The 113,602-nt window shown below is 52.2% G+C and overlaps 6 protein-coding genes and 1 non-coding gene across 16 annotated transcripts; 3 read left to right on the forward strand and 4 right to left on the reverse strand.

Annotated features, from left to right (window-relative positions):
- Positions 1-19,411: 19,411 nt before the first annotated feature.
- Positions 19,412-19,483, forward strand: TRNAM-CAU. The gene has a single exon. It is a non-coding gene; the product is annotated as a tRNA-Met (tRNA).
- A 2,794-nt stretch (positions 19,484-22,277) lies between these two features.
- On the reverse strand, positions 22,278-43,115 carry NARF (nuclear prelamin A recognition factor). Its single transcript, XM_029212291.1, has 11 exons — positions 42,987-43,115; positions 41,966-42,046; positions 38,839-38,982; positions 36,220-36,352; positions 33,325-33,459; positions 29,368-29,486; positions 28,643-28,772; positions 27,339-27,402; positions 26,291-26,428; positions 25,855-26,012; positions 22,278-23,942 (listed from the first exon to the last, which is right to left on the reverse strand). The coding sequence occupies exons 1-11, from the start codon at positions 43,011-43,013 to the stop codon at positions 23,701-23,703; spliced, it is 1,371 nt and encodes a 456-aa protein (XP_029068124.1). The 5' UTR covers positions 43,014-43,115; the 3' UTR covers positions 22,278-23,700.
- Positions 43,116-47,572: 4,457 nt separating this feature from the next.
- Positions 47,573-52,539, forward strand: LOC114888721 (cytochrome b-245 chaperone 1). 6 transcript variants are annotated; one of them, XM_029211066.1, is made up of 7 exons: positions 47,573-47,640; positions 47,990-48,809; positions 49,641-49,682; positions 50,331-50,404; positions 50,980-51,076; positions 51,692-51,836; positions 52,238-52,539. In XM_029211066.1, exons 2-7 carry the CDS (start codon positions 48,725-48,727, stop codon positions 52,356-52,358), a joined length of 564 nt encoding a protein of 187 aa, XP_029066899.1. In that variant the 5' UTR covers positions 47,573-47,640; positions 47,990-48,724; the 3' UTR covers positions 52,359-52,539. The 6 variants fall into 6 exon arrangements, with proteins under 6 accessions (XP_029066899.1, XP_029066900.1, XP_029066903.1 ...); XM_029211067.1 differs by having other exon boundaries at positions 48,011-48,809; XM_029211070.1 differs by having other exon boundaries at positions 47,621-47,640; positions 48,682-48,809.
- Positions 52,540-53,859: 1,320 nt separating this feature from the next.
- Positions 53,860-71,760, reverse strand: HEXD (hexosaminidase D). 3 transcript variants are annotated; one of them, XR_003791857.1, is made up of 15 exons: positions 71,237-71,757; positions 70,894-70,943; positions 68,978-69,118; positions 66,103-66,212; positions 64,307-64,394; positions 59,637-59,801; positions 58,322-58,505; positions 57,412-57,483; positions 57,086-57,281; positions 56,226-56,308; positions 55,218-55,296; positions 55,042-55,143; positions 54,769-54,858; positions 54,250-54,393; positions 53,897-54,158 (listed from the first exon to the last, which is right to left on the reverse strand). XR_003791857.1 is itself a non-coding variant. In XM_029211062.1 (14 exons), exons 2-14 carry the CDS (start codon positions 70,906-70,908, stop codon positions 53,972-53,974), a joined length of 1,512 nt encoding a protein of 503 aa, XP_029066895.1. In that variant the 5' UTR covers positions 70,909-70,943; positions 71,237-71,753; the 3' UTR covers positions 53,860-53,971. The 3 variants fall into 3 exon arrangements, 2 of the variants coding, with proteins under 2 accessions (XP_029066895.1, XP_029066896.1); XM_029211062.1 differs by lacking the exon at positions 54,250-54,393 and having other exon boundaries at positions 53,860-54,158; positions 71,237-71,753; XM_029211063.1 differs by having other exon boundaries at positions 53,907-54,393; positions 71,237-71,760.
- Positions 71,761-71,796: 36 nt separating this feature from the next.
- OGFOD3 (2-oxoglutarate and iron dependent oxygenase domain containing 3) lies at positions 71,797-99,188 on the forward strand. 3 transcript variants are annotated; one of them, XR_003791858.1, is made up of 12 exons: positions 71,797-71,978; positions 73,909-74,126; positions 76,894-76,969; positions 78,102-78,144; positions 80,295-80,359; positions 80,916-80,972; positions 81,915-82,068; positions 85,341-85,464; positions 88,863-89,091; positions 93,527-93,627; positions 95,635-95,737; positions 97,901-99,188. XR_003791858.1 is itself a non-coding variant. In XM_029211065.1 (9 exons), exons 1-9 carry the CDS (start codon positions 71,905-71,907, stop codon positions 88,997-88,999), a joined length of 948 nt encoding a protein of 315 aa, XP_029066898.1. In that variant the 5' UTR covers positions 71,797-71,904; the 3' UTR covers positions 89,000-89,108. The 3 variants fall into 3 exon arrangements, 2 of the variants coding, with proteins under 2 accessions (XP_029066898.1, XP_029066897.1); XM_029211065.1 differs by lacking the exons at positions 93,527-93,627; positions 95,635-95,737; positions 97,901-99,188 and having other exon boundaries at positions 88,863-89,108; XM_029211064.1 differs by lacking the exons at positions 88,863-89,091; positions 93,527-93,627; positions 95,635-95,737; positions 97,901-99,188 and having other exon boundaries at positions 85,341-88,545.
- A 1,567-nt stretch (positions 99,189-100,755) lies between these two features.
- UTS2R (urotensin 2 receptor) lies at positions 100,756-102,347 on the reverse strand. Its single transcript, XM_029210660.1, has one exon. The coding sequence runs from the start codon at positions 102,204-102,206 to the stop codon at positions 101,112-101,114; it is 1,095 nt and encodes a 364-aa protein (XP_029066493.1). The 5' UTR covers positions 102,207-102,347; the 3' UTR covers positions 100,756-101,111.
- Positions 102,348-109,112: 6,765 nt separating this feature from the next.
- TEX19 (testis expressed 19) lies at positions 109,113-109,691 on the reverse strand. The gene has a single exon (XM_029212884.1). It carries the CDS (start codon positions 109,689-109,691, stop codon positions 109,113-109,115), a length of 579 nt encoding a protein of 192 aa, XP_029068717.1.
- Positions 109,692-113,602: the final 3,911 nt, after the last annotated feature.

Raw genomic sequence — 113,602 nt, forward strand, 5'->3', positions numbered from 1 at the left:
TGGGCCTGCGAGGGCCCGGGCCGCCTTCCGCCGCCGCCACGGAGCTGAGGGCCGAGCGAGGCCGCCGGCCGGCGAGCGACGAGCGGCGGCGAGGGGCGGGACACGCGCGGCGCGCCGCGGGCCGGCGCCGGGCCCGTGACTGACGGCGGCACCCGCCTATAGCGGCGGTGCACGGCAGTGGGGCTACCAGAGGCTGGTCAATGGCGAGGCACGCCGGCCGTGCGCCCGCACGTCGGCCGCGGCGCCCGACGCAGGCGCGGCTTCTGGCGGCCTGGAAAACGCGGTACGGAGCAGGTCGGCCTTGGAGCCGCCGAGCCGACGCACGGAGCCGCGCAGAGCAGGGAACCGGGGCGGGGGCGGGGGCGGGGGCCGGGCCGGGGTCAAGGTCGGCGGGGGCAGGGGGCGGGGGCCCGCACACTCCGCACCGGCCCCGTGCTTTGGCGCTGCCGTCACGCGCGCATCCTCAAGCGTGGCAGGAGCCTGCCTCGTGTTAGCAGCCGAAATCCACGCGTTTCCACGGTTGCAATGGCTGTAAGACCCCACCGCGAGTGTCTGCGGGCTGGCGAGGAGGGAGAGAAGAGTGGAGAGAGTCCGTGAGGAGGGTCCATGAGGCAGGGGGAGGGTCCTCCGGGAGGAGAGTGGGGAGGGCCCGCTGGGAGGGTCCAGGGGAGCGTGGGGAGGGGACGAGGGGAGGGGCGCAGGAGCGCGGGTCAGCGTCCCGACGCCGTGGGCCTGGAGTGAGCGGGAAGCTTCGAAGGCCGCAGGCAAGTCAGGCTCCGGTGGTGGCAGAGCCCGGCACTTGGTCTCTGTGTAAAAACCCATTCTAAAGAAATGGAAATTAACGTGCCCCTCTGAATGCGACATCTTCCTGTCTCATTTGCTGTAGATGTGTTTGTGGTTATAGTACAAACCCCCAGGGGTTAACACTGCTTTGAACCATAGGCGTGGCAGAATCTCCTAGACAGAATAAAAGTAGTTTCGTTAAATACTTATTATATGTGGGAGAGATTTTAGGTGGTGTTGAGATGAGAATTTAAGTATTGGGTTTGGCCAATGAGTTCGTTCGGGTTTTCCATAGGGGAAAACCCGAACGAACTTTTTGGCCAACCCATAATAAGTGGGGAACCTTTCATTTTCAAACAAAACACAGTCGATCAAAAGAAAGAGCATCCCATCAAGTATAACTGATGTTTTCAAACCAGTTGTCAAAGTGACCAGTGTGTTGTCCCGAGGTCCTGGTGCTCTGGTGGGGGACAACCACCACTCTGCCTTGCGTTCGGAAGCTTCCTTGTGATAAAGTAACTGACCGTGTTCGGAGTATGTGTTGTGTGCTGTTGAACTTATGTAAGGCCGCTCACTAGAAACGTTCACTTGCTTTTCACATTTTTCCGTCAACACACAGTGTCCACCGCATGCAGGGAACCCAGGCCTATAGGTATGAAGAGGGTGAGTCTGTCCCATTGAACTGATGTGTCTCAACAGTGTCCCTCCTATGTAGACACAAGGCCCCTTGATGAAAAGATGGACAATGCCAGGCAAGTGGAAATGGTAACAACCACACGGTTCTGAGAAGGAGACAGGTCACCGACACTGGGATAGTCTGAAAAGGCTCCAGAGCAGAGGGGGCTTGTAACAGCCCTTCCATCCATTCCGAGTGCTCAGTAAGCACCCGTTGTATACCAGTCACAGGCCAGGGTTGGACAGAGAGCAGTGAGCAGACCCGGCAGCCATGTCCCATCAGCACGTGTGAAAGAAGGGGCCAAAAGGAAGCAGCACGCACGATCCATTGAGACTGAGGAAGAGCACCAGGAGATGTTCTCGGGGTTCAGCAGCATCGCTGCTCTTTACATGGAGCAGCTGAAGGCGGAGATGTGGAGGAGACACACCCCACCCAAAGGGCTTACAAACCTTTGTTCTCTCATCCTGGGGTGTGTCCATGCTGGACACAGGTGCAGGAAGAGAGCGAGACCACGGGGCACCTGCCCGGTGGGGCACCTGCCTGGTGGTGCTTACGGAGGACCCACAGTGCACGTGTGAACACATAAAGGCACAGCCAAGGAGCAGCACATAGAGCAGAGTGAAAGGTCTGAGAGGTGGGCAGGAGGGCCAGAGGAGGAGGATACCTCTGACCTGAGGCCTGAAGGACATGAGCCAGGGCCACAGTGACCTCTGGGCAAAGAGCAAGGGCAATGGCCCAGAGGCAGGAGTACTATATGCTCCGTGTGTCAGGGGCCGGGGTGGGGGGGGGCCTGCATGAGGGCAGAGACAGCCAGGGAGCAATTCAGAGGCTGCTGCTCCATGGGGGCCCTCAGCACCTGAGATGGGAAACCACTGGGCGTTTCAAGCAATGAGCAACATGATCCAATTTAACTTTTACAAAGATCAACCTTTCTGCTGTGTGGGACAAAACTGAAAACAGGGAGGCCCATTTGTGTCTCACAATGATTCAGGCGACAGAAAAGGGTAGTTGGACTCATGATCCTCAAAGCTTTTTGCGTAAGTACCCAACAAACTAGTTTTGTGAAAATTTGTAAGCTTACACATTTAAGATAATAGCAAAAATTTCCACCATGTTTAAATAGTTGCAATAGATACAATTTCCCAAATATTAGAAATACTGCCTTTTAAAATAAAATCATGGGGCTTCCCTGGTGACGCAGTGGTTAAGACTTCGCCTTCCAATGCAGGGGGTGCAGGTTTGATCTCTGGTCAGGGAGCTAAGATCCCACATGCCTCGCAGCCAAAAAACCAAAACATAAAACAGAAACAATACTGTAACAAATTCAATAAAGACTTTAAAAATGGTCCACATCAAAAATAAAAATTCAAGTTTTGATTAAGACTAAAGAGTTGAATTATATTGGAGATTTGTCTCAATAATGTCTAAGGCTTTTTTTCCCTGACAATTAGTCCATATATCCAGTTATGAAAATTACTAGAATGAGGCAGGGTACAGAATCGGTATTATCCCTATTTTTTTCATAAATGTATACACATGAGTAAACAGAACTGGGGGAAGTTTTATTAAAGCAACCTAACTGTTCTTTGAACCTCTTCTGTCTGCAGGTCCTACATGAGAGCTGAACAGAGATTGCAGAGGTCCTGCAGGACTGGGAGATGTTGAAGCAAAGAGAAGAGATCTTGGTGCAGCCCAAGCAAACAGCTGGGACACCAGAAAGGCCACACCCTAGAAAACTGAATACAGCTGAAGAGAGGAAGTTTAAACTCAAAGTCACATCACTAGAAATCATCTGAATCAAAACACAGGGAAAGGGACTTCCCTGGTGGCACAGTGGTTAAGAATCTGCCTGCCAATGCAGGGGACACAGGTTTGAGCCCTGGTCTGGGAAGATCCCACATGCCATGGAGCAACTAAGCCAGTGTGCCACAACTACTGAGCCTACATGCCACAACTACTGAAGCCCGCGTGCCCAGAGCCCGTGCTCCACAAGAGAAGCCACCGCAATGAGAAGCACATGCACCGCAATGAAGAGTAGCCCCTGCTCGCCACAACTGGAGAAAGCCCACGCACAGCAACAAAGACCCAACGCAGCCAAAACTAAATAAATAAACTTATTTAAAAAATGAAAATAAGGAAAAAAGATAACAGAAAAGAGTATTAGAGACCCATGACAAGATCAGAAAGGTCTAATGTACATGAAATTGGACTCTCAAAAGGAAGGAAAAAGAAATGGAACAGAAGAAAATTCTTTTTTATAAATTTATTTTTGGCTGCGTTGGGTCTTTGTTGTTGCACGCAGGCTTTCTCTAGTTGCAGCAAGTGGGGCTACTCTTCGTTGCAATGCGCGGGCTCCTCCTGCAGTGGCTTCTCTTGTTGCAAAGCATGGGCTCTCGGCATGCAGGCTCAGTAGTTGTGGCTCGTGGGCTTAGTTGCTCCATGGCATGTGGGATCTTCCCAGACCAGGGCTCGAACCCATGTCCCCTGCATTGGCAGGCAGATTCTTAACCACTGTGCCACCAGGGAAGCCCCCAGAAGAAATTTTTAAAGAGAGAATGTGTACAGATTTTACAAATTGGTGAGAATATACCAACCCACAGATCCAAAAAGGTTAGCAAAAATAATATATAAAATATATATTAACATACATAATATATATGCCAAAAATACAATAGAGGAGATGAAACAAAATTTTTAAAGTACATGAATAATTTAGTAGAATGCAAAAGAGAAGGAATAAAGGGCAGATGGAACAAATACACAACAGCAAGGTGGTGGCTTTAAACCCAACCATGTCAATCATTACATTAAATGTAAATGTATAGAAAACTACAATTAAAAGTCAGAGACTTTAGAATTCCCTGGCCGCCCAGTGGTTAGGACTCGGTGCTTTCACTGCTGTGGCCCCAGGTTCAGTCCCTGGTTGGGGAACTAAGATCCAGCAAGTCAAGCAATGCAGCCAAAAAAGAAAGAAGTCGGAGACTTTAGACTGAAGGGGAAAAAAAAAACCCACCTAACGTAAATGAGCTTACAAAATCCTGAGCAGATATAATAACATAACTGCCTAATGTTCAAAGCAAAAACTGACAGAACCAAAAGGAAAAATAACCCACTAATAATAGAGTTTGAGATTTTAACACGTTGCTATGTAATTAATGGAACAAGCAGGCATAAAAGTCAGTCAGGATATAGATTTAAATACTTATTAACTAACTCAGCCAGTTACACTCCATAAAAATGATTATGTACCCTGACCATCAAAACTCTGCAGTGGTCCAGCCACATTGTGTGCCAGCAGAGTAAGAAGGAAGAAGGCACCGGGGAGAAGTCTCAGATTTCCACCTGGGTCTTTCCACTAACTGATGAGTGGTGTGGTCTGGGCCCCACCGTCTTGTCCACATTCTCAGTTTCCTCACCTGCAAGGTGAGCCACAGCACGGGCTGCTCTCAGAAGCCTCTTCCAGCTCTAACCCTCCATTCTGAGGAAGCTCTAGGGGCTACCCCAGGATGCTACCCCACTTGAAAATCCTCTTTCTAGAATAAAACGAGATTCAAACAAGGCCTGACACCTCCAGTGTTTATGTTGGGGCTGTCCTGACGGAACCTGCTATCAAAATTGTCTGTGATTCAGTTAACAAACTCTTGTGCAGCGTTCTCTGCATGCCAGGTACTGCTCTAAGGACTCTAGATACAGGCTCAGGCCATCCTCACGATACACGTCTAGTTGATAGATGCTCTGACTGCCCACATATTACTCCTCGGAGGCACAGAGAGGTTGACTAACTTGCCCATGTCAGCACACCAATCTGTTCTTGATCACTTCACTGGAGAAGCAAAAACAAGGCTTCCTGTTTGCCACTCACAATAAAGAGGGTGCATATTGATGATATAATAATCATAAATTTTGATACTCTAAGAAACAAAATTCAGATTAAACTCCAGCACTGCAACTGGTGTCATTTAACAAAATAATATGAACAACTTGTGATGAGAAGTCCTGTGATCTTGAGAATGTAACACCAGTTTTCATAACTCTTCCTAGTAAAAAACCTTCAGAAGGGGCTTCCCTGGTGGCGCAGTGGTTGAGAGTCTGCCTGCCGATGCAGGGGACACGGGTTCGTGCCCCGGTCCGGGAAGATCCCACATGCCGCGGAGTGGCTGGGCCCGTGAGCCATGGCTGCTGAGCCTGCGCGTCCAGAGCCTGTGCTCCGTAACGGGAGAGGCCACAACAGTGAGAGGCCCGCGTACCGCAAAAAAAAAAAAAAAAAAAAACCTTCAGAAGTTCATGGTTAGACACCAGATGGAAGCCAGACCCAACAGTCTGTGTTTCTTCCCTGTCCGGCTCCTGCCCAACTTTCCCCATTTCTTCCCACTGCACCCAGATGGCATGGAGGACCTGTGCCCAACTCTACCCCGACCACCACCTGCCCGTTGATTCCTGCTTTCCACCTTTGTTCATCAGCTGCCTGCACTCAGCACTCCCCCCGCCTATCCAACTCCCTCTCCCTGCACGGAGTATTCCAGTGCTGCAGCAACTCTGCTAGGCTCTCCAGGGCCCCGGACTTCCTAATCTGTGTGTTCTGTAACACTCAGTAATATACTGCCTACCTTGCATTGTTACTTACTTTCCATACTGTTACTTTTCACTAGTGTGTGGTGTATGTCTTGTCTCCCTGACTCTATTACTGCAAACTTTGAGCTGCCACTCCCAGTGACAGGCATTCAGCGCACAGCTGCCTCAGGAAATCATGCAGCTCTAACCATCTGACTGGGCTGCCAGGTGCTGCTTTCAGCTCTGTTCTTGGCTGTGGGTACCCTAACCATTTTGACAAGATGGAAGCAGCACTTTGAATTGCATGGAAAAAAATGTACTCTACAGAGAGGAGACAAATATTCTTATTTTGGCCAAGCTTTCAGAGGAAATATAAGGTATGTTCATTAAAACATGGCCCTGCTGGTAGTCAGTACTGGAAATTCAAAAGGTATTACCTTGGATAAAAGATTAATTTCACATTTCTGGTTCTCTTTACAGAAAACACGAATACCACGGAATAAATAAGTCATAGTATCATAAACGTTTTGCTACCCAGGATTCTGAGACGAATGAAATGTTCCATTTGATCACACATCCTCGGCTCTGAGGCAGGAAAATAGCTGTTCCTATGTTCCTACCTCAGCATCACAGAGCTGGCAGGTAGTAGGTATTTCATATATTTGTCAAACCACGGAGCTGAATTGAGGCCCACTTGATAAAGAAATCCAAATTTATCATATGATGATATCACTTATAGGCGAAATCTAAAATATGACACAAATGAACTTATCTACGAAACCAACAGTCACAGACATAGAGAACAGACTTGTTGCCAATGGGGAGGGAGGAGTGGGGAAGGAAGGGTTGGAAGTTTGAGGTCAGTTTATATATATATAAACTATTATATATATAATGGATAAACAACAAGGTCCTACTGTATAGCACGGGGAACTATATCCAATGTCCTGTGATAAACCATAATGGAAAAGAATAGGAAAAAGAATGTATATATGTATAACTGAATCAGTTTGCTGTACATCAGAAATTAACACAACATTGTAAACTATACTTCAATAAAATAAATTTTAAAAAATTTATCATATGACTGTGAAGTTTCAAATAGTTGTGATACAGTCACAACAACCTGACATCAAAACCTTACTGACGTGACTTTTCTTGACAATTCAGGAGGCATTTCACGATCTCACGGTGCCCATGGTCATAATTACAAATACCGTTTTTTCACTGGCATGATATATGTGGAAAAGTACCTGCCAACATGGAGTTCATCCTGATTGGTTTAGTTAACTATATTGGTATAGATCATTAAACAAAAGTAGTGTATTCTTGAATACTGATTTGCTAAGTTGGTTATATGGCCCAATTGATCTATAGAGTCAATATCATCCCAATCAAATCCCCAGCTATCTTGCTTGTAGGAATTTACAAGCTGATTCTAATATTCATCTGGAAGTGCAAAGGATCAAAATGATCTTGAAAAAGAAGAACTAAGTTTGAAGGATTTACAGCTATATTAATATAAATTAAAATAAAGCTGTAATAACCAAGTGAATATAAGATGCCTTCTCTAATTCAGCCTTTAACAAAAAGCTAATAAAATACAGTATAGCTATAGTAATCAAATCAACATAAAACTATACTAATTAAAATTGTGTGGTACTGGTGTAAGACTAGACAAATCAGTGGAACACAATAAAAAGCCCAGAAATAAACCTCCACATATAGAATCAATTGATTTTCAACAGAGGTCCCAAAGTTACTCAGTAGGGAAAGGGCAGTGTGACATAATAAATATACACCTGGCCTGTGCCCCTGGTTCCTGACACAGAGCTCCTAAATCCCTTGGAATTTCCTGGGTGATAGGAGCATCTTTTGTTCTAATGAGGCAACTCTGGGTGGGCTCCTGGATGGGGGCTGGTCACCAGAAAGACCGAGCCAGGGTTAGAAGTGGAAGTTTTAGCCCCACCCCCATCCTCTGGGAGAGGGGCTGGAGATTGAGTTAATAATTAAGCATGACTATATGATGAAACTTCCATAAAAGTTTCTAAACTATGGGGTTCAGAGAGCTCCCAGGTTAGCGAACACATGCATGTGCCGGGAGGGTGGTACCTCAACCCCACACAGGCAGAAGCTCCATTTAAGACCCTTCTGAAACTCTCACACATTGTTTACAGTAAGAACATACAATGATGCAGCCACTTTGAAAAATGGTCTGACAGTTCCTCAAAAGGTTAAACATAGAGCTACCACATGACCCTGCAATTCTACTTCTAGACATATACCCAAGAGAAATGAAAAAGTATGCCCATACAGAAAACTGTACATGAATGTTCATAACAGAATTATTCATAATGGCCAAAAAGTCAAAACAACTAAAATGTCCATCAACTGAAAAATGGACAAATAAAGTGTGGTATATGGGGACTTGCCTGGTGGTGCACTGAATAAGAATCCGCCTGCCAATGCAGGTGACACAGGTTCGAGCCCTGGTCCGGGAAGATCCCACATGCCGCGGAGCACCTAAGCCGGTGTGCCACAACTACTGAGCCTGCCCTCCAGAGCCCGAGAACCACAACCACTGAGGCTGCGCACCACAACTACTGAAGCCCGCGTGCGTAGAGCACGTGCTCTGCAACAAAAGAAGCCACCGCAATGAGAAGCCTGCACACCGCAACGAAGAGTAGCCCCTGCTCACTACAACTAAAGAAAGCCCCCCAAAAAATTTTTTTTAATTAAAAAAAATCTTTTTTAATGTGGTGTATCTATGCAACAGAGAGGAGATATGGGGATATATGTATATGTATAGCTGATTCACTTTGTTATAAAGCAGAACTAACACACCATTGTAGAGCAATTATACTCCAATAAAGATGTTAAAAAGAAAAAAAAATGTGGTGTATCTATACAATGCAGAATTATTTGAAACCAAAAATTTAAACAGTAATACATGCTACAACATGGATAAACTTTGAAAACATTATGCTAAGTAAAAGACAACAGTCACAAAAGACCTCATATTATATGGTTTAGGAAGTCTACTCAATAAACAATGCTGGAATAACTGGATATCTGAATAATCATAACAACCACAAATGAAAACTCTGACCCGTATCTTACACCATACAGAAAAATTAATTTAAGATGGATCATAGAGCTGTATGTAAAAGCTGAAACTATCAAGCTTCCAAAAAGAAAACATAGGAAACTATCCTTGTCTTTTGGGTCCCAGCACCCCAAACATGAAAACCATAAAAGGAAAAGAATTGTTTAAATTAGAGTTATGAAAAAATAAATAGTCAGGAGGCTTGAACAGCTACTTCACAAGAGAAGATATGTGAATGATCAATATACACATGGAGAGATGTTTGGCATCACTAGTCATCAGGGAAACGCAGGTTAAAACCACAAGGTACCGGAAGAATGGCTAAATTTAGTAAGACCAACCTTTCTAAGTGCAGACAATGATGTGAAGCAACAAGAACTCTCGTACGCTGTCGGTGGGAATATAAAGTTGGCACCACCACTCTGCAAGAAAGCCTGGCAGCTTCTTACATAAAGTCTTACAAACACACACACACACACACACACACACACACACACACACACACCCCTACCACGTATGTGTAGATGCAACCACTGCACTCCTAGGTACTTACCCAAGAGAAAAGAAAGCAGATGCCTGCAAAATTGCTTGTCCAAGAATGTTCATAGCAGCTTTATTCGTAATAACCAAAAGCTGAAACAACCGAGTGTCTTCAGCAGGCAAGTGAGGAACAGATGGACGGGATGGGTGCAGCGGGGCAGGGGCGTCTCCCCGGATTCTGGGGAGCTGGTGCAGGCTCTCCCTGGCACGCCCTTTGGTGCCTCCTCATATAAGCATTTTATGGAAAGTGTTTTGAGTTTTCACAAAAAGGTCATTCGAATAGAGCAAAGCTGGAAGTGTGGTGTCTTCAGACTTGGAGGTTCCAGGTGTAGGAATTTACAAGTTACCAGCACAGCTGTGCTAGGCTGATTCCTGCAGGGTTCAAAACAGAAATCTACACAGCACTGTAATGTACATCAGTGGCAGCCAGCTGCATATTTACTAGGACATCCACACATTAAAGAAATGAAGAGGTGCCAAGACTTCCCTGCTGGCACAGTGGTTAAGAATCTGCCTGCCAATGCAGGGGACACCCAGGAAGATCCCACATGCCTTGGGGCAACTAAGCCTGTGCTCCACAACTACTGAAGTCGCGTGCCTAGAGCCCATGCTCCACAACCACACAAGAGAAGCCACCACAATGAGAAGACAGCGCACCACACTGAAAAGTAGCCCCTGCTCTACACAACTAGAGAAGAGTAGCCCCTACTCCATGCAACTAGAAAAAGCCCATGCAGCAACGAAGCCCCAACGCAGCCACAAGTAAATAAATAAAAAATAAATTAATTTAAAAAAAAAGAAATGAGGGCTTCCCTGTTGCGCAGTGGTTAAGAATCCGCCTGCCAATGCGGGGGACACGGGTTCGAGCCCTGCTCCGGGAAGATCCCACATGTCGTGAAGCAGCTAAGCCAGTGCGTCACAACTACTGAGCCTGTGCTCTAGAGCCTGTGAGCCACAACTACTGAGCCCATGAGCTGCGACTACTGAAGCCCACGCGACTAGAGCTGGGGATCTGCAACAAGAGAAGCCACTGCAATGAGGAGCCTCTGCGCCACAACGAAGAGTAGCCCCCACTCACCACAACTAGAGAAAGCCCGCATATAGCAACGAAGACCCAATGCGGCCAAAAAAAAATTAATTAAATTAATTAAAATAAATAATTAATTTTTAAAATTAAAGAAAGAAATGAAGGGGTGCCAAAATAAATAAATAACATATACATATATATTTTAAAAGGAATTCCCTCGTGGTCCAGTGGGTAAGACTCTGCGCTCCCAACAGGGGGCCCAGGTTCGATCCCTGGTCCGGGAACAAGACCCCACATGCTGCAACTAAGACCTGGTGCAGCATGCATAAATGAATGAATGAATGAATGAATAAATAAATAAATATTTTTTTTAAAAAGGAAATGAAGGGGGTATCTGCCCAGGTTGGTAATGGGGATGTGGTGTGTGCCCCATGGTCAGGGCTGATCTACCACCTGTTCACCAGGAAAGGCCCAAAACAACACTCTCCCAGCTGCTCATATGAGCTACTCCCACTTCTTAGGATTCTGCCCTTTTCCATAATAAGAAACAATAATAAGCATGTCTCACTTTTGTAATTGCAATTAAAAATTACATTTTAATTAAGGTTGGAAAACATAATTAGATCATTTAAAAGTTAAAAATTGGTAAAATGTTTTAAACCCTGTCTAATTTTTGGAAAAAGTGAGTTTTATAGGTGAATAATACACACATTCCTAGTTGAATTTCATTCTAAAAAAATGAGAGCTTCAGGGACTTCCCTGGTGATCCAGTGGTTGAGAATCTGCCTTCCAATGCAGGGGATGTGGGTTCGATCCTTGGTCAGAGAACTAAGATCCCACATGCTGCAGGACAACTAAGTCTTCACGCTGTAACAAAGATCCCACGTGCCACAACTAAGACCCAACCCAGCCAAATAAAATAAATTTTTTTAAAAAAATGAGAGCTTCAGAGATAAATCTTATAATACCAATTTTAAAAAGAAAATACTGAGAATACCCTTAAAATTTGCTGATATTAACTGGACCTGAAAGTGTGTTTCTAATCCTCCTCCACCAAAACCTCTGCTCCAAAGACCTCCCTTTGGAGCTTTGGAAAGAGGGGGAGGCGTGTCCTCACTCGCTGTACACCTGGGGGCAGGAAGGGGGTCCTTGGGTGTGTCCCTACATAGTTCTTCACACGTCACGGAAGCCATTACATATGTGGCTATGTGTACAGTAAGTCCCCTAAATACGAACCTTCAAGTTGCAAACTTTCAAAGATTCCAAAGTGCATTCCACCAATGTGAGTGAAATTGCAGCTTGACCTCCATCTCCAATTGCTGACGATCCTTCAGCTCTACCACCTCCCACCTCCTCTCCCTCCTCCAGTCAGTAACTCTTCTTGCCTGTTCACTCCATGCCAGCCCCTGGATGCCCGCTGTTCTATTGTGCTGTAAGATTTAAAATGTTTTCTTTTTTGTGTTTTGTTTTTATGTATTATTTGTGTGAAACGTATTATAAACCTATTATGGTACAGTACTATACAGCCAATTGTGTTAGTTGGGTGCCTAGGCTAACCTGTTGGACTTATGAACAAACTGGACTTACGAACGTGCTCTTGGAATGGAACTCATTCTTATGTAAGGAATTTATTGTACTTACCTCCTCGGTTAAGGCAATGCTCCCAGAAAGGCAGTCCTCAGAATGTGCCCTGGGGCAGGGGGGCCCTGCTCCAGCTGTCTTGTGTGCCTCTGTGCTCTAGGCCACATTTTTTTTTAAGATTAATTAATTAATTATTTATTTTTGGCTGCGTCGGGTCTTAGTTGTGGCACTCAGGATCTTCGTTTAGGCAGGCGGGCTCTTTGTTGTGGTGTGCGGGCTTCTCTCTAGTTGTGGTGTCCAGGTTTTTCTCTAGTTTAGTTGTGGCGCACAGGCTCCAGGGCACGTGGGCTTTGTAGCTTGTGGCACATGGGCTCTAGTTGAGGAACGACAGCTCAGTAGTTGTGGCACGTGGGCTTAGTTGCCCTGGGGCATGTGGGATCTTAGTTCTCTGACCAAGGATCGAACCCACGTCCCCTACATTAGAAGGCAGATTCTTTACCACTGGACCACAGACCACATTTACCTAAGTTTGAGAAGAACACCAGGGATGGCCTGGGAGCGGGGGGATGAAGGTGTGAGGCGTGTGCCCCTTGTAGTGACTGGTGTCCCATGGTCAGCCACAGGCAGACCCATCTTCGGTTGCCCTTGGCATCGCCATCCAGCCAAGTCTCCTCCAGGTGATCTTTCTGTATCTCTGTGCTGAGGTTAGTGTCCCCCAAAGCCCACATGGAAAACATGCAAAACACAGACAGTAGGACAGACAAGGATTCAATAGCTAAAGCCTATTTCTGAATAGAGGAACTTCTATCGCCTCGACTCAGGGCCTCCAGCCCCAGTCCCACCCAACCCGGGCTGTGGCTTCTTAGAATTTGTCTGGGCATCTCTGGTCCTCCCATCTCCTGAGCTCTAAACCTCCAGCCTAACTTTGACTCATGGGCTACTCATCACCCATTCATGCATTCACTCTTTCATTCATTCATTCAGTAGCTTGTCCACTCATGAAACATTTCCTATTTCCAGCTTCATGCTGGGCCCAGTGCTGGATGCCCAGGCCCACGGGGAGCAAAGGGGAGCTGGGCCCTACCTTCATCGGGACAGGGAGGGGAGGCAGCCTTGATTCATCACTCCTCACCTGGACCAGCAGCCCACATTCCCTCACACATGGCCAGCCTCCTTCCCTGGGTCCCCCTCCCCTCACATGTTCATCCAGCCACCCAAATGCAAGACCCGGCTCCCATGGCACCTCCATCAGCCGCCCCGGCCACCTGCCATGCAGTGAGAACTGCTCCTCCCTCGAAGCCGCTTGGTACCCACCTGGTTCCCAGCTTGCAGTCTGGGACAGTCATTGCGTACATGTTATCCCAACAGGACTCTGAGTCTGGAACTGGAGCTCCTGATGAGGCTTGGCACTGGTCTGATGCAGAGTAAGTTTGGGAAAGTGACATAATGAGTGAATGATTATTCCTATCAGTTACTGTCCATTGGCCCATGCAGAAAACTTCTCTGAGCTTATGTGAAGCACAGAGGACCAAGACGAAAACCTTGCCTCATCCTGCTGGCCCTGGGTTAGGGATGAGAAATAGAGAGGAAGCAGGCAGTCAGAACATGAGCATGGAAGCTGAGGCAACTATTTTGTAGAGAATTCTGATGGTAAACATCAAAGCTAAACATGTCAATTCAACATCGGTGCAGAGCCACATCTGTAGGAGACACTGTGCTTCATTTAGGAAATAAAAAGATGAGACGACAGGGATCTTGCCTCTAACAAATCAAATACCACAATTTTTAAAAGTGGGCAAAGAAGATTTCTCATGTTGGAGAGTGAGTTACAGAGAAGCAAGGAAAGGCTGGAGGAAACCACGTGGTTCTGGACTAGAGCTGGAAACGTCAGTATGAACTCATTTCAACCTTCATATGACACAGCAAAAGGGCCTGAAGAAATGTGTTTTCCTATGATAGAACTCCCTCACACAGTCACCTGTAAATCACTCTATGTGGTGTACAGTTATTTTATTTCATAGTCATGGAGCTCAGTACACGTAGGGGCAATAAAAAATGCATCTGAGTTGCACTTGTACTTGCCTTAAATTCAGAATAACTTTGTATACTTTTAAAGAATTACCGATCATATCAAAATTCAAACAGAGGGAAGTAGTTTACTGGAAGGGAGGGGAAAAAAAAACAAAAGAAAAAGTCTGGTAGAAACTTCAAAATATCAAAACAAATGTAACACAATGGAAACTGAAAACGGTAATGGTCAAAATCATGAAGGGAAAGGATCATGATAGCTAAGAAAATATGGGTAATGAAAATGACAACACAGAGATGAAAGGTATTATGAGAGTCAGAACACTCCTAAACAGGAAGCAAAAAACAAACAAACAAAAAAACAGAAGGAATAAAAAGCAGAAGGAAGATGATGGTAACAGAAAGGGAAATCACAACCAGTCCACTCAGCAGGACACACCAGGTGGCCCCACCCACTGATTTTTTACTTCATTGATTACTTCACTAAACCTGTTAGAATGAACACTAATTCCCCCAACTCTGTTTAATGAAAAATTCATTCGTTCAAAATTATGATTCCATTTACAAAGAATCAAGGTACAACGGACAAAAAAGATGTTTCTTAAAACATTTGAAAGTTACTTTTTAACAGGAAAACTGCTACAGGATGTTGACTAGCCTATTCCAAGACTAAACATTGCCTGTATTTGTTTTGCTTGTGTAGTTTTCAACAAGACAGACATCACTTACATCAGACATTCACATCAGTGGATGTCTTTAGAACTGTCAAAAATCATGAAGACTGCACAAAGCACAAGAACATGTTTACTTGGGCCACACACAAATCACATAAAAACAGAGTAGGCTCCTTCTGTAAGGAGGTCGGAAACACACAGAACGTATGGGATCCAATTAGTGAAGATGAGGAAAGCAAACATGGAAAGTGTTTTCCATTTCTTCCTGGTCTGACATGAAATACATGACACAAAGCTCCTAACAAGTCACTGTGAGGCCACCACGGATTAGAGGTGGGTCCCTGCCTCCAGACATACAGGATAGGTTTGGCCAAGTCTGATGGCAACCCTAAAAGAGTATGTAACATCATCAAAGGAATGCAACTCTGGACAATCTTTTCTAAACTATTAATAATAAAAAGCAAAATTTGATTAACCCTGCTAAAGAAAAGACTGAATTATCTATTTACCATATATAAACAGTATTACCAAATCATTCCCATATGAAGGAGCAATTAAGGTCTGCATTCAAAAATTTAGAAAAAATTGAGACTTCCCTGGTGGTCCATTGGTTAAGACTCCACGCTTCCAATGCAGGAGGCCCAGGTTCCAACCCTGGTCAAGGAACTAGATCCCACATGCTGCAAATAAAAGAAAAAAAATTAGAAAAAAATATATGAGGTGTGTTAGGCAGTTAACTAGTGAAATGTTTTATTTAAAAATTTTTTTAATTAATTAATTAATTTTATTTTGGCTGTGTTGGGTCTTCGTCACTGCGCGTGGGCTTTCTCTAGTTGCGGTGGGCAGAGCCTACTCTTTGTTGCCGTGCACGGGCTTCTCACTGCAGTGGCTTCTCTTGTTGTAGAGCACGGTCTCTAGGCGTTCAGTCTTCAGTAGTTGTGGCCCGCAGGCTCAGTAGTTGTGGCTCACAGGCTCTAGAGCTCAGGCTCAGTAGTTGTGGTGCACAGGTTTAGTTGCTCCGCAGCATGTGGGATCTTCCCCAAGCAGGGCTCGAGCACGTGTCCCCTGCCTTGGCGGGTAGATTCTTAACCACCGCGCCACCAAGGTAGTCCTAGTGAAATGTTTTAAGTGTTTAAAGTTTGTGATATTAATCAGCTGTGTATAATTTGCAGTTTGTTGTGGTTACTTATTCTTATCAACATTCACCTTCGTATCTAATTCCGTATTCTTCTTAAAAAGGGAGCTCCAAACTGCACAAGCTGGAGACCCCACCCATCCTGTGCCCTGCGTGGAGCAGGGCACCTGGGGCCCGACCGGGAGCGCGCAGCGTCTGCACGGCAGGGGCATCAATCAGCGCGGCCCCACGGAGGGGGCAGGCCCGGAGTTCGCCCTGTCCCCAGCGCGGCCACCAGGGTCCCCGACCCACGCCACTACATGCGAAACGTACGCTACCGCTAGGGGTAGGCAGCAGCGCCGCCGCCCGACGCGGATTTACGCAGGGCACGTGACTGCCCTCCCACGTGACCTCCCCCACGTGACCGCCGACGCCGTGCAGAGGGAGGAGCCCAGTTCCCCCGAGACCTGGCGAGGTCCGGGCTGAGTCTGCGGCAGTGTGGCCGCCTCCTTCGGCGACGAGTGGAGCGGGTGCCACGCTTGGCAGTGGGCCTGGGGCCCCGAGTTCGACGGGGCTTCAGGCGGAAAGCGCGGCGGCCTCCTCCCGAGCAATTGGGCACAATTGTCAGCGGGAACGGAGCGCCCCTTCGCTTTGGTCCTGCGCACTCCCTTCTCAGCTGTGCTGAGGAAACAAATAGGCGCTGACAAGCCTTTCTAGGGCACTGCCTCTGGTGGTGAGGCACTGAAAAGAGAAATCCTTTCCCACGAGCAGAGACCTGTCATTGTAAAGCCCCGTGGTTTGCTGGGAGCGGTGTTGTGAAGGGCGCGATGACAGTGGGGTTCCCGAATGGAAAGCAAATAAGTCCAGGTCCGGAATTAGGGTCTGTTCCGACGTGACCTCACCCTCGGGTGGCTGGCTGCCCGCTCTGCCCCGCAGCCAATATTGGGATTTAGGGTTGGCCACTAAAACTTGTACGTGGGAGTCAGGCAGGGCAGGCTTAGTGGAAGAGTCTCCTTCCCTGTCCCCACGGCCAATTCGGTCCGACGGTTAAGCAAGCATCACTGGGATGGCTGAAGAAAGAGTCTGACAGTTATCTGCAGATTACCTAGGCCACCCGGTTCAGCCTTTCCCACAGTAGAGACCTTTGGAAGAGCTTTTGTGTGGAATATGAATCTCTCAAATTCTGCACCCGTTCAGAAAAGTCCATCCCCACACCTCACTGGCAAAGCTCTTTGACCCCAACCCTCCAATGTGGTTTTGTTCAGGCCCTGCCTGAGGCATTGATGAGATGTGCTGCCCAGAGAGCTTCCCCGTCTTCTCCCAGTGGCCACCATTTTGCCTCACAGTGTACCTATATGGCTAGATTTATCAGACTCAGACAATATCCTAGACCCGGGTGGTGGAGATTCAGGCTCACGGTACAGCCTTGTGGGTGCATTCCAGGGAGTCTTATCCCCCAAGGCAACTGCCGGTCTGTTTTGATATTCTGAGCCAGGGGCTGCCCCTTGTGCTGGATGTGTCACTAAAGTTGCAGAAGTCCCTGCCTGGTAGCTTTGCCCAGGCCTTTGCTAAAGTTCCTCCCTCATCTTCACTCTCCCTTCAAAGCCCTTGGCAATGTGGTTGTACGTCTGGATTCTAGTTGTGTTCTGCAGTTCTGGCTGTCTTCTGCTTCCCCTCTAGATCCACCACTACCTTCCTCTTCCCTAAGACCAACAGGAAGCTGGAGGGCAAGAGAGCTGAGTGGCTGCAGCCAATGAGAGGCACTGGTAAGGAGATTAGAGGTTGGGGGAGGGGGGAGAAGGCCTGGGTATTCCTCAGTTCTTCCCTGCCTAGCTGAAGGTCCACAGCCTGCTAGGGAAGAAGGCCACAGCTCCTGTTCTCATTGGGTCCAGGAACTCCAGCTTCCAGGCTTTGGGATTCTGACGGCTCAGCACTGTGGCCAGTGTTCGACTGCATACCGTGCCTGTGGCTTCATTTAACCCTGCTTGTAGAAATAGTTCCATGCACCCCAATGTTCATTGCAGCAGTGTTTACAATAGCCAAGAAACGGAAGCAACCTAAATGTCCATCAACAGATGAGTGGGTAAAGAAGATGTGGTACATATATACAATGGAATATTGCTCAGCCATTAAAAAGAATGAAATAATCTCATTTGCAGCAACATGGATGGACCCTAGAGATGGTCATACTGAGTGAAGTAAGTCAGACAGATAAAGACAAATATCGCAGAAGCTAAGAAAAATGATACAAATGAACTTATTTATAAAACAGAAACAGACTTAGAGAATGAACTGATGGTTACCAGTGGGGGAAGGGTGGTGGGGAGGGATAGTTAGGGAGCTGGGGACTGACATGTACACACTGCTATGTTTAAAACAGATAACCAACAAGGACCTACTGTACAGCACAGGGAACTCTGTTCAATATTATGTAACAACCTAAATAGGAAAAGACTTTGAAAAAAATGATAGATACATGTATAACTGAATCACTTTGCTGTACACCTGAAACTATCACAACAGTGTTAATCAACTCTACTCCAATATAAAATAAAAAGTTTAAAAAAAAGAGAAATAGTTCCATGTCCTTTGAATGTCCTGGTGTTCATAGTCTGGCCATAGAACTCCAGCAGTTTCAGTCTCTGTTTCTTTTTCCTGATGATTCTGTTGGCTTGAGAGAGGAGACACCCTGCTATCTGCAACGGCAGGTTCCATGGACACTTTTTACATGAAAAGGTTCAGCTCAAATTCAGCGATTTTTCCCCCCAAAGGATTTATTTCCGGAATGTTCTTGGGGGAATAGTTTCTACTTCTTTGAAATGCAAAGTTATTTTTATTTTTTTCTTCAAATTATAAAGCTGAACAGCAAGATTTCATAACACTTTAATTTTAAGCAGTTTTGTATGGAAAAAACAGCTTCCTTGGCCATGGGGAAGAAGTAGGTCAAGAGAAGAAGCCGAATTAAAAGGATAGTTTATTGATAATTGGGACAAATTAGGAGTCTTTTTCAAATGATGGGGAGAAACGTTGCTTTTGTTCTTTTCCGAAATCCAATCAGCATCGCTGCAATACAGAACCTGCCACCATTGTCCAAAGACACTCTGGGCTGAAGCTTGTGTTTCTTGACTTTTTTTAAACAGCAGAAAAGGACGTGAATTCAGAGATTTCTCTGGGTAAGAAGTTGAGGGAGGGAGAGCAAAAATCCACATTATTCTTAAAAGGGCACTTGCAGGAGACTCCCTCCCCCCCCCCCTTTTCTTTTGTCTTCTGGGCTGTACCCCAGGGAGGCTGTAGGGCTTGTTACAGGCAGGCTCAGAGAGAAGGACAGTACAGCAGAGTGGCGCAGCGGGAGCGTGCTGGGCCCATAACCCAGAGGTCGATGGATCGAAACCATCCTCTGCTATGAGCTTACACTTTTGCCTGCTATATCTGGCTTTTGGGTCCCCAGCTGTGGGGCAAGGTCCGCCTGTGGACCCTGGTGTCTGGGGGTGGCAGCTAGTTCTATGATGTAATGGTTAGCACTCTGGACTCTGAGTCCAGGGATCTGAGTTGAAATCTCAGTGGGACCTGTGGACCCTTTATGTCCCTTCCCAGGGGCACTTAGACCAAGGGTGGCCAGCAAAGGGACACAGTGGCATATGGTTCTAAGGTGTAATGGTTAGCTCTCTGGACTTTGAATCCAGAGATTCAAGTTCAAATCTCGGTAGAACCTGCTTTGCCTGGGACCATTTTGTCTCCTTCTCTTGCGTCCCGAGCAGTGGGACACAGGGACATAGTCTGGCACAGGATACGTGGTAACTCTGAGACCCTGGCAGTCCACCTGATCACCAATGTTCCCCTCCCTCCCACCCCAGAGGGAGCCACGTTAGGGATTTCCTGATCTCCTTGTTCTTTTTAATGTCCTTCCTCCCGTCCTGCCCCCCAAGTTTGGCTTTAAAAAAAGGAGACTAGGGGAATTGCCTGGCGGTCCAGTGGTTGGGACTCCAAGCTTTCACTGGTGAGAGCCCTGGTTTGATTCCTTGGTCAGGGAGCTAGGATCCCACAAGCCGCACAGCACAGACAAAAAAAATTAAAATAAAAAACAAAATTTAAAAAGGAGACCAAAGGGGCTCATACGCTAGTTCTGAGATGTCCCATCATGCACATTTAACCTCTAGAATCCCATGTCAGAACAGACAATTACTTAATCTTCTCCACTGATGAGCTTCAGTGCGGACTGTTTACTCTTCATGCAAATGCAGAAAAGGGTCCATTCAGGTACTGCCCATTGGGCCCCTGGGCGGCTACTGTCATAGGAAAGGCTCTTGAGAGTGACACTGCCCACAAGTGCACCTGCTCTTCTCATAGATACCAATACTTCATAGGTCGTGTGCCCAAGTATATGCTTATGTGTGTATGTGTATATATGTATATGTGCTTATATGCTTACATGCGCATGTCTGTGTGCACATGTATATGTGCGTGCGCACGTACATATGCCTGTGTATGCGCACACATAAACACGTCAGCGTGTATGTGTGCACATGCACGTGTATGCGCATACACACATGCCCGTATGTATGTGTGCATGCATATGTCCGTGTATTGTGTGCACGGGTATGTGCACATGTATGTATATGTGCACATAGTTATGCAGTGTATATATGCACACACGTGCACGTACACATATACATGTGTGCACACGTGCATGTATGTGTATGTGCAATTTGATTTCAATTTAAAAATCAGACTTCCGTTCTAGTACCTGCTCTCCTTGTCTTTAAAACGTACGGCTTGAAAATAATTACCTTTCACTCAAAGAACATTGTGCCTAAAAGTTTTCATGAAGCTTGTAAGAAAAGTCTACATAAATTTAATTTTTTCTTTCTTTTTTTTGCTGTACGTGGGCCTCTCATTGTTGTGGCCTCTCCCGTTGCGGAGCACAGGCTCCGGACAGGCAGGCTCAGCGGCCATGGCTCACGGGCCTAGCCGCTCCGTGGCACGTGGGATCTTCCCGGACCGGGGCACGAACCCGTGTCCCCTGCATCGGCAGGCTGACTCTCAACCACTGTGCCACCAGGGAAGCCCTATAAATTTAATTTAAAAGGAAGTCTTTACAAGGAGACGGTAAGAAAGTTTTTCCTTCAAGAAATCTAGGCTTTGGGCAGCTTCAATGTAGCCTTAGAAATGCTAGTGCTTTATGTCTCATACAATTCACTACTTGCATGACTCACTGAGTGTAACTACCCTTCACTCTTAGAACGCTGTGCTTGAGTTCTTTCATCAAGCTTTTGGAAATATCCATGTAAAACTAACGTGGAACACTTTTTACAGGGACACGGAAAAGACACTTTTTCTCAGTTAAAAAGCCAGGCTTGGGCTTCCCTTTAAGTCAGTGGCAGAACTTAAGAGCCTATAACAGGCAGTGCCCTTGCCTCACACCCTAGGCCAGCATCAAACTGATGTGTGGGCGGTGCATGAAGTCCAATCCTTACTCCAGCAAAGCTGAGGAGGAAGCACCACTATCTACACTGGCTGGAATTGGACCAAGCGGACAGGCCTGGAGGAAATGGAATTGAGAAATCTGGGCTCGGATATGGTCCAGAGCAAGGGCACTAGAGAACAGCTATTCACCAGGATGACCGACATACACACACCTACAGGACATGATCACGGTCCACTGGAGGTATCAGTGGCACCAGGACTCAGACAACAGCACTCCTGTAGGGCAGCTGCTGGGTGTGACACGAATCTGGACCTATTCCGTTCCCCTCCTCATGCCAGGATAGCACTGCTCACTAGCAGACACCCCCTGCCCGACCGTGGTGCCACCCCTCACTGTGACTGCTCATATCACTTGAGTTATAACGAAGTAAAACCAATCCTCATTCCACTTTCCTCTCATGCGGCTGTAACCAAAGGTCAGCTGTGGGTAGGACCTGACGCCGCATGTGCGAACGCCCCGTCCCCCAGCCTGGGGGGGGCGTGTTTTTGTTGTAGCTGGAAGAGGTGGCTTTTGAAGCAAGAAGAGCAGCCCCACCGGACTCCTGGCATCCCTGGCCCACAGAGGGCTTCGGGCAAAGACGCTCCCCTGCTCCAGGGTGGTGCTGGCTCCCAAAGCACGAGGGAGTAGCCTGGGTGGGGCTGGTGAGGGAGGGCACACGCAGGCCCCTGGCTGGGGAGTCAGCATCTGGTTCACGCACTCTCCACACTCAGACACTCTTCAAGTGTTTATTCCATAATCAGTTACTGCAGAGGATAGAAACTCAATTGTATATAGGTTGAAAGGAAAAAATATACAATTTCACACATTATATCCAGTTGTCAACCCAGACAGGTATACAGGTACAATACAACATAGAGTAGATGAAGGAAATCTAACAGCTCAGGCTTACAGCACTGAGGGATCCAAGAAGAACGTCACCACCCATGATAACAAAATTCAAGTGCTTTGAACAACCACTGGAGGCCTATCCACAGAAGTCTTTGTTTCACAGGATGAGCCCTGACATGGAGTTCCATGATTCCATAATTTCCAATTCTTTGCTAGCCCTTTCTGTTTGTGGGTAAACTGCTCTCTTCCACCTTTCTTTAAGGCGAGCTCACATGAGCACTACATGCCAGGTGGGGGAGTCCCGTCAGGAGCCACGGAGGCTTCACCGAGCCCTGTGGACGAGCCAGGCCCACGGAGTGTGGGAAGGACACCGGGGAGGAGAACAAGGAGAGGCTGGACCATCAGGAAGCTGCCTCACCCAAGTTCAGGGTCAGAAGGGCCGTCACCTGCCTGACCCCACCCAGGGAAGGATGGAGGAGGCTGACTGCCGACCACACAGCCTAGCCTGAGCAGGGCAGCTGCCTCTCCATCCTTCTTCCATCTGTTAACACCCATCACCCTTCGCAGGCCTCCCTCTGCCTCAAGGTGAGTTCACTTAAAGAATGTGAATGTGAAAGCGTGAATCTGGGACATAAGCTGCAGAGCCTGCAGGGCCACAGTTAGAGGGTCTGGTCCCAGGAGGCGGCTGTTACACAGCACTCTGGACACCACAGCAGTAAGGAATGTGGCCCACTGTTGCCAGAACTTTTTCTCCAGAAAAGCTGAAAATCCAGAATCATATTTATGAGCCCCCTGATTCCTAAAGGATGCAGTTTATTCACATTCTGGCAAAAACATTTTTAAGAATAAAATAAGTGGATAAAAATAAGAGCCAACTGGGCAGACCATAGACCCCCGCAGCCTGCCCGCTTCCTGTCATTTCCACATCAAATCTCTCTGAGGCATGTGAATCAGAATTTCTGGGGTCTTAGCCGTTCACAGGACACTTTCTGGATTTTCACTAAGCCCAGAAGACAGTACTCTGACTCCATTCTTGTTCTTTGGAATTTTTCAGTCTTAAAGGAAACTCAAATTGGGGCACCCTTCTCTCACGTTAAAATATTCCAATCACATACATATTACGAAGATAGCACCTCATCGAACTGAGGGAGGGGGCTGCTGACAAATGGGGGTAGCAAAGAATTCTGAAAAACCAAAGTAGTAAGAGAAAAGCTGAGCTGTTTTCTTCCAGTGTCTCTGATACCCACACGTGGCAGCTCCTCCATCCTCAGGCAGCAGACAGGCCTGCCTCCCAGCCTCCTCGACCTTCACCACTTGATGTCTCGGCTGTTAGCAGGATGCCCTGGGCCCTGGTATGCGGTATGCAGGGCTTCCTGGACTCGGGGGGAGTCGGTGCCATCCAGCCACTCCTGGTACAGCTCCTGCACATGGGAACTGGTCTCCGGGAGCCGCACGGGGATGTCAGTGTAGATGCCTTTCATCTTCTGCAGCAGGGCCTTGTCCACGCACCCATCCTCGGTCTGGGCTTGGCCTCTGCCGTTAAGGCACCCTGAAAAACAAAGGGAGCTTACTCTTTCCCTCCTTTCACCTTTTTTTTTGGCCGCACTACATGGCATGTGGGATCTTAGTTTCCTGGCCAGGGATCGAACCCTCGCCCCCAGCAGTGGAAGCACGGAGTCTTAACTGTTGGACCACCAGGGAAGTCCCCCACCTTTCATCTTAAAGGGACGATGGTTCTGGAAGAGAGGAATGACAGCAGTGTGCAATGTCTCGTGGCCAGAGCCTGGAGCTGGACCTTGGGCCCCAAGACCCCGGTCACAGGCTCACAGTCCCTCCTATTTACATTATCCATGAAATGTTTTTATCTAAAGCCGAAATAACTTGCCAACCTTTTAGAAGTGAGTGGCTATGTATGCAAATCTGGATTTCCAGTTTCTCTTGAAATTTATCAAAACCAGGAGAATATAGAAATTACTAATGAACAACTAAATCACTGGTGTCTACATAATGTGTGCATCCACATCTGGGCTGCACAGGGGAGGGGGACGGTGGATGGATACCCATGAGCCCAACACCCTAACACCTCGGCCTGAATAAAGAATATGCCTCCTATGTATTGGCGCTACCTATTTTCAAACGTGTTAGATGATGTCATGACTTGTAAGATGAAAATTCATTTAAGCGAACTTGCAGCAGGACTTCCCTGGTGGTCCAGTGGTTAAGACTCTGCGCTCCCAATACAGGGGGCCTGGGTTTGATCCCTGGTCAGGGAATTAGATCCCACATGCCACAACTAAGAGTTCGCATGCCGCAACTAAGGATCCCACATGCCTGCAACTAAAGATCCAGCATGCCGCAACTAAAAGATCCACACGCAGCAACAAAGATCCTGCATGCCGCAACTAAGACCCGGCACAGCCAAATAAATAAATAAAAACGTGAAAATAAAAATAAAAGAAGCTGCAGCAAATTTCCAAACCTCCCTCCACTTATCCCTTGGCTGCACCCAACAGCTGCCCTCTGGACCTCACATCTCACTTGCCCAGGGGCTGCTTCTCTCTCCTCAGATCCCAGCTCCTGCTCCCCCAGCTGATGCTCTAACTACAGGGCACAAGTGAGTCCTGCTGAGCCTCTACCCTGATCGGCATGCAGGTATGGGGTGCCTCTCCTGGAGGGCCTGCACGGACCCCTCAAGCCCACAGCTCCCCCGCTGCCTCCTCGTCCTCATCTCCTGTCCACTCCTCCGCTCAGACCATGGGATCTGCCCTCCGTGTCCTGGTCCCTGGAGCGAGGTCCCCAAGGCTGCCCATCCCCCATGGCCAGCACTCGCCTCTCTGCCCTCAGCCACCCGCACTGGGGCCTCCTCTCCCTGAGCCCGTCTCGCACCTGGATCCGCGTCCCCCCCACCCAGGTATTTCCACCTGCGTATCTTGTGGGCACCCCCCACCCCAGAATGGTACAGACATCCCTGACCCCCTGAGTTGGCTCTATCACCACCAAGGGGCCTGATGGGCCATGGGGGCCGCACACTTCCCTCCTGCCCGACTCCACCAGCAGGTCCTCTTGCGGGACCCCTACCCCCTCTCATCGGCCTCCATCCATCACACGGGTCTCTCCCATCACTCACTGACAAATCTGGCTGGAGGAGGTAGGGGCCATTCAAGCTACCAGGCAGTCTCAGTGTTCTCGACACCAGCTGCCACACGAGCCGGCTCTCAGCTGGTGTCACCCAAGCAACTCTTCTCTGGGACCATGTCCCCAAGAGGTTTTCCAAGGTGACATCTCCCAGCCTGCATTTTCCAATATGTGGGTGTGAGAGGGACCATTACGCCACAACCACCAGGGCAGCATCCACACTCCCACAAAGCCCTTGGAGCTGAGTGAGGCTGGGGGTGGCCAATAGGGCCCGTTTCCTACAGGGCTCGGAGGTGCCCAGCTCAGCCTGGGCCCCTGAGTCTTACCCCCGGCACAGGCGAGGACCTCCACAAAGTGGTACGGGAACTTGCCCTTCTTCAGCTTTAGGACCACGTTCTGGATGTTTCGAAAGCCATAAGCAGCAGCAAAGCGCAAGAGAACCTCCCCGCTCTTCTCGAGGGTGACCTCCTGGAAGTCTTTGTTCCTATAAAATCAACAGCACAGACTTTGATCTGTAGGGTCCTTCCTCTGTGGTTTGAGGATTATTTCCAGTCTAAGTTTGGAGTGTCAGCAAAATTTAAGTCTGTGAATAACACATAAAAGGCCTTTCGATCTTGACTGGTGTAAATTCTATAAATAGGACCTCCCTCCCGGACCTGCAGCTGGCTTTGCAGGGCGGGGGTCCTACTTATAGAATTTACACCTGACAGGCAGCACTGACCACACAGGAAGACAGACAGAGGCCACCCCAGCCCCACACACCTCAGGGCGCGGTAGGTGACCTCCCCCACGTCCTCGTTGAACAGCTCCTTGGCCGCATGTCTGAAGATGTGCGCCAGGTATCCGTCGGAGCTGGCTCCGTCATGGCGTCTAACCTCCTCTTCCTTCATGTCTCCAAACCTCACCAGGCAGGAAAAGTGACAGCAAGAATTAAATCCAACTCCCTAAGTTTTATGATCCAAGGTCGCGAAAACCTTTACAAGTATTTAGACTTTGGGCAAAAACCTCATCTGTGTCGGGTTTCACTGGCTGACATGAAGCCTGCAGGTGCAGGCGCTTCACCACTGCCCAAATGACTCCTTTCCTCTGGCTGCACGTGTGTCAAGGGTACGACCCTTAGAACCTCACAACTCGGGGCACGAGAACTAGGCATCTGAGGGCCACTTGAGAGGGCACACCATCTGTGCCCGGCCAGGACGAGGCCTCTGGGTCAGCCTGGGCCCAAGCACAGGCTCTGGCCACAGGCACACCAGTCGCTTACATCCTATGCTTACAGTCCGCCTTCCACACCAGGGCCACACGTGGGCCTGACGTCGCTGCCGGAAGGATCTGCTGCGCAGCCCGTGTGTGCCCTGTGGCCCTCGTGTGCTCTTGCAGTCTGTGTACACTCTGGGGAACAGGATGCAGCAGGACTACGGTCAGTGGTTGGGGTCACCACTGATGGCAGAAACCCAGTCTGCTGCTCTTGGGCAAAGGGACCTGAGGGAGCCACTCTGTGTCTGGAGGTGCCCCCCCATCCCCCAGTAGGTCCAGGTGTAACGTCAGGAACATGTGAAGTTCAGGAGTGGGGGGTGCTGGTGTCCACTCCATGGTGCTGCGCGTGCTCTATGCAGAGCAAAGGGTCGTACGTAGTGGGGCAACAAAGGGAGTGGCCCCCGAGGCCAGGGGCCTCACCACACCCATGCCTCAGTGTGGCACGTGGCCTCACTGTAAAGGAGGGAGGCCTTGGGACATGCACCTGGCAGAGGTCACAAGGTCACACAGGAGGCCCCCAAGGTGCAAGGGTGCCTCTCCCTGCAAAGCCACTTACAGAGTGTCCAGAGCAGCGTCTCTCACCGAGAGGTCACTTTGTTCCATCATCTGAGTGATTTCACCTACAGACCAAGAAGCGACATAAGATGCCGTGACAGGACATGGCCCACATTTCCTCAGGAGCTGCTCCCGGTGTCACCTCCTTCCCCTGGAGGACATTCTAGGTTACAATGACCTTGGTCATCACGCCTGTCACAGGCAACAGATGCAAAGTAACACTGATGAAATGCCAGGGAAGAGTCTAATTCCTCCTTCTGCCCCTGAAACGGGGGCTTCTACAAACATCTCCCGGTGTTTTTGTTTCCTGAGTGGAAAGCTTTCATGTGGATAGGATGACAGTTATCTGCAACAAGACCGATCGAAAATCAGGACCACTTTTTTTTTTTTTTTTTTTTTTTTGGTACACGGGCCTCTCGCTGTTGTGGCCTCTCCCGTTGCAGAGCACAGGCTCCGGACGCATAGGCTCAGCGGCCAAGGCTCACAGGCCCAGCCGCTCCGCGGCATGTGGGATCTTCCCAGACCGGGGCATGAACCCATGTCCCCTGCATCAGCAGGCGGACTGTCAACCACTGAGCCACCAGGGAAGCCCAGGACCACTTTTGTATCTCCCTTTGCACAAGGGATCCTGAAGAAACCCTTAACACTAAGGGTGTATCCTGAATCAACTGCTGTGGTGTCAGGTGTGTGTGAGAAGACTGAACATCTGTGAAAAAGAGTAAAAATCTACTGTATTCAAAGAAAAGATGCCCGAGTGTGCTTCTTAGGAAAACCCATCATCTAAGGTGAGCAGAGGGCTATGGCTGAGGCTCTCCCACCCCACTCACCCCCCTGACCGCCATAGGAGCCTGTGTGGTGGGGACCTTTCCATAGGCTTCCATGTGGGGAGTTTCTGGTCAGGGGACCCACTGTCCTCGGAGGTTGCCAGAGAGCCAGCCACTCTGCCTCCATGCCGTAGGGACCTGTTTTCAAGGCCATTTAAAGTACACCCACCTGGGCTTCAGCAAAGACTTAATCTACCTCTCAACTGATGGCAGCATTCCGAACGGCTCTTGAGGATTCCCGGGAATCACTCCCATCCCAACACTGAGAAGGTGCTGCGGGCTCTCTGCACAAGTCCAGGGGCAGGGCCTCCACGAGGAGTCCCCCAGCAATGTCCCCAGTCACACATGTGCTTTCTGCTTTGCTCTGAAGGAGGAAGCTTCAGTGTCCCCAGTGTGGTTGTGTGTCAGGCCCTCACCGCGGACACGCACTGGCCGCGGGGCTGGCCTCCCCCTGCTGCCTTTCCCGAGGCCCCACCCTCACCTGAGGTTAGCACGCAGTCAGTGCCCCGGGAACCCCTCGAAGCCGTGAGAACATCTTCCTGAAGGGCCTCCAGCTTCTTGTCATAGCAAGGGGCCACGATGACATGGAAAATCTTGTCTGGGGACAGGTTCTGTGCAGGAAAAGCAAATCCACGTTGGGGGCCATGCAGAAGGGAGGGGGCAGCTTAATGCGCTGGAGCCAGAACATGCCGCAAGGGAGCAGGCCTGGTGCTTTCTCAGGGTCCAAGACCCGGCTCCCACAGACCAAGTTCCTGAGCCGCAGCACCCCCAAGCCCACCCACGGCGCCACCTCGCTCAAGACCTGCTGCCTGGACACTCACAGGGAGAAGCCAGAAGCTGGCCTGTTTCCCCTGAACTATGCACGTGGTGACCAAACATCGTGACAACAAGCTGCTGCTGGACTGTAAATGAACGCCCAGCCGTTTTCCCCGCAGACTTTCCAGATGCTTCCCAAGAGACCAGGCCGCCCCTCTCCGTGCCCCTGGCTGAGCAGGAATTGGTGGCAATGCCAGAAGCTGGAAGTTGAGTGACCAGGTGTCTGGATGCCCCCTCCATCAGCAAGGCCTGGGGCTGAGACCACCTTGCACGCCCGGTGGAACCTCCCCTGCCCTCCCTCGCTTGCCCTGAGTTCCCATCAGCACCTGTCCTCACATGGAAGCTCGTTGCCTGACCTGCATGCTGCCCTTCAGGAAGAGGCCGGCTTACCTGCCGTCTAGCAAAGTAGTCCTTCACCAGGGATCCCATAATCTGCTGGGGAGACTTGGCAGTGCAGAGGTGGGGGGTGACAGGGTGACCTAGCACCCGCTCAGCATATCGGACCCAGCCTGAGGAGGAAAGGGCCCCGTGTCAGCTCCTCGTGGCTGCCTCACCCGGAGTAGAGCAGGACACGTCTTCTTTCAGGAGTGCGTGACAGGCTCCCTCTGACCAGGCCGCCTCTCCTCAGCGGCTCGGCCACGGGAATCCCAGGTGCGTCTGCCACAAGACTGGAGGGTGCCGGGAATGCGCGCCTCCCTCGGCCCCAGACCAGAGAGAACAGAGCAAGAGGAAGGTAAGAGCTGGGGTAGCAGGTCTCCCCAAATTGAGAACAAGCTTGAAGGAGCAGCTACGGGTGGCGTCCTGGGCGGCTTGGTTCCAGCTCCACCTTGCCAGCTGCTAAGTTGTTCTCATAGCCAGGATGGGCGGCCACAGTTCGGACAGGAGCCAATGGCCACCAGGCCTACCCAGCTTCACTCACCTATTGGAAATTAACAGCCCAGTAATTGCCCACTGTTAGGACAATGCAATATGAGAAACCCACACCTCAAGCAGCACAACCTGCAGCGCGCCCACGGCATGCCCAGCATGGCCCTTAGCATCTCCCCTGAGTCGCTGACTCCCACAATGCCTTGTGAGTGCACCACCGCTGCCATAGATTCCGGGGCGGACTGCAGGTCAGAAAGGTCAGCGGACCAAACAGCCAGCAGCTCAACCTGCAGGAGCAACAGCCTGCTCCCTTCTCCCGCTGGGCACGACCTGGTGAGGAGAGCGTCTGGTGACACTACTGATCCTACAGCAGTGTCTGGTGACAGCACCATGAAAGGGGTGTCGGGGGGGGGGAGCAGGGGCGAGGAAGCCTGGAGACAAGCTGCCCACCAGAACCCTGGGGCAGCCGCCTCCCCATGCCCACTCCTGGAAGGAGAAACAGCAAGCACCAGCCAATCCCATCTGAACAAACTCAAACCACAGCCATCACCTGCTTGCAGGCCTGAGCATACTCAGGCAATGTCCATGGTCACCAGCATAAGCCCCTAAGAGAAATGCTGCTGGAGGATGGCTCCCCTCGTTCCCAGCCTCTGCATGTGTACATGGAATGGTTCACATTAAAAAAGAAAAACTAGGGAATTCCCTGGTGGTCCAGTGGTTAGTACTTAGCGCTTTCACTGCCGGGGCCCCAGGTTCAATCCCTAGTTGGGGAACTAGGGTCCCACAAGCTGCATGGCGTGGCCAATAAATAAATAAGTAAAAAGAAAAAAGAAAAACTATCAAAGGTCGTTGAGCATTTGTGGGCTCAAGGCCACTCCCACCACAGGTCTGGCTTTGTAAGGCCCCTGTGCACCCTGGTCTCAGCGCCAGTGCCCACACATGCAGACTCGGCTCTCAGGCAGACCCCAGCTCCATGCTGCGGGTGCTGTGCTATGTGCTGTGAAGGCCTCACACAAGATCAGGCAGAACACCAGGTGGCAGGAGCCAGGGCCCCGGAGAACCTCCTGGCCAGGGCGGGGAAGAGGACCAAACAGGCATGAGGAGGAGGAACCGGGTCACAGGGTCCGCAGCACCTGGCACAGACACCAGACAGGCTAGCACTTTCTCACGGGCACCCCTGATCAGAACTTGCCACCAGCACTGGCGTGGGGCTTGGTAAGCCCCGCTGGCCCCCCAACTTGGTGGCAGCATGGGTGTGGGTAGGGCACCCAAATCCCACCCTGTCAGACTACCCACCTCTTCACAGTGACCCTCTCTGAAGGCAGAAAGGGAACCTGCTCAAAGAAGTGCCTGGCACAAGGTTCCCGCTCTCCAGACACTCTGCTGGGTTGGAGAGATTATTTCCCACACTTCAGCTCAATGAGTGCTCTTGGCGGGATATCACACAGCCCAAGGCCCGTGAGCATGTCCAGAGCTGAGCAGCTCAATACCCCCTCTCCCACCCACCCCCGCTGGGCAAAGGTGTGTCGGCAAGGTGGTGCTCCATTGGCTTGTGGGCAGCAAGGGCCTGCCCAGATGTCCCTATCCCGGCCTGGACGTGCTGCCCTCCAGGCTGAGGAAGCATGACTGGGACATAGGGACCCTGTGTGCAGAAGCCTGGCAAGTCAGTCCAGGACCACCTATAGCCTGATTCTGCGCACCAGGTCAAATCATCCGACTTGGTGTTGTTTTAATTTCCCTAAGTTGTCACAGGGAAGCAAAACGTCAGCACCAAATTCTAGAAAAGGGTTAGGTCCGAACCAGATCTCACCTCATCTCCCTGAATTTGAGAGGTGGCATAAACATGAACAACAGTTACAGTTTTAACTGGCTTAGCTACGAAGAGCTCCCGAAGGAAAATGCATCATTATCTAGGAAAAAAACTCGGAGAAGCTCCAAACCCACGAGTAAACAGCCCTGAGCAGCTCAGAGAGACCACCAAATGCAGCAAACACCAAGCTGGAGGAGGGGGAGTGGCTGGTCTGCAGCAACAGCAGACAGCCCAGGTCTCCACCAGTGCTGCGCTCACTCCAAGGACAGAGGGCCCACTGCTTTCTGCAGGAATCAACCACCTGCTTACTACCCAGGTCAGCAGGGCTAGTTCCTGCCAGGAGTGGAGGCTTCTGTCCCAGGCTCCATCCCAACAGGGCCTCCCACATAAGGAATCCATCGCTATCTGAAGGTTTGGTGTCAGGACAGCACAGGAATTCCTGTGATCCTGCCAACAGGAACGTGGAATGGGAAGTCTGGAACCACCGCCCTGGGGGCACAGGCCGAGCTCGGGTCATTTTATACTGCCTCTTCCTTGGATGGGTGGGAATGAGCCACAGTGAATGGCTGTGTGGCATCGAGTGAGGGCCCCACAAGGAGCCGGTGCTGGGATCCCAGGGGCAGGTGGTTCCCCGAGACCTCAGCTGTGCACATCTACTCCTAAGCAGCTGCGAAAACACCTACAAGGACGTAAACGCAGAAGTGGACACCACGGTCCAGCAAAGTGTGCATTTAGAGTCAGTTTATACACAGACTCTGGATACAGAAACTGCCTGACACGCCTGGAGAGCTGGGAGCATCCACGTGGGGGGTCATCTTTCCAGAAGGACAACCTACACACCGGAAATAAGCCCCACCTGATGCTGATCACCTCTCACCGGCCCGTGGGCCGCTGAACAACATCGCTCAGTTAATGAATCAACCCATGGGCCTCTTGGACAGATGGCAAATTTCCTTTCCATGGTTTTACGACTGGGTGGAAAGTATTTCCAAATTCTAAGCAACCATAATGTCAACGTTCAACTTTATTAAATTGTAATCCTAATGATTGATGGGCGACATGTAAAATGCTAGAAAAATTTGGAACCGTGGTGGGGGAGGAGAGGTAAACTGAAAACAGAAACGTGAACAAAAACCTAAGATTATGTAGACCATAACTGGGCTCTCACAGACCTGATTTATTTAGAAATAATTTTTTCACTAAATGTCACTTACCAGTACAGCACTTCCTCCCTTCCCTTACGCATCATCTTTAAACATTTTCTTATTCCAAAACTTTCTATTTTTCCAGAATTAAAAAACCTGTGATAAAATTTCTCTACCTCAGGCACCAAGCTCTATATAATAAAACTAATTAAAGACTGGTTTAAAAAGCGCTCCAGGATGGAATCTAGTATTAACGTAAAGAAATATTTTTTATTATGTAACTTCTATTTAAGCTGGCAAAAGATCCATGGGTGTTCATATTATCTATAATTGTTTGGACATCTGAAATATGTCATACTTTTAATAAATATGTTGGTCGATGTAAAACTACTCAAGGCTGAAACTACTCCCCAAGACCCACTGACCCCCTGACCTCATCCACTGCCTAGGCCTGCCCCCAAACGTAGACTGATGTGAAAAGGTGCTTCAGGCACCCAGAGGCCCAGCCGCAGGCCCTGTGCTCACCAGGACAGGCAGAGGTCAGCATGGGTAACGTGGGCTCTTCCTCATTGTGCTGGCGGAATCGACGCACAAATTCTTTTTGACTCTCCAGGATGCTGAAATCTGCAGCGATTGTTGTATCGAAGACATAATGCACCCCTGCAGGGAAGAGAGGCGCATTCGGCTCCACATCACAGAATGTGGGATCTATTCTCAGGGTCTGGAGTGTCAGGGACAAACTGAAAGGGCAGACTCCACAAGCATCGATAGCTGCCGAAGTAGGAGACTGTGCCCTTTACTCTTTCAAACAACAGCACGTATCATTTTTCACAATAAAACATATATATTCTCTCTCCTGCTTCCTCTTTTCCCCTCTACGTGTACACAAACAACTTACCGTACTCCATATGCAAATTAATGGAATATTACAAGGTACCAGCAGTATTCTCTTCCAATTCACTGGCTAAATTAAATTCCAGTCTGTAATGCTCTTTGATATCTTTAAAATAAACAAAATGAGTAAACTGGCTGAGCATACCTTTATTATGTTGATTTTTAACTATCTTTTTCTTAATAAATATTTTTCTTTTTTTTTAAAACTGAAGTATAGTTGATATACAGTATTATGTAAGTTACAGGTGTATGATATAGTGGTTCACATATTTTAAAGGTTATGCTCCACTTATAGTTATTATAAAATATTCGCTATAGGGAATTCCCTGGCGGTCCAGTGGTTAAGACTCAGCACTCTCACTGCCATGGCCCAGGTTCAAACCCTGGTCAGGGAACTAAGATCCTGCAAGCCGCGTGGTGTGGCCAAAAAAACAAATTTTTTTTTGCTATATTCCCTGTGTTGTACAATATATCCTTGCGGCTTATTTTATACCTAATAATTTGTACCTCTTTATCCCCCACCCTTATAGTGTCCCTCCCCCTCTTCCCTCTCCTCACTGGTAACCACTAGTTTGTTCTCTATCTGTGAGCCTGCTTCTGTTTTGTTATATTCACTAGCTTATTATATTTTTTTAGATTCCACGTATAAGAAATATCACACAGTATTTGTCTTTCTCTGTCTGACTTAATTCACTTAGCATAATGCCCTCTAAGTCCATCCACGTTACTGCAAATAAGTTCTTAATATTGGAAAATAAACCTAAGACAAAAGAATGTGCTCTCAATAATTACAATAAAATAAAGCAAGCAAATAATTTTAATATCTGCAGCTGCTCTAAACCTTAAAAGCAGCCAGTTATTCTTAAAAAGAAATATTATGGGGCTTCCCTGGTGGTGCAGTGGTTGAGAGTCCGCCTGCCGATGCAGGGGACGCGGGTTTGTGCCCCAGTCCGGGAGGATCCCACATGCCGCGGAGCGGATGGGCCCGTGAGCTGTGGCCGCTGAGCCTGCACGTCCGGAGCCCACGCTCCGCAATGGAAGAGGCCACGGCGGTGAGAGGCCCGCGTACCGCAAAAAAAAAAAAAAAAAAAAAAAAGACATATTATGGGGACTTCCCTGGTGGAGCAGTGGTTAAGAATCTGCCTGCCAATGCAGGGGACACAGGTTCGATCCCTGGTCAAGGAAGATCCCACATGCCAAGAAGCAATGAAGCCTGTGCGCCACAACTACTGAGCCTGCGCTCTAGAGCCCACGAGCCACATCTACTGAGCCCACATGCCACAACTAATGAAGCCCGTGTGCCTAGAGCCCGTGCTCTGCAACAAGAGAAGCCACTGCAATGAGAAGCCCGCGCAATGCAACGAAGAGTAGCCCCGCTCGCCGCAACCAGAGAAGGACCACATGCCCAACAAAGACCCAATGCAGCCAAAAATAAAAATAAATAATTAAAAAAAAGAAATATTATAAATATTGTGTCACCTTAAAGAGTTACCTCAAAAATATCAGTTTCACTGTGGATATATTTTCTTTATTAATATTAACACATAATGCCCAATTATTTATTTTTTTAAAATCCCCCCCTAAAAATAGGGCCTTTCACTATGAGAAGACAGAGCATCTAATAACTTCGATCTCTGGTAAAACTAAGCTCACCTTAGGCTTTTTCAGATTAAAAGCATAAAGGATGACTTAAGGAGTCCACGCTGGTAGCTGCAGCCTTAGTTTTGATTGTGGCAGGCAGTGCACTGAGACAAAGCTCCACGTGGAAAGCAACACGGAGCAGTGAGGCAGGCAGGCCAGTGCGAGGACATTTAGTCTACGTGTCATCTTATTTTATTAGTAATCCCAACGCGTTTACATCTTTAAAAATCCATTGAGGAACAGTAAAAACTCTTATTTGGCAAATGGCTCAAGTTCTCCTCTTCTGAGCCCACCTGTAGGACACTCTGGGTTGGAGGGGAAGTTCTAGTCTGACATGACAGACAAGACAGAAGCACTCTTATCGCTGTTTGAGGCAGTATTACTCTAGTATTCATTCACATTTGAGTCCTCATGTACTGACCGTTCGTTCTTCACACAAAGGACATAGCCCATTCCCTTCCTGCTCTGATCTTCAGAGAGCTTCCTGGGAAACCAGATGCCAGTCATCGTAGATGTGACTCTCCATCGAATAAACGCCCTCTGTAACCACCATGAGCCAGGCGACTCGACATTGCTGGGCAAGCATGGGTCCCAGGTGTCCCCAGCTACGTGCCCTAAGATGGTCATTTGCTGTTCCTGGAGGGGCCAGCCCGGCCGTAACACAACACCCACCTGCATGGCAAGAGGGTAAGTGACACCAGCCTACCATGCACGGGTCAGAGAGACGGTCCTCTTATGTTCCACAAAACTCTCATGGAAGTTCTTACCTATCCTGTGCCCTTGAAAATTGAACTCTAGAGATTAAAAGGGCAGTTAAAAACTCAAGTTATAAATTCAAATTAAATCCAATTTATTTGCTATAAATAATATCAAAAGGCACCTCACCAAGACTTTTGAGGAAGCCACAGAGTCTTCTGGATGCATCAGTCACACTGAGGCTGAATTTAGCAGCAAAATAAGGCAGAGACTGAGGACATACCGACACTGCCAGCACCTTGTGCTTTGAGGTATCACATTTCTAGGAGAAATAGAGAAGAACATTGTACATGTGGTGATTACACAGGGAGTGAAAGTAAGACACCTTCGTGAAAAGTCTAGAACAAACAGAATGTAACAGATGCCTTATGGAAAAACTAATAAAATATACAAGACACTGGCAAGCACAAAGAAAAAGGAGAAAAAAACGAGAATGAAAAGAATGAGACATTCCAAGAGATTTTATCAATTTTAAGAACAATATTAAATCAGAAATATATACATCGATATTATACATAAATGCAAACATCTGGAGAAAATGGATAAATTTAAAGGAAAAATAAAAGTTATGTACAATATTGGACTGTAAATAACTGAAATGACCCATAACAATGAAAATACATGAAAATGGGGCCCTGAGGTCTGCCCCCAAGAGACCTCAAGCCCAGGTCACTTAGTGGCAAATTTTAGCAAATTTTTAAGTAGTAGATGATCCTCATTTTCTGTGAAGTCTTTAATAAATACCAAACAAACAAGCGTGAAACCAGGCTATCACACCCTGAATCCAAAACCAGACGCTGGCAGTTCAAGAAATCCCTAGAAAAATATGAACAATTTGAGTTTAGAAGAGTGCTGGCTCATCACGGACACGCAGGATGTAACCCAGGGGAGCAGCATGAGCAAGCATGTCGGTCATTAGAAAGTCAGCAGTGGGATCCCTTGACCTGGGATTAGAGGAGAGAAGATGCAGGATTATCATGACAGAGACTGTTAAGGTCAGACACTGCCTGCAAATGAAGAAAAGCAGAAACCTGGAGAGAGGTGTTCAGTGGTCACCTTCCACCACCGTCTACCTGTGGACTGGTCACAGGGCAGTCTGGTCCTGTCCCCATGCCCCTGCCTCGAAGCTCAGGCGAGACAATGCTGAGGCTGCCTGTCTCCTCTGGATGGGATTTCACTTTCATGTGACGCCTGGGAAACCCACACCCAACAAATCCATCAGGGCACCAAGCTGGCACACACCGACCTCCAGCTCCCTCACAAACTCCTATGATGCCGGAGCCAGCCAGGCATGGTTTCTGTGGTTTGTGAGCAGCAGCATCCTAATATAAATTTGGAAGCAGGAACAAGGGGGTGCAAGTTTCAAATGCTACTGGAGGAGGAAGAGCAGAGGGCGGTCTGTCCCCAGCTTCAGGAGCCAGACTCGGCACTTCCTGCCCCTCTGTCTGACACCCTGCCCAGGGAATTGCGAGGGCGCACTCCTCACTTCATTCTCACTCAAATATCACCTCCTCTGAGGGAGCTGATTTATGACCAAGAGGGGATCAGCCTGAGCCCAGAGCCGAGGGCAGCAGGGAAATAGAAACTGCTTTTTCCTGATGACAGCCCTGACTGACTGACTCGGCCAAACCCAAAACCTCTCCCACTTCTAAGCTTTCAGTTTCATGAAATAACTAAGCATTTCCTTTTTATGCTAGTCTGACTTGGGTATCCATTTTCTATAGCCAAAATGCTGACTGGTATGAGTATCTACATCTCTTTAATAGTAAAAGATTCTGCAAACATCTATTTAATAGTAAAACTTTACCAGCATTTCCACTAAAGTCTGAAACAAGACATTAGTACTATTTTTTTAAATTTAATTTTATTATTATTATTTTTTTAATTGGTCACGCCACACGTGGCATGTGGGATCTTAGTTCCCCGACCAGGGATCGAACCTGCGATCCCTGCATTGGGAGAGTGGAGCCTCAACCACTGGACCGCCAGGGAAGTCCTGACATTAGTACTATTTTTATCACTACTGCTATTTCAGGTTGATTTAAAGGTCCTAGACAATACCATAAGAAGAAGAAATAAGATATACAAAGACTGGAAAAGAAAAAATTTGTTACCTGCAGTCAGTACACCTAGAAAAAAACCTGGGCCTCACGTGGGCCAAAGTGCCCAGCACGGTGTGTAGAGCCAGTACACACACTTCCTGGGAAGCAGCTGTGAGAGCACAGAAACACCCCAGGCCAGAGTGAGGGCGAAGAGAGATGTGCTTTACAGCCTCATCTGCCTCCGCCTTTCCCGTCTTCCCCCTTCACCTGTCTTCCTGTCACTACTGGAATACAAGTGACATTGAGTAGTTCCGTCTGTACAGGGAGTCTGCAGGGATGAACTGAAGGACCACAGCCCTGCCCCAGGACACAGAGCCTGTGAGGACAGAAGCGCTGCCTCTGAGAATGCCCCAGAGGCAGAGCGGCAGCAGCTGAGCCACCACACCATCCCGTGACCAAGCACTCAGAGGCCTTCCTCAAGCCAGGGGAGCCTGGTTGGTGGTGCCGGCCATAGTTGCTGCCCACATCAATGAGGGAGTGTGACTGTGGGTGCGGTTTTGTTCTGACAGGGCTATGGAGAGGGTCAACTACAGCAAGGGACACAGGGCCAGGGCCAAGATGCACTCCCCAAGTCCGAGCAGAGGCTTCATGCCTCACTTTGACCTCCACCCACCTCTGGCGCCAGAAAGCGCCTGGGATGCCGTACCTTGTTAAGGTTCAGAACTCGGAAGAAGTCCTTGGCGTTCTGCTGGGAAACCTGGACTCCTTCCTCTGCAGAAACACAGCTGTCACAGGCCAGGCAGTCACTCAGAAATATCTTGGCATCAGCCAATTTATGGAATTCTCCTTTCTACGAAAGAAAGATGATGCTCTGGCCTGATTCTTCAACAAAAACTCTTTAATACTTGCTTCTTTAGAAAAAGTAACAGTGCAAGCATAATACAGAAAACTGGTGCAAAACCCCTGAGACATCCAGGCCAGGCCTGGAGCTCCAGGTGCTGCAGCCACCATGGTACCAGGGTCCCACGGATGGCAATATGCGGGGAGCAGGCCAGCACCGTCAAATGTGGCAGGAGGAGAGCTACACTTCTGGGCTTCTCCTGCCCCCACGCCTCTCCCTGCTGCCACTGGGGGCTCCTGGCTTGGCCTGCTCTGCACTCCCCGTTGAGCTCGCCCAGTCCCACGGCTCCCCACAGAAGCCTCCCGTGGAAGCCCGCAGACTGGCCTCCCTGAGAGGCTTAGCACTAACGTATTTCACTGCTGACCCGTGGGCAACAGGGCTCTCACGTCACAGAGCTGTGACGCTCAAACTCACACATCAGTGACTCTGCTCCCTTAGACACCAAGACAATAACCCTTGGCTGCTTCGTCTTCTCCTGGCTGCACCTGCGCCCACTTGCTCCCTGCAGCTCCCTCCCTAGGCAGAGGTCCACCAGAACACAAGCCACACCTCCGATGGAGGCCCTCATTGCAGTCACTCCTCCCAGCTCTCACCTCTAGCCACTCTGGCCCTTCCTGCTCTGGGTCTCCCTGAGGGAAATGCTCCCTGAGAGCCTGGCTCACCCCTCGGACCCTCGCAGACACCTGCCAGAACAGCACCCCCTGGCATCTATGTGTTGCCTCTTTTCCCTGAAATGCAAGCTCTGAGGGAACAACCTTGTCTCATTCCCTTCTGTTCTCTGACATCTCCTGTATACAGAAGGCACTCAATAAATATTTGGTGGATGAACATATGAATATTCTGAAGCCTACTAGAGCCATTTCAACAGCCCCTGATGGTTGTACATTGGTTCTTCTTTCAAACATTTGGTGAGAGAGGGCTCGCGGTGGGGGTGGTGTGGCCCTCCCGTCCACAGCAGCTCTGAACAGGAGTGCACACTGTCACCTCCCTCCTCCCCATGTGCCCCGGTGTCACTGTGCAGCGCTCACTCCGGGACCTTGTTATGTTGCAGATGCTCATTCAGGGGGTATGGACAGGACCCAAGGGTTTGCACTTCTAACAAGCCCCGAGGTGGGGCCAGAGCTGCTGCTCCAAGGGTCTGGAGCACATGGCTTGGCACACAGCTGGTGCCTAATAGGTACTGTTGAGCGGCACTGAGAGTTCTGCCTCCACTGCCCCTGCAGAGGCGCCTAGGACCACACTCTGAGCCGCCGCGGGCAGCAGGGCTCCCTCCCGGCCTATGAGCCACACGCCACCCCGTCATCCTCATCCTTCTGCAGGCTTTCAAGGGCCAGGCCTGGTTCCTTCCCACCTGTTGCGGTCCTTCCTCTTTCTCCTGCTGCCTCTTAAACACAGGCATTCTCTGCAGAAGCCTATCCATTGGCCCTGCTCTCCAATCAGCCTCACTTCTTAGAGCAGCATCAGGCCCCTACTCAACCTCTCCAATCTCGGCCTCCAGGGAGCTCTCTCCCTCCCAAGCTCCAGACTGATATCCTGCAAAGCTCAGTGTCCATGCAGCTCAAACTGCACTCAGTTCCCTGTGCTGCGCCCCCTTTCCTGCTTCTGCCACTCTGGCTGGCCCACCCAGGCCTCACCACCCTCAGCCTCCCAAGTAGTTTCCTTCTATTCTTCCCCTACTCTAGTCAGCTTAAGCCACCTGCCTTAAAACATGCATCCAATCTATCTCCCTGCCCTTAACACCTTTCCTGTGCCTGATGAGCTTTGACCCCATCCCTATATCCCCCACCCTCAGTTCTCACCACCCCTCAGGGCCCACTCCAGTAGCCACTTTCCTGACTGGCTCTTCCCATCAGGGGGTCCGCCCACTGTACTGGCAGGGCGCCCACTTAAGCCATGTACACACATTATCTCCCGGCTACCACAGCCCTGGGAGAGAAGTAACCCAACTCACCATGTCACTGATAAGGAAACTGGGGCTCCCAGGGTTAGATGTCTGTCCAAGGTGGTGTAGCCAGAGGGTGGGTGTGGGAGGCCCCAGGCCAGATGCTCTGGGGCTGGAGGGCCGCAGGTGCTCCCTGCCTCTCTTCTGCCTCAGTGCCCTGGGTGCTTGTCTCATCCCCTGCTGCTCACTAAGCCCTACAGTCACCAGAGCACACAGCAGCACTGGTACATGACAGAACCAGATCAAAGCCTGTCTAACTCAATGTTGTATTAGGACTCCTAAACTAAAGAGGAAACCTGCAGCTTGCTTCTTCCATGTTGCCAATTTTCCATTTCTAAAACCAGTACCAGTACTTTTTAAGGGAAGAAATAACCTTAACCTCCCTGTACCGCATCCTCCTCTCTGTAAAATGGGGACAACAGTAGGGCTTACTTGAAATGCTCATTCTGAGCATGAAATGAGATCACATGTATAAAGCACTTTCTCTAGCGCCCAGCTCAGGGTATGCACCCAGTAATTGTAAACTGTCACTACTGGCTAAGGAAAACCTAAAAACTCAAGAACTGAGAGAAGAAACCATTAGAAAAATAAACTTACAGAATCAGGAAATCTGAATTATTTTATAAATTACCTACCTAAAATCCCATCTTACAGAATAGAACTTTTCACTAAAAAAAGAAGGTTTAAACATTACAGCTCTATTTCTAATAAACAGCCAAGGACAACATTCTTCTTTGTCCCTAACATGGTATGTCTTGGCTTGGTGTATTCTGTGAAGAGACACTGTTTCATGCTCTTACCTTGAAGATCGTGTGCCTCCAACTGACTGACCTGCATGTTTGGCCCCGGCAGGGGCTTTTTAGCCCCTGCATTTCTTGCTTCTTCCTTTCTTACAGCAATGATGTACCTGGTGATGTGAGCCCCCAAAGAGGAGAAAACCAGCAGCAGCTGTTTACTACAGGCTGATACAAAACTGAAAAATCTACTTGCCTCTCCATTCTCGTGGGCTGGACTTGGTACATCGACTGATGCATTCTCTTGGTCATCGGTTTTTGTTTTTTTACTACATTCCTTGAAAAGGCAAAGGAACATATGAAAGAACTTTTAATCTGACTCTGTGAATTTAAGAAAACATACATACTTGCTGATGAATTCATCGCATGTCTCAAAACCTTTTCTACAGAAATAGAAGCACTTATAATTGTGGACATACAAACACACCCATACACACCTTTATACCTGCATTGTTTGCAGCAAACGAAAACTAGAAGCAATGTGGCCTCTCATGACAGGTAAATTAATGCCAGACTACCTGGACATGTGTATACTTGGAATACAACTAACTAAGGTTGTGTGTAATGCTATGAAAAGGTATCTCCTATATAACGTTGAGTGAAAGAAAGAGCAAGTGATGGAATAATATTTATGATACGATCCAATTTTGAAAAAACAAACAGAAACCCCCCTGTGCATCACAGCCTAGAAGTGGGTAACGCTATCACAGTTACCGTGGTTACCCAGGTAGCAGAAGGCCCAGCCCATGTTTCCTTCCTGCACTTCTGTGTCGTTTTCGTTACTGTAAGCACTAAAGTTTTTAGGTAGCATAAAGCCCCCTAAAAACACTGTTGATCACCGTATCGCTAATTCACACCAAGGATGGTGTCTGCTGTGAATGCCCTGACTGGTAGCAAAGGTTGGTCGGTTTTTCTGGTGGTTTTTGGCTTCGAAGGTACTTTGAAAGGATAGACATGCGCCCCGACGTCACGCCGCCTCCGGGAGACGGGAGCGGGAACCGGACGCGCGGGTGGCCCACCCTCAGCGGCCTCCACCCCCGAGAACGGGAGCTGCGGGCCGGCGCCCGGAGGTTCTGTCAGCGACGACGCGGAGGCAGAGGCGCTCGGAGCTGCCAGGCTCCCGACGCCCCCGAGGCCCCAGGCTCTGCGAGCGTAGGCTCCTGCCGGCCCCGGCCCCTGACCCGGACCCCGCCCCGGCCCGAGCGCGCGGAGCCCACCTTCCGCGTGCAGTGCTCACACTTCATCTGGAGCGGGGCTGGCAGGTCCGGGTGCGCGGCCTGAGCGGAGCACCAGGAGACGCGGTCACCGCCACCCGCCGCCCGCTGCCCGCCACCCTTTGTTGTCTTCGCTCCGACGCGGCCCCACCCCTCGCCGCTCCGCTCGACCAATGAAAGCTCCGGGAGCGAGCGAGCCACAAGCCTGAACCAACAGGAACGCGCAGAGGGCGGTGCGGCTCCACGCTTCAGGGCTCTGCCTAGGCCAATGAGACCGCGGGAAAGGGGCGGGTCAGGCCCTGGAGCCAATAGGAGCACGCGGGGCGGAGCGGGCGGGACCCCCGCGGAGACCGCTGCCGGTTCCCCGGTGGGTTTCCGCGGCGTGCGGGTCTGACGGCGGCTGTGGGCGAGCTAGCTCACCGTCCCGAAGGGACGACCCGAGATCGTTCCCAAAGTGCTCGGGCGCGTCAGCTTGGCGCCAGACGCGCGCTCCGCTCCGGGCCGGCCGAGACGGCGCCGCCTCGCCGCCATTTTCGCCCCGAGAGGCGTCACGTAGGCCCGGCGGGGCGGCAGTGCGCACGCGCGGCGGGTCGGAAGCACGTGTCGCCGTCGGGAGCGCGAGGCACCTGTGGAGCGGTGGTGCTGGACCTGCGTCTTTCCGCTGCCTCTAGCAAACCGGGGGTGGTGGTGGGGGATACAGGGCTAAGAGGAGATGCTGAACTCTGTCCACTGTGAATATTTTATGAAGTCTGTGCATGGTCATCGTACCATCGGAAATGAGAAATACACCTGGAAAAAAAGCATGAGGGTGTCTCTATCAAACACCAGCAGTTCACAGGAATCTCAGGAATGGACCCTTCTTCCTCCTAACCTTGGGGGGGGGGGGACGGTCACAGAGGTCAGCAAAACATTCAAGTATATTCCATGTCCCAGAACCTCACCAGGATCTTAAAATTTCCCCCATTAAAACCTTTTTTAATAGTTTTTGGCTCGTACCACTTTTTTTTTTTTTACAAACGCCATCAGTTAAATTCAGGAGGTCCTAACTGGCTGCCAGATTAACCCATTGTATTACTCAAATCTATGTCAGCACCTCTCAGAAAACATCTTCAATTATCAGCTCGAAGAAAAGAATAATTTTAGGTTGTTATTTGTATATATTTCGTTAATGTTTTAAAAACATAAACAGTATCATCATGTGTGAAAAAAGCAAGTTACAATTAGTTTCATCAAATGTGTAGTTAGTGTCCAGGTTTCTGTCCAGGTTTCCCCAATGGTCTCATCATTTTTCTAGTTTCAATCAGGATCTAAATAAGGTTCAATGTTTTATTAGTCTATATTTCAATTGGTTTGTGTGTTTGTCTTAGAAATCTTTGTTTCTAGAAAAAAAAATAAGGCTCACTTAGAAGTTAACAAATATAGTACAGGGGGTTCCCAGTCTTAAGGTTTTGGGAGTTTTTTTGGTTTGTTTTTTAAATCTGTAGGTTCTATCCACATACCCCCCTCTCTCCTTGCATATCATAAAGAAATCAGGTTGACTGCAGGGTTTTCAGCAATCGCTGACTGCATCCATGTGGAGTTCTTTAGCATACCCTTATTCTGAATTTTCAGCAAAGGGTAGTTAAAACATTCTAGTGGCTTGATCACAGGTAAAAATTTTTTGTCAAGACTACATAGATAGTGTTGTAAAATCCCTTCGGGGGTTCTATTGTCTGTCCTTCTTGTGATGTTAATTAGCAGCCATTGATGAGATTGCCTAGATTCATTAGGGTGATGTTTTAAAAGTTATTTATTGGCTGTGTTGGGTCTTCATTGCTGCGTGCGGGCTTTCTCTACCTGCTGTGAGCAGGGGCTACTCTTTGTTGCGTTGCGCAGGTTTCTCTCGTTGTGGAGCACGGGCTGTAGGGTGCGCGGGCTTCAGTAGTTTCACACGAGCTCTAGAGCGCAGGCTCAGCAGTTGTGGCGCATGGGCTTAACTCCGCGGCATATGGGATCTTCCTGGACCAGGGCTCGAACCCGTGTCCCCTGCATTGGCAGGCGTATTCTTAACCACTGCGCCATCAGGGAAGCCTCATCAGGGTGACGTTTTACTCCTATCATTTCTTCTTCACTTATTAGCAGGACTTCCATAATGAGAAATTCCTCTTATCCACTATTTGATTATTCTGTTGAATTCTTCTGACAAGACATTAATAGTCTCTTTGCATTTTTTAAAAATAAATTTATTTTACTTATTTATTTTTGGCTGCGTTGGGTCTTCGTTGCTGTGCGCGGGCTTTCTCTAGTTGAGGCAAGCGGGGGCTGCTCTTCATTGTGGTGCGTGGGCTTCTCCTTGCGGTGGCTACTCTTGCTGCACAGCACGGGCTGTAGAGCGCAGGCTCTGCAGTTGAGGCGCACGGGCTTAGCTGCTCTGCAGCATGTGGGATCCTCCAGGACCAGGGATTAAACCCGTGTCCCCTGCATTGGCAGGCAGATTCCTAACCACTGTGCCACCAGGGAAGCCCAGTCTCTTTGCTTTTTAATACATTTCCTTGTACATTTCTTACTTCAGACCTGACATCAGTCTCACTGGAGGCACTCTGCTACAAAACCACTTAGGGCTTGCTGGGGAAGGTGGTGGATGCTGGGTGCAGTTGGCCAGTGTGTATTGTAAAAGCTGGACACTGGAGAAGCCCTGTGTACTGCAGAAGCCTGTGGATCCAGCACAACAGAACCAGAACCAGGAAAGGAAACTCTTCCTCCAAGTGTCTCCAGCACCCTCTATTGACAAAGCTTAATATCATGCCAGAGAGCACAGAACAAAATAAGGGCTCAGGTCCATTTTTATAGAACAGGCAATGAAGTCTGAATTTAGAAGAGAAATGCATTGATAACTGGCAAAATATGCAGATTTTACTCAGTCCCCTATTTATGGATTTTGTATTTATTTCCAGACTTTTGCTCTTATCAATATTCAGCAGGATTTTAACCAAATCAGACATCATTTGTTCACTCATTTAACATTAGTAGAAAGCTAGTCTAGGCTTCATTTTTAAATGGCTTGTACTCTAGTACAAAAGGTGAAATTATGAAAATAACTGTAATGCAAAGTAGAATTTTCTGGGTATCAACTCAGTTCTCCCTAAGTCCTAAGGAATTAAGATCACTTTCAGCTGCACCAAGCAAGAGGGACTTAAAGGAGGTGCTAACCAATTCAAATGGACCTTCAGGATGGTGTGGGATCTTACCAGAGAAGGCATTTCAAGAAGATAGAATGTGAGCTGAGGCATCAGGTGAGGAAACCTGCCGCATTCAGGCAGAACCTTCTTCTGTTCCAGCTTAGCGCATAAGTTCTCTGAGTGTGGTTCCCAGAGCAGCAGCACGTGTACATTTCAGGCCCCATCCACTGCTGGGAACAGGTCCAACAGTCTGTGTTTCAACAAACCCGCCAGGTGATTCTGAACCACAGACGGAGAGTATATGGAGACTGGTAAAATAGAAAAGACATCTCCAAATATTTGACATTGTGCCTATATTGATAAAATATCTAGGGTTATACATATCTATGTATGTCTATTTCTTTATAAGGTAATATGCACTGTGTATTAATCTTATGTAAATTATAAGACACATGACAAGAGATATAAAAACATAAAATAAGTAGGAATACAAGCTCTAGTATCTTTTTCTAGCACTCCACAGATCGTCTTGACCATCCCTGTTTGGAGGTCACTGAAGCAGGCAGTGGCCGTGTTGTGGAGGCTCTCCTGTTCCAGGTAGGGTCCTTCTCCATCTGGTGGAAAATAGGCAAGTCAGGGTCCTGCTTGGGGCCTCATCGGGGGGCTGTGGGGACAGGTGCTGAGTGTTTTGGTGGAGAGTGGAGCAGGGAGGCCACCGAAGCGGCCATTCAAGATTTTCCTGGAGAAAACTGTCTCTCCTACTACAATCCTCCTTCCCAGACACTGGGGCAAGTTTCTGAGCAGCAGAAAAACTGCCATCACGAACATGTGAACGTTCAGTTTCCCCAGCTACACTGAGTTTTTTGGGGGTCAAGGATCTCTGGTTTTCCCCTACCCTCCTCCACTGTGCCTTGCAGCATTGTTCAGATTTAGTTTTTTAACCTGCTTATATTCTTACTGGGTTCGCAATTGAATCTGCAGATCACGTTGGGAGAATTTACATTTTTACAATAATTTTCCAGTCCATGAACAAATATCTTAGTTCTACTTTAATATTTCTTATTAAAGTTTTTACAGAATCTACCATAATGTTCGTACGTATCTGTTGTGAGGTTGACTACGTACTTCACGTTTTCTCACCATCCTAAGTGGATGTTTCGTGGTACAACCCACCTCACCTTCCTCTGCGGACTTTCTAAGGGTTGTGACCCCAAACGCTTTGTGCTCAGCTCCCGGGCGCGCACACCACACCACGCGGCCGCCTCTGGGGCTACGTAGGCGACCTCCCGTTGTAGCCCCGCCCGTTCTCCCACCTCGAGGGCTGAATGGGGGCCTCAGAAGTCAACGCTCGCCCCCTCCACCACCGGTCCGGAAGTCAGCTGTCCCATCAGCCCCTGCGGGTCCGGAAGTCAGCCGGCTTAGCCCCCAGCTCCGGAAGTCGGAGGCCGGCGGGTCCTGAAGCCTAGCGGTCTGGCCTTTCCCCGCGTCGGCGCCTGCAGGTTAGTGTCCGCGGTGGACGGGCCATGCCGCCCTCGCGGGTGGGAGGTGCGGGGTGGGCTGGGGGGCGGCTCCCGCAGCCGGGGTCCTGCTGGGAGCGCGGTCTCGGGACCCGGCCCGGCTCAATGCCCCGGAGGCCTGGCGGCGCGCGAGCCGGGCGGGGCGCCCGGTGTGGTCGCAGCGATCAGCGGGGCGTGTCCAGGGTGGCTTGTGCCGGTGACAGGCGTGATCTCGCTCCGCGGGCGGCTGAGTCGCGCGTGGAGACAGATGAGGCATGTCAGGGGAAGGAGCCGGTGATGTCCCAGGATCCTGGCTTCGTTTGTGTGAACTGAATTCACTATTTGTTTTCAGAAATTTGACTTGACTTCACAGGGAATATCTGAAAAGCTACCAGAACGGGGTCCCTGGAGCCCGCATTTCGAGCGCATTGCAGCGTGCAGGGCAGAATTCTCCACGTGTGGAAGAGCAATCCCCTTTGCTGACTCGTTCATTAAACCAGTGCTCTGGACCCTCCTGACCCTCCGCTCCCTCCACTGGGTGCAGACTGTCCTTCTCGGCAGCTGTAGGAGACCGCAGAGCTGGCTTTTTCGGTCAGTGCCAGTACAGACTCAAACCATGATGAGACTTTCAGTTCCCTTTTTCAGAGGCCAGCACAGGGAAATGAGGGTGTTCTGGTAGGTTCCGGTAGGGTGCCGGAAGTTTGAAGCCTGCTGGGGGCTAACGGTTTCCAAGAGACTGAGGTTTCCAGGTAGGAAGGGAGCAGGTGATGATCAAGTGCTTGTTGATGCTTTGTGAGTCGGAGCAGGGGACAAAGCCCCAGTGCAACCATTACAACAGAGCAGAGAAGAAACTTCCTTACAGGTCTCTGGGGGATTAAGTGATTTGCCTGACCACAGAGGCTGCAGTCAGCACGGGCTGACTGGTTCCTGAGCCTGTGTGGGCCTTGCTAGTGGGCAGCCTGGCTTCCTGTTCTGGAGAAGAGCTTGGTTCTTGTCTGTTGACAGTGGCTCGAGGGCTCCAGCTGTCTGTCTGCCCTTCCCCAGCCCCCCAGTCTCCTGTTGAAAGTTGTGGCAGCACGTTCCAGGGATGTATATGCAGGTGGAGACACGCACCAGTTCCTGCCTCCATCTGAAGAGGGCTCCAGGCATCAGGTCCTGGTCCCTGCTGGTTGGTAAGGATGTTCATATTTCTCCTCAAGTTAAAAATCTAACTTTAAAAAAGGATGAAAATTAAACTAAATTTTTCCGTGGTTCTACCCCAAGATATGGCAATATTGTGCCTTTCCATCTTGTATCCTCTGCGCGTGCTTTCACAGATGACGTGTGTCTGTCTTGTCTTTTTTCACCATTTAACATCCTTTCGTTAATACTCTGCATGCTCTTCTGAGGTCCCCGTACTTCCCCTTTTGCTTGTTGTCATACACCCAGCCCCAGGTATCTGATTTATGTCAGGGCCCACGTGATGGAGACAGTGAGGAGTAAGGCGGCGGAGGCCCTGGCCTCCATCCCTGTCAGTACCCATTGGAGGGCCCTGCACTCCCTGGGCAGCTGCACCATGCTGATTGGAACCTAGGTGTGTGGGGAGAAGCTGCTGTGCCTTCAGCGGCCTGGCTCTGGGCCTTCTTTCCCAGGACTCTGCCTGATTTGTCTCATGTGCCGAGTTGTGATTCTTTACCTTCAGTCTTGTCTTCATTCCACACAATGTGCTGTCAGTGGGTAAAACCCACATCAGGTTCCTCTTTCTGGTTCCCCCGTCAGCTCTGCAACCTCACATAGACATGTGTCCAGTGAATACTGTGACTGGTGTAGAACATTCTTCTGAACAGACTTCCCAGTTGTTTTCCCCACTTCTGAGCCTGGTGGTCTTCTTGCCCCCTGCTCCCTGCCCTCAGCCATCCCAGGCAATGGGAAGGGGCTGCTTACCTGGATCTGTGGGTCCTGGGAGGAGTTGGGCTCTGGGCTGGTGGTGGCCCAATGGGAAGGTACCTGCTTTCTCCTCGTAGGAATCTTGTCGATTGGCCTGGCTGCTGCCTACTACAGTGGAGGTGAGACGCATCACCTGCCCCCCAGGAACTTCCTCAGCTGATTGGAAGAGGGAAAAAAGGAAAGCCCATCATTTGTAATCTGCCAGGGCATGGCTTTGGGGACTGCCTCTGCCTCTAAATTGTTTGCGGATGCGGCCCACTTCCACGTGCTGGTGTGTCCCCCACAGCTTATGTTTTTCATTTACATCTTCAGCATTTTCATAAAATATATCATAAAATATATATCATAAAATATATATCATAAAATATATATCATAAAATATTTTTCAGAAAGGCACTCTTGTGTCTGCCTCATGTTCTGTTGCAGGGATGATCTGTGCTTTCAGCAGCTCCCTGTAAGCATTCCCACCTTTCTGCTCTTACTCACCGTGCCGTGATTGTCATCACGAGTAGACATCCAGGGGAGAGTGAGGGCAGAACTGGGGGAGCACGTCCTATGCCAAGTGACAGGGCCCGCAGTGCTAGGTGGCCATGGCGAGGGTTGGGTGTCCTTGCAGGCATGGGCAGCAAGTCAGGCCCCCAGGTGCCACTCCTGCCCTCGGTCTGGGAAGCAGCTGTGCTGGGGAGGGGGCACCGTCTCTGGGCACGTTGGCCTTCGCCCCTCTGCTGCCTTCCCTCGCCTGATTGTCTCCTGTGTTTGCTCCCCAGATAGTCTGGGCTGGAAGCTCTTCTATGTCACGGGCTGTCTATTCGTGGCCGTGCAGAACCTGGAGGACTGGGAGGTGAGGCCAGCACAGGAAGGGTGCCCAGGCTTTTGGGCTCCTGGGCTTCCCTGCAGTGCGAATCAAAGCAGGAAGAAAGGCTCCAGGGGCCTAATGCCCCCCATCCTGAAACTTGAGCTTAGTGGTTTCTGGATAGCTGGACTTGGCCTCTGGACATTGCCTGTCTGTGACCATCCCTAGGCGAAGGAATCCTCTAAAGCTGTTGTTCTCCCAGAAGTTCTCCTAGAACAGAAGGGCAAGGCCACTTCCCTCACCTCCCTTTTGTCCCTCTTCACGTGTCCTTTGGGTCGCCTGGCCCCAGTATTGCTGACTGCCGATCTCCATTCCCTTGTTTGATGACCTCGTCCGCTGTGCTCGCTTCTGTTGAGTGCAGAGAGGCTCCTCCTTTTCACACCCCAGCCCCTGGAGGGATCAGGCTGCAGGGGTTTGGGGTTCTGACTGGGATGGGAAGGAAGAGGGGCCGCCTCCTTGAGTGTCTGCTCTGGTGAGGGTGGGGACGCAGTCGGCAAGTCTGTGTGTGTTGGGCTGGCTCACAGGCTAGCAGCCAGGTGACTGCCTTGTGGCTGGCGTTCTAGGAAGCAACCTTCAATAAGAGCACCGGGAAGGTCGTGCTGAAGACGTTCAGCTTGTATAGGAAGCTGCTGACTCTCTGCAGAGCAGGCCATGATCAAGGTGAGGTGTGGGGAGTGAACAGGACACAGGTTACTCTGGGATGGACAGAGGGCGGCGAGCATCTGTGTGTGGTGGCAGGGAGCAGGCTTGAGGCCTGGAAACGGGCTGGGTCCAAGCTGGCCGCTCAGTGACCAGGGTTGTGTTCTGCCTCGTGGACGCTGTGTACCCCGGACGTGCCCTGGCCCAAAGGAAATTGCTGGGCAGCCCCCAGCTCAGTGACTGGCCACTAGAAACCAGGACGGCATTTTCCCGCAGTTGGGGAAAATGAAGCAGAAAGCTGGGCAGCACTGTGCTTAGCCGCCCCCTGACGTGTTAGACTGAGAGAAGGGGTGGGCTTTTCAAGACAACAGTGGGCCTGCTGGACATTCCTTCTCACCCAGACTGGACGTTAACCAGCAGCCACACAACCCTGCACTGTGGTCACTGACCTGTGACATCTAGGGTCAGGGTCTCGGCATGAGCCCAGCCGCAGACATGGAGTGACACGTGCTCTCTGCTTCATGACAAGCGTGATGTGATCCTCTGCATCGTGGCCCCGAAGCAACTGTGCCAGCACCCAGGTGGGAGGGGCAGGGTGAGTGGGGGACACGGCCACTGACAGGGCCCTGCCCACAGTGGTGGTCCTGCTCAGTGACATCCGGGACGTGAACGTGGAGGAGGAGAAGGTCCGGTACTTCGGGAAGGGCTATGTGGTGGTGCTTCGGTTTGCCACGGGCTTCTCCCACCCCCTCACGCAGAGTGCTGTCATGGGCCACCGCAGGTAAGCTGAGGATGGGTGACTTGATTGGCCAGGGCTGCCCTTCACCCCCAGTCAGGTGGTCCTCCCCAGGAACTGCCCAGCACAGCAGGGCATGGAGAGAGGCCTCAGGAACGTGGGGGAGGAGGTGAGGCCGGGGGGCAGGCCTGCCACCACCCACTAGGGGGAGGTCAGGGGTCCCCACAGGGACAGAGAGGGGATGGGGATGTTAGGGGTCCCCAGTGGGCACAGAGGACTGGGCTAGGGTCCGGTGGGGATGGTGATCAGGACTGAAGGTGCTGGGTCCTAGTGGGTTACCGGAGGCAGATACCTGGGGTGAGACAGGTATGGTCTTGTGGCTGCTGCGGGGTGGCCAGTACCTGTCACAATAACCCACCCTTCCTCCCTGTGCCCGTCTGGACCAGTGACGTGGAAGCCATCGCCAAGCTCATCACTACTTTCCTGGAGCTGCACTGCCTTGAAAGTCCCATGGAGCTGTCTCAGAGCAGTGACAGTGAGGTCGATGGCCCTGGGGACCAGAGCTGACCTCCATGGAACCCCTGCCTTGGTTCTGGTGGGGCCCCAGCAGGACTGATGGGCCACCTACAAGTCCTCCTTCTCAGCTACCCGCTGTGTCCCTGGAAGCCCCGGGGCAGGACCCTCAGCCGTTCCTGCTGCTTGCTTCTGTCCTCTGAGCAAAACCACAGTGGGACCTTCTCTGCAGGCTCCGAGCGGTCCAGAGAGGGCACAGGCCTCAGATCTGTCTCTTCCTGGAATCAGACAGCCCACTGGGACAGCGGCCTGGTGTGGACAGGTCAGACATGCTAGCTGTGTGGGGCTCAAGGCCTCTGAAATGGGAAGGAAGAACACCCAGGGTCCCAGGGTGTGAGGGCCAGGGCTGAGTTCTCTGGGTCGAGAGGTTCTCCAGAACCAGGTCCTGAGGGCTGCGGTGAGGCTCCAGCAGGGCCAGCGGCTGGGCGAGGCTCTGAGGATGCTGCCGCCACACGTCATCCCCAGGAATCCCATCTCCTGCCCTGCTCCCCATGCCCGTCCCTCCCCGCAGCCGGATGTCCTCAGTGGTCAGAAGTGAGGTGCTCGCCTGCGGAGCTGCCGGGGCTCAGGGTGGACGCTAAGGGGCACGCCTGGTTGGTGTGCTGCAGCCACTCCTGAGGCTTCCACAGCCCCCAGACCGCTGTCCACTCAGGTGGCTCATCTCGAGTCCAACCGGGATTGCAGCTGGGCTCTCACAGAGAGGACAACCTCCCGCCCCTGCCCCCAGTGTAGGCAGAAGTTCCCTCTTCTAGCATTGTGCAGCACTTAAAAACCTGGACCCATCCCTCAGAACCCAGATTCCCAGCTTCTCTTGAACTCTGGTGCTGGGCCTGTGTGTTTGGGGCCAGAATCGCTGGGCTCATGGCTGCCCCTCAGCAGCGCCTGAGCAGCTAGCTGCAGCCACCCTCGTGGAGTCTGGGTGCCAGCCACACTGACCCTCAACTGCACTATTAGTTTTCTCCTGCTTTCTCTGAACCTAGGCTCCTCCAAGGTACAGCACGTGCCCAGAGCACCTCTGAGTGAGGGACCCAGGAGGCTGTGCACCTGGGAATGGCTGCATGGACCAGGGGTTCTGAGGCTGCCTGGGTGAGAGACAGCAACTTCCAGGAAACTCCAGAGAAATGAGATCCTCTCCCTTACCAGTGGTGGCCACCAGCCAGCCCTTAATTTGGGCACACAGTCATTTAAACATGCCAAAGTTAAGTTTCTAAATGATTAAACCTGAAATACTTTTTTCTTAAAAGGTGTGAAACAGCTATGGTTGGTTTCTTGTGTGTTTGCCGCTGGGCTGGAGGAGGGAGGGTGTTTGGCCAGCTCCCCTCTCCCAGGGCTGGGTTGGGCGAGGAGGGTCTCCAGACCATCGTGAGGGCCAGTAACTAAGTCTTTGAGATTTCTGGCTTCCACTCTCCTTTTTATTTTGAAAGAATTAAAGTTCTAATGCTGATCACTGTATAGGCCCAGAGTGTCTTTTCCTTCCATGTTTACTCTTGTTTCTGTGGGCGCTGTCTGCTGGCACGGCTGCCCAGGGCTCAGGAGGCGCACGTGGGGCTGGGTGCAGCTGGATGAGGGTGCAGGGAGGCCGACAGCCTGAGCTTGGCCCCCTCCCCTCAGGGGTCCTGGCTCGAGTCGGGCCTGGGGCCGGCTGCCTCACCCAGATCCTGCAGCAGAGCCTGCAGCCGCCGCAGGCTGGGGCGCACGTTCTCCTCCAGCCACTCCTCCACTGCGTCTGGGTAGAAGACACGCTGCAGGGCAGCCTCCAGCTCCCCCACGAGAACGCTCCACCTGGCCAGGAGACTGAGGACCAGGAGGCAGTGAGCCTGCCTGGCGAGGGCCCTGGGGCATACCTCATGGCCTCCAGAACCCCACGGGTCAGTACATCCCGTACCTCAGTTTACTCATCCATAGAACAGGGCCGTTAGCACCAGCCTCATAGGGTTGTTGGGAATAAGTGAATGACTGTCACAGTTTGACCTCTGAAACTAGAAGGCACTTCACAACTGGCTGGAAGGGTTTTTCTTGGTGCATGAACCTGTTGACAGTTGACTGCATCTTATACTCAGCGGGGACAGTCTGTGTTGGCCTCTCTCAGGGCCAGGAGAGCACTGGGGAAGGCTGGCTGGGACCCTGTCCCCATGGTGACACATGCAGCCGCAGGGCCAGGATCAGCCCTAGGCAGTCTGGTTCTATGGTGAGCCCTGGACCCTGCTCAGGGCATCTGGTGACCCTCACCCTCTCAGGCAGGAACGCCCCAGCTTCTCTAAAGCCTAAAGGCACAGCTGATGCAGTTGAGTCACCTAGGAATCCACGGCTGCAATACCTAGAAAGCTTGTCCAGAAAGCTGCCAGCATGCAGTAGAGGGTGGGCAGCCTCGGGGATGGGCACAGCTGGGAGGGGCATGGGCTACCTGTGCGCCTGGGGCTGGATGTGCTGGATCATGACGGGGTGGATGAACTTCCGCCTGCGATGGTAGGGGCTGAACCAGCCGGTCACATACCTGGGGGCAAATCCACACACACAGGTAGGCACACTGTGGCTCATAAGGCTCAGTGGTTGTAAAATAAGACCTTTGAAAATCTGGTAGAAATTTTAAAAAGTTGTTTTCTGCCCAGAAAGTCTTCTTGCAGGATTGGCTGGCCCTCACCCTGCCGGGTGGGGGGTCACCCCCCTGCCCACTCACCTGTCCCTCTCCAGCAGCGCATCCACGGAGCTGCACAGATGGAGGCTGACTTGTGTGACGAGGTTCAAGACGTCGCTGCCAGGGAAGGAGCCGGCCCTCTCACTGCACAGGGAGCCACTGTGCTGAGGGTGCATCCAAATATGAGGGGACAGGCAGGGCTGGGGGGAGGGTGTTACCTCCTAAAATCCGTTGCTTCCAAGCTTGAAGTCCCAAGAAAGTTCTCCACTCTTGCTTTAACGTTTTCGGCAAAGCCTCCTAAAACCAACCACAGACGGAGGTTGGAGAGGCCTCTGGAGGAGAAGGTGGCCTGGACTCCGTGCTGGCTGGACCTCCTGGCCCTCAGGCATGGGTGGTGGGCAAAGCAACTGAGAAGGACCGCCGGCCAGGCCCAGCTGGGCACATGCTGACCTCAGGGATGGGTTAGCCCAAGGCTACTGCAGCCTGGTGGGGAGGTGAGAACACGCTGGAGGCTCTGTGCTGCCTGCCTCCTGGGGAAGGGGTGCCAAGGCCAATGTGCTCCTATTAGCACAGGCATCTGCTCTGTTGTCTGTACCTTTCCCCAAAGAGTTCAGAACTGACACTTCAAAAAAGGATAAGCCAGAGTCCCAGTATCTGTCCTTCCACCTCCCTGTAGCTCAGCACAATACCAAGTGTGTTTATTTTTCAGTCCTCACTTTCCTCAACCACCTCGATGTTTTTCTGTGCCAACACCACACACGTTGCTACTTAAATTCCTACCTGGTCCCGTATAACATGCAGTTTATGTAACCAGGGCCTCGTCACCAACCTTGCCTGCTGGTCTCCTCTGTCTCTAAGCATCTATGCCCACACCTGGCTGCTCCCTCGAGAACCAGAGGTGAGGGAGCTGCCTCTCTGGGGCCACACCCACCAGCACTGGGCATTCAGGATATTTATGCAGCAAAGGCGGGCCCTCTCCTGCACCCTATCCATGATGAATTTCCTTGTGGGTTCACTGTGCCTGCGGGGCATGTCCTCCTAACTTCCTGGTCTGTGTCTTGGGTTTAGGCTCGAAGACCCGGGCTGCAGTGGGGTGGGTGGGTGGCTGAGCCGGGGCCATGGGTGCGTTCCCCTCCCCCGCACTGGTTGGAAGACCACAGTCCAGCCCCGAGGAGGTGGCAGTTGGGGGCCCCGGGCACTAGGCTTCCTGGGAGAGGGGACCATACCATGTAGAAGCACCTGCAGACAGACAGCCAGGGACGGGATTCCCACGGGCAGCAGCTCGCACAGCACAGAGAAGTGGTCATACCTAAGTCCGTGGGAGAGGGGCGCTCAGCACAGCAGATGCTCAAACACGAGTCACCATAAGACAGGACAGGGATCTAGAAGCTTCTGCAGAGCGGTTGCTGCTTCCAGAAGGTTCCATGGCTTTGCAGGAACCCCACCCAGAGTGACCTGCCTGGGCTTAATGCTCTGTGGTTGCCACCCTGAAATCCCTAAGTTAACCTTTGACTCAGCTTTATGAGTGAGGGCTGAGGTCCAGTGGGTCAGCCCTGCCTCCTGCGCCCTCCTGTGGGTTCAGGGCCTCCTGCTCTTGGTGTCAGGGCCACCTGGCCTCCCCCTCAGGATGGGACCTGAGGGCAGGACTTGCCTGGGACCAGGGGTTTAACTGTAGCTCTACTTTTCAAATGGTGTGAAATCCTAAACAAGCCAAAGTCTGACCTCATGCTTCTCCCAACATGACCTCGGGTGGGGCGCAGGACGGGGTGAACAGGCAGAGACGGGTAGTTCGGACAGGGCATGGGCCAGGAGGGCCAGTGCCCTAGGGCCCTGAACACCCCAAGCAGCGTCCCCTCTGCAGAGGGTGGTGCGAGGGGCTTGACCCCAAGTGGCTTGTTTTGTGCAGCTGGTCCTTCCACACCCTCCTCAGAGGGCCGGCTGCTTCCCCTTGACCAAATGGCGGGAAGGACTGAGGCCCAGACTGGATGGGCCAAGGAGGGCAGTGTGTCCTAGGTGACGGGAGCCGCTTGGACCCTCCCGGGAAAGGCCAGCCCCGAGAACGTCCCTAGGGCCTGCATGGCCTCACCTCTGCCAGCCAGTCAGGACGATGCCCTGCAGCGTGTCCGCTGGCACACTGCCCGCCACCTGCAGCCACTGCATGTGGTTTCTGAGGTGGTGCTCGATGGGGGTCAGGGCCTGGCTTGCCCCCGTGGCTCCCTTGAAGGCACTGGCGGCCCAGAGCCAGGAGAAGCCGCTCTTCCGGTACTTCTCCATGAGGAGCGCTGGGTGAGCAAGTGAGAGGTGTGAGTGGCAGACGCTGAGGAGGTACAGCCGGGAAGCCCGAAACACACACTTGTCCGGGTGGAAAACCGGGAGGAGCCCATGACCACCGGGCTCTGCTCTGGTACTGACCCTTGCTGTGGACGTCCAGGTCGGCCCCGTAGTCCCAGAGCACAGGCTCCACCAGCTGCGGCACCCTCGATGCTGGGGGTGGAGAGAGGCTGTGAGGGTGCGTCCTTCTAACTCTCCCTTATTGCGTTAAAATGGATTTAAGTACAGACTCAATACTATGCTATGATTTGGGCTGTAAATGCCGCAGCCACAAGGCCAGCTGGCTTTGGAAGTGACTGGACACTGCTGGAGCTGCCAGGGGTGAGTCCCAGGCCAGCGGTCTCAGAGCTCCCTCAAGGGGGACACACTGTCTGCACGCGGGGCCGGCCCAGGTGCAACAGGAACATACCGCTAAGTGGACTTAATTATAATTAATTCAAACCCAAGTGGCCACATGTGGTAGAGGCTGCAGCAAGGACACCTGGGTGCGCCTTGCGGAAGCATGGGCCACGACCTCCCTGTCTCACCCCAGAGCCTCAGGCAGGCTGGGCCCCGGAGGGCTGGGGGGCCACTGCTTCCCTCCACCAGCCAGTGTGAACCTCAGTAGAGGCCCCTGCAGGGCTGGCTGTGCAGGTGTGTGGGGCTGAGGCCCCTAGAAGCACTGGAAGCTCTCAAGTGCCACCAGGGGCCCTTGCCCACCCGCACCCCCAGCTTTTTAGGGCCAGCGCCCCTCGGGGCCTCGTGCCGCTCTCTGGGTCAGATCTCTCACAACAGTACTCCTGGAAAGACTCCAGGAGGCCTTTTAGGGGAATGGCATTTTCATGTGAGAAACGGTCCTAACAGGATGGTCTAGAGTTAGCTTTGGTATGGATCTACCACACGGTCTCTCCTTGACAGTCGGGGGCTCAGAGTAGCTCGGCTTCCTCCCCTCATGGCACCAGGAAGCCCCCTGCGGAGCGTGGCCGGCCCCCCAGGGCCATGCCTGGCCGACCTGAGAGCTGGTCCTCGGGGATGTCCCGCAGCATGTCGTCCCACACCAGGGGCGTCGTGGTGGGGTGCTGAGCCTGCACATGGCTGGCCACCGCCTCCATGTAGGACAGACACAGCTCTGCTCTGGTGTTGGGCTCCTGCTGCAGCCACTGTCTTGAGTCCTCACCCTCTCCGAGGTAGTAGACCTGGGAGGAGACACAGGTGGGTTTGCCCCAGGACCACCCATCCTCACCCGCGGGTTCACGCTGGGGGACTCCTGGGGCAGCTGCCCACGGGGAGGAGACAGTGAAGGGTGCCCTTTCCTTCTGCACCGAGACCCGAACCTCGACTCAAGACTCCCTTGAGGCTGGGCAAGGGGGTCTTGAGTCTGGAGCCCCACAGCAGCCAGAAGGTGGAAATAACCAGATGTCCAATAACACAAGATGGATAAACAGAGCATGGCCCGTCCACATGCTGGAACATCACTCAGCCACGCTGGAGAAGGTGCCCAGTGAGAAAAGCCCACGCACGGGGCAGGACTCCATTTATGGGGTGCTGGGGGGGCAACGCAGAAATGGAAAGGAGACTGATGGATGCAGGGGCGGAGGATAGGGGGGCAGGGAGATGAGAGGTCCTGCAGTAGCCGGGGGGAGGGCTGCACAACACTGAGAATGACTTAAAAGTTACTGGATCATTCACTTTAAAGTGGTTATAGTGGTAAGTTTTATGTTATATGTATTTTACTACAAAAAAGAGATTTTTTTTTGAAGAAGAGGATCAAGCTCTGAGGTAAGATGTCTACAAACCACCGTCCCAGCTCAGATGCCTAAACTCAGACGAGCAGAGGCCTTTGGGTCACTGTGCTCGGTGGCTTGGTATCTTCCTGGCCACTGTGTTTCTCAAGGACAAGGAGGGCACCCCCGGGAACCACCTTTCCAGCCAGTGCTCCACAGCCCTAAAGTGGTAATTTCCTTTCTCCCACAGTCCAAAACTGTACTTCTTCAATTGGAAGAAAGTAACCGGCTCAAACTCATGGCCACACTGACCCCGAGGACATGAATGTGCCATAACCAGGGGCTGCTCTGCTGCTGTCCCGTGGGTGCCTGCACCCCATTGCACCCTGCTTGGCTCGGCAGGTTTGCCGGCGCGAGATCGCCTGTCAGCTGGGACCAAGGCCCTCACTGGGGACATCTCCTCGGCCAGCACTTCTTTATCCTCGGAACTACTTTTCTATTTAAGAGAAGAACCCATGAGGTGGGAGGAGGTGACCGTGAGGTGAAGAAAAGGGGCTGCTGCAGAGCTGGGGGAGCCGCCTGCTGGTAAGGCAAGGCACCCACCTCGTCACAGCCGATGTGGAGCCACCGGGCGCCCGGGTGCAGCGCCATCACCTGGTCAATCATGGCTCCAACCAGTGCCAGGGACTCCGCCTTGTGGGGATTCAGGGTGTTGGGGAAAAGGGCCACTTCCCGGAGGTGAGCGAGAGCCTCGTGCTTCAGCACAAACTGTGGGGAGACAACAGGAAAGCTGGTGACCCTGGGGAGGAGCTTGTCCCTGAGCTCCCCGAAGTCCGGCTCCTGCCTCTGCGTCCTGATGACCTCGCGTCTATTAGAGTCCCCGGAGGGGCCGGCGGGGCTGCACTGCGGACCAGAGCCAAGGTGCCAAGTGGGCGGGTCTCTGAGTAACCTGGCTGCTTGGTCAACAGTCCTTCTCCCTTCCAACTCTAACTGGGCTGAATGAGAAAACGGAAGAGATAGCTTCCCTTCACAACAGAATTACACACGGGTGGCCTTCTTGCTCAAGTGAAGAGGCTGGCAAATCCTCTCCCCAAAACAAGTACAAAGAGGAATGATTTGTCCAAAACGACCGTTTCAGGGCTCCAGAAACCAATCAAAGGTGAACAACAAATTGGGAAATGCGTGTTCATGAAAGGCTGCCATAACTTTGGGTAAAAACAGATTCTGCAGCTTCTGCCTAGGTGTTCCCACCCCCCACAATGGCTGGCTGTGGGTAAACCCGGCCTTTGGGGACCTGTCAGTAAAAGTGTCAAACTGTTCTGAATTATGCGGTCCCCACAGGGCTACAGAGGTGACACGTGTTCTCCGTACGCACCGGCTGGCTGGGGCCACACCCACCCGGGGGCCCGAGCAGCCTGGGTGGAAAGCAGAAGCCGCGGCAGACTGAGAACTGCCTGAACCCCGAGTGTGGCCTCCCAACCCCTGTGCCACAAGGTGGGGCCTTATGGGCTCGGGCACAACCACCACCCAAACCCTGCGGAATCATCAGCTGTGCAGACCGAAGAGTGACCCCTGGGGCAAAACCCGAAAACAAGAATACAAAACAGAGGCATCTGTGGCCACACACAGCTGGGGAGACACTAAATCCAGGCAACTTACAACTACCCATGGGGGGAGAAGTCAGACTTGCTATAACATATGATCTGAAATGTCCAGTTTTCAACCAAAAATTGAGACATGCAAATAACTGGAAAGTGGGACCCAGACTCAAAGGAAAAACAATTCTATGGCAACTGATGCTGAGTGGGCCTAGATGTTGGATTTATCAGACAATTATTTCAAAGAAACTATTATGCATATGTTCCAAGAATTAAAGGAGGGGCTTCCCTGGTGGTGCTGTGGTTAAGAATCCGCCTGCCAATGCAGGGGGACACGGGTTCGAGCCCTGGTCCGGGAAGATCCCACATGCCGCAGAGCAACTAAGCCCCATGCGCCACAACTACCGAGCCTGTGCTCTAGAGCCCATGCTCCGCAACAAGAAGGCACCGCAATGAGAAGCCCCCACACCGCAATGAAGAGTAGCCCCCGCTCACCACAACTAGAGAAAGCCCACGTGCAGCAACAAAGACCCAACACGCCAAAATAAATGAATTAATTTTTTAAAAATTAAAAAAAAAAGAATTAAAGGAAAGTATTTACAATAAGGGAAATTAAAAATCCATTCAGGGGGAATTCCCTGGTTGTCCAGTGGTTAGGACTCTGCGCTTTCACTGCTGAGGGCCCAGGTTCAATGTGCTAGAAAGCACATTTTCTTAATGTTGTATTTCACCTTGCACAATAATACTTTGATGAATATACGGTCAAGGAACTAAGATCTTGCAAGCCACGCAGTGTGGAAAAAAAAAAAAACATTCAGTGGGCCCAGCAGCAGATTTGAAATGTCAGAAGAGAGAGTCAGTGATTGGAACAAAAGATCAACAGAAATTCAAGCTGAGTAACCGAGGAAAGGTGCAAGAAAATGAACAGAGCCTCAGAGACCATAGGGCAACATCGAGCTACCAACGCATGAGCAAAGGAGTCCCAAAAGAAGAGAAGGGGACAGAAAAAAACATGAAGAAATGGCCCCAAACTTCACAAAAGTGAAGAAGCTCATCAAACTCCAAGGAAGATAAAGGCAAAGAAACCCAAACCTGGACACATCATAACCTAAAAGGCACATTTAGGGGAATAACACAATTAATGGCTGACATACCACGTTCTGGTTTGGAAAACTCAACACAGTAAAAAGGTAATTTTCTGCCAAAACTGATTTACAGATTTAACACAATCCCAATCAAAATCCCAGCAAGGTTCCTAGTAGATACGTAGAGAAACTGAATCTAAAATACATATGAAGAGGCAAAGGAACTAGAATAGCCAGAATAATTCTGAAAAAGAATAAAGTTGGAGGAATCTCACTACCTGATTTTAAGACTTACAATAAAGCTATAACAATCAAGATAATGTGGTATAGACAAAGGGATAACACATGGATCAATGGAACAGAATAGGGTCTAGAAATAGATTCTCATAAATGTGGTCAATTGATTTTTGACAAAGGTGCAAAGGCAATACCAAATTTCAAAGAAAGCAGTCTTTTTGACAAATGGTGTTGGCACCATTGGTCAAGGAGTGCCATACTACATGCAAGAAAAATGAACCTCCACCTCACACCTCACACAAAAACTAACCCCAAATCGATCATAAGTCTAAACGGAAAATGTTCAAGTGTAAGACTTCAGAGGAAAACAGGAAAAATCTTCATCACCTGGTGACTGGCAGAGTTCTTGGAAAAGACATCAAAAGCATGATGCATCAAAGAGAAAAACTGATAAACTGGACTTCACCAAAGTTAAAGACTTTTGCTCTTTGAAATACACTGTTAAGAGAATGAAAGGACAAACTGCAGATTGGGAGAAAATGTTTGTAAATCACGTATCTAACAAAAGACTTTGTCCAGAATACACAAAGAATTTTAAAAACTCAACAGCTCACAAAGTGAAACGCGCAAAATCCTTGAACTGTGCTTCACTGCTGAAGAGGGTATTCTGATGCAAGTGACCAGACGTAGAGTCTTCGCCAACCCTGCTGACACTCGACTTCGGACCGCTGTCCTCCAGACAGTGAGAACAAATGTCTGTAGTTTAAGCCGCCTGGTTTGTGGTCCTTTGCTATGGTAGCCCCAGGAGACGAATCCACCGTAAGAGCAGAGCAAGGCCACTTAAGGAGCAGGAGGGCGTGGTACGATGGAGCTGTAGTTGAAGCGCTCAGACCAGCTGTGGTGGGGAGCAGGGCGCGGGGTGGGGATGGGCGGAGTGATGCTGGGAGACCCACTGGAGGACTTTACAGCCGGTCCGGCAGTAGCTTAGACAAGGATGGTGACAGTGGGACGGAGGGAATGCTGACTCAGGAGGCAGAGGAGCAAAGTGTAGGATCTGACAGTAGACGGGAAATGACTCAGGAGGCAGAGGAGCAAAGTGTAGGACCTGACAGTAGACGGGAAATGCAGCTGGAGTGGGGGGGTTGGGGATGGTACAGCCCCTCCCTGAGGCTGGAAGAGGCCTCACAACAGAGACGCCAAGCAGACAACTGTAGACTAGAACCCAGGGTCTGCACGAGAGACGGGAGTCCTGGGAGTCACTGAGGACAGGAAAGGGAAGCAGGAGGGGAAATGGCTTTATCCAGAGAAGGAGTGTGAAGTGAGTAGAGGGCCCTCGAGAGGTGCCATGGGGACAGCCAAGTCCAGTGCAGCTACAGGACAGCACACGGAGAAGATGTCGGGCACAGCCAGAGCCGGGGACCAGGAGGCCATAGGGTTTAGGAGGAGGGGGTTGTGGGTAACGAGTGTGTCAGGACCGGAGCCCAGAGAGCACAGCAGGGAGAGTCCACCAGGAGAGCTGGACGGCAGATGGTGGGAGAGAATCCCTGAACAGGAAGGAAAGCGCCATCACTGGAAGTGAAAGTGAAGATGTGGGGGAAGGACTGCTGATAGATTTAAATGGAGCCTGAGAGCCATTAAATCAGTATTATGTTTAATTTGCTTCCCCTTATCTGAGGCAGACGTGAAAAGTATTTTTGAAGATCACATAGGAGCTTGGGAGAATACTTTCAAAATTAAGTGAAAAAGGAGACCACAGAAAGCACGTTTTCTTTTTTTTTAATAAAGTATTTTTAAAAAAATATTTATTATTTTGGCTGTGCCAGGTCTTAGTTGCAGCACGTGGGATCCTTAGCTGCGGCATGCGGGATCTTTAGTTATGGCATGCAGGATCTGTTTTTAGTTGTGGCATGCGGACTTCTTAGGCACAGCATGCATGTGGGATCTAGTTCCCCGACCAGGGATCAAACCCGGGCCCCCCGCATTGGCAGCACAATCGAACCAGGGCTCCCTGCATCGGGAGTGCAGAGTCCTACCCACTGGACCACCAGGGAAGTCCTAGAAAGTACATTTTCTTAATGTTGTATTTCACCTTGCACAATAATACTTTGATGAATATACGTTAAAAAGGAAAACCACCCAGTCTGCAGGGCTCTGTGGGAATCAGGCCCCCCATCCAGCTCTTCCCCTCCCCTCCTTGGACAGAGGGTGCTCCCACCTAGAGCTCCGAGCTCCTCAGCCGTTCACAGAGCTTCTCTGTACAGTGCTGAGCTGCTCCCTGCCTGTGTCTGGCCCCGTCCGCACACCCCTGAACCCCACACCTGGGTACCAGGTAACTTTCCTTCCTCCCACTTACCTCCATGTGCCCAAATGTCTGCACCAAGGGAATGACCTCCAGCTCATTCAGTGTGGCCTGATGCAGGATCTCTTTGATTTCGGAGGGGCTAGAGAGACCAAGACCACCCAGAGAGGTTCACACAGGCTTCCATTCAGGCTCCCCCCAACCCCCCTCGTCAGGTTCCTGGGGGAGTCTACCGCGGAAACTAGCAGGGGTGCTAACTCTGAAAAGCCCAACGGATATTCTTAAGTTTTCAGAGAAGACTCCCACGCTAGAGTTTAGGAAAACGATGCTGTTATGTCAAGTAACAGTTTACTTCTTGTGGGAATAGTACCAGCTATTCTGACCCAAACTCAACAAGAGGCTAAAGTCATTTTACAAGAAACTAGGCCACACAAGCAATCATATTTTGAGCAAAGGTGGAAAGATGGGCCTGAGAACAAACACACCACCTGTTTCTGTACAGCCTGTGACCTAAGAATGGTTTCTATGTTTTAAAATTGTTGAGAAAACTCAAGAGAAGAATATTTTGTGACATGTGAAAATCGTATGGAATTCATCCTTCAGTGTCCACAAATAGGGTTTTATTGGAACACAGCCACACCCACTCATTATTATCACTTGTGGCTGCTTTTGCCCCACTATTAGTTGTAACAAAGATCAGATGGGCTGCACAACCTAAAATATCTACTGTCTGGCCCTTCGTACAAAAGGCTGGTGATCCCTTTAATAGAGGAAAGAAAAACGAAGAGTTTCAAGATTCAGGTGGGAGTGTCCCTTCAGGCCAGCATTTCGTCGCTGAGGCCACTGAGGACGCCATCCTGGAAGGGCCCACTGCCTGCTCCACCATGAGTTGTCATTTGTGAATTTATCTCAATTTCTGTATGTGTTTGAACCATCTCTAAAGTTAACCAGTTCTATAGATGAATTGATTATATAAAGTTCTGTCTGTAAATATACCTTTTTCAAGCTTCACCGGAACCCTGGCACCTTTTTCACTTTCAAAAACAAAGGAACAAAACGTGTTCATTGTAGGAATAAACACGAATACCTCCGCCATCTCACCACGTTAATGCTCTGGTTCATGCCTTTCCTGTTTCCTGCCCACACGTACGTGCTGGGAGTTCTACCACATGGAGCCAAGCTGCCCTCCAGGACAGCTGGGCTGCTTCACAGCCCACCAGTGGGAGGCTTGCTCCTGCTCACCCCCGTGGACACAGAGCACTGGCATTTTTTTAAAAGCGTCACCAATTTGGTAGCCAAAATGGCATTTCACTGTTATTTTATTACTATCATATACTTATTGGCTATTTTTCTTTCTTTTTGGGGGATCAGAATGTTCTTTGCCCATTTTCTTTTGGGCTATTTATTACCGATTTACATGGATACCCATAATTTTAAAGCCAAGTGGGGTGCACCCATGACCACACTATCCGACTTCACTGATTCTGATTCTCTCCCCTTTAATCCTCACTTTCCTGGTGAAGATCCCACCTTAAAGAGCAGCCCTCCCTCCCCTGCATGGACACCTTCAAAGTGTCCTCCACACACTTCACACCCAGACAAGACTGAAACAGATCACAGCGCTTCCTTGTGGGGGATCACAGCTGATGCTTATTTTCTTTTAAACGTTTCTAAATTCTCTTCAGTGAACATGCTTTATTTTTATGATTAAAGACATGCATTTAACAAGACAGAAGAGGACTGTCCTGCTGTCGTTCAATTCTCGCCTGCCCTCCACTCCCTTCCAGGTTGCCACCCCACACACCCCGTTTTCTCTGCAGAGGCATTGCCTTGCTTGGCGGCTCGGGTACCTGTATGCGTGCTTGGCCCTCAGCAGCCTCAGGTGGCCCTCGTAGGGAAACATGTCTTCATACTCGATGAGGAGGCCGTTGGCACCCAGGGCATGGAACAGGGGGAAAATCTGGGGGAGAGGGGGATGTGATGAAGAAATGACTATTTGAACAGAAAGTGACACATGTGTAGCTCATGGACTCATTCTTCCAGCTGATGGACATGGATCGTAGTTGATCTTTGTATTCTTCCCACGTACTCCGTGTGACGCCAAATCAAATTCTAATGTAGTGATGTTTTCATTTGATACAAGGGGGCGGAATTGGGGGGTGCTGGGGTAAGGGGAGCCTACAGGGCTCTGGAGGGTTACTGGAGCACCTGGAAGGAGCCTAGAGGAGGGAGATGAAGGAGGAAAGAGGCTGTCCCGCTGTGCTCATGGGGTCCCTCCCCTGGTTCTCCCCCACTTCTTTCTCTACCTTTATCTCAAAGAACATGGATCCCTATCCTCCAGTACTTTTAGGACTGTGTCTACTGTACACAGGACTGAGATTTTCTTCTAGCCTGGCATCACGGCCAGGGGTGGGTGTTAAGGGAGGGGGCTCCTGCAGAAACTCAGAATAGTAACCCACCTCCAGACAAGGGCCACTGTGAGTTTTATGTGATTTGTAGCATTCTTGTTGATGTTGCTGTCAGAAGTTTTCTTTCCCCAAGAATATGGGGATGTTCTGAAGCATGCTGGATGGAAAGAGGAAATCAGCTTGGGACTAAGAATTAGCTGGGATAATTGTAAAACGGGTAATCAATAATTGACTGCAAATTACAAGAAGAGGCAGATTGTGGAAAGGAGTCAAACTAACCCAGGTCAGTCACTTACACAAATGGAACATAATGGTTACGGCATTTTCGTATTTTCCTCAGCGTTTTTGCTCCTGGTTTCCCTTGTAGCCTTTTGGCCATCTGACCACTGGGTGGCCTCTTTGGCACTTCTATTGGGGGTGGTAGGGATCCTTGGTGCTGTTGGTGGCTAAGGGGCTAAGCTCAGCCTAAGGGTGCCACCCAGCCAACTTGTGGAAACAGGAGGAATAAGAAATTGTTGTCTAAACCTCTGACTCTGTCAGCAGCAGCAGGTAATGAAATGGGGGCTCCAGCTACACATAAGCTGGATCTTCTCTGCCTGTCTTCCACATCTATCCATTTGTCACCATGCTTTTATCTCTTCACACTTGACTTTTTCTTCTCTGCCATTTATTTCCCGATACTGTTTCCCATGGTGTCTATTCACTTTTGTTCTTTTTCTAGTTTGGTCTCTGTTTCTGACTTTTTTTTTTTTTTCTTTTTCTTTCTAATTCATTCCCGAGTCTGGAGGCAATCTTTTCACAACCTCATTCTGTCTGGCTGTCACATTTCTGGGCTTTTCTATTTCTGACTTACACTGTTCTTCCATAACTGTATCACTTTCCTAGTATCTCTGCTCTCTTTCTGAAATACTGCGGAACTATGTCATCTGCTTTGTGGTCACACGTTCCTGGTGCACCTTCACTGTTACTCAGATCATCGTCCTCTTTTTTCTTAGTGTCTTTGTGTGGCACAACTACACTCCTTTTCTGTTGCTCATTTTTAAATGAGATGTGTTTTCTTGTGTTTTTGAGAGCAGGTTCTTCTGTTTGGGATGGAGCTGGGCCAGCCCAGGGCTCCCTCTGCTGCTGTTACATAAAGGATTAGCGGTTATGGACTTTGTGCAGCTACTGCCACAGCACGTGGTCTCCACTCCCTCTGGATCCCGTCCCCCCAGTATTTGAAACTTCTCTCCACTTCACCCTCAATGTTCCTGCCCAGCTCAATGTGGATTTTTCCCCCAACACTGTGTCCTTAGTGTGGGCTCTGTCCTTCTGGAAGAAGGTTCTGGAAGGTATTCTGGAGTGCTTTGAGGCCTTGGGCACTCACCCTCAACCTGGAGCCAGGGACAACTCGCCCAGTTTCTGACAGACCTTTACTAGCTGGGCTCTTTTCTGGGTCCTCTGGTCTTGACATTGTCTGAATTCTCTTTTCTCTTTCCTCTACCACCCCCTGCCTGGCTGCTAACCCCACGTGGGTGTTGTGCTATAGGTGGTTTGGCCCCACCCCTTGCATTTTGGAACTCACGGGGATGCCCTGATGCCTACTTTTGATTTAGAGTACATATGTTTTCTGTGGCTGCCATAAGAAGTCACCACAAACTGGGTGGCTTGAAACAGTCAGAATTTATTCTCTCACAGTTCTGGAGGCAGAAGTCCCAAATCTAGGGTGTCAGCAGGGCCATGCTCCCCCTCTGAGGCTGTAAGGGGAATCCTTCCTGCCTCTTCCAGCTTCTGGGAGTTTCCAGCACCCTTGGTCCTCCTGGGCTTGTGGACGCATCGATTCTAATCTCTGCCTCTGTCCTCATGTGGTACCTTCCCTGTGTCCTCACATCATCTTCCCTCTGTGTATGTCTCTGTGTTTAAATTCTCCTCTCCTTATAAAGCCACCACTTATTGGATTAGGGCTCACCCTATTTCCATATGACTTCATCTTATGTCAACGACATCTGCAAAGACCGTGTCTTTAAATCGGGTCACATTCCAAGGTCCGATGGGTTAGGATTTAAACATATCTTTTTGGGAAACACGATTCAGCTCACAATGAAGAGGTTGTGTGTGTCTTTTGTCCTTTCTGTTTTTCCTTTTGCTATCCTGGTTGCTGTCTGCTTTGTGAGGGGATTTGGGGGAAATTCAAAATCTATGCTGTTGCCACCACCGTGCCCCAACGCAGAACCCACAGTTGTGTTCCAAGCACACGTCTACAGAACATCGATTGTTCACAACTTCATAACCAAACCCAAGGCAAAGTGATTCTCTAGAGGAGAAAGGGAGCTCTCACCTCCGAGAGGTAGCAGACCCTCGGTGGGGCTCCTTTCAGGTCCAGATGAACTAGTCGCATCTTAAATGGTGAGCAACCCGACATCGTACTATTTTTTGTGAAATCATGTGACAAAAAAACCTCTTGTCTGGACACTTCTTCCTAGTGGAGAAATTCAGGGTTATAGACTCCAGAGGCTCAACTGGCCTGGTCCTTCCAATGTCTGTTTCAATTCTGACATGAACTGGGAGGGAACTCATTTCACCGACATGAAATCGAATCAAGATGTCTGTCTTGGGACTTCCCTGGCGGTCCAGTGGTTAAGACTCCATGCTTCAGACTTCCCTGGTGGTGCAGTGGTTAAGAATCCACCTGCCAATGCAGGGGACACGGGTTCGAGCCCTGGTCCGGGAAGATTCCACATGCCGCGGAGCAACTAAGCCCGTGCGTCCCAACTATTGAGCCTGCGCTCTAGAGCCCACGAGCCACAGCTACTGAGCCTGTGTGCCACAACTACTGAAGCCCGTGCACCTAGAGCCTGTGCTCCACAACAAGAGAAGCCACCGCAATGAGAACCCCGCGCACTGCAACAAAGAGTAGCCCCTGCTCGCCACAACTAGAAGGAAAGCCCGTGCACGGCAACAAAGACCCAACGCAGCCAAAATAACTAACTAACTAACTAAATAAATAAATAAATAAAAAGACTCCATGCTTCCACTACAAGGGGCATGGGTTTGATCCCTGGCCGGGGAACTAAGATTCCACATGTCACGCAGCGCAGCCAAATCAAAAAAAAAGGATGTCTGTCTCCATGTTCAAACATAGGGACCCTTGCCATTTAGTTGTGATTTGTCCCTAAAATAGAATAGCACTGTTTCCTTATAAAATGGCTATAATCTGTAATAACACAAATGACTGCAAAATAATTTCTTGTTTTAAAGACCCTCTTATCCTATGTATACTATGCCTGTGAAAACAGGCAAATATCTCAAACACTTTTCAGGCCCCACAATATGATGTTTTTGTAGAAAATTTGTCCTCAATTTTATTCTACTTTGAATAGCGTTAAAAACAATTATGTTTCTAGAGTTCGAGTCAGCTTGGTTGTACAGAGGAAGAAGCTCTAAAAATTTATTCTAGGTCAGAGAAAACTACCTATGATTTAAAACAGGCCACTGATAATTTAAAAAACAAGTAAGCCACAGTTTATCAGTGCTGGCTAGTTTATGTTAAACTAGAGAAAGTATCTGGATGATACTGAACCAGCTAGGAAGCAATGAAATCTTATTTCTTCTATCATAAAACACAAAGGATTAGATTGGAAAACGAAGAAAATCTTTGTACATTGGTCATATGTTCAGCTCAGTAATTCAAACTACTCATTCTGTGCAAGGATTCATAAATCTCTGACCTTAAGGAATCCATAATATAGCAGAGGAAATAACAATAATGCACACAGAAACCAATCAGTTTGATTTTTTTAAGAATAAACTATATTCAAGACAGTTTCAATGACAAAGTTCTTAAAGCAATTACCTAAATTACCACTGATAAGTGGATGAGTTTAAGACAAAGCATTCTGAAAAACTGCAATGTTTTAAAGTTGAATTGTTTTACATTTAAACCCACCCCCCCAAAAAAAACCCAAATCTATTTTCCTGGGAATAGAATTAAAAGAAAAAAAATTTTTTTTAAAAATATTTTCCTGGCTGCGCCGTGCGGCATGTGGGATCTTAGTTCCCCGACCAAGGATCGAACCTGCGCCCTATGCATTGGAAGTGCAGAGTCTTAACCACTGGGCCACCAGGGAAGTCCCAAAAGAAAAAATTTTGAGCTGAGAAGTCTGCATTGGTCCTGTGTGTGCCTCCTCGTGTTCAGAGAGAAATTCTCCAATTATTCTTGTAGTCCTAGGGCAGGAATGAACACAAACATCTTACCTGCATCAGACACATTCAGAGTTGTTTACCAATGTAAGTTGCTGCAAAATCTAAAGGAAAAGGAGAGGAAGAATTCAGTAATCCATCTTGTGAGTCTGTAGTTCTTTGCTTTGATTCCCTCCTGCATGAAGTCTATAGAAATGTGATTATTTCAAAGACTTGGGTCAACTGTCATTGTTACCAGACAACCTGGCAGGTCTGCAATTGTCCCAGTTCCTCGGGCTTCCAGGTAAGTTACCAGGAAATGGCATCTGATTTCCCCAGTTTCGGGACTGTTGGGCAGATCTCTTGTTCAATGAGTCTAAGTAGGTTTTCTTTTCCCCCGTATCAGTAAATTACTCACCTTCTTCAGACTTAATCCTCATGAATGAACCTCACTGCTAATTCCACTCTTTCAGAATCAGGTATCTCCACAGGGCTGGTTAAGATCTTACTTCTTGCCCACTGGACGTAAGGTTCTCTAGGGAAATTGAATGTCGTAAACAAAGCAGCAGGGCCTAACGGATACATGTGTACTGAGCACCAACTGGACCCAGTGCCCTCCAGTGTGGCATGGGCCGGGGGAGAGGGGCATGGAAACCCCACAGAAGAGGGTGCGAAGTCCCTGGGAGGAGGGCTTGGAGACCCCGGGCGGGGAAAGGGCTTGGAGAGCCCCGGGAGGAGGACTTGGATACCCCCGGGAGGTGGGCTTGGAGACGCCGGGAGAACACGCACGGCTGGGCGAGGACACACTTCAGACGAAGACTTGGAAACTCGTCGGGTTCCGCGGAGGGCAGGGGAGGAGGACGGGCAGGCAACGGCGGGTGCGCCGCGGATGCCCTCAGGTCCCCGTTCCGTCCCACTCGGCGCTCGGCCTCCGATTGCTCAGGCCTGGCCACCAGACCGGAGGTCGACGGCGGAACGCGTCGCTCCGCGTCCCCGACCGCGCTGGTCTCGCGCTAACTCTCGCGGCGCTCGTCTCGGGCTCGCGGCGGATCCCGCGTTCGACCCGGCTCCGCGGCGGCCCGGCCAATGGCACCTCAAAGGAGGGGCGCTCCCAAGGCGCCCGAGGGCAACCGGGCAGCTGACCGCCGGCGCCCGAGCAGGTACTGGGCAGCTCCGGGAGCGCGCGGACGGCGGCGTGGGCGGGGCCTGGTCGAGGGAGAGGGGCCTGGTCTGGAGGGGCGGGGGCGTGGTGTGGCGGGGCTGGGGGCGTGGTGTGGCGGGGCTGGGGGCGTGGCCCGGCCAGGAAAGGCTGGACCTAGAGTGGGCGGGGCCTTTCCCGGGACGGGCCTGCAGTGTGGGTGTGGCCTGGCCTCGAGGGGCGTGGTATATGCTTGGGCGAATCGGGCTCTAGAGGGGTGTGGTCTGTCTGGAGGGCGTGGCCTGAAGAAGCCCGCGAGGCCCGCTCCAGGAGGGTCGGGGCTGGGTTGGGGGCGGCCCAGGAGGGGGCAGACCGTCGGGAATCTTTTCTGACCTCTCTCACCCATGTGTACCAGGGGGGCCCGATGAATGAAAAAGTGATCTCATCACGTAGCCTTCGAGGGGATTCTGCCTGAAGCTTTAAGAGCCAGGGGTGTATTTTAATCATTCAAGGATATATTACCTTGTCGTCGTGCTTGCCCCATGGGCCATGAACCTTGCTCCAAATCCCCTTCTGTTTTGGCAAGATTCTAGGGGTGCAGCTTGAGCAAGCTTACCCTGAACAGGGGTGCTTATTTTGAGGAGACCTCCAGGGGAGTGTTGCATCCGAATCTGGCCCAGGAGGCTGTTTTTTCCCCTCTTGTCTCTGTACCTTCCTCTCTGTCCCTTACTGTCTCAGCAGCGGGGCTGTTCCAGGCGAAGGTGTCACCCACAGCTTTGCACCTTCAGTTAGGGTTCCAGCCCCTGCTGCTGAGATGGGCGGGCAGTCTCCCTGCCCCATTCGGAATTGGGGAAGAGAAATGATGGGGCCACCGGAGTGAGGTGTCCACCCTGGTCTAATTAGAGGAGGCCAGCTGGGCTGGAGGCTAGACAGCAGTTCTAGGAGTGGCGGTGGGGGTCTTTGTGTTCTGGGCAACTATGCTCCCTGTTTAAAATGATCATGTATTCACCCAACCTAGTCTGAGTGAGCTGTGCCCACCTTGGGATTTATTTAATCGGAATTTGTGTGTTTTATATATATAGCAATTTGCGGTGTGGAGAGACATAGAAAAATAGAAGGCAGGCTCTCTGCTTTTAATCATATACTTGAAGACATGAGGTGCATCTTCTGAAAGGATGCCTGGATCTCTTTTCTCATTTCTGCCAGTGCTTCAAGCCCTTCACATTTTTCTTAGATAACAGAGTGCACGGCTACTCAGTTACACACACGTGAAAACACACGTGCATGTACACAGACACACATATGCATGGTTATATACCACCCAAACACACATAGACACACATGTGCACACACACACAAACATGCCTACAACTTCTGCACAGGCAGTGTGAATACCACAGTTAACCCGGGTGGTACAGAAAGTGTCTTACTGGTGAATCATTTCTGTTGTACTTGTATTCTCTTTGTGGCTGGCTGGTGGTTTTAGTGAAGTGGGCTTGATTCATGCTTAACTTACTTCACATTGTGTGTGTGTGTGCACGCACACATGCACACGCATGTGCACTGGGACCATATGCATGGGGTTGTGGCAGTCATTTTTGGATGCAGGCAACGTGATCAGTGCCACAGACTCTGCCAGGACCTCGCAGACAGGTTCTCCATGGGCCTGGCCAGGCTGGGAGGAACACCAACAGGCAGTTCATCTTGTTGCCCTTGGGAGCAAGTGAGCCCTGTCTGGTCATATGGGGTGAGGGGCACGTTCCCCACCACATCCTCCCATGCTGGCGAGTGCCTCTGGGTTGATTGAGAGTAGCTCTGACAGCAGCCAGCATGGGAACAGTTTAAGGCTGTAACTAAGGGTGGGTGTGGTCTCTGGTCATTGTGGTCTCTGGTCATTGTGTTTCAGCACATGCAGGTGCATTTGGGTGACCACAGCTGTTTTCTGTTCTCAGCACCAAGAGTGTCCGGGCGCCTCGGGATGTGTGGAAGAAGTGGCTGAGAGTTGCCGTCCTGGGGGCCTGCACCACGTTCGTTGCGCTCCTGCTCTGGGGCAGTCTGGGGGGTGATGACAGCATCACTGAGGTCTTAGCTCATCGAAGTGAGGTCCTGCCAGGCAGGTTCATTGAGGTGCCCTGCTCCGAGGACTATGACAGTCACCGAAGGTTTGAAGGTACACGATGCTGAGGTGATCCGGGAAAGAGCAGCATGTTAACGTGGAATTCAGTGTGTTCAAAATGCGTCTTTTTTTGCTACAATGAATTGATGGGAATCAGGTTGAAAGTAGTGTGGGGGTGGCGTTGGGCAGGTGACCTTCCTCACCCCCCGCTGCTGCCCCCCCGTCCCCCGCCCCCGGTTGGTTAGCCCACACATGGACCCGGAAGTGTGGGTGTTTCAGGCCCTGCCTGTGCAGGGGCAGGCCCACTGGTCACTGCCCAGGCCGTGGCCAGTGTTTCACTGAGGTCCCCCACACTGTGGGTGCCATCTGATGGAAGAGGCGGTTTGCCTGGAAGGATGTAACAGAACTGGGATGACAGTAATGAGCAAGTGGAGCCCAGAAAAGGCATTTTCGGTCTTAGGGTGTTGTAGCTGCAGAAGACGTTGCAACAGGGAACGTAGATACCAGAGGCCCTTCCCCCATGTCGTGTGCCCCATCCCAGCACCTGCCTCCTCTGCTCGAGGGCAGCAGTTTTCAAAACCTAACCGGAGTGACTGGGTTTTAAAGACAAAATTCAGTTTATTTTTCTCTTGAGAGCAATGCTTTGGACTTGAACCAAGAAAATATTGCTAAATCCTTCCACCAAGGGGCGCCATTGTGATGCACACAAGCTGGGTTTAGACGAAGGGAGGCAAAGACGCGCCCGGGGAATGGGGGCTGCCTTTCCCTTCAGGGGTCAGGAAAGTGGATAGGTTCTGTTGTGGGCATGCTCTCTCTGTCTTGGTCAGCTTTTTCACTCTAAAGTCACAGCTTTTGAGAACGTATTTTTCCTACCCATTTAATAATTTATCAACATTAAAAACAGTTGGAATGAGGTGGAGGGGGAGTTGGTGGAGACGGGTATGGGTTTTCAGTTGGGAAGATGAGAATGTTCTGGAGATGATGATGGGGATGGTTGTACAACAATGTGATCGTAGTTAACGCCTCTGAACTGTACACTTTAAAATGGTTAAAATGGTAAATTTGGGGTTATATATATTTTACCAAAAAAAAAAGAAAGGTGGAGTGTGCATTAAAGCCTCTGGACTCCCCCTCCCTCGCCCCTCTCTCCTCCTGTAGCTGACAGGGGCTCCGCCTGCCCTGGGCCTGTGTGTCTGGGTGGTGTGTGTGCGTGTTTGCAGCGTGTGCACTTGTGTATGTGCACTGACATCGTCAGCCACTCACAACTCACTTTTTCACCAAATTATGCTTTTCATGCTCATTCACGTTGAGCCTATTGTGTCGCTGCTGGATTGTCTTCTTGAACTTCTGTCTCGCCGTCCACAGTTACTGGGAGCCGCGAGGCAGGGTCCCCACTGAGACTCTGGGTCTGGTGGCCACTTCGCCACCAGAGGTGTTTGAGGCGATGTCACTTGGTGCTTTTGTTGCCCCTGCATCTTCCTGGTGAAACTGTTCCTGTTATCAGTCTTTTCCCCTCTCATAATTCTTTTGTGTTAAAATGTATTTGTTGATATGATGTCGCTCCCCAAGCTGTCTTTTGGTTATCGTTGTTTTTGCCTTTACCTTCAACCTTTATAAAAAGCATTTTTGTGTATTAATAAAAACACCTATATTAATAGATTGTATTTAGCTCTGTGGAACTGAGGCACCCCTCCCCTAATGACCCCCACATAGAAGTTTATTTTTCCCACATGATGAGACCCAGAAAAAGGCACCCCAGGCCAGCCTGGCTCCCTGTAAGCGCCCCAGGCCGAGCACCCCAGCTCTCCCACTCAGCATGTGGCTCACATGGTCCCAGGACAATCACTCCACCTCCAGGCATGTTCCAGGCAGGAAGAGAGAAAGGAGGATGAAAGCTAAAGGTCAGCCAGCCCAGTGTGTCCTGAGAGTGTCCCAAGGCCAGGGGGTGGCCATGAGAGTGTCTCATCGGCCAGGACATATCCTAGGGCCCACCCAGTGCAAGGCAGCCAGCCTGCCCTTGGCGCCAGGATACCAGGGGCTTGCTAAGCTTGTCCATCTCTGGTGCTCTGCCTCATCCTGGCCCCATCTACCTGACCCTGGCCCTTTCCACCCTGACCCTGGCCTTGTCCACCCCAACCCAGTGGCAACCCTGGCCACTTTAACCCTGGTCCTGTCCACCCTGACCCTGGCCGTGTCCACCCTGGCCCTGTGCTCCCGACCCTGGCCACTTTCACCCCGACCCTGGCCCCATCCAAGCTCCCCCATCCTCCTCCCTCTAAGCAGCTCAGTCCTGGGTGCAGAGGCAGGAGGAAGCAGGGTGGAGTGTGTGGTGAGCACCTTGGGGCAGCTTTGCCAGGCCCTGCAGAAGGACAGTGACTACAGTTGCAAGCACAGCTTTGGTCATCCAGGAGGCACTAGCCAACGGGTCTGGATCTGTGGTCAGTGATGGTTCTAGAATACCGTGGATGCCGCCTCTGGGCTGTTTTCTCAAGGGTGGGCAGAGTGTCAGCTGCTTCAGGAGTGACCCACCTGGTGTGGCGCTGCCAGGACCCACCCCCTTCCAGTGAGATGTGTGCGCTGCAGGGAGTCTGCTTGTGCTGGAAAGTCACCGTTGCTTCTCTGAAATTCACATCTGACCGAGTGGCCTATATTTTATTTGCCAAACCTGCCCCCCTAATCCCATGGAAGGCAAGGCCCCATCCCACAAAGTTCCGTTGTCCCTGGGGAGGGCCGCCCACAGGTGAGTCCTTGACAGCAGTGGGCAGCTCTTTAGTCGGGGTTCAGCAGGGTTGGCGTCTCATCCCAGCTCAACTCTCTCCAGGCTGCTCCCCGAGGAAGTGTGGCCGGGGCGTCAGCGATGCCATCATCACCAGGGACGAAGCCCGGAGGATTCGCAGGTACACGTGTCTCTGAGTTTCTGTCCTGAACGAGCAGGAGAGTGGGGCTGTGGGTGAAGCACAGGGAATTACTACTAAAAGGATGACTTAAAGAAATTCATTAGAATTCCCTAACAATTCCCCTTTGCACTTCCAAGGCAAAGAGGGGCTTTTCTGATTTCCAGGAGGAGAGGCTGTTGTCATCAGTGATGTGGTTGCTGACGGAACCTTCCAGAGGCCTGGGCCCTCTCCAGAGGCAGCAGTTCTGGCCCAGTGGGGAGGTTGGGGGGAATGCTGTCCCGTCAGCCATTGAGGGGCCCAGCAGGTGCCTGTGTAAAGACAGTGTGTTCACCCAGCAGCCCCAGGCGGTCACTAGACTATTTTCGTCTCCTCTCCAAAACTGGTTGGGATAGCCCTTCTGCCTCCTAGCCGTGACTCATGACAGGGCAGGAAGTCTTACTCAGAAGTAGTTGGCACTGGATTCTTCCTTATTGTCTTTTAAAAACAAGATCTTGAAGCTCTGATTTTCCAACGAGGAGTTCAGACCCAAGCATGTGCCCAGTGGAGCAGCATCTGGTCCGCATGCCGAGCTGTGTCTTGAGGGGAGATGTTCCTCCTGTTTCTAGATAACATTGTAGAGGCTGGTTGGGTGGGGAGGGTCCCTGGTGTGAGGGATGGATCCAGCCCCCAGTCAGTTTCCCGGGTGTCCATGAAGCATCTGTCAAAGGCACCAGAAGCCCCTGCATCCTTGGTGACGTGGGCGGTCCTGTGAGCTGCAGCCCAGGCCACCATGTGGCCTCTGCCTCCCGAGATGATGATTACAAAGGCTGCCCCCCCCCAACCTGTGATGGCGGGAGAGGGACCTTCCAGTCCAGAGGAACCCATTCAACTCAGCACCAGGCCTCTGAGCTAAAGAGGGAAACTAAGCCCACTTGTCCCAAAGCTATGTCATACGTGGTTAAGGAGATGGTGACAAAATATTAACATTTACTCACTGAGCTTGAAAGTCAAGTCCTTTGGTCCAAACGTGATTTTGTCATAAACATTAAGCAGTCTGTTAACGTTGTGTTAGTTGTGCTGATTGATATGTGTCTAGATGTATCATAGATGATGCTGTTAACTGAATTCTGATTTAAGACGGTCTTCCCCACAGCATAGCTGAGAAGGGGCTGTCCCTGGGAGGATCGGACGGAGGGGTGAGTTGTGTGCCGTTCCTGCTTCGGTTTTCTTTTTACCCCTTTAACTTTGCTCTCCCTCCGAGGGGAAGGCGAGGGCACCGGGTGTGCCGGTCCTGCTCCTGGGAATGAAGTGCCCCCTCCCTTCACAGGAGGGCTGCCTCGGATCACATCTTTGTGTCAGGCACCCTGGCTGGGGGCAGTGGGGGGAGGTCGTAGGCAGTGAGTGAACAGAGCGGGTGACGAGCAGGGGCCCACTGAGAAGGGTGACGGCCCTGGGAATGGGAGAGCCAGCACACGCAGGAGGAGCTGGTGGGAAACGGTGAGGACCATGCAAGGTGGAGGAGGCTCCCACAGGTGCTGCATGGGGACTGTCATCCACCAGGTGAGACTGCAGGGCGTCTAACAGTGGCCCCTGAAAGATGCATCCACCCAGAACTGTAAATGGGACCTTACCTGGGAAAAGGGTCTTTGCAGATGTCATTAAGTTACGGGTCTCAAGATGAGATCTTCCTGGATTATCAAGATGGACCCTAAATCCAATGACAAGAGTCCTTGTAAGAGGAAGGCAGAGGGGGATTTGAGATCGAAGAGGAGGCCGTGTGAAGATGGAGGCAGAGGTGGAGTGATGTAGCACAAACCAAGGGACCCCTGGGACCACCAGAAGTCCAAAGATTCAAGGAAGGATCCTCCCCTGGCGCCTTTGGAAGGAGCGGGGCCCTGTCGACACCTTGATCTCGGCCTTCTGGCCTCCGGAGCTTGAGAGGATGAATTCCTGCTGTTTTACGCCTACTGTTCACGGCGACCACGGGGAGCTCAGACAGGCCAATGCAGCTCTGCAGCTCATCCGCTTCCTGGGCAGGCCTAGGAGTCCACCCCTGTGAGCACCTTACGTTGGCCGGAGTTCTCGTGCGGGCCCAAATGGGGCTCTCCCCGCCTGGCATGTGGGCCCGTAGGAAGACCCACTCTGCTCTGCGTGGTTTGGTGATTATCTTCATGAGTCTTTTATTCTGCAGACTCTTTCCTCTTGAGATCTGAAAATTAAGCTTCTCCTTTTATTTTGGTTCAGTTCAGGGGAATATTTATTAAAAACCTATTCGTCCGTGGACTCATCTTTTGCCCGGTGCTCAGCATTTACTCGGGAAGTTGTCTTGCAATGAATCATCCAGGCTTGATACCTTTAAGTGCAGTTAACGTTTTTAAAGTCCAAATTGTGTTCAGACGAACCCCTGGGCGGATCGCTGCATCCATGAGAAAAGACACCCAGACAGGGTAGAGGTGGTCCGTGCTGGCGCCCACTCCCCTCTCAAGACGTGGGAAGGCCCCCCGGAGGCAGGGTGGGCAGGGGTGGAAAACACTGGCTGTTCATTAAAGAGTTATGACCCAGCGATTCCGCTCCTGGGCATTTACCCAGGAGAACGAGAGCATCTCCCACGATGAAATGCTGTCCCAGTGTCACAGCCACTTCATTTACAACAGCCCTAAGCTGGAAACAGCCCACGTGTCCATCTCCAGATGAATGGACCAAAAAGTGACTCCTCCCCAAACGATGGGTGCCCCTTGGCCATGAGACAGTGGGCGGCGGGTACTGCACCGACGTGAGGGAGTCACAGGGAGGCAATGCTGAGTGAAAGGAGCCAGGCCAAGAGCGAGTGCACCTTCGTGACTCCAGGGCCTCAGGTTCTAGAAAATAACCAGCTGCTGTGGCAGAAGGCACCTGGGGAGGGGCAGGAGGGAGGGGTTGCAAAGGGTGCAAGGAAATTTGGGGTGATGGATGTGTTTCCTATCCTGGTAGTGATGGTGGTTTCGCTGGTGCATGCCAGCATCAAAACTTACCAAACTGAACACTTTAACCAGGAGCAGGTCGTTGTGTGTTGGTTATACCACAGCAAAGCCGGGGGAAGGGCTTGTTCTTAGACCCATGGAGGAACTGTATCTGTCGACTGTTTTCAGAATTTTAGACCAGAGAGTCTCCATTCTCAGGGCAGGAGAGAAATATCTGCTGTCACACACCTTTGTCTAAACGTCTTGACACCCAGCCCGTGTGCATCGTCGCCCTGACCCGGGTGTCCAAAGATGGGTCTCAGGAACACGTGTTTAACGTTGGTGGCTTTTAGAGCTCAGTCACCTGCCAGGCAGCCCTCATGCCGCCCTGCCAACGTCTTTTCCAGGCGTCTATCCTGGACCTGCACTCGGGCGCCTTGTCTGTCGGGAAGCACTTTGTGAACCTGTACAGGTGAGAACCCCGGGGTCGGGGGTGGGGGTGGGGTCTCTGCTCGTTTCTTAGCTGGAGACACCTGAGTGAGGCTTGCGTGTATGGATCAGAGCGGCTTCAAGTCTTGGGTAAACTGCGATGTTTGCCATCGGGCCGAGGCCAGATGAGGACCGGAAGGTGCAGCTCTTCCGAAGGGTGGGATCCTTGCCAGCTAGCTTCAGGGAACAGCTTAGTTAGGAATGGATAAAGGGGTGGGGTTGGAGGGAGAGGTGGGAGAGGTGAGTGGCAGGCCAGGCTCCTGAGAGCTGCCTCCTGAGAAGCTTTGATCCTCCCCAAGGGCCAGGAGAAGCAAGAGATTCCCCCAACCTTGATAAATGTCACCCCACCTGCCAGGTCCCTCCCTCCCACCGTCCTCCCTTTTATCACACAGTTATCACTGTAGAAGGAGCAGCTCCAAGATAATAAGGACCAGCTGGTTTTCAGGGACTTGCTGGTTAACTGGAGGAAAGGCTGAATTTAAAGGAAATAAGGAAACATTAATAAAACATCACATTTGTCAATACTCATTTTTTCACAGATACTTTGGGGATAAAATACAAACTATCTTCTCAGAAGAGGACTTCCAGTTGTACCGGTGAGGGAAGGAATGCCCAGGTCAGGAAGGGGGCAGGTGGCGGCAGGGCTGGGAGTGCTGGGGTCAGTCCTGCAGAGAACTGGCCCTCAGGTTCCTGGGTGTGCACGTGATACCCTGTCCCACGTGCGCGGACCTGTGTGTGCATCTGTTCACCTTTCACCTTTGCCAGCCCTTGTCTTTCTGTAGTGTTACCGAACCCAGGTCCAGCTGCTCGCTGCTCGAAAGCCAATTCTTGAGAGACAAGTGTTGGTGGGGAAGGAAAGGTTGCTTTATTTCAGGGGCCAGCAACCGGGGGAGAGGGTGGACTCCTGCCTGAGAACCAACTCCTGATTGCTGCTCAGGGGACAGGGGCTTTTAAAGGGGAGTTTCAGGGTTATATAGGCAGAGAGAGGGAGCAGAACAGCATAGTCAGTTCTGACAGTCAGCTTGAAATCAGTAATGTGGTCTGATCAGCGTCATCTTGGTTGTTTTAGGTACAGTTAATCTTTAGTTCCAGGGTTTGTTCCCATTTCTCTGAGGCCAGTTCTCGGAATTGTGTGAAGTGGAGCAGCTTATGTCGTGGCTTCAATTTGGTCATCATGTAGTCATCCTCCTCCACCTGGTGGGGGCTTCAGTAGCTGCAAAACAGCTCACAGGATACGGCTCAGAATGTTACCTATAGACCTTAAGGAGGAACTAAAGGTCCTTGACTTTGCTTAAGGACTAAACTATTATTATTTGGTCTCGTTTGACTATTTTCCTTTGTTTCTGCATTTTCTCACTTCTCTGATTAAACTTATTCTTTGGCTAAAGTGTTTCCACAGACAAAAGGCAGGCTGAGAACATGGGGGTCGGGGGCAAGGGCCAGAGGGTCCTGCTCCGTTTCAGTGTCACATGGTGCGGGCCCTATGGGCCCGGGGAGAATTCTTTCCTGTGTGGCTGACACCTGTGTCGTCTTGGCAGGGACCTGCGGCAGAAGGTCCAGCTGGCAATCGCCCAGGCATTTGGCATCAGCGCGTCCCTGCTGCACCTGACGAAGCCCACCTTCTTCTCCCGCATCAACAGCACGGCGGCCCGCACGGCTCATGACGAGTACTGGCACGCGCACGTGGACAAGGTGAGCGAACCTGGGGCTTGTCCACCACGGCCCAAGCTGGGTGCTGTCTGTTCACGTGGTCAGGGTTTTAGAAGTTTCCTCTCTCACTGATGTGGTCGAGGAGATAAGATTTGTTTCTCGTGTGATGAGGTGACAGAAGACTGTGAAAAGCACATTACAGAACAGTGAGGGCCTGATGGGGACCATCCTTTGCTACTTGTTCCCACACGCAGAGCTGTCTCCACCTGAGCTGTGAGCTTCGTCGGATGTAACCTGACCCGGCCTTGATTGACCTGGCCTTTCTGTCTTGTGGTCTCTCCTCGGTCCTGCGTCCCGCACCCGGCCCAGGAGGCCCCCTTCTTCCTACTTTTCACCTTTTCTGGGGAAGATTTCTGGACCACTCCAGATTCTGCAGATTCCCCTTTCTTCATCTCTTGCTGTTCCCTAGACACAGTGGCGCCTAATCAATCTGCGGTCCTGGTCAGCCACAACTGAAGCCCTCTCCCGCCTGCATTGCAGCCACTGCCCTGCCCCGCTCAGCCAGCACACGCAGCGTGGTGCCAGGGGACAGTTGGCCACGGAAACGTCTGAGGGCTGTTGGCGGTCACCCCAGCCGCGGGTGTGCTCAAGTGACCCAGATAATCTCTGTGTTGCTTGACCCTGGAACACAGGAAGCGAAGTGAAAAGTAAGGAGAGGGTTTGGGCAGAAGCTCGCAGATTGGGCTTCTGCCTGAAGTTCAGTCAGATACGCATGTGTTTATTTCATCTCGACTGTCTGAGCTCTGTGGAGGAGGGGAGCACGTAAATGTGGTTAGTGAGATTGAGGAACCCAGTATTTAATTAAATTAACTTAAATTGAAGTAGCTTTATGTGGCCAGTGGCTTGTCTGAGCCAGTGCAGCTCGGAGGGCTCGATGGAACTCGGGTTGGGAGTGTGGGCTTCACCCTAAGGGGGAGTACAGTGTCTGCTTGTTCTCTTCCCATGGGCTTAAGGTTGATCAGTGGGTTCGGTCTGATCCATCCACGATCAAGCCTCCTGTCCACCCTCACTTCATGGCTCTAGCAGCCATTGACCCATTGATAACCATTGCCCAGGTGCATTATTTCATTAGGGGACCAGGACCGAGACCTTCAGTATAAGATCATCGTAGATATTGCAGAGGGAAAAACAGGGTTTTATGGGGTTGAGGGCAAAGACGACGTGTGTGGAGGACAGACAGGTTCGCACAGCAAGGAGCCTCACGCGTGGGATGGAGTCCGGAGAATTTCCCTGCAACGAAGGAAGAGCAGCCCTCCATGTACCGGGAAGTGTGGATTCAGGAAAGACAACACTGAATGTAGCCTGGTTTGGTGATCCAGCTTCAAAGGAAGAAAGATAAGGAAGAAATTCTTCAGGCAGAGAAAACGAGTCAACAGTGACAAGTGGGGTAGCCTCAGACATCTCAGAGCCAGGAGACCTCGGGACAGGGTCTACAGGACCAGGGTGGCTATAACAGCCAAGGGGTCACTCACGCATGGACACAGCAAAAAGACATACTCGCACAAGAGGACCCCATGCATCTGCTCCTTCCCTTGAAGCTCTCCAGCCTCTAGCTCAGGACAGCTCAGGCCCCGCCGGCCTCTGCCATCCCATCACCTGCCATTACCTGCCTCCTTCCCAGGTCACTGTGTTCATGTGGGTTTGGGGTGGTTCCTTTGCAGAATCTGAGCTGGGTGGGTAGGAGAGGGTCAGGCTCCTGGACACCCCCCGCCCCCGGGTCTCTTTTATGTTTTATGCAGGTAGTGGACATGAGGTTCACTGCTGAAGCGATTCAGAAGCACTGCCCTGGGCTGTTCTCAGGTTTAGGTCACTTTGATGTTTGTTTGGTGCCCTGAGGCTGGATAAGGGGCCCCTAAATGGGGTCTTGGTGGGGGAGGTGGAGGGAGCTCAGGTCTGTGTAGAAAGTCCAGTCCCACAGATGGCATGGTACTGAGTTCATGAGAAGGTGACGGGGACTCAGTCACCTTAGCAGGCTTGCTGCCTCTCCCTCCTGGTCAGCCCACCCTCTCTCAGGAGATGACCACTGTCACGGTGATGGTGGTCTAGCTGGTTGCAGGGGGAGCGGGGCTTTTGGACTTTTTGAGCCTTGATCAAATGTGTTATGGATATTGATCTGGGGCTTCTGTGTACTGCTCCCATGGTGCCTACAGGTGTCAGTAAAATCATTTAAGAATCTATTCCTAAACACAGGAGCCTTGGGCTGTGCGATAGGGCACTGGTAGGATGACTTTGGGCTGCTGTCCTTGGACTCTTTCATTCTTCCTTATTTCTTACCCCAGTCTTGCTAATTGAATGATTCCTCAGGCTGGGAGCTGTTATCATGTGATTAAAATTCCTTGTACACGCAAGTCACTCTCTTTGCGTGGAAAAAAAAATAGCCTATCTCACTGGTTCCCTCTAATAAGTAGGTGCTAATCTGTGTGAGTTGTTATGTCCTTGGAAACAACACCTACTTCACATATAACAGACAGCAAACTCCTCTATCTCACATTGAAATCCTTACCTATAATAAGTCCTGAAGATCCACAGATGGGACAACTATCTGGCCACCTCCCGTCCCGGACTTCAAGGGGTCCTTGGGAAACAAATGATAGTGCCTCCTGTTTACATTATATCCAGGCCCAGAGGGTCCACGCTCCTATGAGCCCAGAGCACAGATTTCACCCCCCCATCCCCTGCTTTCCACCGCCCATGCCGTCTTCCAAAAGAATGTCCACGCAAAGAGGACCAGACAGGAAAGGACAGACAGCGTAGCGTGGGCACTGGGTGGTGGTGGGGGGGAGTTAGTGTTTAATGGGAACAGAGTTTCAGTTTGGGAGGTTGAAGAGTTCTGGCGATGGTCGGCGGGGGTGGGTGCACAGCAGTGAATGTGCTTAGTGCCCCTGAGCTGTGCACTCAACGATGGGTAAAGTGGTAAATTGCATGGTTTGTGTATTCTACCACAATTTAAAAGAAAGCTTGGGGTGCCCACATCTGGAGAAGGAGCGGAAGCACCACCTTTGCTCCCTGTGCTGACGCGGGAGGGTCCTGTTGGTGGGTGGGTGGGTGGCGTGGCGGCCCTGGGGGTCACGCGTGTGGGCTTCTTGGCGTGGGCTGCGCCTCTGACTGTGCGGGAACCAGGCAGGACCGCACGCCTGTGCTCAGCAGAGGGTTTTCTGTAGTTGGGAGGCAGAGCGAGGCCTGGGTCTGTCCCTCCCTGAGGAGCGTGTCCTCCCACAAGCAGATGGTGACACGCCCTCACGCTCTGCCCGCAGGTGACCTACGGCTCCTTCGACTACACATCGCTGCTGTACCTCTCCGACTACCTGGATGACTTCGGTGGCGGGCGGTTTGTGTTCATGGAGGAGGGGGCCAACAAGACGGTGGAGCCGAGAGCAGGTAGGACTCACGGGCGGGCCTTTCCCGGGATGCTGCGTTTACGGTGTATCCAGTGTGTCCGTGGAGCACATTCGTCAGAGGAGGAGGTAGGCGTGGCCACGGTCACTGAGTCACTGCAGAGTGAGTTCCCAGAGCCAGCCCCCACTCCATCCCCTGTAGTGACTCAGAAGCTTAAGATGGATGAGGCAGTGATCCTCACCTAATGTCGGTAAACCACACCCGACCTGGTGGTCCCAGAGCTCCCGCTGCCCCCAGCCCAGCTCGGACACTCAGTGCTGCTCAGTGAGCATGCGTGGAGCGAGGAATCGTCCCCTCTCCTCCCCAGGTTTTGGGGTGGGGAGGGGCGGGGATCCCTCAGGGGCTTCCTGAGGGGCAGCCCAGGCCCCGGCCCAGCCCCAGATGAGACTCAGAGACAGAGCCAGGCCATTTGGTTGTGGCCTGGGCACCTCAACTGTGCAGCACCATTCACCTGCTGCCGTGGCTCACCCGACCCCACTGCGTCACCCTGCTTACTGGGTGTGTAGCTGTGTCCGCTTCTGCCTGGCAGCAGGCAGCTCAAACCAACGAGGCTGTCCACCTGTGTTGGTTTAGAACGTTCCCGTTAGCCATGAGGCAGTCCTGCAAGCCACTGAGTCCAAATGCTCCTTGCAGTAGCGCTGAATCCACGCAAAAGTGGCTTGGACATCAGAAGGTGTAGAAAGGAAGTTAAACAGCTCAGGACTGGCTCTCTTCCCTCAGGGGGTGAGTGCTGGAGGGGGGCAGACCCAGGCGCAGGTCAGCGGGCAGGAGGGGCTCAGAACACCCTGCAGCTCCAAGGCTTTAATGGACCAAGAGCCAGAGAAGCTGCTGGTGCTAAGGCTGGGGGTCACATGTCACGTGCTTCTGGGAGGTGTCCAGGAATGCTTGTGGACTAAGAGGAGAAATACAGGTGGGTTCCAAAAACTGAGATGACTGTATTTTTGGTTACTAAGTTGCCGAGCTAAATCCCGCTTTAAAGAAGCGGGTGATAATCTAATAGCTGTTTACTGAAGAAAATAAAAAGCCAGAAAGCACCGTTGATGAATGCCGAAAGTTTCACGTTTCTGGGGTTGGGTGGGCCGTCGCCTCCGTGTGAGTGTTACGCCTTGTAGGGTGAGTTACCAGCGCCGGCCTGCTGGTCACTGCACGGGTGGGGATTTCATGCCAACAGTTTCCTCCTGGTTCTGATGACGGGTGGCCTGCCCTCGGGTTCTTCCTGGTGTTTGTGTTGTGCCCGTCATTGTCTTGATCACTCTGGACTTGGGAGCTGTCAGAATAGGTGTGGGGCTTAACTACTGGTGCATTAAAAAGGAAAGAAGGTCTTAGGCGAGATTGTGAGCCCTTGTGGGCCTTTCCTCAACAAGCTATCACGTTGACGTTGGGTTGGGTCAGCAGATTCCCGTTCCGGGTCAACAGGACGAGAGTCACTAACTCTGTCTCCACACAGACGTCACCGGGAGCCTGGCGTTTGGCGGGGAGCGTGATGCAGCTGCTCTGACAGGCTGTGCCAAAGGGGTTATCATTTTCCCTAGAGGAGTTCATTCTCTCTTATGGAAATTAACAGGAAAATATGCTGAATGTTTTCAGTTTTCCCACTTACTTTCCAGAGCCCTCCGTCCCCTCCTGTGCATCCAGGTTTCCAACAGGTACATTCCCCTTCCGCCTCAGCATTTCTTGGAGTGCAGGTCTGCTGGTGATGGTTTTTCTGAAAATGTCCTTATTTCACCTTTTTTTTCTAAAAGATATTTTCACTGGATGTGAAATTCTGGATTGGTGGGTTTTTTTCCTTTTTCTTTAAAAGAATCGTCCCTTTCCTCTGGCTCCCCTGTTGCTGTCACCGCTGTCACTGCCCCATAGTAGCTGCCTCTTTGCCACCTCCAGGATGTTCTCTAATCTCTGGTTCCATCAGTCTGACTATGATGTGCTTCAGTGTGGAGTTGTTTGTATTTATCCCACTTGGAGTATTTATCCTGCTAAGCTTATTGGGTTAAAAGTCAAAGTTTTCGTCACATTAGGGAAAGTGTTGGTCATTATTTCTTCAAATCGCCTTTTCCTGCCCCAGTATGAACCCCTCCTCTCTCCGAGGCTCCAACATGAATGGTGGACGGTTTCCTATTGTCCCACAGGCCACGAGGAGCTTCACTTTTCCTCAGTCCTTTTCTTCTCTGTTCTTTGGTGCCTCTGTTTGCAAAGTGCGCAGAAATGCTGGGGTGTGTGTGGGGCGCCCAGAGACCCCCACTCTTGCTGTAAGTCGGCGACATTTGATAACTGTGTCTGCAGTGGGGTGGCGGCAGGGGCATGCACAGATGGCGTGGATGGGCAGACGGGCCTGGCTACGTGTCTGAGGTCTCAGGTGTGACTAAAAGTGGAAAGACTGAGGACAAAACGTCCTTTAGCAACGTGAGCCTCAGAAAGTGGCGTGACTCCAGATTGCTCTGGGAAAGAGTGTTTCCTTCAGGTCAGGGGCAGCCTGGCTGGTCCAGAGGAGGGTCTGAGTTCCTGGTGTCCCCAGGCCCCCATGCAGAGGTTTCCGTGTGTCACACGATTTCTTTTGCTCCCTTGTTTCCGGGCAGAGCACGGTTCTCTGTTTACAACCAGAAAGCAGCAGACTCTGGGGTAGACTTTTCTCCTCTCTCAAAGATTTAGCAGTTGAGTTCCTGGCAGTGACCTTTTGAAGAGAAATGAAGTTGTCATGGGACACTTGGGGCAGGGCTGTGTGGCAGTGACGCGGCAACTACAGGATCCCGGGGCTCCTCCCACACGATTCTTTAACAGTCAACTCGTTTGTCCTAAAAAATCTATGGTGGGTGTATGAGGCCAGTTAAATATGGAAGCCCATAAACACGGGGTTCTCTGAGCACAGGTGGGTGGAGGACCCCCGCTCCAGGACGCTCAGAAGCAGCCTCCCGAGTCCTGTCTTTAGCTGCCCTGGAGGGAGCTACAGGCGCTGGGTGTCTGTCTCGACACGTCTTTCCTGATCCGTTGCCAAAACATTGTCATCACCTTGCAGGGTTTGGTTTTGTTTCATGTGTGATTAGAAATAAGATCATAAAAAAAAAAAAAGAAAAGAAAGAAGACCATAAAGTGGGCCCGAGGAGGTCACATGGCTTGTAGAGGCCCCTGGGGGTGGCAGCAGGGCCTCACCCCAAGTCCAGGTTGCCCCACAAAGAGCCCACGGAGGCTGGGCTGGGTGCTTGGGGTGCCCTTCGTCCTGTGCGAGGGCTCTCCTGCTGGTTTGTCTCCAGCCCCCGCCTTCCTGCATCAGCTGTTTCTCCAGCCTGCCCGGTTGGTCGTGTTGCTGCGTTGGCCTAAACACAGGTCCTCTGAGGCCCGGCCACGCATGTGGCCTTGAAGTCATGCTCTGCTCTCCTCTCTCCCAGGTCGGGTGTCCTTCTTCACCTCGGGGTCCGAGAACCTGCACCGGGTGGAGAAGGTTCACTGGGGCACCCGCTACGCCATCACCATCGCCTTCACCTGCGACCCCGACCATGGCATCGCGGACCCAACGTTCACGTAGCCCCGGGAGGCCTGTCCAGCAGCCCTACAGGGAAGCAGCCACGCTGGACACACACCCCTTCCCTCTCGCTCAGCCCATTTCCACTGAACAAGGTGCCTTACGAATCATCCTGAATTTTGATTTGCTAACATTTGATCATTTTTCAACTGTGAGTAAGTGGAGGGAACCAGTTTCCCCTCACAAGCGTCAGCGTTGGCTTTGCTATGCTGATGTGGGGCCCGGGAGCTGGCAGGGCCAACATGCCCTCCTTTTCTCAGGAAGGGATCCCGTGCCCGGGGTGGAATCCCCGTTTGTCAGCAGACAGAGGGTCATTACCCAGCCACTGGAGACCGACTTAAGTGTGGATGAAGCTGAGTGGGGCCAGCAGCCTCCACTCGGGGAACCAGAATCAGCATTATGGCACCTTGGAGAAGGTTCTGGGGGCAGGCGGCTCTGGGAGCAGCAGCTGGAGGGCTGATACTGCTGGATTCTGGGTGGAGGCGAACATCTGATGTTCTGGCGACTCTGGGCAGAGCCCCCAACACTGCTGGCCACTGAGAGTCACCCTGGCACCATGTTCATGCCAGGCTGGGCTCTGCCCCATCACCAGACAGGGTCCCTGACACAAGGTCCGAGGGTGTTCCCAGCGTGGCCATCCACAGCTCGCCTGGGGCCTTCTGCCAAGCTGAGGGTCCGTCTGCTCAGGTTCAGGTCTTAGCAACCCTCTTCTCGTCCTGGAGCTGTCCATGCCTTTTACATAAAAGTAACAGTCAGGGGAGCCAGGAATAGTAAATAAACTGGTCATGGGGGAAGCCTGGGTAGCACGGCCCCAGGATAAGGGCAGCATGTCCATCAGTTGGCTTCTGCCAGGGTCGGGCAAGGTCCCAGGGCCGCCCCACAAAGCAACTGGCCTGGGGTTTGGGCATCTTCTGGGAGAACAGCCGATCACCCGCTGTGAGTGCAAAGGGATCCCCAGAAATGGCTCTGGGAGCAGGACTCTCCCGGCCACCCTGACCCAGGAGGAGCCTCAACACTTTCCCCTTCGCCCACCCAGCATGGACCTGTGGACACGGCCACCGCAGCCCCACATGTTCCCCACACTCTGCAGTCACAGGGCTGCTTGGGCTCATACCGAAAGGGGCAGCATTCCTGGACCCTGGGATGAGCCATTTGCGTGGCACCTGAGGAGGCTCCATGAGGGTCTGGAAGCCAGGACCCCTGGGTCCGCCCCTTGGTTTGCCGGGTGTCCCTTCTGCACCGTGGTGATGATATGCGTGTCTCAGGGCTGTAGGGGCCGAGCTTCCACGTGCAGACAGTGGCTTGGGATCTGCTCCCTTCTGGGTCATGGTTGCAGTTTCCAGAAAGGCAGGGCCACCACCCACATGATGGCCTGGATCGTGGTTCCTGTTTTTAAAGGACTTTGGGCAGATCTGGGAAGGATGAAGCCCACGCTCTGGGTGGCGGGCAGGGCTGACCTTAGGGTTGGCGATGCTTTGGGGACACTGTCTCTAGGCTGCACCAGCCGGCCTCAGTCCTGTGCAGGAAAAGCTACCCCCTCCCGTCCAGGTTGTCCTCTGGCTTCTCCTGTCTTGGGTTTTCAAAGGTTTGTTGCTCTGGTCTCAGGTTAAGATGCGAATTCCGACAGGAAAGCCCCGTGCAGGCCTCACTTTGTTCTATAACCTTCATGTTATCTGAATGACGCCTTACCCTCGGTGTGAGGATGGGCAGACGTTCTCGGGTATTCCACAGCCCACGTGGCCACTCACTACATCTAAGGAGGGGGGGTCTGATGGTTTAGTTGTGGTTGAAGTGCTTTGGAAATAAGTAAGTTATTGGTTTTAATTGACATTCTTTGCTACTTATCCTGTTCATAATCATCACAGAGGTACTTGGACAAAGAAATAAAGATATTTGGGCAAAAGCAAGAATGTCCTTCTTTTCAGAAATTCCCTGGCGGTCCAGTGGTTAGGATTCTGCACTTTCACTGCTGAGGGCATGGGTTCAATCCTTGGTCGGGGAACTAAGATCCCACAAGTCACTCTGTGTGGCAAAAAAAAAAAAAAAAAAAAAAATGTCCTTCTTTTAAAATAAGAGAAGATGCGTAGCCCATGCCGGTGACCTCCAGAAGCGCTCACCTGGGGCCGCGTGGGCATCTCCGTCCTACGGGATGGTCCTGACTGAGAGCAGATGTGGTGTGTTCCAGGGAGAAGAGGACGTTCCTGGCACGTCCTCTGCTGAGTGATTTATTTCCTAATAAAAGTGTTTAGTCTAAATCAAAGAACATGAGCATTGGTCTCACTGCTGGAAAGAAGGGGTTGCCGCTCCGTCTCTCCTGGCGAGCTGGCCGCCAGGGCCAGGCCTGAGCACGGCTGAGCCTCCGTGAGAGCGGAAGCTGAAACATCAGGTCAGGAGCTGACCCAGTGGGACGGGGTCCGAGCCAGCTGCGAGTTACCTCACCTGCCCCGCGCAGGAGAAAATGGCAGAAGATCACAACGTGCCAGGCAGGGCGTCCAGGGAGGGCATGCAGGGCAGGTGTGGCCCCACCATTTGTGTGGGAGTTGGGCTTGGCCAGTGCAGGGAGGGTGGGGTCCCTTGTGTCCACCTTGAGGCTGGGCACCTCCGCTGTGGAGGGCCTCTGCTTTCTCACCGGGTGGGCAGGTGTGGCTGACCTCTCGCCTTGCCTTGGGGTTCCAGGAGGCTCGGAAGGTGCTCGGCAGCGACAGACAGCGGGACCGGGCGTAAGCGTGGGCAGGCGGGAAGGATGTGGCTGTGGCATCCCCGTGATTAGGGCGGGGCCGGTGGGCAGGGGCCGCAGAGCAGGGCGCCGTGGCCTCGGGTGGTTGTCGCAGGGGCCACAGAGATGCCGCTGGTGGGACGGCATGGGGGTTGCTGTTTATAGAAATCTCCGCAGCTGCCCAGCCTGTCTCAGGGCTGGCCCCAGAGCAAAACACCAGCCTGTTTGTTCCCCTTTGAGTTACAACTGGAACCACCTCGAATGGTCTCGGGATCCATGCTGGTTCTCAGTCCTGATCTTCTAACCCTGGAGCCACTTCGCTTCCGTGTTCTCTCCTCCAACATGGTCTTCACAGGAGAACTGGGGACCGAGCTGCCCCAGTCCCCACCAGCCCTCAGCCCCCAGGCAGCACTGACTCCCGGGCATCTCTTGGGCTTGTGCTGTGGGGCCTCGGGCGCAGGTATTTCTCATGCAGTCCAGGGAAGTGGTCCCAGCCACCAGCCCCCTAATTGGCGGCATCTCTGCCCCAGCCGCGGGGTACTGGCTCATTTGCCTTCTGAAGTCACAGCGTCTCAGAGCCTCCCACACCTTCTAGAGGTTTTCACAGGGAGGAAGAGTTTGGGGACACTTCTGCTTATCCCTGAGACTGGGGGCCGAGGACCCAAGACCCCAGCAATGTGAGTCCTGAATGATGCAGCGTATTCCAGAAACCAAGCCAGTCACACCAAACTCAGGGCCCTGGCAGTGCTCAGCCTGGAAGGCAGGGGCCGGGGTGTGTCGGGGGGAGGCAGGCGGGGGCAGGTGGGAGCCGCAAGAGTTTATCCCCCAGCATGTGTACAATCTGAGGAGTGTTGACAAAGTACAAAGCAGTAAGACAGATGAAATGACATAGCAGATTGCGGCCAAGCAGGGGAGAACACCAGTGACCCAGATGTCAATCGAACTTCAGGCCTGAGGCTCCCGGTGGCCCCAGGGAAGAGGGAAACATCCTAAGTCCACATCCAACCCATCTCGGGGTCTCCTTGGATGCACTGACACATTAATACCAGTTTCTTATCTTGATCTTGAGTTTAAGGCCCCCATTCCGCCCCAGGAATGGGCCCTGCAGGCTCCTGTCTACTAACTCAGCCCCTAGTAGCCCCTCTGTACCCCTGTTCACCCTCGGGGGCCTGAACCTCCTCTGCTGGCCAGCACACCATGCTCTGCAGAGTGGCAGGGGAGGCTCTGGACCAGCACTGATGGCTGTGCTCTGTTCCCTGCAGATCTGAGGCCCCACCTTTGTTGCAGCAAAAAATAAAAATAAAAAAATAGAAATGAGTAAATGGCCTTAGGCACATACCAGCCAAACAGGCCTGAAAGAGTTAAGCAATCTCAGTTATTCTTTAGCTGTTACTACTACCACTTGTAGCTAGACTTGTCCTTCACAAAGCTAATTACTTTCTGATTCCATAGGAATTATACTCTGTACCTGGCGTCCTTCTCCCCCTACACTTCCTTGTAGGATTCTGCATCTCAAAAGGAAGGTCACAGCGACAACTTCGGGGACACCAGGCTGGGTCGCTGAGCTGCCTGACACCAGCTTTTGGCTGAAAATTTGCAGAAGAAAAAAAAAAAAACAAGACCTTCATTGCTTTGAGACTTATCACCTACCCATAGACCATGAGCCCTGGAATATGAAACTCTCTCCATTCCCAGGAAAAGGGGGGCACAGTTCTCAAGGCGCTAGCCTGCTGTGTTCCCCCTTTGCCAGGCAAAGAATAAGAAAAGCTATCTTTCCCGTTCCTCCAAAACTCTGTCTCCGTATTTCTTTTCAGCATCGGTGCCCAGAGAGCCAGGATTCTTGGCATCACCTCTATGTTCCTTCCATCTCAGCACCTTTGAGGCCAAGCAGATCCCAATGGAGCTGGGGGTGCAGGTGAGCCCCCATTCCCGAGAAGGCCAGGGAGGGCTGGGCCTTGCCTGCCCCAATGCAGGGCACCTCTCCCACCCTGCAGCATGTGGGTCATGGCTACCACCCCCCATCCCAGTGAACACACAAGGTGGAGGCTTGGAATCTTGCTGCAGCCACACACCTGGCCAGGTGCCCAGCTTGAGCCCCCTGCCCCCACCAGTCGTCCCTGGGTTTCCCAGGCCTGGGGGCATTCACCTGTCTCCTCCCATGCCCCTTGTTAAAGAACAGACAGCTGAGGAGGGTCTCTTAGGAAAGGCCCCATTCCTGGGAAATTCCGGTGAGAGGAGGAGGGAGGGGAGAGAAAGGGGGAGGTGGGTGGGTACCGTCCAGGTTCTCTGCACACCCAGGGTGGGTCCTGGACCAAGACGTCCTCCCCAGGAAAAAGTGGGCCACGTGCTTACACCTGCTGCCCCCTCCCAGAGTCCCCAGCCCCCGACAAGCTCTCCCTGCCCACCCCATGTAGCCAAATCTCCCCCTCCCCCTGCCCTTACCTGTAGGGGCTGCAAGGGGCTTAGCAGGACTTGTGGGGTGAGGTGGACGTGGCAGTGAGGTGGGGGCCACGCAGTGGGTGCTCTCCTGTGCCCGTGTCTCTATGAGGCCAATGCAGGGCGGGGGTGGAGTTGCTGTTCCCTGGGGACCCCTGCCCTCCACGCCCCACTGGCCCCTTGGAGCCCTCGCTGAGGCCTCACATCCAGGGTGTGTGGGTCTTGCCTCCTGGGGCATGGCATCAGGCACACACCCCTCAGAGGGGGAATCCAGACCCCTCAGCCAGGTCAGGACCTGCCCACGAGACCCCAGCTAGCACCCCAACCTCGCTGCCAGCTCAGGCAGCCTTCCTGCATCCATCACAGGTGGGCATGTGGGCTCACGTTGATCCTTCACACCTCCCCCCATCCCTATAATCACTCGTGCACCAGGACCACCTCCCGGCCACATTTCTGGTGGAGAAGGCTCCTGGCTTCCAGCTGCCTGCTGCCCAGCCTGGCGCATTGTGGGGCACACAGGGTCCATCCCAGCTCTGCCCAGCCACCATGGGCTGGGGGGAGGGGGCAGGATGAGGAGAGGGGTGGGGGGCGCTGGGAGGCTGAGGGCAGAAATGGAGGTCCCCCCCCACCCCATCAGACCCCAGTCCCAGCCCTGACTCGCCCCGGCCCTGGGGAGTAATCTTGGTGCAGGGCAGCCAACTCTGAACCCGGGCAGCCTCGGTATTTCACACTGACACATAGTTTTGGGGTGAGACCAGACTCTGGGCTTTCAATCACGCTGCAGGGTACCTCGAGCCACAAAGGGCAAAGGCAGGTGGATGCTCCCAGCTCCTGCGGGTCCCAGGTCCCATGTGGCCTGGTTAAGAGAATTTTGTATAAAAGATGACCCAGTGGTGAGCTCGCCAAGGGGGCCACCTGAGGGCCAGGGAATTTGCACATGGAAGAAGGGCAGAGAGGGGCTGGAACACTGGACCGGAGTCCCCAGGCCGCCTACCGCCCCAGCTGCCTCCTGGCTCTGACCCTGCTCACCACTCAGGCCTGCCAGGCCTTGGTCTCCACAGCTCCAGGAGGGGAAAGGTGGCAGGACAGAGCCATCCAGCCTGGGGGCCCGCTCTGGGCAGCTCAGGGGATGGGGCTCTCCTCTGGGCCCTCACGGGGTCCCAGGAGAACTGGCTCCCACCCCCTGTGTGGGGCTGGGCCCTCGGCCGGCCTGGAAAAGGCAGGAGTCTGGAGCGCCTGGCTGCTGGCCATTGGCAGCCTCTCGGGCTTCCTGCTCAGAGCGTCATCTGTCTGGAATTCCAATGGAAAAAACCCTGCTCTTGCAAGTGGGCCCTGTGGCTCTCAGATTCCTGGTTTGGTGGTTTGCAGATGTATGGGACCCAGGCTAGATTCTGGTCATCCCCACCCCCTGCCTGGGATGGGGGGCTCCCACCTTCTGCTGGCTGAGCCCCCTCCTTTCTCTTGCATGCTGGGTGTGTGAGTGAAGGTGCCGATGAGCTGAGGGCTTTCTCCAGAGCAAGAAGGCTGGCCCTCCAGGTGACCTGGATCAGGAAGACCAGTCAGCTGGGCGTGTTCAGGTGTGGAACCAGGTAAGAGTTCAGGTCTCTGCACCCCTGAACTAGGCCACCCTACCAGGCAGGGCCACTGTCACTGTGTCACCCATGGCCCTAGGCACTGCCCCCCAGAGCTCCATTTGGTGAGGACAGTCTACAAGAGCAGAGAGCTCCCTAGGCAGGTAAAAGTGATGTGTCTACTGGTTGTAGGTGCAACTCAATTCCCAAAGAATGACTTCCTGGAAAAACTAGGAGTAGACGAAACTTTGGACTGTGTGTGTATCTTTGTTGATGAGTAATTTACACAAAGTGCAGCAGCCCTGGGCATGCAGCCTGGTGACACGCACTCTGTGCGCTGGTGCATCTCCTTGTGGAGCTGGGCTCTCCCTGCCTCCACCCCTGGGGACCCACAGAAGGTGGCAGGGAGGGGCTCAAGGCACAGGTCTCTGGACTGGGCCAGGCCACTCTCCTGGGCCTGTAAAAACCTACAGGTCAGCAGCCAAATCCCGGCCAAGCCTGAGCCTCTTGGAAACTGAGTGGCCTGCGAAGCAGGAATGTGCTGCACCTGGTAAATCCATCATCCATCATCCGATCCTCCGCCACTAGGCTCCTGGATCCCTGTGCCTTCTGTGAGCTTGGCTGTGAACTCGGCTGTGAACTCACCCGCCTCTGGCTCCTTCCCCACCTTCCACCAACCCCCTCCCCCACCTCCAGGAAGACGGTAGACAGAATAAGAGGGGTCAGTGGGTCCCTGGTGGAGGGACAGTTTGTCCATTCATTCATTCATTCCCCACTGGGTGCTGGCCGCCACTGTCCTGGTCACAGGCCCCACAGCCTGCATGACCCCTGTCCCCACTCCTTGTTTTTGCTATAGGAACCGAAGGGAGTGGGCTGGAGAAACTCAGGGAAGAGGGTGCAGGGGGTGGGGGTGGGGCCGGGGACATGCCCCAGGCCTGGCACACGGCTCCCTCCCGATGCAGCTGGGCACCCAGTCCCCATGGCTCTGTGCCCAAGGTCTTCCAGAGGAGTTTCATGCACCACCCCCAGCAAAGGCCTCCCTGCCCAGCCCGCACTCCATTAACCCAGCTTCAAGGGAGCCCCCCCCCCCGCCGGAACCAAGTCCAAATTCACAAAACCTTCCATCTGAGCACAGTGTCTCACAAAGGGATCCCAGTAGCCGTCTATGAAAAGAAATTCGTTCCCCCAGTGCAGGGTGGGGGTGGCCCTGGGGCAGTGGTCGGGACTGAAGTGAGGGCAAGAGTGCCTCAAAAGAAAGCCGTAAGGAGCACCGTGGGCTGAGCCTGGCCTTGGCATTTTGCCTCTTCACCTGCAAGTCTGGGTGTTGGGTGGATGGCATTGAAATGTCGAGACCTCGTATATCACCCTGAGTGACCCTCAGCCCGAGTGCTCATCCGTCAGACAGCCGACAGCCCTCCCGTCCCCACTACTGGCCACCACTGCCCTGGAGGCCAGGGCTGGACTCAGACAGAAGGCGCACTCAGCTCCTGGCATCCAGGGCTGTAGCAGGAGTGCCGGCTGCTCTTCCTGGTCCTCCTGTCATTTCCCACCCCTCCCCCTCCTTTCTCCCCTCATCCCTCCCCTTTTCTCCTTCCTCCTCCCTTCTCCACTCCCCCGACTGGCTCCTCAGGCCAGGAAGGCGGTAGCCCCAGGTGAAGCCTCCAGGTTTCAGGAGCTCGGTCTGGATCTGATGCTTGCAGAGTGGACAGGGACACTGTCACGATTTTCTTGAGTGGTGGCCTGTGTCCCCCTCCCTCCCTGGTTATGTGTAAAGTAGCTCTGTGCACAGCTCTGGTGGTCCCCTGCTCAGGATGAGCAGATGCTATCATCCAGGGCGTCCAGTGCAGGCTGTTGGGGGACTGGGGGCCCTGACAATGGGAGAAGGATGCCCAGGCAGAGGCCCACGCCCACACTGGCACCTGTGGGGGCCTGAGATTCTGGGGCAGGCAGGCAAGGGACGGGATGCAGGCAGCGGAGCAGCCCACGCTGGTGCCGACAGCACCTGTGCCCACCCCAGGGGGGCCCTGCAGGACCAGGCCCCTCACCACAGGCCCAAGAGCATCTCAGGCTCCAACTGTGGTTGGGGAGTGTGGGAGTTAAGGTCAAAGGGCCCCAGCGCCCGGGGGTGAACATCCACCCGGGGCTTCCCTGGCTCTGTTTCCAATGACCTGCCCCCCACAGCGTCCACACTGCCAGATCTCCAGCAAAGCCCTGTGGCCTTAAGCATCGGATACCATGAGGGAATCTGCAGAGTGAATCCCGGGTTCTGAGCCCTCCTCCCTGCCTTTGAACTGTTGGAAAAGAGTCGGCATGCGGAGCAGCCCCAGCCTCCCAGCAGGATGTGAGAGCAGCCAGACCTGTGGACATGCCTGGTCAGTGCCTTCCTGGAGACAGGGGACGGGAGACCTGGTCGGTGCCTTCCCCAGGTCACAGAGGGTGGTGGTGACCTGGTCAGTGCCTTTCTGGGGACAGGGGAAGCTGGCCGAAAGGGTTCCGATGACCTATAGAAGCAAGACGATCCATAGTGAACATGGCCGTGAGGATGTCCCTTTCTCTCGAGGGGCCCTGCCGGCTGCCCCTCCCTCAGTACATGTTGCCAGGTGGGGAAGCCCCAGGTGGCTGGGACAGAACTGGAGGTGAGGAGGCCTGCACTCACTCCCGTTGGAGGCCAAGGTGATGAGGATGGGAAGGGGGGTGCCCCTGCCCCCCACAGCCTGCGGGCAGCACTGCCCTCCCCGCCCCTGCCCGTCTGAGCAAGGCCTATGGCCCTGGCCCCACAGGCGCGTGACTCTGAGAGACGGTCACCATCGGAGCTGCCCGTTCTTAATCCGAGTTTACCCAGAACAGCTGCTCTTTCGTCATAAAACAGTGCCTGCCCCGAGGGAGGGCAGCATGGGCAGGACGGAGAGGCCAGGAGGACATGAGGACAGGAGCCCTCACGCAGGGCAGCTGGAAGGAGCGGCAAATACACAGTCCTCCGGGAACAGTCCAGAGGTTCCAGAGCAGCAACGCCTCCACACAGATGCGCACACGGGCGTCCACGGCGGCTCTGTTCATTTGGAGAAAATGTGGCAGCAGCTCAAATGCCCAAAACCGACACATGTTCATCCAACGGGGCACATTCAGCTCTGCCCAAGCTGTGCAGCTGGGCGTCTGTTCCCGGAATGTGGTGGGTGAGGCTCCTCCATGCGGTTGGAGGCCTTCCAGCAAAACTGGAGGTTTCCGGGAAAGAAGGAATTCTACCCCAAGACTGCAGCATCTTCTCCTGCCTGAGTTTCCAGCCCACCACCCCATCGATGGACCTCCGACATGCCAGCCCCTTAATCGCTGAACCAATCCCTTCATAGAACCTTCCATTATTTATGTCTGTCCTAATTGGTCAGTTTCTCTGGAGCTCCCTGCCTGACAGATGTCTCGAGGCTGGATTGTGATGATGGCTGCACAGCTCTGTCTTTTCACTGAAAATCGTTACTTGCACTTTAAGCGGCTGAGTTTTATGGTGTGAGACGGTCCCCAGTAAAGCTGTAGCATTTGAACAGGAGCCCTCACCTGCTAGAGCCAGTTCTAGACATGCCCCGGTTGGCCCCTCACCCCAGGCCCCTCTGCTGTCCAGCTTGCGAAGGGCTGGGCACCATTCCTGATGGGCTGATAACTGCGGGTCTTGAGCCAGACTAGGCCTCCATAAATCACCCGTCCCTGACTGGTTGGTCCCGGGGGCCTGGGGTGAGGGGAGAGGGAGGGGCTGTGGGTGGTGGATCCAGGGAGGTCGGCCAAGCCACAGTAGGCCAGCAGGAGTCTCCTTGTGGCTGTGTGTGTGGGTACACAGGCATGAGAGCCTGCGTAACATTTTTAAACACTCTGAAACACTCAGGGTGTCATCATGAGGCTCCCCAGAGGCTGGGCACTTCCAAGCAGAAGATGGGAGGACAGCCCCTGCAGCTGTCCCAGGCCTGGTGGTGGAGGCTCGCCCGGCCCACCTGGGAGCATTAACCAGGGTACTCAGGTCTTAAGTTTGAAGCCAAAAATGTAACTTTTTCAGCATCACTCCGAGAAACAGCGCACAGAGCACCTTCACACATACAGATGAATGGGGGCTGCAGGGCCATTTCTGGGGGTCTCAGTTTTCTAAGTTTGGGGGCTTCTTAACACATCCTGGAATCAGGATTTGGGAAGCAGAGACCCAGGGTCTTGGTCAAGGTACAAACTTTGGGCTGTTTACTTCCAAAAACATTTGGGGTCCCAAGTCGCACTGGTGGCCTTGGACCCCATACTTAGGGGCCAGCGGGGAGGGAGGTGTAGATCTCCACCTGCCCACACGTTAGGATCCTGTCAGGGTCTTGAAAGGGGTCCAGGAGGGCCTGGCCGGTGGTGAGTCTAATGTGCAGCCAAGGCTGAGGCCCAGCTGTGGGATGTGAGCTGGGGCCACAATGTGGAGTGTACAGGCCGCTGGACGGTTGGGTAGGGGTGGGGAGAGGTCCAAAATCTCTCCCTGTGGGCGGGCTCTCTGCAGGCAGGGTCCAGTGGTCTTGATGTCCACAGGAGGCCCAGCTCGGATGCTGCACACAAGAGGCATGAGATAAACCCCAGGTCTGGGGAGGGAGAGGCAGGTGAGCTGCTGAAGGGAGAGGAATTCTGGCTCATGGTTTCAGTTTAGGTGCTGAGTTCCTGCCCTGGAGTGATGCCCCAGCTGCCTCTCCTCCCTGAGCAGGTTGAGGCTGATGGCTCCCTGCCCCGCCCCAGGGTCTCAGGCCCCCACATCCAGGGCCCGGCTCAGGCCTGATGGCACCCGCCCACCGTGTCAGGAAGGCTGAATGGCTGGACGTGTCTCCTCCCCAGCCAGGTGGACAGGCTCATCCAAGTGCGGGGGGACGTCTAGGGGTCCTGCCTCCGTTGACATCCCACCCACACTGCTGCGGCAGGACAAGGCTCGAAGAGCTCAGAGTTTATTGTTCCAGGTGCTGAAGCTGTGAGGGATGGAGCCACATGGGAGCCGGGAGGGATGGGGAGAGGGCCATGCACCAGCCAGGAGGAGGGTCCCATGCAGGCAGCCTGTGTGCCTACACGCTGTCTCCTGCCAGTGTGTGCCCTGCCACGTGTCATGTAGGCGCTCACGTCTGCTGGGGGCAGTGAAGACTCCACTCACCACCATCTTCAGAAGCTGGTCCTGGGCCTGAGCCTCCTACAGACCCTCACAGATGGACGGGGCAGGGGGACATTACGGGAAGGTGGCTGGGCTGATGGAGCTGAAGTGAGTGATGGGGGAGGGAGAGCAGGGAACTTTCTGGAAGAGGACTGAGGAAGGGAGGCAGGCAGTGGGGGAGTCCAGGAGTGACCTGGGCTCTGGGGCCACTCCCCACCCCCACTCCAGTGCCCACGTGGAGGCTGGGGACGCTCAGGTGCAGAGCCCCCTAGGGGCGGCCTGGGACAGCGCGATGGTCTCGCTGGCCTGCTGGCTGCTGGAGGACAGTGAGTGGCCTGAGCTGCGCTGGCAGCCGGTGCGGGCCTGCAGGAAGCTGTGGGTACCCCCGGGCCGGTGGGCGCCCCTGCCTTGGAGCGAGCGCTGGCGGTACTCGCGGTAGTTCTTAGTGAGCAGCGTGTAGAGGAAGGGGTTTACGCAGCTGTTGCTGTAGGTGAGGCAGGTGGTCAGGTAGTTGACGATGCGGGTGGAGCGGGGCGTGAGCGGCGGGGTCCCGCGGTACTGGGTGAGGAGCTGCCACAGCCAGAAGGGCAGGAAGCAGGCCCAGAAGAGCAGCACGATGCCCAGGATGAGGTAGAGCACCCTGGGGTTGGGTAGCCGCCGTGTCTGCGTGAAGGAAGCCCGCTGCGACTGCCAGTAGGCCCGGGCCAGGCGGACGTAGAGCAGCCCGATGACCACGCCGGGCCCCACGATGCTGGTCCCGAAGAGCAGTGTCAGGTAGGTGCGGTGGGCGCGCTGGCCCCAGGCCGGCAGGCAGAGGCTCTTGTGGCCCCTGCGGACCAGCCGGATGGCCAGCATCATGGGCAGTGCCAGCAACAGCGCCAGCAGCCACGTGCCCAGTGCCAGGACCTTGCGGTAGCCCTTGGAACGCTGCACCATGTCCAGTGGCCTCACCACGGCGGTGTAGCGCTCACTGCTCATGAGGGTCAGGGTGAAGATGCTGGCGTGCATGGTCAGGAAGTCCAGGCTGAAGAGGACACGGCAGCCCACGTCGCCGAAGTGCCACGCCTTGGTGACGTAGGTGGCCACGATGAAGGGGATGCTGAGCAGGTAGAGCAAGTCCGCCAGCGCCAGGTTGATGACGTAGACGTACATGGAGGCCGAGGTGTGCAGGAAGCGGCACATGACAGCCAGCGTGTACAGGTTGCCCACCACGCCAACCACGCCCATGGCCGAGAGCACCACCCCAATGGTGCCCGTGGCCACCAGGTCCTCCAGGGAGCTGGGCTCCGCTGGGCTGGCCCACGAGCTGTTGAGAGAGGCATTGGGGGTGCCAGGCGGCTCGGGCATGGTGCTGCCTGTTGTAGCCAGCACAGGGAACCTGCTCAACGGCTCTGGACTCAGCGCCGTCTCTGCTGCCTCACACTGGGCTTGGGGCTGGGGCCTGCTGCTCCTTTAGGCAGAGAAGGGGCATCTGTGAATGACAAGCTCGTCCTGCGGGAGAGGATGCCCATTAAAGATGCAGGTCAGGCACCCCCTCCCACTCCCAGGAGGCCGTGAGAGGACACAGTTCCCACTGGGCTAGGGAGGCCTGCAGAGGGATGGGGTTCGCCAGCTGCAACACCCCCTTGGGGACTCTTCATTCAAAACTCTAACACTCTGCCTCGTTACCCCAGCTATGTAGGGGGACCACCTAGACCAGCTGCTCCCTGTGCATGCCCCGGCAGCACCCCCACCCTTGGCCTCAATGCAAGTCCAAAGGCCTCTGGGCTGGCTGGACTTTTCTGAAAACCAGAGCGCACCAGGCAGACTGCAGGGGTGGGGTCAGCAGTGGATGGAACCAGGAGTCCTCCCTAGGCCTCCTCACTTCCTCATCTGTGAAGGGCAGGGTGACCGTGCTGACCCCTGCATCCTTTCTCCCAATTTATTTCTCCTGTATGTTTTTTTAAAAAAAATTTTGTTCGGATTGCAAAAGTAGTATCTGCTGACTTTAAAGTTCAAATAGGAAAATATGTTTGGTAAAGAGGGGAAAGCCCTTGTAATCTCTCTTTATCTACATGGGGAAAATGAGCCTTAATGCCTACCTCCCACCACACGTGAAAATAATTCAAGATGGACTGTGCACCTGTATGTAACAGAGTAAATCAATTAATTAATCAAGTTCTGGAAGAAAGGAAAATATCTGCATGACCTTGGGTAGGCAAAGATTTCTCAAAAAAAAAAAAAAAGAGCAAGAAATACTTGCAATAAAAGACCCATCAAGTGGATTTCATTAAAATTAAGAACTTCACTGAGAGAGTAAAAAATGTAAACCATGGACTAGGAAAAGATTATCAGAAGACATATATCAGGGCTTCCCTGGTGGCACAGTGGTTGAGAGTCCGCCTGCCAATGCAGGGGACACAGGTTCGTGCCCCGGTCCGGGAAGATCCCACATGCCGCAGAGCGGCTGGGCCCGTGAGCCATGGCCGCTGAGCCTGCGCGTCCGGAGCCTGTGCTCCACAACGGGAGAGGCCACAACAGTGAGAGGCCCGTGTACCGCAAAAAAAAAAAGAAGACATATATCAGACAAAGAACTAGTAATCAAAATATATGAAAGAAAAAAAAAATATATGAAAGAACTACAAATCAATAACGACTAATGACTCATTTGGAAAAAAAAAAAAAGACAAGATTTGAATAGGAAATTCTCAAAAGAGGATGTCCAAATGGCCAAGAAGCACATGAAAGGATGCTCAACATCATTAGTCATCCAGGAGATTAGGGTAAAAACCTCTGCACCCTCACCAGGATGGCTGGAATCAAAAAGGCAGATCCCAAGTGCTGGGAGGATGTGGAGGAACCAGACTCCTGAACTGCTGGAGGGGCCATAGAATGGTGCAGCCCCTGTGGAAAACAATCTGGCACCATCAAAAAAAAAAAGTAAAGTTGGACACACGCATGTCCTCTCATCCAGCAGTTCCACTCTTAGGTTTGTGTCCAAGAGAAATGAGTGCAAATGTCCACAAAAAGCAAGAGTGAGAATGTTCACAGCAGGCAGGAGCTGGAAACCACCCAACTGTCCATGAATAGCAGTGTGGATAAAGAAACTGTGACCCCTCCATAAAAATGCTCTGAGATGATGAAGAAGATGGAATTACCCTACAGTCAACAACTTGATGAAACTCAAATATGCTATGTTGAGAAAAACAAAACAAAACAAAAAAACAGACACAAAGAGTACACTGTGATTCCATTTACCTGAAGTTCTGGAGCAGGCAAAATCTCTATGATAGCTGTTGCCGGGGTGTCAACTGGTAGGGGGCGCTGGAGAGCACTCTAAGAGATGGAGTTGTGCTGTGTCCTCAAGTGGTGGTGGTTACACAGGTGTAGACACGTGTAAAAACTAACGGAGTTGCACGCCTATGACCCTTGCTGTGTGAAAATTGCCGTCATAAGAAAAAAAGACCTAAAACTGGAAATACCTGAACTGAGAGGAGAGGCCCCTCTGTCGCCCCATCTCCCCACATCCAGGGAAAACACTGGCTCCAGGTTTTTTCCCTCTACAGGTCCAGCGTTCACGCTAACACATAAACTCGGGGCGTCCACCCGACGTGGTCTGAGCCCTCCGTGCAGAAGGGAACCTGGGTGCAGAGATGCCGCCCCAGACCCCCTCTCCGCGGGACCCGGCCCAGCCTCGAGTCTGGCGAGGACAGCTGGGGGCCTTCCTACTGGCCGGAGGCTCCCTCCCCGGCCAACGCCCCCCGGGGGTCAGGGTTCCGGAGCCCTCCCCCAGGGGCTGCAGCGAACCGAGCCGAGGGCGCCCCTGGGAGGGACGCGAAGCCCTCGTCGAGACCGCGGCGCGCACCTCATCGCTCGCCACCCGAAGCGCTGCACACCCTCCCCGAGGCGCGAGGAGGGCTCAGTGGCCCTGCGATCCTACCTGGCACAGTGCGGGCCGGCGGGGAGGGCGCCCCGCGCACCAGGTCGCGGCCCCCGCCCCGCACCCTCTCAGCGCTCATGCCCACCTCAGTCACTGGACCATCAGGTCTGTGCGCGGAGCCCTGGGGTCGCGCTCGGGACGTCCTCCTCGCCGCCACGCGTCGCCGGGAACCTTCCGAGGGTTCCGTCCCGGACGGGAGCGCGGAGGGTCGTGCGGGCTCCCAGCGGCGCGTGGTGGAGGGGAGCCCGCCCGCCGGTCCCGCCGGGAGAGCCTCTCTCCGCGCCCAGACCCCTGTCGCCGCCGCCACCTGCCCGGCCGCCAGCTGGGAATGCGCCGGGGCCCTGCGCCCGGCCTGGGCATTAATAACCCGGGGGGGCCGCGGGAGGGGGGGGTGGGGATGCGCTGGGGCGGCTGGGGAGGCGCGGGCGCGGGGAGGGCAGCCGGCGCGGGGGCGGGGGGGCGCGCAGGGAAGGGGGCAGGTCACTCCTCGGCCGTGGGGTGAAGCCGAGTCCAGGCAGGTTGCAGCCCTTGTGCGGGGCGTCTCTGCTTCCCTTCGCCCTCTGCACCCCACCCCTCAGTTTCCCAGGCGCTGAGCGGTTGTCAGTGAAGCCCTGGACCCTCCCGTGCACCTGGTGGGGACACAGTGGGGGGGGGGGTTCTGAGACACCGAGGCGGGGCCGCGACCCAGTGGCATTAATGACATTCATAATGTGCACTCGTCACTACTTCCAAAACCTTTTATCAACCCAAACAGAAACTGTCCCCATTAAACAACTCTGCATCCCACCCCCCCAGGCCCTAACAACCACTATTCTCCTTCTGTCTCCATTTTTTACTTGACTTCTCCAGGAACCCACCTCCTGCGAGTGGGATCATACAGTTTTTGTTGTTTAGTGTGTGGCTTCTTTCACTTACTATGATGTCTAAGAGGTTCCTCCATGTTGTAGCAAGTGTCAGAGCTTCCTTCCTTTTCAAGGCTGAATACTATTCCATCATTTACACACCACATTTATTTATCCCTTCATCTGTGATGGACTCTTGGGTTGTTTTCCCCTTTTGGTGATGGTGACTAGTGCTATTTTGATTCACAATTTCCTGTTCCTTTTATGGATATTTCTTCCTTTATCTCTCTCTTTTTTTTTTTTTTTGCGGTACGCGGGCCTCTCACTGTTGTGGCCTCTCCCGTTGTGGGGCACAGGCTCCAGACGCGCAGGCTCAGCGGCCATGGCTCACGGGCCCAGGTGCTCTGCGGCATGTGGGATCTTCCCGGACCGGGGCACGAACCTGTGTCCCCTGCATTGGCAGGCGGACTCTCAACCACTGCGCCACCAGGGAAGCCCTGGCAGGTGGATTCTTAACCACTGTGCCACCAGGGAAGCCACTGCAGCTGTTTTAATGGAAAGAGTGAATTAATTCGCATTGGAACGACATTGCCAGGGGGTGGGGGCTGGGAGGACACTGGGGGCTGTTCTTCACAGGTCCTCTGGAAAGAGAGCGGACAGTTATCCCTACTCTGGGCCAATGTGCTACAACTTTTACATTTGATTTTTTTTAAATTGAGGTGAAATTCACACAACATAAAATCAACTATTCAGTGGCATGTAGTGCATTCATAAAATTGTGCAAGTTATTGCCTCTGTCTAGTTCCAGAACATTTTCATTACCTCAGAAGGAGACCCTACATCCATTAAGCAATTATTTCCCCCTCCCCCTTTCCCTCAGTCTCTGTCAACCACTCATCTGCTACTGTCTCTATGGATTTGCCTATTCCGGACATTTCATATAAATGAAATCATACAATATATGGTCTTTTGTGACAGGCTTCATTTACTTATCACACTGTTTTTAAGATTTATCCACCTTGCAGCATCAGAACTTCACTCCCTTTCATTGTTGAATAATACCCCTTTGTATGGCTAGATCACTGTTTACCCGTTTGTCAGTTGATGGACTTTTGGGTTGTTTCCACCTTTTGGCTATCGTGAATAATGCTGCTATGAGCATGTGTGTGTATGTTTTTAAATTATTTGGGTATATAGCTAGGAATAGAATCACTGGGTCGTATGGTAATTATATGTTTAATTTTTTTAGGATACATTGGATCTTATTTCGTCTTCACCATAACCTTGTGAGTTGATGTTTTCCCCCCCCATTTTCAGAGGAGAAGACCTGAGGAACCAGCTTGTAGCCTCTTGGCAAAGAGCTGGGGCTCTTGCTTGGATCCTGCTGCAGGGCTGCCTTCTCCTTACCTCCGCATCCCACAATACTGCAAAGCAGATGGGTCATTAAAAAAAGAGTCTGCCCAAAACAAGCGTTTGTTGGAGTGATGAATAAACGGACTGTTTAACCTGGAGGGACAGAGAGAGGAGGGAACGAAGGCAAGACCGTGCTGAGTTTATTTGGAAGAAGAGCCAGGTGCACGTTAAAATACAGATTCCAAGTCGATAAATGCCCACAGAATTATGAGATCGTGTTGAAATGAAGTGTTTCGAATGGCTGCTGCGTTAATGCCTTCTATCTAATTAGCATCGGAAGTCTTCATGATTTAAGACCTGGAGACTTACTTCTGAAAGATACGAGAGAAAAAGACTGCCCCCAAAGTTCGATGAAAGGATCTCACTGCTACTGTTAATACCTAACACAGCAGCACCCCCTCACCCCCACACCCCCAGAGTGGACCCTTAGATCTGCATCTTTCACTGAAAGGGATACAGCCCATCCTTGGATCATTGGAGGCTATGCCAGCTGAGACCCGCAACGGAGGATTGTAGAAACCTCCAGATTGGTCGTTTATAAGAAAGAGAAGCTGCCAATAAAGAGCTTTTTCCTGGCCCAGAGCACCCTGGTGACAAGACCTCCAGAGCGTCCTTCTCCAGTGAGTCTGCAGAGAATGGGCAGGCTGGTGCATACTGCCCCCTACCCCTGGTGTCATGAACATTATGAGCAATCTTTGCACATGGTTCTGCCTTGAGTTGTTTTTTTGTTTTAATATCAAGGGCACAGATTTAGATTCATTAAAATCTGTATTTGGTGACACACTCTCATTGTAGTTCAAAGCATTCCCTTTCTTATTTTAGGCATGTATGTATGTGTTGTTCTTTATAATGTGATAAATACCTCTGAACACCATGAGCCGAAAAACTGACCAGAATCCTCATCTGGCCTGTGCTGCTCCCCACTCTGTTCCCTGCTCCCAGGGGATTTAAACATGTAACAGTGACTCCACCCAGACACTGAGACAATGAGGCCAATCCACAGGGACTAGTTGAGGACAGTCAGCACAGGGGCTTGATACAAAACTTTTATTGCATTATTTAATTAAAAAAACAAAGAAACGGGAACTAAACTGTCAAACGCATTAAATGGCCAACATTTGAAACCAGGTCTTCTCCTGCTACAGACTAGAGTGTCCAGTGCTGCTGACAGGGTCCTGTGGAGCCCCAGAGACCGTCCGGTGGTCCTGTCACCCCAGACTCCTGAGTGTGCCTGGAAGTATCTCACCCATAACGTCTCTCCACCAGGGCAGGGCTGGGGCATGGCACTGCACCCTGCTCTCCACGCCACACCCTATAGCAGTTGTTCACACCAGCACATCCTTGTCAGTGTCATGTCCCTAACTCCATGACAGTTGACAGGTAAAAACTTCCCTCCCCAATACTGGCATTTGTGTTGCTTCCCTCTTAGGCTGTGGTGCGTCCCATTTCTCAGTCTCTGGGCCACTCACCATTCTTCTTCCCCAGGCCCAAGTCTCCAACCTTTGCTAATTGCTAGTAACAACCCTGGCTGTTGTGGAGGGGTCAGTCCTTCCCAGCTTCTGGTGTCCTGGGGAAGCCAGGACAATGGTGACCACTTGGGCCTCAGTTCCTCAGTTCAGGGGCCCTGGGCTGAGGGCCTGGAAACATGGCAGCTCCCCCAGGGCTGAGGCTCCCATGACAGCCAGGCTCTCCCCAGGCCCTCTGGGCCCACTGGTGCTGGGATCCCATCCTTGGGTGGAGGACTGTGGCCTAGAGGCCGAGTCCCCCTCCTCTGCCTCCCTCTTGGTCCAGGGTGAAGAAGAGAGGATGGTGAGTCCCCTTTTAAGCAGGACTGAGTCCACAGGGACCAGCTCTTCATTCAGCCCTGGAGGAGAGGATTCCAGAATGCTTAGCCTCCACCGGTGCTTCTGGGGTGCATCTTGGAGTCTCACCACTCTCACCTCATCAGGCTCCAGCAGCAGTTTCCAACACCAGTCTGGGGTCCTCAGGGCCCATCCTGGCTTCATCTTCCGGAGGTAGATGGCATCATAGCAGCCCACCATAAAGGTGACCTGCAGGTCCAGTAACGAGGCCTTGGCCTCAACAGGGCCCGTGGCCCGGGTGGTGCCCAGCTCCAATACCATGGGCTCCCGCCGGGGGCAGGTCCACTTTGAAAAACTCCTGCCATGGAAGAGAAGGGCTTGGCCAGTGTGAGCAGGTAGGGAGTCCCCCAAATCTCCAGGGAAGGCTTTGGGTCCAGTCAGCATCCTCAGCGCCCAGGCCCAGGGGTGTGGCATCCTGAGGCTCCAGCTCCGTGGGCACAAAGTGCTCGTCCAGGCCCTCCTCTTCGGACCCCATGAGGCCTGACGCCAGGGTGCCCCACCCCCAGTCCACAAACCCACCCTGTGCAGGCTGCCCTTGGCCCAGCCCCCAGCTTGGTCCCATCCCCGGGGATGACCCCTGCTCAGACCCTGCCTCAGTGTGGTCCATCAGCTCAGGGTCCCAATCTTCATCTTCCCAGTCTTCCAACTCCAGCAACTGTCCAAGGTCCAGAAAGGCAGCCTTGAAGCAAGCGAAGCAGACCCTTAGCTGGCTGCCATGTTGAAGCTGATACATCCAGGACGTGTACAGGTAGGACAAGCCCTCCGCCTCACACCGCATGCTGACTGGGGGGCACATGGCCACGCCGCCTACAGGACTTGCTGGGATCTTAGGGGGTCTGGCCCACAGGTGGGGGGCACAGTGAAGTGCTGGGGGGCAGGGAGGAGGGGGCGTGAGAACGAGGAGGAGAACGTGGAGGATCAGGAGGAGGACAAAGGTGTTTCCTGTGTGGGGATTTGGCGGGGGGGGGGGGGGGGGGGATGAACTGGGTCCTAATCCAACAGGGACCTGCAGAGGTTGGGAGGGACAAACTTCTGGAATTATCTTCAGCTGATGCAAGTGTTCTGTCCTCTGGGAACTGCAAAGAAAAGCAGTGAGGTTAGGGCCTCCCAGCAGGCAGGTGGGAGCAGGTCACGCAGGGACGAGCTGGGTGCAAGGACCTTTGGGGTCAGACCCGGCCCTTTCGCTCTGCCTCTGCTCAGTTTAGCTGATCTGGGGCCAGTGGGCCACACAGCCTCTCCCCCATCCGACTCCCTACCCTCCCACCTCAGGGATCCCAAAACCCAGTCCGCCTTGCCTGATGGAACTGAAGGAAACCGAGGCAACCTGTCACAACCTGAGGGAACCTGACTGAACATGAGGGAAACTGTCGGAACCTGATGCAAGCTGTCAGAACCTGAGGGAACCTGTCAGAACCTGAACAAATCTAACCGAATCTGACCAAATCTGACTGAATTTGACAGAACCTGACTGAATCTGAGAGAAGCTGTTGGAACCTGACGGAACCTGACTGAACCTGGGAACCTGAAAAAACCTGTCAGAACATGACAGAACCTGAGAGAAACTGCCAGAAACTGAGGGAACCTGTCAAAACCTGAGAGAATCTGTCAGAACCTAACGGAAGCTGTCAGAACGTGACTGAACCTGAGGGAACCTGTGAGAATCTGACAGAACCTGAGGGTACCTGCAAGAACTTGACGGAACCTTACTGAACCTGTCAGAAACTGATGGAACCTGAGGGAACGTGTCAGAACCTTACGGAACCTGAGAGAGCTGTCAGAACCTGAGGGATCCTCACAGAACCTGAGAGAATCTGTCACAACCAGTCAGACCCTGACCAAATCTAACAGAACCTGACAGAACCTGAAGGAGCCTGACAGAACCATCCCTACCTGAGCTAGCCCGTCTGGCCTGAGGCCACGCTGGACCACGTGAACTCTTCAGCCTCCAAGCCCCACACTCCAGCAGCCCACAGGCCCCAGACCCTCTCCTCAGTCTGAGGGGTCTCCCTCCTGGCCTGGCGCCTCCCTCCTGTGGGCACCTGGGGGGAAAGGAGGGGACACAGCCCACCTGGGTATATAAAGGGCCATTTCCCATGGTGCTCTGGGCTCATCTGCATATCTCCCATGAGCCTCAGCCCACCAGGAAATGAAACTGCTGAGTCATTCCTCTCCTCCCCTCCCCCCTCAACCCCGCCCCGCCCCGCCCTGCCCCGCCCCGGAGAGCCTGTGCAGCCCCCATGGAGGGCAGGGCAGTTTCCCCAACGCTGTCCACAGGGTGGTTGTGTCCGTGATATTTGCTCCTCTGAGGGCTGAGAAGACTGTTTCCATCCGTCTTTCAATCTGCAGGTTTCTGAAATTCTGTGGGCAAGTGTCTCTCTTATGGTCATTGTTCTATCCCTGGGTGCCCTGGGTGACCTGTTTGGTCAAGGGTCCTAGCCTTCTGTGATTATAATAGATTCCTTCTTTGTACCTCTTGGTTAAAGTTTCTTTATGAATTTCAGAAACCGATCGATTGCCAATTATTTACATTTTAAGCACATTTCTGTCTCTTTGGCTTGTCTCACTTTTATTTTGTTTTGTTTTTGTTTTGGTTTTTTGCGGTACGCCAGCCTCTCCCGTTGCGGAGCACAGGCTCCAGGTGCGCAGGCTCAGCGGCCATGGCTCACGGGCCCAGCCGCTCCGCGGCATGTGGGATCTTCCCGGACCGGGGCACGAACCTGTGTCCCCTGCATCGGCAGGCGGACTCTCAACCACTGCGCCGCCAGGGAAGCCCTCTTCTCACTTTTAAAATAAAACCTCTTTAAATGAGCCTTTAAGCCTCTTTCACTTTTTTGAAAATACATTTTAACCACATTTTACACTTTTGTGTTTCACCTTTTCACTCTGTTTAAAGTCTGTAGGTATGGTCAAATGTATCAGTCTCTTTTTTGAGAAAATATTTTTTTGGTCTTTGTAAAGAACATCTTCAGTTCTCCAAGACCACAATGTTAGTTTCTTATATCTTCATATAATTCTTTCACATTTTTTTGTTTCTTTTGCTTCTTAATTTTTAATTTAAATGTAAGTTGCTTTTGTAAAAAAGAAAAAAAGAATGTAATACAAGAGAATAGGTACAGGTATCCCTCGCTTTTCAAAAGTTCTTTTTACGCCACTTCTTTTTTATGAAAGACCTACATTAATACCTGTTTTCGCTAGCCAAAAGAAATCCCAAGAGGATTTTTGCTTTTACAAAAAAGGCGATTGTTTCATTGCTTTATGCCATTTCGGCTTATGAAAGATTTCATAGGTAGGCTCTACTTGGATAGTGGGGAACACCTGTAGATGGCTTTTTAAATAATTTGCTAAATTAATCACATCATTCAGTCCTTCCTTGCAAATTTCCAACCAGTGCATCCAACTGCATCTGCCACATCTCCCCAAGGACATCTGACGAGTATTCCCAAGTGAACAAGTTTGCATCTAGGCTCCTGGTCAGCATCTGGGTCTGCAGGAGAAGACCACCTGACTCTGGAATTAGATGACAGTAAAGTTCCTTGGATCAGTGGTTCCCCAGTTTTGCTGCATGTTAAAATTGTCTTAGGAGTTCGAAAAATCCCATGGCACAGCATGTGGCAGACACCCTGAGATGACCCCCAGGCAGTCATGCCCTCCTCATGATTGGAGGGGAAAATGTGAGTTGCTTCTAACCAACAAAAGTGACAAGGTGATGGATGTCGCCCTCTTGATTACATTATTTTATATATATGTACATTATTGCATATATTATATATTACACATTATTTTCTATACATACATACACTATCAAATATTTATATCTTTATATACATGTACACACATACACATGTACATGTGCAGACGTGCACTTCCTCTCCCATGGTCTTAAGGAAGGAAAGCTCTGTGTTGTGACTGGCTAGAGGCTGGAGCTCTGGGGCCCCTGGCCCTCGCCTGCCGGGCAGGGACTGTGAGGTGCAGGGACTGTGAGGCAGGTGGCTGCTTCAGGTGGTTTGGAAGAGCTGTGGACTTGGAGGTGGAGGGACATTCTGTGACCTGCAGGGACACGAGGTGCCCCCTCTCTGGCCCCTCCCAGGGCTGGGACACTAACAAATAGCAGTGATCCTCCTGGTGACTTCTCACTTGTCTGCTGAGCCCGGCAAGCCATTGCCTCCCCAGCATTAATCTGTCCTCTATACGTGCCTTTATCGCCACCTCTGGGCCGAGCACCCAGAGCAGAGGACTGACTTTGACTCAGGTCTCTGTATTTGTATTCAGAGAGGAAACTCAGAACATAAAACGTGATCATTTGGAGAGATATTCCCCCATTCCCTTCTCAATGCCCAGGGTTGTCAGGCTTTGATTCCACCCAGGACATCTCTGGGGCAGAGCCTGTGCCCCCAACCCCTTACCTGACCCCAGCTGTCCCCTCCGGCAGATGAGCAGTGCTGAGGCCTGGGGGGCGATGCCCCCACAGCAAGGAGGCCAAGAGTGGGCATCTGAACCCGGGCCTGTCGAACCTTCTCCTGCCACCCGACACTGGGGCTCACCATCGAGGGGCCTGCCCTCAGCCGTGAGCTCTCATGGACTCCAGCATGCAAGGTGACAGTCTTGGCTCGTGGACCCTGAGCCTGGGTGGGAATGAGCTGCCCACTTTGGCTCTCCTGGCTGTGTGTGTGTGTGTGTGTGTGTGTGTGTGTGTGTGTGTGTGTGTGT

This window comes from Monodon monoceros, unplaced genomic scaffold (genome assembly GCF_005190385.1).
Source record: "Monodon monoceros isolate NGI ecotype Baffin Bay Population unplaced genomic scaffold, NGI_Narwhal_1 Super_Scaffold_9, whole genome shotgun sequence".
Classification (NCBI taxonomy): domain Eukaryota; kingdom Metazoa; phylum Chordata; class Mammalia; order Artiodactyla; family Monodontidae; genus Monodon; species Monodon monoceros.

Coding starts and splice junctions, on each gene's coding strand:
- NARF (XM_029212291.1), bottom strand. CDS start 43,013: ATGAAGTGTGAGCACTGCACGCGGAAG. Junction 33,460..36,219: donor TGGCTTCCTCAAAAGTCTTG/GTGAGGTGCCTT, acceptor TCTTCCCTGCAG/GGGTGCATTATGTCTTCGAT. Junction 28,773..29,367: donor ACTACTTTGCTAGACGGCAG/GTAAGCCGGCCT, acceptor TTTCCTGCACAG/AACCTGTCCCCAGACAAGAT.
- TEX19 (XM_029212884.1), bottom strand. CDS start 109,691: ATGTGCCCCCCAGTCAGCATGCGGTGTGAGGCGGAGGGCTTGTCCTAC.
- UTS2R (XM_029210660.1), bottom strand. CDS start 102,206: ATGCCCGAGCCGCCTGGCACCCCCAATGCCTCTCTCAACAGCTCGTGG.
- HEXD (XM_029211062.1), bottom strand. Junction 57,484..58,321: donor CCCCGAGGACCAGCTCTCAG/GTCGGCCAGGCA, acceptor CTCCACCCCCAG/CATCGAGGGTGCCGCAGCTG. Junction 54,159..54,768: donor ATCCAGCCCCAGGCGCACAG/GTAGCCCATGCC, acceptor CCTGGTCCTCAG/TCTCCTGGCCAGGTGGAGCG.
- LOC114888721 (XM_029211066.1), top strand. CDS start 48,725: ATGTATATGCAGGTGGAGACACGCACCAGTTCCTGCCTCCATCTGAAG. Junction 48,810..49,640: donor GTCCTGGTCCCTGCTGGTTG/GTAAGGATGTTC, acceptor TTCTCCTCGTAG/GAATCTTGTCGATTGGCCTG. Junction 49,683..50,330: donor TGCTGCCTACTACAGTGGAG/GTGAGACGCATC, acceptor TTTGCTCCCCAG/ATAGTCTGGGCTGGAAGCTC.
- OGFOD3 (XM_029211064.1), top strand. CDS start 71,905: ATGGCACCTCAAAGGAGGGGCGCTCCCAAGGCGCCCGAGGGCAACCGG. Junction 71,979..73,908: donor GACCGCCGGCGCCCGAGCAG/GTACTGGGCAGC, acceptor TTCTGTTCTCAG/CACCAAGAGTGTCCGGGCGC. Junction 80,973..81,914: donor GAGGACTTCCAGTTGTACCG/GTGAGGGAAGGA, acceptor TCGTCTTGGCAG/GGACCTGCGGCAGAAGGTCC.